Source organism: Schistocerca cancellata, chromosome 7, assembly GCF_023864275.1.
Source record: "Schistocerca cancellata isolate TAMUIC-IGC-003103 chromosome 7, iqSchCanc2.1, whole genome shotgun sequence".
NCBI lineage: Eukaryota > Metazoa > Arthropoda > Insecta > Orthoptera > Acrididae > Schistocerca > Schistocerca cancellata.
In genome coordinates this window covers 349,362,222-349,506,400 of record NC_064632.1, presented here as the reverse complement: position 1 = coordinate 349,506,400, position 144,179 = coordinate 349,362,222, and the positions used below count along the sequence as shown (strand labels likewise).

General features: G+C 40.3%; 1 protein-coding gene across 1 annotated transcript; it reads right to left on the bottom strand.

Moving 5' to 3' along the window:
* Positions 1 to 25,611: 25,611 nt before the first annotated feature.
* On the bottom strand, positions 25,612 to 96,788 carry LOC126092034 (equilibrative nucleoside transporter 3). The gene is made up of 12 exons (XM_049907433.1): positions 96,419 to 96,788; positions 95,953 to 96,135; positions 95,130 to 95,211; positions 89,062 to 89,228; positions 87,245 to 87,339; positions 62,825 to 62,875; positions 62,398 to 62,630; positions 58,783 to 58,908; positions 53,432 to 53,546; positions 41,449 to 41,534; positions 40,866 to 41,068; positions 25,612 to 28,004 (listed from the first exon to the last, which is right to left on the bottom strand). The coding sequence occupies exons 2-12, from the start codon at positions 96,114 to 96,116 to the stop codon at positions 27,893 to 27,895; spliced, it is 1,434 nt and encodes a 477-aa protein (XP_049763390.1). The 5' UTR covers positions 96,117 to 96,135; positions 96,419 to 96,788; the 3' UTR covers positions 25,612 to 27,892.
* Positions 96,789 to 144,179: the final 47,391 nt, after the last annotated feature.

The window sequence follows — 144,179 nt, the reverse complement described above, 5'->3', positions numbered from 1 at the left end:
GAAGTCCTTTCTGCATGGACCAAAATAGATTTTCACGCTTTTAGTAGTTTTTTGAGGAAAATATAATGATTCCTTTATTACTTTGAGGATATGCTTATAGTTTAGGAATGTGAAAGGATCAGATACAGCAAAACAATTAGTTTTCAATCAATATTTATTAAGAAAATAACTTAGAAGAAAAACAATTCAATACATCATTTTGAGTTTCTTTAGTCATCTTGCTCTTCACTCTTAACAACGTCACTTGTGGGCCAATGTGTCAGTTCGTGGTAGAATTCTTCATGCTCACCTGGTATATAAGGTAGTAATCTAGTAATGTCCTTTATTTTTGCTGCTTTTATTGGAACTTTCCCCATGGAATTTGCATAGTTGGGTGGAAAAGTAGAATGTGGCACATGGCCAGGTTGAGACAGATGGAATAGGTGTTTCACAATACCATCAATACACATCCACAGAGTTGGCTACTGTATGAAAAGTGCGTCATTGTACTGATTCCGAAATGTACTTTCTGGTCTCGTGGTACTGACTTCGGTTTAGTTTCTTCTGATATGCAGTTTCTTTTATAAAGAATTGGCCACAGGCGATCATGCCTTCTAAGAGTGCATTTGATTGTAGCAAAATCCCTGTCACAGGGCAGAAAAGAATGACCTCTGACTGGAAGGAATTGCTCGATTTATTTAAATTGGCCAGTGTCTGTTGAAAATAGAAGCAGCTTTACTAAAGTATGGTTCTTATTCTGCCCTGCACAGTTATCGGAATACAAATGTAGCTCAGTAATTTCAGCAGTAATGTTCTGCAGGTAATTATACAAGAAAGAACATACCTCATTACATCCTTATCTGGCAATTCCCTAATGATAAATGTATATTTTAGCTTTATTTTTCTCGATATCATGAATGCAAAACACATTAGTAGTCAGCTGGCGCATGTAAAAAGTTTCCTGGACAGGGATTATTGGTAACTGAATGCCCCGCATAAAATCTATTGCCAGAGATAATACATGGTGTTTATTTTTCATTTCAGTTTCCGCTTCAAGTTTATTAAAGAATTTTTTAGCACGTCTCTTGTGCACCATCAACTCAGCCACTGCACACCATTTTGCCGCATCATTAATATGGGGTTTTCGAATCTTAACTTTTAATTCTTCACACAAGCAGTATGCATCTACCTGAGGTCGCCCATTTTTTCATTGAAAAACAAAGCAAATTTCTGGTAGCTACATTTAACGAATGTTTCCCCTTGAACATTTTATATATCAACTTAAAATTGAGTCTTGAATCAAAATACTTAGTTGCTCTCCCACTGTAGTGGCTGTCTCTTACTGGGTAGCTATTGATGGGTTCTCTTATGAGTTATCTGACTTCGGCTGACAAAGCATTTACACTCGGAGTTTTCCCTCTTTTATCACGTGGACTCTGATCTGATATAGACAGCTTTCTCAGTCGTTTCACTCTCTTGTCACTGAAAGCTAGAAGAGCCAGAAATGCTTTGTAACATACCTTCCTTTTGGTGTTATCCAAAATTACATGGTAAGTAAATAGTTTGTCGACTTGTCGAATTGAATCGTCTTTTCTAGGTCGACATCGCTAGACGTTATGTATGTCTATTAGTGACTGATGTAAACATCTTGTTCATCCTTAGAAGACAAGTTGTGAAGGCGTACTAAAATAGATTCCTTTTCATCTGCACTGATGTCTTGAAAGCACTTGAACCTCTTGTACCTGAAAACATAAAAGAATCCTATATGGAAACATATTCTCAATTGACTGCCATACTAGCAGAGGCGATGCCAAAATGTGCGTAGTGAACAAGAGCAGCGTCGTAGACGATCCATAATAAAGTTTAGCCCAAACACTACGTAGTCACAGTGTTCAAAAAACTGTCCGTAACATCCAATATATTTGAAAATTACCTGCAGTCACGTCCTGTAATTTTTCCCTTATAGTTAATATATTCTTGGCCTTTTAGCTTTGCTGTTTTTGAAATATTCCTCTTCCATGTTGAAGGATTCCTTTTCTTCCCTTCTCTATTTTCTTCTTATCGTTACACAGTGGCGCCTTCCGTCGCTTTCAATGTGCAGAGCACATTGAAGTTAACATTTCCGTGTGAAGTGTCCAACTTCGTAGCTCAAATGCAGTTACTAGCAAGAAGGGCTTCAGTCCTGGACTGAGTTCCTTTCTGCATATAACTCAAAACAAGAAGCTTCAGTTTGTGTATTTCCAAGCAGTGGGCGGAATACAATTTTCCTCAGAATGATGGAACACCATAAAGATACGATTTCCATCATAATCTCATGTTCACAATTTTGTGACTGAAGCCCTTTCTGCATGGAGCGATTCACTTGAAAAACAGCCAGATATAAAACGAATATGAAGTTTATTGTAAAACACATAAAAGATCTTCTGTGATTAGGGTTAGTTTGGAACATAATAATTGCAAAGAAATCACTTCTTAAGTACTGAAAAAACAGCAACATTATCTGAAGGCTGAAAGCCCGAAATTTTTACAGTAAATTGAATGTTCCGAAATCCAGTATCCATACACAAACTGCGCCACAATCGAAGTCCAGGGGACGTAGCAAAGTTTAAGTATGGCATGCTACAGATGAAAAACAAAGACAAATATTACAAAACTCTATTGCTGATCATGGCGTCAGGGGCCACCCCTCTTCGGTGTAGAGGTCATGGATGGTGTAGGTCCATAACTGGCAATTCCTGAGGGTAAAAGTCCATGGAGACTGTGTCGTCGTCGTAGTGGCGGCTCCAGAATTTAGAACCCAGTTGCAGGAATGCTTTCACAGCCGGCACCTGGCCCAGGAAACTCACTCGGAGCAAATTGCTCAAGCGTAGCCAGGGCAACGGTATAATGATCGTCTGGCGCCAAAATTCTGCAGGTATAGTAGAAACCGGCTAATCCAGCACCTTCAGAACCTTGACTGTGCTTGACAACTGAAAATGCCAGTTTACCGAGCCTTATCTAAAAATACCAATGTATGGAATGTCAGACAAAAGGTTAACAATGAACAACCGGCAGCTGGCCTTTGATTATTTATCGTAGTGCCTAGAACCAATCAGCCACTCTGGCCGGCGGTCCCATCTAGGGAGATGTTTCTGCCAAAATATGGCTATGCTTACCATGAGTATGACACCTCACTAGTCTAAAATCTTCTTTTTTCAACCAAGAGAGATTTGAGTCACTGATTGGCTCCTCTCAGGATATGCAAATGGAGGCTTGCTCCTCACAGTGTGGAAACCCTGGTGCTGTGTCTGGATTTGTTACCAGGCCAACGAAACAGTCAAGAGGGGAGAGTCAATGGCTCCGAGCACTATGGGACTCAACAGCTGAGGTCATTAGTCCCCTAGAACTTAGAACTAGTTAAACCTAACTAACCTAAGGACATCACAAACATCCATGCCCGAGGCAGGATTCGAACCTGCGACCGTAGCGGTCTTGCGGTTCCAGACTGCAGCGCCTTCACGGCCACTTCGGCTGGCGAGAGTCAATGAGTAGAGGATAGTTTGATTGGTTTGTGCAGTGTGAGGACAGTTTCCTTTTTGCTAATTCGGCTCCCTTGCCGAGGCTTGATGGAAAGTGGTTGTGGTTCTGTTTTCCTTCATCTTCTGGTCCTCCCCTGGTGGAGAACTTCAGGTCTCTCCCTAGTGATCTGTAAGGTGGACTAAGAGCTAGTGGCAGTTTCCAACTGTACCGACAGTGGAACTGCATGTCATCTCAGACATACCATGCGTCACAACGGGTGAACTTTTTCGTCCTGAATCGGCCGTCTGATGTTTGACAGTTCCAGCACACACCATCATGCCTATGAGTCAAACTGGTCTGGCCAGACCAGAAACGGGTGCACTTCACACTGAAAAATGCCAGGATTTCAGGGCTCTGATAGGGAAGTTTCCCACATTCTGATAATCAGAACAGAATACCATGTACTTTGCAAATTTTCTTGGACGCGTCAGAACATTATGGCTGCCGCAGTGTACCACTACTCTCCCACCGCACGCTGTTTTCTGCTGCCGCCTGAATCAAGGTGAAAGGGTAAAATACTGCTGCACCAGCGTAGGTCTATTAAATGATACTCACAGTTCTCTGTTCTCAGGTGAACTATAGTTTGTGATATCTTTGGTCGAAGCTCATTCCATATGAACAGAGTTGAACCTCACAGTGGATTCTTGAAAACAAAGTCAGATTGCGTTGTAAAATGGATTAATTCAGGAGAAAATTTGTATAGCTTCCACCGAAATGTATAATTTTCCAATCACACATCATTCTTTTTTCTGATTTGTTTTCTTCATTTTTGTATAAGATTTATCATCTGTTTGTAGTTACAAAAGGCTTAATAAAACTTGTCATTATTTTGTAAACTTAAATACGCCACTGTTCTCATTCACATTCCCTCAATTGTTATTTTATTATGGTGGTAATAGATACACCAGCAATTTAAGGTTCAATCTTATTAAATTAATTTATTTGAGTCCTGAAAGTGACCACAGGTGTTGGCAACAAAAGTGCCATGAGTAAATTCACTAACTCTTCTTGGCCTAAAAATTAAGGGTGTAGCTCAGGATTTGAAGGTTATTGAGAAGAATCCATTTTCCTTCGTGTAAAAATAATTACATTTAGCATCACTCAGACATACATTTGTGATAAAAGCAAGCGATGGCTTCCAGTTGGCGTCCGTTGGGCAGGATCTAGAGTCATGGCACCTTTTTTTAGGTATTTAGTGCATTATCTTATGGAATTGGGCGCTTGTCTTCCTTTTCTTTTCTTTTTTTTCTTTTTTCAGTGTGAGACTTCTGTGAACTGAGAACATTTAGACTCGTGTTGGGCGCTCAGGAAGTTGTAGAATGCAGTCATGTCGTTTCAGTTGATGTATTGTTTGTGTCACTGATTTTTTTGTTTGTTTGTCATTCTGTCTGTCCGTCGCTTCTGCGTCACTTCTTGTTTGATGTTCCGTCGTTGCTAACAGCGTTGTGGAAACTTTAGTGGAACAAATTTGTTTATAAGGATGTGTACTACATTTCAGAGTAGGTTTTGTTTCATAGGCTTAGGCGTAAATGTATGCATTATTTAAAAGAAGATCAGAGTAGTGTTGTGGTGCGTGATGTTTTAGAATCGGAAACTTGCGGCGGAAGTAGCAGTCGATTTGAAAATGCTTACGAGGAGCAAGGCTTGTTTGTACAGTGAGAAATGCTGCACACTAATGTTCAAAATGGAAGACAAGCAAGCCATTGATGCAGAACGATATAGAACGGAGGAAGAAGTTCATTTAAATTAGTCTGCAAACAGGGCGCAAGTGTCAAATGCAGAATACTTCATGATGGGTGTTCAGTTCACTCAGGAAATGAAAGTGAAAACGATGCCAATGCATCATAAAATGTAGGTTCTGTAAATAAAGGAAGTGCTACAGACAGAAAAAGTAACAGTTCGATTTCTCGGACAAGGCGTCATTGAGCAGTTGAATCGCGTGCGCCTAGTCCTGGGTACGTTACTGGAAATGCGATCATTCACTTTACGCAAGAGCAGGAAAGAGACGACAGGAAATTGAAGAAAAGAGACAGCAAGAAGAAGACCAAAGGCAAGAGATTCTCATTAATGAAATTAGGGAAATTCAGAAGTGGCAAGACAAGGAGGAAAAGACACAGAACGAAGTCAGGAAAGAAATTAAGGAAATTCAAAAGAGGGCTGATTAGTTTGTCGAAAACGTAAATCAGATCAGAAATGAAGTTAAGAGTGTAAATGCAGAGATTGAAGACATTAGGAACACATCTGATGAGACGCGAGAAGTAGCAGTAGAATCCAAACGTGAGGCTAGGACAACCAAATCAGTAGGACGAGATGAGCAATAATAATAAAAACAATAATAATAATGCCCAAATTGGGCGAGATCAGGCAGCGCTAGCAAAGGTCGAAGTGGGCGCAACCAAGAAGGCTATTTCTACTCTCAAAAAATGAGGACAGAGTGGAACTGAAAAGACACAGGAAGAAATGATAGAAAGACGAGCAAACACGTTTCACTAGCCAGCAGAATGAGCTGGCGGATGAGATAAGACAAATGTGCGAATGGGTCGCTCGTGTAGAAATTCAGCCAGAAGCAACAGAACATCACCGAGAGTTGTTGGTCTCTATGAAAGTGAAAGACAAAATTTTGCAACCCAACCTGGAGCCACAGCCGCGGCACAAGCTGATAAACGGCAGGAACGCCCACTTAATAGGGTACGGCGCTCGGGTGAGCGTGTGTAGTTTGTGGCGTGTAGTGCACAAGCCGGATCACAATTGCGCGAGATTCAGACGTACGGGAGCATTACTACATGACTCTGATGACACGAGACGCGGGTACAGCAGGATACAGTCATCGGTCGGCCATAAAATCTTGGGCGCATCGAAATTTAGAGGAAGTCCTGGGGCGCAAAATTATGAATATTTCGCCTTAAACTTTTTCTCTCGATTCAAAATTTTCAGGTTTACAATTCATCACATCATAAGTTATGGATTGCTCAGTATGACAGAATATTACCTGAGTCATAGCCACATGGAAATTGTCCTTGGATATCAGGAATGTTCAATAGCGGAGCACATGCCAAACTTTGCAGCAAACTGCCGCAGCTGTGGCGAATTCAGACTCTTTCCTAAATACCTACTGATCACAGGACGCCCAAGAAAGGATTAAACAGGGAATTATGTTAGGGAAGGATTACGAAGCATCGAGGTGCTGCAGTCTAGTACAGTTCTTTGAGACGCTTGTCAAGAAGAACCGTTACTTGAACCAACTGTATAGCGATAAGAAGATAATGCGACACTGATATATGAAACTGTCATTTTGGTACCTGGAAATGCTAATTTACCCCAGGTAAATTAGTAAGAAAATCAGCAAATGGGGGAAAAATGTATAAAGTTTTGAAACTTTGGCAAAATACTCATTTGGGGTGTAGTAATAAGAAACAGAAAAGTTCCCCCTCGTAGGGGGAGATTCCCCCTTTTATCCACGCCAAAAGTAAATTTGTACCATATTTTAAATTTATACGCAAAACGCTCATTTTTCGAACAGAGCTCTTATTAGTAACTGTATTCCTCGCAAAATTGTACACGAAAAAGATCTTGTGCATCTTTTCATTTATACAACGGTATTTGAGGTACAAGAATTGGAGTAGAATTCCGTTAACGTAATAGTTTGCAGGTTTTGTTACTTAGCAAAGCACTTAAATGAGAAGCGTAATTAAGTGTATGGAAATATTTCTTAGCATATATATTCGACTTGATGATATTTCTTTTGCGATCAGTATTGTTGAAATCAGGAGTACATGCCAACAATGAAAACATCAAGTTCCCTCACCATTCACTCTGGGCTCCCCTACCACTATTGTCGCTGCCGTGTCTTCCTGCCCAGTGTCCAGTTGTGCTGAGGGAATGTTGTGAACTGTCAAAGTAGTACCAGAGAGTTCTGTTTTTGTGACAGTATTTACCAGTTTGTGATGTTGCGAAGTGCTTCTTCTTAGTCTAATTTCCTTAGGCTGCACTGAGTAAACAATAATGCAAGGAACGGAAGGATGGAGCTCATAATCTCCTACAGAACGCTGGACTGATTGAAGTGGATAAGGTATGTCGACAAGAATATATTAAGGAACGAAATACAAGGAAACTAATTAATCATAATGCTCCACAAGCAGATGATAAAAGTTTGAGATCCTCTTCCTCTTATCCATTCAGTTTCAGAAAAGATGTTTATATGTGCTAGAAAGTGTGAAATAGAGGCGGCAACAAAAAAACCGCTCCACAAACGCCGTGGAGTGTTTGAAGCTCACTCTTTAACAGTGAAACATACAGTGCTTGAGAAAGCAGAGGAACACGATGTTGATTTCTGTAGAAAGGTTGCCGAATGCATCAACAGTGTTTTGTGTTTAGTAGTTGCAGAAGCCCATTATCTTGAAGATTGCTATGCTAAATTAGTGTCGAACCCCTCCTCTGTTCGAAAAAGAGGTCGCCCTCAAGATACCAATTTTGATGCCGCTTTTCAAGAATTATGCAAATTTATAGATAGTTCAGAGCAATGTCTATTTTCATTGCCCCATTTGTTGCATAAAGTTAATGAATGTCTCCCAGAAGGAGAGACAGTGGCTATAAAAACTCTGAAAAACAAACTGACTGAACACTTCAGTGATGGGGGGTCTTGTTTGCCACAATGCCAAAACATCCCCCCGTTGTATATTTTCGTGGCAGTGGCCACAAACTTGTGATTCAGTGGTAGCATGAACTAGCTGTTAATCAAAAAAATGAGAGAAAGAGAATAGCAGAAGCAGCAGCAGCTATCATCCATGAAGATATAAGAATGACTCCTTACAGTATTACTGATTATCCAGATACCAATGACTTTACAGAGATTGCTGAAGTTATGGTTCCTGACACTACAAGAATTTTTGAAGGTTGTGGTTTTGTCAAAAAGGTAGTGAACAGCCCCTTTAAAAAAATGTACGGCGATACGCCATGCGATTATGTCAGCTACCAGGCCTTGTTCATTTACACTACTGGCCATTAAAATTGCTACACCAAGAAGAAATGCAGATGATAAATGGGTATTCATTGGACAAATATATTATACTAGAACTGACATGTGATTACATTTTCACGCAATTTGGGTGCATAGATCCTGAGAAATCAGTACCCAGAACAACCACCTCACGCCGTAATAACGGCCTTGATACGCCTGGGCATTGAATCAAACAGAGCTTGGATGGCGTGTACAGGTACAGTTGCCCATGCAGTTTCAACACGATACCACAGTTCATCAAGAGTAGTGACTGGAGTATTGTGACGAGACAGTTGCTCGGCCACCATTGACCAGACGTTTTCAATTGGTGAGAGATCTGGAGAATATGCTGGCCAGCGCAGCAGTCGAACATTTTCTGTATCCGGAAAGGCCCGTACAGGACCTGCAACATGCGGTCGTGCATTATCCTGCTGAAATGTAGGGTTTCGCAGGGATCGAATGAAGGGTAGAGCCACAGGTCGTAACACATCCAAAATGTAACGTCCACTGTTCAAAGTGCTGTCAATGCGAACAAGATGTGACCGAGACGTGTAACCAATGGCAACCCATACCATCACGTCAGGCGATACGCCAGTATGGCGATGATGAATACATGCTTTCAATGTGCATTCACCCCAATGTCGCCAAACACAGATGCAACCATCATGATGCTGTAAACAGAACCTGGATTCATCTGAAAAAATGACATTTTACCATTCGGGCATCCAGGTTCATTGTTGAGTACACCATTGCAGGCACTCTTGTCTGTGATGCAGCGTCAAGGGTAACCACAGTCACGGTCTCCGAGCTGACAGTCCATGCTGCTGCAAACATAGTCAAACTGTTCGTGCAGATGGTTCTTATCTTGCAAACGACCCCATCTGTTGACTCAGGGACCAAGACATGGCTGCACGATCTGTTACAGCCATGCGGATAAGATGACTGCTAGTGATACGAGGTTGTTGGGATCCAGCACGGCGTTCCGTATTACCCTCCTGAATCCACCAATTCCATATTCTGCTAACAGTCATTGGATCTCAACCAATGCGAGCAGCAATGTCGCGATACGATAAACCGCAATCATGATAGGCTACAATCCGACCTTTATCAAAGTCAGAAACATGATGGTATGCATTTATCCTCCTTACATGAGGCATCACAACAACGTTTCACCAGGCAATGCCGGTCAACTGCTGTTTGTGTATGAGAAATCAGTTGGAAACTTTCCTCATGTCAGCACGTTGTAGGTGTCACCACTGGCGCCAACCTTCTATGAATGCTCTGAAAAGCTAATCATTTGAATATCACAGCATCTTCTTCCTGTCGGTTAAATTTCGTGTCTGTAGCACGTCATCTTCATGGTGTAGTAATTTTAATGGCCAGTAGTGTATCTCCCCACTGCAACTTGGTCTTGCAGTGTACTTGTTTCATAAAGTGGGATCAAAAAACATTGTTGAAATTGTCTCAAATATGGGTTTCTGCTCTTCATATAGTGCTATGTCTTTATTTGAGGCTTCTGCCATTCAACTCTGGAAATGAAATATTTCAAATGATCCGTTCTCACAGTTCTTTTTTGATAATACTGACTTCAGTATTGCAACAATGATGGGCAAAGGTACATTCCATGCTGTGGGTGGAATCAGGTGTGTGACTCCAGGGAGAGCGACAGAACATCAGACAGTAACGAAACTTTCTGTCATACCAAGCTCTGCTGAAACAGCAAGTGCCCAAAAAATTAGTCTGCCAACATTCTGAAGGCAGAATAGAGTTTGAATTGAAGAAATTGTCCTGCAGAATGTCTACACAGAAGAATCATTCACTAAAGCAATAGTGCCTAATAGTCACGATTTTACATGGATGATGGGAAAGTTTTTACAGTTTTCTATTACTGCATGGCAAGGTCTTAGGCCTGTGGAGAAAATCACAACTGGAGATACACAATCAAATGTATCAGCACTTCCATTCATCAATAAACAACCCACAGATTATAATACTATTTTAACTGCTTTAACTTATGTCATTATGGAGAGTAAAAAGGACAACACAGCAAACATATATTATGATGCATGATCAACCACTATACATGAAAGATAAAAGATATAGTTGCAGTGGAGGCTAATGGAGGGCACGAGCTATTCACTAATATAGTTATTTGATTAGGAGGCTTCCATTTGATAATGTCTTTTCTATGAGCAATAGGATTCTTAATGAGAGACAGTGGACTCTCTCAACTTTTGGAGCTGTATATGTTACAGCTTCTGTTCCCATAGGCTATACTTTCTAGTCTTGCATACATGAGGACAATTCAGGCTCGCTCTGCAGTCGTGTGTGTTCTTTCCACAATAATGCTGGAGAAAATGGCAGTCATGGAGGACAAAAAGCAACATATTAAAGACTGTATTTCTGATTTGAGTGGAAACAGTGCATCTTTCGGCGATTTGGCAAAAGATCAAGTGATTGAAAAGCTGAAAAATAAATTTGTTAATACAATGGGCGATATTAAGCAAAGAGGGAAAACTTCCCAGTTATGGATACAGTACATTCAACTTGTCATCTTGGCATTGCACTTCATCCAGATACAGTGTATGGGAAATTGGGAGCTCCATATAGAATGTGTGAGAGCTATGCTCCCAACATTCCATGCAACTGGACACTTTTCTCTTGCTAAGGCATGTCATTTGTAGCTCCGGGACATAGAAAAACTGAAAGAATCCATGAAACCCATGGAGTTCGATAAATTCACCAAGGACAGCTTCTTCACAGTTCGATGTGCTGATAAGTATTGGTGTGGAGTATGTACCGGCATGATGATAGACCAAATGCTTATGAAGAACCTGAGGAGTGTTGGTGGTGTTTCACACAGAAGAGGTTTCACAGTGTGTTGAACTGATGGATTTGCAGTATACCAATCACATTTGTGAAGCTATGGAACAGTTCTGCAAGTTACATTTGATTTTGAGTGATCAACATGTTGAACTGAGGAGTGAGAAGACAGAAATTGATGAGAAAATTCACAGAACATTTCAGCTTTCGTTGCAACACTGTCCATTTCTTTGTGAGGAGTAGTTGTATTCATTAGGATCTGGATTAGTAACTTCTCAGGAAGTAAACTGCTGCAAAGCAATGTCCGTTGGTGAAGAAGCTCTTCACACAGTAGTTACTGTCTCACCAAAATTTGGTTCTCTGAAGCTTAAGTGATCCAGCATGGTCAGGAAAATGTGTATGACAACTGTTGGGCTTGAAAAAAATATAACTGAAGTAGATAAAACACAGTTATTTCAGAGAATACTGTGCATGTTTCATTCACCTGATGCTTTAAAGGATTACTCCACATACAAATAATTGAGTGTACCAATGTCTCTGTTTGACAGGAGTGGATTAATGGGGAAAACAAGAAAGTCATTGCTGTATAAACTGTTCAGTCAAGTACATGAATCGATTATTGACAATAATGAACTGAAGTTCATAGATGGAGGGTTTCTTATCCACCGTGTCGCATGGTCCGAGAATGGAACTTTTGGTGACATTTATAAAATCTTAATAGTCTATATTCAGAGACATTATAAAGATGATGTTGCTGTTTTATTTGACAGATTTTCAGAAAGTTCTCTGACAATAAAAACTATTGAATGCCAAAGGCAAATTATGAAGTGGACCTCACAAGAAATTTTCTTTAATAACGTGACGTTATGTGTTGAATCACAGTTCGCCTTTCTTAGTAACCTCAGCAATAAGGAAATGTTTATCACACAGCTTGTGCAAAAACTAGACAGTTTTGGTATTTAAACCAGGATTGCAGATGATGATGCAGATGTTGAAATTGTTCTGAAAGCAATAAACGCCCCAAAATTTTACCAGCAAGTGATTGTAGTGGTTCTTCTTGTGCTACTTATCACTCTCATTTCAGACGACACAGACATAATCCCGATGAAGGAAGGTAAAGGTAGCATCAGAACAAGGTGTTACAGTTCTAAAGATATACTTCTCACTCATTCATGAATGCAATAATTCAATACCATTTCTTCATGCAGTAAGTGGTTGTGACAGCACTTCAGCCTTGTTTGGGAAAGGAAAGCTGCAAGCTTTCCAACTATCCAACTGGTATCCTGAACTTCATAATACTCCACAGATATTCAATGATCCTGCTTCCTCTCCTGGTACCACTGCAAAAGCAAGAGAGAAATTTATACTCTCTCTCCCTTTACAAAAACAGTAGAGAGTCCTGATGATGACAACTTAAATGGCATTCAATTTAAATGTTTTAATGTACTTGTGGGTCAGGCAAACATTGTTGTCATACCATCTCATTTCCCACCCACTACTGATACAGGACGCCACCACTCTTACTGAGTTTACCTACAAGCACAGCTATGGCTGGGGAACAACTTGGATCCTAGAAACTGCGGCAGGAAGGAATCAGACTCATCCCTCTCCCCAGTTTACATGAAATGACCACCTACTTGAGAGAAAATACTGCTACTGATTTCACTCAAGGCTGTGGAAGAAAGTCCAGATATGTGAAGGCTGACGTACTTTGCACAACAATGTGCAAAAACTATCATGGACAAAGCTGCACTAATGTGCCTCACAGTGATTTGACAGACGATTTGGATGGTGGTTTTATGTAAAAAAAATATTTAGAAGAATTTATTTGTTTGATAGATACTTTGGTATTTACATTGTCTACATGCTGTATATATGATTGCAAATATATTACAACAAAATTAATTGTTGATTATTTCTACTTTAATTCTTAATTTTCATGAAAAATGATTTTCATTCAATTTAAGTTGCATAAATCTAAACAAAAAGACGATAAAGCAAAACTGTTCCGTATAAATAAAAGTCTGTTTTAAAAGAAATTCCACTATTTTACCTTCAAATTTTAGCTCTTATAAACTAATTACCTTGCTTAAGCATGCATTTGACCTTCTCTGAGTAGAATCTCACCAGAAATATTTTCTGTCATATATGAATATATATGAATATATATATGAATATATATGAATATATATGAACCGTTTTTTGTAAAGTTTGAAAAAAGGAAAATGAATTACAATAAGGGGTCGGGGAGGGGAAGCTCTCCCAACAGGGGAGGGAACTTTTCTGTTTTTTACTTCTACATCCCCTAAGAGTGTTTTCCCGATGTTTCAAAACTTTATAAATTTTTCCCCCATTTTTCCTACTTTACCTGGACTAACTGACAAATGTAATGACACAATAGAGTGTTTCAAAAGCACTCTATGAAAGTTAGACTTTGTCAAGGAAGCACAAAATGCGAGGGACCGAATGAGACATAAGGAACAAGATTTGCAAGATGCGTCAGGTGGAAATAATGACGGGCAAAACACAAATAGAAACAGAGTGACAAGAAACTACTACCAAGGCAAAGAGTTAACAATGAGCCTCATCGGAGTGATAGAAGCAGACAGGGGACCTATGGTGGTAATTTTCAAGAAAATGGAAATAACAAGAGGGAAATCCAAAATTCTAACCAGTTCATGCAGCTGGTCTGGGTCAGACTATGAGGTCATAGGAGAAGTTTTGCGTGAGAAAAAAGAGGTGATTAGCAGATGGAATTTACATCCCATCACTCATGTAACTGCAGGTGACATTGATCTGATGGGAATTACCGACAGTGGCAGCCACATTACGGCCATATCAGAGAGTGCATACAATATATGCATTGAAAAGCACCCATATCCTGCATTCAAAATCACTAAAACAAGAATAAAAGGTGAATTAAGGGGGAAGCACACTGAAATGCAGTTTCAGACTTGACTGGTGCTTAACTGCCAAGGGCTGGTCATCCCCGCTCTGTCTGTTGAGATAGTGTTTGTAACAGACTTCTTAAATGAACAGCAGACTGTTCTGAATGTAGGGCGAGGTGATCGTATCCTGCAGAAAGAGGAAGTGGTCAGATTCTCACTTACACACAACATAGCATGAACACAGATCCTGGTAGAGTGTTTAAACCTGGGCTACACTACCAATGGGGAAGGAACCTTAGGGCAACCGTGTCGTTGTGGATGTAGATCGACAGCGCAAGAGGTGACACAAATTCAACAAGAGGTGCACAATGTAATAGACTGCATGTTGAGCAAACCAGGCGATATCCCAATGCACGACAAGGTGATTTGGAGAGTCTGTTAAGAGAGAATACAGATGTATTCTTGCCAGAGACAGATGCAATTAGAAATTTCTAGTAGCCTATATGTTCTGGGCATGTGACCACAACAAATTTTTTGTGCCTCCCTACACAATGCCACTGGCATACTGGTAGAGAGTGTACATGGAGGTTAAGAAAATCCTGGACGGTGATATTATCGAACCAGTGACCTCCACGTACAATAATCCAATCACTGTGGTTGAGAAACAATTTGGCTCAATTTGCTTGGTGCTAGATTCGCATGTACCAGCATGTAACTGAACTGAAAATGCATTGATCAGAAAAGCTAGAAGAGCTGCTATAAAATTTCGATGGAGTCACTGTTTCCTCCATGATTGATTTAAGGTCAAGCTTCTGCCAAATGAACCACCCACCTGACTGCCAGAGATACACAGCAATTCTAGGATTCCGTTAACATTGTCAATTCAAATGGTTACCATTTGGTTTGAACGTCTCTTTGGCTGCTTTCATGAGGTTACTAGACAGAATCCTTAGTGACTCAATCGAACAAAGGACCACCAGCTTTTTGGATGATCTACTGATTGCAGAGCCGATGTGGAGGCAACACAGTATGACATTATAGGAAATACTCCGTACCTTCAGAGAGTGTGGCGTAACAGCAGATATTAGCAAATCATGTATTGGGACATCCAAAGTGAAATTCCTAGGCCAAATCATTAGAGCAGAGGGAATCTTGCCAGATCCAGAGAAAATAGAAGCAATAGTGAAATTTCCTATCCCAACAACAAAAAAAGCAACTGCTTGGGTTTCTTGGTATTGTCAATTTCCACAAGAGGTTTATACATATAAAACAAGTAGCAACACCATGGCTTTGCCCACTCACTAGAAAGAAGTCTACATGGGTATGGGACAACATGGCTGAGGATGAATTTCAAACACTCAAAAATGCTCTCATTAATGTGCCAATCTTGTTTCACCCCAGTGTAGCAAAGGAATTTTGTATGATCGCAGACACCTCCTATTGTAGCTGGGAGTTATGATCTTTCAGAAGCACCAATAAGGTGGTAATGTGGTACACAAAACCATAGATTTCGGAAGCCGTGTTCTGAGTAAATGTGAAAAATTATTCAGTCACCGAGTTGGAAGCACTGGTGGTCATCTGGGGCTTCGAGAAATTCAGACTCTTCTAGTGTGGTCAAAAAATGAGAGTATACACCTTCACAAGCAGTTAGAGTAATTTCTCACAGCAAAATTCTGCAATAAAAGACTGGCAAGATGGGTTCCCTCATTACAAGAATTTGATTTTACAATCACATAATTTTCAAATTCTACATTTTTTATATAGTACAGACAAGCCTTTCTCTTGCAATGGATTCACACTGTATTTCTCCAATCCTATAGGTGACCGTGACAATGCATCATCAATGATGTTCTGTTCCCCAAGCACCAATAAGGTGGTAATATGGTACACAAAACCATAGATTTCGGAAGCCGTGTTCTGAGTAAGTGTGAAAAAAATTATTCACTCGCCGAGTTGGAAGCACTGGTGGTCATCTGGGGCTTCGAGAAATTCAGACTTCATACTTGGGGAACAGAATATCATTGATGATGCATTGTCACGATCACCTATAGGATTGGAGAAATACAGTGTGAATCCATTGCAAGAGAAACACTTGTCTGTACTATATAAAAAATGTAGAATTTGAAAATTATGTAGCCATGAGCTTGAAAGACATTGGCAGACAACAGGAGAGAGATCCATCTCTGTCATTCTTGATGGAGAGACTCAAGGACCATGCAGAAACAAAGATTTGGCAGTTTTATTTGTTATGTAAAGGGGAACTACACACACTGTGCTATTTTAAAAATATGGAAATCAGGATAAGGAGAGTACTGGCAGTGTGTCAGGCATGTCAGAAATTGAAACACACAACAGTCACGATGCAGGTCCCACAATGCCCTGTCATCTCAACGAAATTAAAGCATATGGCCGCCACAGATTACATGGAACCTCTCGCACACACGAGTAGGAGTACTGATACATACTACTTGTTGTGGAGCTAAAATCTAAATATGTCACTCTGATGCCACTAAAGAAGGCTACCGCACAAACAGTGAGCAAATACTTTTGCAAAGATTTCCTGTCACAAGTAGGACATGTAGGTAGAATCATCTCCAACAATGGACCCCAGTTTAGCTCAAACAAATGGAAGGCTATGTTGAGGCAGCATGGAATAAGACCAATCTATGCATCTATAAGGCTTCCCCAATCATCTCCAGCAGAGAGAATAATGAAAAGCCTCAGGAATCTTTGCCACATCTACTGCCCAAAAAAATCACCACACCTGGGATACCTTCTTAGATGATTTCCAAGATGCAATGAATGAGCTGCTACATAGAGTCACAAGAATAATGCCAGTGGCCATGCTGAAATACAGGCAGCCCAAAGATCTGATTCAAAGTAGCTGACTTTCCTCTGCGAGCCCGGAAATAACATAAAAATATTGTAGAACTGGTTCTCAGACGTTTGTGGGTGGCAAGTGCAGAGAGAAAGAATGCATGGGACAAGAAAGCTGGGAAATGAGTTTTGGATGGGCAAAAAGTCTTCATCAATAGCTTTCAACTACTGAATAAGCAAAAGCATCTGTGCCACAAATTTTGCCTAATCTATTTCAGACCTGTTTGAGTTCGTGGGGTGGGTCACGCATACACAGTGGAACTTGAAACATTGAAAGACTTGTACAATTGTAGCATTAAGTTTGTGTCAAGAATCATTTCTTTCCAATTCATTTATGTAATCAGTTAATGTATTGTTCTTTATTTGTTTGCACTTACAGTTTTTGGATGATTAATTATTATAATCAGAGGATAAGATCTTCTCCTATGACATCTGATCAATGATCCTGGCGGTTGTAGTTTTCTGTACAGTATTTACACTTTGATAATTTACCGCAAATTTGAGACATACTGGTATCCTCTCATGTTTTACACACAGAAAATTATCTTGTGGATAGGAATGTGCTAATTTCTCAGCAGATACCTCTTGTGTTTATAATAAAATTGGTTGGTTTAATACTTGAGCATTGCTGTATTAGTAGCTTGTCACGCCACAGCTAAGTTACGCGTTAGAACAGCATGAAAATGGCATTTTTGGCTCAGAAATAACTGCACAAGTCTTGGAGACATAATTCTTCTCAGAATTTGTCTTGTAATGTAGTAATGGTTTGGTTTCTTCTGTTGATATTGTGTGCACAGCCAGTGGGGCATATGCATGGTCTGTTCCACCAATCGGAGTGAGGAGGCAATAGTAGTGATGCTACTGAAGTCAATTTGTGATCAGATAGTGGAGCTTGGTACGATTTTTATCATGCCACAGATACTGCTGGGGGTATCTTGTGAAATGGACATGGGCTGTCCATGCCAAAGGCATGTTTACGATTGAGTATGGTTTTTTTCTTGCTTAGTGTTATTGCCAGTGGAGAGATGTGTACTTGTTGGTGGTTTTCGAATGTGGTACACTTATGGATAATTGCCTGTGGTGCAATACTTTTTGCTGGTAGTACTTTCTCATCTGGGCCTCTAGCTTTTGGATTATTATCAGTGGTGCGATGATGTTTACCTTGTAGTATTTAGATTGTGGATCACAGCCCCAGAGGCATGCCATTGGCAAAGTTTTGTATTGCGTGGCGTGAGCATGTGGAGTGTGAGTGACTAAGTACAAAAATACGTGCATTACAATGCATAAGAATAGGTACAGTTACAAGCTGCTGATACAGGTTGCCAACTATTTGCAACACAACCGTACTTCATAATTTATGTCTGGTTGTTACATGATTACAATTATTGAACTATATTAAAAAACATAAATTCATTGCAAACTATAGTGTGCAGAGTATGGCAGCCAATTGAGGCCCATGCTAGTGGCGTCTGGATACCCCAGAGCCAGAATGCGGTCTCCAAATTGCTCCTCCAGGACATCAAACACTCTCCTGCTTCGATGGGGTTGAGCTCCATCTTGCATGAATCACATCTAGTCAAAATCAGGGTCACTTTGGATAATGGGGATGAAATCGTCTTCCAAAACCTTTCTAGTACTGTTCATTAGTCACAGTGCCATCAAGGAATATCGCTTTGATTATTCCATGACTGAACATTGCACACCACACAGTCACCCGCTGAGAGTGAAAAGAGACTTCTCGATCATGAAATGCAGATTCTCAGTCCCCCAAGTGTGCCAATTTCGCTTATTGAACCCATCCAAATGAAAGTGGGCTTTGTCACTAAACCAAACCATAAATTCCGTCTTCAGACCATGGATGGCCTACCAGGACCATCCGACTGCCGTGTCATCCTCAGAGGAGGATGCGGATAGGAGTGGCATGGGGTCCGCACACCGCTCTCCCGGTCATTATGATGGTATTCTTGACTGAAGCCACTACTAATCGGTCAAGTAGCTCCTCAATTGGCATCACGAGGCTGAGTGCACCCCAAAATAAATGGCAACAGTGCATGGCGGCCTGGATGGCCACCCATCCAAGCACCGACCACACCCGACAGTGCTTAACTTCGGTGATCTCACGGGAACCAGTGAATCCACTGCGGTAAGGCCGTTGCCAAACCAAACCATACAGTGCATACTAACTCCCATCATGCCTCGCAGCCGACGAGGCAGTTTGAACATCCTAACACAAACCATTCAGAGTTTATGATGATTTTATTTCATATAGTTCAATAATTGTCACCTTGTATGTAAACAAAGCCCTGAGCTCATATTGTGGTACCAGCTATGTTTCAAAATGAAATGTTAAACTAGGTTCATGATTATGTATTGGTAGGGCATGGGAGTTGCTGAACAAAAGAGGGTTATGGACACACTAGCACAGAATAGTTATTTCCCTACTACTGGGACATACGTGTCTGATGATAGATTTCAGAGAATGAGTGGGAATTTGCTGCATGTTATTGCTATGTATCAGTGTGTCAGTTGTAAAGAGAGGGCTGCTAATGGTTTGCAGAATTCTTATAATTACAGATTGCAACTGTCGGCTGTGCTGTCTTCACTGTTAAACCTCTACTCCATATCGCTGCACTGAATTGGTTTGCATCTGCTGATAGGCTACCCAGTTAACAAATTTTCTAAGTGGGCTGCTGACATACCTTCCGGACAATTCTTCTTCATGAACTGCATGCACATATTGATGTTTGTTATGTGAGAGATAATGCCCATACTGAGCACCTGTAATGTGAATCAAAAAGTTGGAAAGATGCTCTATCCACTGAGGTGTGTATGTTTCATGTCTGTCTTTTATTTCTGTACAGCCATCTTTTAAAATCCTGGAGGTACGTACATCCCACACCTGCCTGGCCAGTCATCAGTCTAATGTATTGCTAGACCACAATGGCCCTCACTGAGCAATGATCTGCAAGTCAATGGCTAACCGTGATGGTTCCACACTTCAAATAGAGCCCACTGACACATGGTACCTCATAAGAAGGCCACATGGCAATTGGATCTTTGTAATTTCTTATATTTATAGTATGTGAAATTCAGAACTCAAATGTCTACTTCCGAAAGTAGTTCAACGCAGCTCCTAAAAATTCTTGAGAAAATCGACTTTGAAATTTTCTGAGTATCGTTAATACCTCAGATTAAGGTCAGTGTTTTGACAGGCAGTGTGGGTGGCACTGCGGTAGAATGCTCTCCTGGCACGTCTGGAGCGTGCGGGCTGAGTTCAGTTCTCAGCCAATGCAAATTTTTAAACAAAGGTACATGTTCTACAAGACTGCTATGAAATGTAATACATAAAGCACTTGAGAATAGTAATCGCTGGTTTGAGTCTTGTTTTGTTCATTTTTTTTTTGTTCAATTTGAATACCTACATCATTTAAATATAAAATTTATCCAATATATGCTAATTAACACCTATATAATTGTAATTTTATGGAAAATGCTTGTCTTCATATTTCTTGGTACAATCAAATCAAGTTTTCATTGTAAATTAGAATTTGTAGTTACCTATTTGTTATGAAAGCCAACGGCCTTGCCGTAGTGGTAACACTGGTTCCCATCAGATCACCGAAGTTAAGTGCTGTCGGGCTGGGCTAGTACTTGGATGGGTGACCATCCGGTCTGCCGGGCTCTCTTGGCAAGTGAGGTGCACTCAGGTCTTGTGAGGCAAACTGAGGAGCTACCTGATTGAGAAGTAGTGGCTCCAGTCTTGTATACTGACATACAGCGGGGAGAGCGGCATGCTGACCACATGCCCCTCCGTAACTGCATCCAGTGACGCCTGTGGACTGAGGATGACGCAGCAGCCGGTCAGTACCATTGGGCCTTCCAAGGTCTGTTCGGACAATGTTTAGTTTAGTTTTACCTGTTAATAAAATGCATTCTAGTCTGAGCTGCCAGAGTTGGCAGTCAAGTATGCATGAGGTGCACTTGCTTGGGTGAACGAATGGTGTGCGTTTCTCTCTCCTCTTCTGATGAAGGCTGTGACTAAAAGCTAGTGTGTAAGGGTCTTTAGCAGCTACTGCATTGCTGGCACCAGACCAGCATTCCACTGCGAGGACATCATACATTGTTTGAGAGACAAGCTGGACCATGACAGCTACTGCTGTACTGCTGCATGGAGGGCACTGGTCTATAAATTAAGGATAAATTGCTCTTGCATTCCTGACTCCGACCTGTCATGGTACTGAAAAACCCATCTGCACGCCCAACACTTCAGTCAGGAGAAGCTGCAGCACAGCAGTTATTTACCAAAACAAAATCTAGAAACAAGTTTTTTGAATTAAATTTATTGACTTCTTGCAGTAAACGATATAGCCAGATATTTTTAACATACAGTGTTGCATGTTTAAAAATACAATGCCTGAAAGGCAATAGAATAGCAGCCAGAATGAGTAAGTTTTCTGAAATTTCCGTATACTCACAAGGTATCATGTGAGCTGACATTGACAGCCAAGCGGTGTAGCAGTGTGTTGACGGTTACCATATCTGGTCACACATGAGATCCCCCAGGGCAGAAGCCAAAAGCACTAATGTGGAAGGGGTGCGTGGACTACTGCACAATATAAAGGCAGAGGTAAGAGTTCAGTTCGGACAGATGTCTAGGAGGGATATATGCGTGGGTCAGGCCTGGGGCCTGGACTTTTAGTATTCACTCTGGCTCTGCCTGCATTCATACTTAGCCACGTACCTCTTGCCAGGAGATTTTTGGACAATTAGGAACAGTGTACTTTTTTTCAGGTTGCTTATTCAGTTTTGATCAAACAAGCATTAAAGATTTTGTAGTTAGTCAAGTCTTGCCTATTTGTTCGTATATTTCCCGACTGAGTTCCCTAACGCCAAATATATAGTTAGCATTCTCCATGTTGCTGACTGGATGGACCATCCTCAGATTCCTATGTCTAAGTGTCTAGACCACTCACTGGACATGACAACAGCTATTTTGTACATATATAAAATAACAAATTTAGTCTCTGATATGTCACAGCTTTATATCTGCTTTTTTTAACAAATTATTAAAATGTTAATTTTGAGGTTGTTCTCACTCTTTAACATTTTAATATCTGTTGTCATGGAAATAATTTTTACAAGGTTTTCCTACAGTTTATTTTGATGTGGTATATATCAGGAGCATCCCAATATAATATGATCAAGATCCCCATCATCGTCTGGATATTTGCTACATGTGAGTGAGTCTGTCATTCCAGTCCAGGGATGTGCAGGGAAAGACGCATGCCCAAATCTTATTCTAATAATAGTTGATAAATATTTACTTGGGAGATTTTTATGGCTCTATACACAGTTTTGTTGATACAGTATGCTGAATTGAAGTGAAGAAACAGTCCCTTCTCTGCTGCAGTATTGGCCACCGAGTTTCCCATTCATAGTAAGTCTCTGTGTGTGTGTAGAAAGTAGTAATATGAAAGCTGTGTAAATAGCGGGTCCTGTTATTTGATACTTTCTTCAGAAAGACCATATACTACTTCATTATGCCGAATAACTGAATGTCCCTTTACCCACATTAGATGCACAGATTTATTTTCTTTGCTGGCTTTCATTGTTAGTTGTGCCACATCATAAATATAACCTGAACTGCTTTTTTAACTGCTAATCCTTCTGCAGTGTAATTACTACTTAATGGTGGTAATAAAAACTTTTTAGCTATCTGAAACTCAGGGCAATAGTACGTGCAGCCAACTCCCTCATTTGTTTTAGATCCATCAGTATACACATGCAAAAAAAAAAATCTGCCCAGTTAATATCCTAGAAATTTGTTACATCACTGTTTTAGCTCTGAACACTTGACTCTTTCTGTCTGGTACATAAAAAACTTCAGGTTACTGAACACTAATAGCATTTGGTCCTTCTATGTCAACCTAACGTAACGTAATGTAACCTAACCTAACCTAACCTAACCTAACAAGGAAACATAAATCTGAGATATCAAACTATTTACTGACAGTGGTGTCCATGTGTCTTTTGGATATCCTCTTTTTGCCAGCTGCTTAGCTTTAACTGCGGGGTGACAGTTATTGATCTACATATAAAAAAAAAATGTAAATTAATTAGAAACTACAGTATGCCCACACTTTATTCAACACGTAAATGTCACTACAGATATTTGGATTTAGGTTACGACAGGTTTGATATGCCTGCCTGCCATCATTGGTGATGATGTGGCATAGACAAATAGCAAAATTATGCATGACCTACTGAAGTGTTGAAATATTGATGCTGTCAGTGACCTCCTGATGGGTGTTTTCAGCTTAGCAATGGTTTTGGGGTTATTGCTGTACACCTTGTCATTAAAATAGACCCACAAAAAGGAGTCGCATGTGTTCAGATCCAGAAAATATTGTGGCCAATCGAGGCCCATTCTTTTATTTGTTTATTTTGTTGTTGTTGTAGATAATATGGGGCATTTCCACACAGAAAATTCCATAGACCATTTCAGAACATCGGTACATTGTATAAGATAATGAGGACGTCCAGTCGGGCTCCCTGGCACATATGGTATTATTGGATGTGTGACATAAAAGAAATGTGCATCTTGGTGCATTAACATTCACTTTTATTCTTCAGGTACTTTAATGACACTGCAGTGGCTTATAGCAACATATTACAGACAGTATGCTACCTTATGATACAGCATAAATGGAAGACAGAATAGAGTTATGTTGAAAACTGATACAAATGTGAAGACAATTTATATATATTCATGTGCCTGGCACAGAACCAATTAATTAATTACAATTATTGTTTCTGCATTGGAAGTGATAACTGTAAAACGGGGCCATAATTAGGTCCTACCTAAGTGTAACTACATGTATTATATCCACTCAGATCAGATTTTGGGTATGATATTTACTATACAATATTTCTTTCCAATCTGTATTCTGTCTAGTTTCACATTTTTAATTACCCAATAAACTGTGAGACATAAATTCATGTGTTAGTATTTCTCCAAAAGTTTAACTTAATCAACATATGTGATAAGAGTGAAAACAAACAGTAAAAAACAGAGAATCATGCCTTCCTTAGGAGCCAAATGCAGTTTCAGCATTTTCAGTGCAGAAACGCAGTTACACATTTAACACATCTGTATGGCAACAATATATTGATATCACACAACCAGAGGTTTAATACTGACTATCTTTTTAATGGCTTCACAACCACCTGAAACAGTTATCCGGAAGTTCACAAATGCAGATGGTTATGGAACTATTTCTTACAAGTTTAAGCATCTGTGGACCCATATCCGAAGAAAATTATTGAATACTGACTGTTTTGAGTGCTGTAGCAGTTAAAATATAAAAAAATATTTGAGTAAAACACAGGAAATTCTAAAACTGCTCCCAATGCCCAGCAGTTTTACATGAGAGAAATTATTTAGACATATGTAATAAAAATTTAAAATAAAATTACATTTATAATATAAAAATAAAGTTAGAATTGTACTATGATAAGAACTACCTGGGACTAAATCATTTAAGCCCAGTATTAAATTGAGAACACGGAAGACGTGGTATTGAAACTATATATAGATACATCTCAATTTCAAATCACTGACTAAATGAACATGAAAATTATTATTTTAAAAGAAGAAATTAAATAATAGACTTTTGACAAGACTAAAATAATTTTTGACATCGCAATATTAGTTTACACTTTCTTTGCAATAAAAATAAAATACGTTCAAAAACTACTACAAACAGTAATGATGTTGAGCTGGATCACATAATTATGAAAATTTTATTTCACAAAATAAAAATTATAAATGAAGATTAACACATGGTATATAGGACAGGAAATCTATACACTGTTAACTGAAAACACCACCCAAAATAATCTGCCAGAGTTAATGTTAAATGTAGATTTTACCAGTGTAAACTGCTGGATAAAAAGTTAATTTCCTGCTGGGTGGAAGTGTTTAAGCATTTTAAAATTTTGAGTGTCCCATCTATCATCTTCCAACACTCATCACAATGGCATGGTGTTTCAACACTGTAAGCCAATTGAAACCCAAGGGCTTTTCATGTAAATTTAGGGTTGGTTTGTTTGGTACTGAATGAAGACACAGTAAGATTCCCTAGATACAATAGAAGACAAGGAAGTGTAAGACAAACAACTGAAGGGTTTTGGATATATTCAGTCTCTACAGCAGGACTTCAGGAACAGACAAAAATGAACTATCAGCCTGGGATGTGTGGGTGGGGGAAGGGAGCATATCATCGACATTAAACTACTTGATTAAAACATTACTGAATAGAAAATTTTCCTCTTCTTTTACAGCAACAATTCCAACTTACAAGGAGACGATACGGAATGGCCTCCTCCGATTTTCTCCATACTTTCAGGATTTGAATGTCAACGCAAAGACTTCAGTTTCTCAGAGCAGTAAGATGCATTTCCTTTATATATATATATATATATATATATTAAAAAAAAGCAGCTCAACCTGAACATTAAGATTTTTGAGCACTGATAAGTACAAACAATAAAGTCACTGGTAGGAATCTCACCTGCAGCAGCTTTTTTGCCTTTTATTTAAATTTCACATTTAAAAATGAATGGAGATATTAAAAAATACTGAATCATAATTCATTAATAAATGAGATATGTACACTTATAATACTGAGCACTCTAGAAACAAATTATTTACTTTTCTATTTGATGTTTTATACCAAATTATAAAATAAATAATGTCAAGTTGCTGCTAATGAGATTCAAACCAGTGACTAATATTATTAGACATCTACTCTACATTCACAGTTACTGATCGCATTGTTAGTACACTTGAAATGTTTTAGACTTGACAGCAGTTGGAAATCTAACCTTCAAACTGATTTTTTGGAATTGAATCATACTGCTTTAGGGAACTGATATCTGATCCTTCAGCTTCAAATCTTACAAATATAAAGAACATCAAAGAGAACCAGACTAACTTACTTTGTTAAATGCTTTAACCCTTTCAGATCTACTATCACACTACGTCTATCATTATGATTTTCCGCTATGGCTCAGGTGTCGAGTGATGTATAACAGATTTCCATTACTGTGTTTTCCATCCGCTCTATTGTTGGAGTGTGCTAGGTGAACAGCAGCACTTGGAATAAAGATGTGTAACTCAAAGTGTGTTGCATTCTAACATTTGTAGCAGATTATAGCTGGTAGAAAACATGCGATGATGATATTGCCAGAATGGCCCCTCGAAGACACTAAGCATGAAGGACAATTAAGTGATGAAAGTGATCGGAAGTAACTTTGCACTGTGGTCAGTGATATAAGTTCTAATGAATCAGATTCTACTGATGGAGTGAAAGTGATGAAGATACACAACCTGTATCAAGTACGTGGAAGATGATATGATGGCAAGGTTGATTTCATGAAGTTCGCTTTTTCTGTCACACATCAAGGTTTCACAATTCCTTATGGTGTTTGACCAAAATGCAGACTAGAACATTTCCAACTCTTCTTTACTGACAATCTTATTAGTGAAATTGTGAATACTACAAATATGTGCGCTAAAGGAACGATAAAGAAAGTCACTCTGCCTACAACACACTCAATGTCAACATGATAAGGAAAAGTATAGATTGCTACCTACCATAAAGATGGCACACCAAGTTGCAGACAGGTAGAATGAGTAGACTGCATCGCAGTCCAAGCTGCTGGAGACAGCAATCATGTGTGCCATCTCTACAGTGAACAGTAATCTATCCTTTTCCTTATAATGTTGATATTCCAACTGAAGAGTTTCCATTGTTTGAAAACACTGTGTGGCACTCATGGAGAAATGTTCCATTGGATTAACCGAAGGCTTCCCCTGAAGTAATATTGAACATGGCCTTGAATTTGAAGGCAGAACTAGTTAACAATTTCACATAAGACTGGCTAGAACAAACTCCATTTTTCAAAAATGTTTCTCTCATCTTCATCTATTTTTGAGGTGATTTTTAAAATTTTATAACTACTCCCATATATGTTCCTTATTCAGAGACGTAGGTTTAGTTGAGGAAGGAGCAACAGATTGGGAAAGAACTGAGCAGTTGACTAAGACCAAATGAGAAATTAATCTTAGTTATTCTGGAAGTTGTTCCATGAACCTTCTACCAAACATTACAGTGTGAATTGCAGAGTAATCATGTAGACAAAGAACATATCAAAGCACTGAGTTAACATTAATGTATTTGTGTTCACATCTACATTCCCATTTGTGTGTTAATACTGGTCTACCTAACATTTCAAACACTTGCTATTTCAAACACTGTGTTATTTGCTGATGTTCTAGCAATATGGAAACAAGGACCACTTAAAATTGCAAATCCAGTAGAAATTCTGATTAGTAATTGTCAGTATGATCTGGAAGCATAAGGGGTTGAAGGTCCGTTATACAACAAGTATGTCAAGTTTGGCACACAGTCCAAAACGACTTTTCAGGTCAGAATTAGGACATACAATACAACTGTTCCACTTAAGCAGTCATTACAACATGGACCACAAGTTTTACATAATACAGCTTTTACAAAGCTTAATTAATTTCTCACATTGCAGAGAAATCTACAAGGAAGTATAACATCCATTTTTAAAACAAAAATGGCACTTAAGTAACGAGTTACTAAATGCATGGCAGTTAATGTGACCAAGTACTGAACCAATGTAAAAGAAACAGCACAAAAAATGCTGACATAAAAAATTAAAATAAATTCAGGCTAAAAATTCACAACACTTTAATCAACAACAAGCTAAGAGCTGAACCACATGCCAGCCCTAGTCCAAGGAATGCAGCCATCATAGATGATGCAGTCTCCTGTTCAGCAGCATCCACAACTCTGTTGAAAGGGAAAAAAGAAGATTTAACACGTACATTATTGACACAAATGATAAACCCTCTTTTTCTAAATTCACATACTGTTCAGAATATATCCAATTAGTTGCTTTGCAACTGAAACATTTAATAGCTTCATAAACATATAAAAGTACTTCAATAGAATTTTGTTCTCTCATATAATTAATTTTAATTGCATGAACACTACGTTATTTGCTGAAAGAAGCATATGAAGGTAACTTTACCATGTAGCTGTGCACTGCAGTAATACCATTCTCCTACTAACTCACCCCCCCCCCCCTCTCTCTCTCTCTCTCTCTCTCTCTCTCTCTCTCTCTCTCTCTCTGTGTGTGTGTGCGTGTGCGTGTGAACTGAGGAACATGAATTTTTTGTTGTTGTTTTATTTTTATTTATTTTTTTTTGGGGGGGGGGAGGGAGGGGGGGCAGGGGGTAAAGTCTCACTGGCAAGTAGATCATTAGACACAATCTGCATCTTTTTTCAAAGGAACGACATCAGTATTCATATTAATTAATTTATTTCGTAATGGATGGACACGGAGTTTTACCACACACAATCCAAAAGTGGGCCCAGTGTGGTGACCACAGTGTCACCTCAATCAATCATTTATCTGTGGAATGATTATGCTTTAAAATTACTATTAACTTAATATTTTTTTCATTACACAAGACTTTACGGATAAAATCATACTGCTCCCAAACTCAAAATTGTTATTGTCTTACAATTTGTAGCTTGGAAATATCCCTATGCAGCAAATTTAATTCTTTGATTTTCTATTCCAGCCAGCTTACAATAAAATGCAAGGACAGTGCATACTAAGTTTAGCAGAATAAGATGTTAGAGAAGCACCTCATCCTTAACCTTCTTCTGTAACATACTTCTTATGTTATCTGTCACTTTCCTGTCCTACATAGGCCTCTGTGTTCTCTTGGTTTTTAAATTTCCTTCTCAGAGGTGCTTCATCAATACATATTCTTGTAATTTATTTATTGAAATTCTTTTGATCTAAAATGTTATTCATTAAACTACCAATTATCGGAAGACAAAATATTCTAAGTAGTTAGACCTCATCATGTTCCTTTTTAAATTTCTTCTTATGCAGTGAATATTTTGAACCCTGTTCTGGGTACTTCTGGTGTCACAGGTTAGCTGAACAAACTTTTTGGACCTAATCCCTTTCAATATGTCAAAGCCAATGCCACTGCCTCCCCCACCCCCCACCCCCAATCTTCCCATGTTTGTTGCAAGCAAATCTCTGTGGTTTTAAATTTTCAGTCAGTATTTGTTCTACCTCCAGCCATCAGATTAAACTGAAATTTTGTATGCACAATTGATGGTAGTCTAGTATTATCCATCTACACCACATAATTTTAACACTGTAGTTCTAAAATGCTAGGCATCTATTATTCCATGTCCACTTTCACTAAGAATGAATACTGGGAAGTTTTCAAAGCTACAAACAATGAATTTCTATGCTTTTCAAATAAAAAGCTTGTCTTTCATGAAAACAGGGCATTTATTTATTTTGTTCTGTAAATCACATCATGAATGAAATACTTAGCAAAATTTAAAAAAGGACATTCAATCTGCTGTCTGTTTATCAACAAGACTAGGTAAATTTATTAGAAACATCCAGCATTTCTATGCAGAACGATTTCACAGTTGTGACTCAACTTTTCTCTTGGATTTTCCTGATTTATCAATACATTTCTCTTGATGGTCCATTGTCGTTTTCTTCAGATTTACATACCTAGCATTCCAAACATTCTGCATATGTGTTATATGATATAAGGATATTACATAATAAAAAGATATTATATAATAAAAGGATAGTTGCTACTCACCATACAGCCGAGATACTTGCCATATAGCAGAGATGCTGAGTCGCAGATAGGCACAACAAAAAGACTGTCAGAAGATGAGCTTTTGGCCACAAGGCCTTCATTGGAGATAGAACATGCACACACATACTCATTCAAACACAACTCACACACACATGACCACAGTCTCTGGCTGTTGAGGACACTGCAAGCAGCAGCGCATGATGGGATACACAACTGGATGACGGGGGTAAGGAGCAGGCTAGGTTGGGGAGGGGGAGGGATCGCATTGTAGGGGTGGGTGATGGTAAAGTGCTGCTTGCGGGAGCATACAGGGACGAGGTGGAGAGGGGGCAGGGCAGCTAGGTGCAGTCGGGAGGTTAGATGGAGGGCAGGAAAAGGTTAGTGGAAACGGAGACAGATAAAAAGACAGTGGGTGTGGTGATGGAATAGGTGACTGTGTAGTGCTGGAATGGGAACAGGGAAAGGACTAGAGGGTAATGACAAAGACTAGCAAAGGTTGAGACCAGGAGGGTTACAGGAACATAGGAATATCACAGGGAGAGTTCCCACCTGTGCAATTCAGAAAAGCTGGTGTCAGTGAAAAGGATCCAGATGGCACAGGCTGTGAAGCAGTCATTGAAATGAAGAACATTTGTGTTGGTCTGACTACCACTATGCACCAACTCTACAACATACCCTCATAGCTGACAAACCCCACCGCGCAGACCTACTACATTTACCTTACCCTCAAGAACTCCCACCCACCACCATACAGAACCTAAAGAGACTGGAAACACAGTCATGAACCTTTCCTCCAAGAGCTTTAGCTCCACAGACGAATCAGTCCTTTCCAAAGGTCTCACCTTTTGCATCACTCCCAAATTCAGTCGTGCAAGACCTCCTCTCCTTCTCCTGGTCCCTACAGTGGAAACACTTTTTCACCACCAACCCTACCAATCAGACACAACCAAAGACCAATGCAGAACCCTGCTTGACTTAGTTCACTCCTCCATCCAACCGTGACCCACTCCCACTGTCCCCAAGTCACGCCCTGCCAACTTTCCAGAATTTCTTAACCTTGAACCTTACCTTCACCATCATTCCCCAAATCCCTCAACACGCAAACTAACCTTATATCCACAGAAAGTACTGCATCCACCACATAAAAACTGATCCCCACCTTATAATCCCGACAAAGGCTCCACCAATGTAGTTTTGAACCCAAGGACTACCTGGAGGTAGGACTCTGCCAGCTGTCAGATTGATTCATCCACCAACAAGCCCCGCCATATTGACCCCATTCCAGTCTCTCCTCAAATCCCCAGGCCCATCCCAGAAGCTCTCTCCTGAGTCTACCTTTCTCCTCATCCCTACCACTCCCGACACTCCTACCTTCTACATGCTTCCTGAAGTCCATAAACCCAACCACACCAGGATTCCCCATTGTCGCCGCTCACTGTGCCCCCACTGAGAGAACCTCTGCTCTCTTAGACCAACACCTTCAGCCTGTTACCCACAACCTACCCTCCTACACACAAGATACCAACCATTTCCTTCACCGACACTCTACACTTCCTGTTCCTTTACGACATCGTGCCCTGCTCTACACTACTGATGCCACCTCTCTTTACACTGACATCCTTAATGCCCATGGTCTTACCTCTATTGAATACATTGAATACTACCTTTCCCAATGTCCAATGGATTCCAAAAATACAACCTCCATAATTGCCATGATCAACTACATCCTCTCCCACAATTATTTCTCCTTCAAAGGCATTACCTACAAATGGAACCGGGTATGACTATGGACACTTGCATGGGCACCATCCTACGCCAATCTATTCATGGGGCATCTACAGAATCTCAAACTCCCTCATCTGGTTCAGATTCACTGATGACAGCTTCATTATCTGGATCGAGGGTGAGGACAAACTACCCACATTCCTCCAGAACTTTAACACCTTTTCCCCCATGTGTTTCCTGATGTTTTGACCTCCACCTCAAAGATGGTTACATTAACACCTCTGCCCATATCAGACCTATCAACCATCAGCAATACCTCCACTTCGACAGCTGCCACCCATTCCATACCAAGAAGTCCCTTCCATACAGGCTAACCACTGGTGGCTGTCACATCTGTGGTGATGAGTGGTCCCACTCTAAATACAGCGAGGGTCTCACCGAAACCCTCACAGACTGTAATTACCCACCCAACCTTGCACGAAAGCAGATCTTCCGTGCCTTATCCCTCGAGTCGCCCATCACCTCACAAAATCCCACTGTCCAGCCACAGAGAAGCATTCCCCTCATGACTCGGTACCACTCAGGACTGCAGGCAACTGAATCACATTCTCCGCCAACTTTTCGACTACCTATAGTTGTGCCCAGACATGAGGAATGTCGTACCCATTATCCTTCCCTGCCCTCCCATAGTAGTTATCCGCTGCCAACCGAATGAACACGATATCCTCTGCCATCCCAACACAACTCCCACTCCCAACCCCCTGCCACATGGGTCATATCCCTGTAATAGACCTAGATGCAAGACCTGTCCCATACATCCTCCCACCACCACTTACTACAGTCCAGTCATAAGCATCACCTATCCCATCAAAGGCAGGGCTACCTGTGAAAACAACCATGTGATCTACAAGCTAACCTGTTATTACTGTGTTGCATTCTACATCGGCATGACAACCGACAAGCTGTCTGTCCACATGAAGAGCCACCAGTAAACTGTTGCCGAGAAGCAGTTGGACTACCCCATTTGCGGCCATGCCATCCAACACAATGTTTCTTCATTTCAATGATTGCTTCACAGCCTGTGCCATCTGGATCCTTCCCACCAACTAGAGATGGGTCGAACTCTTTCATTCCCGTGAACTACTTCATTCACTTCACTCTCTGCCGTGAAGCATTCAAATGAAGTAGTTCATTCATGAAGTACGGAAGCCTGGCGAAGTTGCCCAGTTTTCCACTCAGCCGTGGCTACGCTTGCTTCACCTTGCTCATGCAATAAAGCTTCATAATTTTACCAACAGATGGCCAAACTATGTAGTAACATGCACGCAACGTTTTACTCTCTTACAGCGTCTGAGTTAACTTAACTAGAGCATGGTCGAAGGGGACAAAGGAAAGATAAACAGAGAAGCCTGTCACATATAAAGAAGGTATTACATTTAATCTTGCTCGACATTTTCTCATGAAGTGCCCAAAAAAGTCTATCTGACAAGTGAAGCCTTATTTGTTGTATTCATGGACTGAAAACTAGAGCTACCAACAAAATGCAGTCCAATTTTATGTTCCTTTTAAAATTTAATCCAAAATAGAATGAGTATGTTTCCCACTGTCACGAAGTCTATATATCTACTTTAAGTAATTATTCAGAAGTTTTCCTGCAGATTTTATTTTTGTTGAGAATAATAACCCTCCAAATTCAAAACGTAAACTGTCACCTGTAATCATTGGCACAATTTCAGGTAAAATCCCTCTTTATTTTATTCGGAAAGCAGTTTTTGTGTCTGTTTACTCTTATACAATGGTTAGCAACTCGTGATCATGTAAAATTAGTTAATTTGGGGTTTCTTCGCCGATTTAGGTGATGGGAAGCAAAGTGCAACTGTTGTTCTAAGTGTATTTCATATAAAGGAGGAAATACATTTAATCTAGCGTGTCATGTTTGAGTGCTGCATCTAACAATGTCAATGTCAGTCAGTCATCTTCCGATATTTCTTGGACAAATAACCCAGATAATCCGGAACCAACATCAGCAATTGTCAGAAGCGAACAGCAGTCGGTGCCAGAAAACAGTAGTATCACTTCATTATCAGACAGCAAACACCAATATCGCGGAACATTACCTATGTATTTTCCGAAACCTCTTTCGAACAAAAGAAATCAGGAGATAGATTTCGCACTTCTGGAGACTGTTGTAAAGGATTATTTGCCCTTCAACATAGTGGAAAGCAAACATTTCCAAAGTTTTGTAGGCAAACTGAATGGTGCTTACAGAATGCCAGCTCGGAAGACCATTTCCAATACACTACTACAACAACAGTACGCCATGATTAAAGAAACTGTGAGAGTCAAAATTAATTCTGCAGAAGCAGTTGTGCTGACAATGGATGGGTGGACCTCAACCACAAATGAGAGTTATTTGTCGGTGACATCACACTACGTTAAAGACCTGGAGCTGCCATCTTCCCTCCTAGAGTGCTTTAAATACGATGAAAGGCACACGTCAGAAAAACTCTCCGAACAACTGCGACGTGTCACAAGGGAATGGGGCATTCAAGAAAAAGTCTTGTGTGTTGTTAGCAACAATGCTGCTAATATTGTGGCAGCTATAAGACACTCAGCCTGGAAACACATCCCCTGCTTGGCACACACACTAATTGTTCAGAATGAGCTTCCGCACATTCAACCCATTCTGAATAAAGAAGAAGAAGAAAAAAAAAGTTGAATTTTTTAAAAGAAGTTCACAGGCCTGCACAAAACTGAAAAAGATGCAGGAACAGTTAAAAGAGCCAGTTCTGACACTAAAACAAGACACTGTCACAAGATGGAATTCAACATGTGATATGCTGCGAAGAATAATCGAGGTTAATAATTCCCTAATGACAGTTATCACTCTGAATTATCCGGATCTTCCAAATCTGACTGCAGAGGACATTACAAGTGTAGCACAAGCCTGTGACCCGTTTAAAGTTTTCGAAGACTGCACCGAGGAAATGTCAAGTGAAAATGTTGTCACTGCTTCTAAAGTTATACTCCTTAGTCGCTCATTGAAAAAATGGTGTTGCAGGTTTGTTAATAACACTGAAATTCATGTAGACATGCAACAGATGGCCAAAAAGTTAGCTGAAGACCTAAAACAACGATTTTGAAATATAGAGGAAAATTCTATTTTCACAGAAGCAACTTCATTGGATCCCTGGTTCAAATTACATGGTTTTTCTGATAATTCTGCTGAGAATGTGAAATTAAACCTAATCAGGCACTGTGAGAAATTTGTGACGAACACATCCACTGCTACTGCAACAATCTCAATTCTAACCACTGAATCTACTTCTATCTCTGGCTCGAATTTTCCAGGCTGCAGAGAAATCCACACCCAAGAGCTGCTGCAATAGTGGAAGTGGACAAATACACTCCTGGAAATTGAAATAAGAACACCGTGAATTCATTGTCCCAGGAAGGGGAAACTTTATTTACACATTCCTGGGGTCAGATACATCACATGATCACACTGACAGAACCACAGGCACATAGACACAGGCAACAGAACATGCACAATGTCGGCACTAGTACAGTGTATATCCACCTTTCGCAGCAATGCAGGCTGCTATTCTCCAATGGAGACGATCGTAGAGATGCTGGATGTAGTCCTGTGGAACGGCTTGCCATGCCATTTCCACCTGGCGCCTCAGTTGGACCAGCGTTCGTGCTGGACGTGCAGACCGCGTGAGACGACGCTTCATCCAGTCCCAAACATGCTCAATGGGGGACAGATCCGGAGATCTTGCTGGCCAGGGTAGTTGACTTACACCTTCTAGAGCACGTTGGGTGGCACGGGATACATGCGGACGTGCATTGTCCTGTTGGAACAGCAAGTTCCCTTGCCGGTCTAGGAATGGTAGAACGATGGGTTCGATGACGGTTTGGATGTACCGTGCACTATTCAGTGTCCCCTCGACGATCACCAGTGGTGTACGGCCAGTGTAGGAGATCGCTCCCCACACCATGATGCCGGGTGTTGGCCCTGTCTGCCTCGGTCGTATGCAGTCCTGATTGTGGCGCTCACCTGCACGGCGCCAAACACGCATATGACCATCATTGGCACCAAGGCAGAAGCGACTCTCATCGCTGAAGACGACACGTCTCCATTCGTCCCTCCATTCACGCCTGTCGCGACACCACTGGAGGCGGGCTGCACGATGTTGGGGCGTGAGCGGAAGACGGCCTAACGGTGTGCGGGACCGTAGCCCAGCTTCATGCAGACGCTTGCGAATGGTCCTCGCCGATACCCCAGGAGCAACAGTGTCCCTAATTTGCTGGGAAGTGGCGGTGCGGTCCCCTACGGCACTGCGTAGGATCCTACGGTCTTGGCGTGCATCCGTGCGTCGCTGCGGTCCGGTCCCAGGTCGACGGGCACGTGCACCTTCCGCCGACCACTGGCGACAACATCGATGTACTGTGGAGACCTCACGCCCCACGTGTTGGGCAATTCGGCGGTACGTCCACCCGGCCTCCCGCATGCCCACTATATGCCCTCGCTCAAAGTCCGTCAACTGCACATACGGTTCACGTCCACGCTGTCGCGGCATGCTACCAGTGTTAAAGACTGCGATGGAGCTCCGTATGCCACGGAAAACTGGCTGACACTGACGGCGGCGGTGCACAAATGCTGCGCAGCTAGCGCCATTCGACGGCCAACACCGCAGTTCCTGGTGTGTCTGCTGTGCCGTGCGTGTGATCATTGCTTGTACAGCCCTCTCGCAGTGTCCGGAGCAAGTATGGTGGGTCTGACACACCGGTGTCAATGTGTTCTTTTTTCCATTTCCAGGAGTGTATTTACAAGAGCCCCTCCTACAGAGACAAGGCAATCCACTTCAGTGGTGATTTGAACGGCTGTCAGTACACGCCTCACTCTTTGAACTTGCAAAAATACGACTCTGTATTGTTGCAACTTCCACGCCGTGTGAAAGAGTGTTCTCGAAGGCAGGACACCTTATAACTGACAGAAGAAATCACCTGACAGGAAAAAAGTGAAACAAATCATGTTTTTAAATGGAAATCTCTGAACATTCGCCAGATCTGTTGATGTTTATTCATAAATATATATGTATTTTTTTAAATTTAATTAGGACAATCCTCAAATTGACATTTAGTGTAATTATTTCAATAATGTGTACAAGATAAACTTTCCTACATGAATGATTACATTTCAAGTGTGGATTCCACGCATGCTTCAGTTCCAGACTCACAAGGTAAGCATTTATTTTCATGTTGGCTGTGCGTGCTCACACAGCCAGCCTCTCGTTTGTATCTTTAATATTCATTTGTCTGCAAGTGCTGCCAATGGTAGAATACCGATAGACGCAAAGTATAACTGCACAAATAGTCCACAGGTAATGATGTCAGCACTGCAGGAAGCAGCGATTTGTCGACAGATAGTAGAGGGAGGACTGAAGTGAAGGGAGAATGAGTGACATAGCGCCAATGAAGTGGGAGAGGGGATAAGAGTGAGTGAACTAGAAAAAAGTGTTGAGTGTGCTACCTGTGAAGAGTTTGAAGTACCAATTCATAGAAATTGAGTGGTTAGTTCACACTTCACTGGAGTGAAGCGTTCATTTGAATGATTCATTCACGAGCTCCCCATCACTACCACCAAAACCAGATTTTCTGAATAGCACAGGTGGGAACTCTCCCTGCAATGTATCCTATGTTCCTGTAATCCTCCTAGGCTCAACCTTCATTATTATTTGTCCTTATCCTCTAGCCCTTTCCCTGTTCCCATTCCAGCAATACACAGTCATCTATTCCATCACCACACCCATAGTTTTTTTTTATCTGTCTCCTTTTCCACTAACCGTTTCCTGCCCTCCACCTAACCTCCTGACTGAACCTAACTGCCCTGCTCTCTCCCCACCTCGCCCCTGTACACTCCCGCAAGCAGCACTTTACCATCACCCACCTCTACACTGCTATCCATCCCCCTCCCTACCCCTGCCTGCTCCTTATCCCCATCACCCAGTAGCGTCTCCCATCACGTGTTGCTGCTCGCAGTGTGGCCTTAGCAGCCAGACACTGCAGGTGTGTGTGTGTGTGTGTGTGTGTGTGTGTGTGACCTGAACAAGTTTCATGACTAACAACTGCTGATGGCACTACCTTGAAGAACAAGGTAAAATTATCTCCCATTTGTCCATAGAGGAGTTTTTCCACTAATTATGGTCATGACTGGCTTTTCAGGTATTACATCCTGCTGCTCCAAATTTTAAAAACATTTCTGCAAGTTGCAGTGTAGTGCAGGAAATTGTTCATCCACAGATAATTTTACAGCTATATAGCGCTTGCCAGCTTTTTGCAAGGAGAAATATAAGCAATATACAAAGCCTTATCAACATATACAAACTTGTTTAATCAGGAGAGGACAAATTTATATGAACACTACATAACAAAACCACTGAAACCCTAAAATTGGCATAAACAGAACCATTTGAGGCCAGTGTCACTGTAACAAATGCACAACGTTATTATGTAAAGAGTAATATTCCATATGTGCACAGAGATGTATAGAGAAAGGTTCCCCAACAGAAATTTATCACAATGGACAGAACTTTATGAGATATTGGACTGTTCAAGCCCTGGAGAGTTAGTCAAGTTTCCTGACAGAAATTTTGGGTGATGGTACTAGGTCATGTGGGAGATGAAATGTTAAAAAGCCTGTAGGTGGCATATTTCGAACAATACAATCATGACAGAATTGGAGTAATAGGAATTACATCCCTATAATAAACAGGACATGCAAACAGTGGGTTCAAAAATTATTTTGAGTTTAGAGTTCCATTTTTTCAATGTATTTTGTTGTAATGTATGCAATAAGACTGGCAGTTGTCACACTGGATACTTAGTATGAAGCTGTTACTGTAAGGTGTAAGTTGTTAATGTCCATAAAAATTAAATATTCATTTATGAGAATTAGCTCCAGTATTATGCAGCCTTCTCTGCTATATGCATAATTTTTACTTGAAATATCTGGGGCACCCTACACAGAAATGTAAATAATTTACAGGTGAAAACTTACAGAGTTATGAAACAGACAGATTGCTACCCTTCGTAAAGATGACTTGTTGAGGCAGATAGGCACAAAAGAAAGACCATTAAACATTGAGCATCTAGCTTCTACATCTGACATCATTTGCATTGTGAACACAGACTTGTTTAGATGCTTCAGCAATTCTGTGGTATGCCCTTCCCAACCAAATTTATTATCAAGTTGTAATCCCTGAAATCGACCTCTTTTATCCTCATGTCTTCGTATATTATACACATGCTGGAAGGAAGTCTCTTACAGGTTCTGAACTTCATATAGTGGGTCTTTTCAAAGTTTAATCATAGTGAATTAGCTTTAAACCAATTAGTAATGCCAGTGAAAATCTGATTTGTAGCCATTTCAAAATCTTTACTTGACTTGCTAATTTATTTCAATGTTTGTGTCATCTGCAAACAAAACATACTCAGCATCTGGCAATGTAACAGATGAGAGGTCATTAATCTACACAAGAATCATTAATCTACACAAGAAAAATCTGTGGACCCAAGACAGAACCTTGTGGAACAGCAAAAGTAATTAATTTCCCATCAGATGAAGACGACTGCTTACTCCACACGTATTTCACAATGACACCTTTTTTCCCCTGTTAGTTAGGCAAGAGTCTAATGATTTTACAGCACTGCCAATGACACCATAATATTCTAGCTTACTTAGTAGAATGCTGTGACACACAGAGTCAAAGGCTTTTGACAGGTCACAGAAAACACCAGTAGCCTCTAATTTGTTATCTAATGAATTAAGCACATTATCACTGTACTTGTAAATAGCCCTCTCTATATTGGAAGCTTTCAGGAACCCAAATGTGACTGTGACAATATATTATTTGCAGTCGAATGCTTAAGAAGATGCTTGAACACAACCTTTTCAAATACTTTTGAAGAAGTCAGAAAAAGTGAAATTGGTTGATAGTTTGACAGTATCTCATTATCCCCCTTCTTGTAAAGAGACATAACTTCAACATATTTTAGCCAGTCTGGAAATGTGCTGATAAGATATTGATTACACAAATAGCTTCCAAGACAGAACCCAACTCACATGAACTCTCTTCGATTAAATTCACTGATATGTTATCACAACCACTAGAGTACTTTGATTTTAAGGATTTTATGATTGATGCTACTTCTTTGGGAGAAGTGAGTGTCATATCCACTTTACTGAAGTTATTTGTAGAGACTGGTCTCAGATACTCCATTGTATGGTTTACTGAACTTGACATCCCCAAGCTGTCAGTAACAGTAACAAAATACTTATTGAAGAGTTTGCAACACAACATGCACTAATTACTGATATCTCCATTTATTTTTACAGCTATCTTTTCGTCTTCCTTTCTGGCTTCACGTTTCTCTGTCTTCACTATACCCCACATAGTTTTTAATTTGTTGTTTGATGTAATTATTTTTTTCTCATGATAAAGCTACTTAGATTTCTGGATTACTACTTCAGTATTTTGCAGTATTCTTTGTAATGCATTACAATGCTAATATCACAGCTGTTCCTACATAGTAGATAGAGTTTCCTTTTTCTTCCACATTATACCTTTATTCCTTGTGTAATCCATGGTGATCTCTGTTTGATCCGAGTTACCTTGAGGGGAAAACAATTTTCAAATGAGGAAGTAACTTTATTAATGAATGATTTGTATTTTCCATTTGAGTCAGAAGTACTGTAAACATTTGTCCAGTTCATGTCTTTGAGCAATCTCCTAAAATTCTCAATTTTGATTGATTTTTTACCCTCCTGCACTCAGGTTTAAGAGAGTTTATATCTTGACAAGTTTTAACATTTAACATAAGATGATGCAAGTCATGATCAGAGAGCCCATTTACTATTGGTTTTGTGATATGACTTTTTCCTCTAGATTTGTCTACAAAGATATGATCAACAGCAGTCTCAGAACATTTACATACCCTAGTTGCAAAGTTCATAGTAGGAATTAAATTTAATGACTGTGTTACTGATGGCAACAATTGTTCACTGACAGAGCTCTTCAGTAAATCCAAATTAAAATCACCAACCAGCACTTTCTCTGTCTTTTTTTACTGTGAGATGGGACAACAGAGCTTCCAGATTTTCAATGAATAAGTTAAAGTTTCCTGAAGATGCTCTGTATGTACTTAGTATTATATAGGACTTTTTCTATTTGTACAGGGTGAACAGAGAAAAGGAAATCAATACATACTGTACCTTGGAACACATATCAAGGTGATATTTGCCAAATATCCATTTGAAAGACCAAAAATCACCATGAGTATGATGTAATACACATCTGAATTTATAAGCAAAGGCATGCCATGGTGTCTTGGATGGGCATTGCACATCAGAAATAGTGGAATGAATACAACTCTTAAGATGCTGATAAGCCCTATCAGCCACGCACTGCCACGGGGCTGCAACAAAACACACATTTTCAAAAACATGATGAACTACTTACTGTAGTGGTGATATAATTTAAACTTTTTTTTAATCTGTTCTATCATAAAATCCATGTCTTCAGTTATAAACACTGAACTACATTACAACTACTGACGGTATGTCATCAGTTTGGACACTAGCTCCTGCAAAGACAAGTTTAAGTGGAAAGTAGTATAATAATACATTAAACTTGACAAGAAATGGAAGTGTCTTGACAAAACTACATTACTAAATTTTTTGACTACATTTGTAATAAAAATTACAGTTTTGTGCTGAAAATACTACCAAAAGTAACTAACTTTCCTTAGCATTAACAATATACATGCAACCAAACATTAATGGTAATTTCACATACCCATTTCAAAATTCCAGCAGTGATTCGACCAATGTAATCACACAAACTGAAGATCAAGTAAGCAACCACAGGAACAAAGTAGATATCTGTAAAAAAGCAAATTAAATTTTAGTAATTTTGTTCCATCCAGTAAACTATGAGAATTCACTGAAATATACATAAGATGGAAACAATTGTGACAGAATGTTGATAGAAATAAATTGGGCAATGCTGAGGAAATTAAATTAGGAAATGAGGCACTAAAAGTAGTATAGGAGTTTTGTTGTTTGAGTGCAAAATAACTAATGATAGCCAATATAAAATAGAGTCTAGCAGTAGCTTCTGGAAAAGAAAAACCTCTTAACATTTAATGCAAATATACATGTCCAAGTCACATTAATGTGATCACCACTTAAGTTCGACTTCATCATGCAGTAACCACTCAGATAGCAGGTGGCAGCACTAGCATTGGAGGGTATATAAAGCATGTCGGGGATGTGGAAAACAGTGCAGTCATCATTTTAATGTGGAAATGGAGAGCTCTATCTGATGCCCAAATGGGCTTGATCACTGGCTTTCTGGTCAAGAGAGGGAGTGCTTCCAGAATGTCTAAGTTTGTAAACTGTTTGCCTCCCACCATAGTTAAAGTATACAAGACATGCAAAATGGTGCTATCAAAAACCAGCACTGAGGCAACTGTGATCCACCATATGCCATAGATGACTGGAGTGAGTGATGGATGTGGAGGTGCGTATGGGCCAATAGATGTGCACCTGTCGAGCAACTGACTACCCAGATGAATCAAGTGGCTAACAACAGTGTCTCCTCAGTGACTGTTCAGCAAATGTTGCATCACACGTGCCTCCACAGCAGGCATCTAGCTCATGCACCCAAGCTGACTGCTGTTCATCACTGACGAAGATTGGAATTTGCATACCAACACAGCAACTTGCTGTTCACCGAGTGCCAGCAGGTGGCCTTTTCAGAAGAATCATGTTATATACATTATATACGTTGATGTGAAATACCAAAGCACATGTTGTTGTTGTGGTCTTCAGTCCTGAGACTGGTTTGATACAGCTCTCCATGCTACCCTATCCTGTGCAAGCTTCTTCATCTCCCAGTACTTACTGCAACCCACCTCCTTCTGAATCTGCTTAGTGTATTCATCTCTTGGTCTCCCTCTACGATTTTTACCCTCCACGCTGCCCTCCAATGCTAAATTTGTGATCCCTTGATGCCTCAGAACATGTCCTACTAACCGGTCCCTTCTTTTTGTCAAGTTGTGCCACATACTCCTCTTCTCCCCAATTCTATTCAATACTTCATCATTAGTTATGTGATCTACCCATCTAGTCTTCAGCATTCTTCTGTAGCACCACATTTCGAAAGCTTCTATTCTCTTCTTGTCCAAACTATTTATCGTCCATGTTTCACTTCCATACATGGCTACACTCCATACAAATACTTTCAGAAACGACTTCCTGACACTTAAATCTATACTCAATGTTAACAAATTTCTCTTCTTCAGGAACGCTTTCCTTGCCATTGCCAGTCTACATTTTATATCTTCTCTACTTGGGCCATCATCAGTTATTTTGTTCCCCAAATAGCAAAACTCCTTTACTACTTTAAGTGTCTCATTTCCTAATCTAATTCCCTCAGCATCACCCGACTTAATTCGACCACATTCCATTATCCTCTTTTTGCTTTTGTTGATATTCATCTTATATCCTGCTTTCAAGACACTGTCCATTCCGTTCAACTGCTCTTCCAAGTCCTTTGCTGTCTCTGACAGAATTACAATGTCATCGGCGAACCTTAAATTTTTTATTTCTTCTCCATGGATTTTAATTCCTATTCCGAATTATTCTTTTGTTTCCTTTACTGCTTGCTCAATATACAGATTGAATAACATCGGGGAGAGGCTACAATCCTGTCTCACTACCTTCCCAACCACTGCTTCCCTTTCATGCCCCTCGACTCTTATAACTGTCATCTGGTTTCAGTACAAATTGTAAATAGCCTTTCGCTCCCTGTATTTTACCCCTGTCACCTTTAGAATTTGAAAGAGAGTATTCCAGTCAACATTGTCAAAAGCATTCTCTAAGTCTACAAATGCAAGAAATGTAGTATTGCCTTTCCTTAATCTTTCTTCTAAAATAAGTCGTAAGGTCAGTATTGCCTCACGTGTTCCAACATTTCTACGGAATCCAAACTGATCTTCCCCGAGGTCAGCTTCTACCAGTTTTTCCATTTGTCTGCAAAGAATTCGCGTTAGTATTTTGCAATTGTGACATTAAACTGATAGTTTGGTAACTTTCACATCTGTCAACACCTGCTTCCTTTGGGATTGGAATTATTATATTCTTCTTGAAGTCTGAGGGTATTTCGCCTGTCTCATACATCTTGCTCACCAGATGGTAGAGTTTTGTCAGGACTGGCTCTCCCAAGGCTGTTAGTAGTTCTAATGGAATTGTTGTCTACTCCCCGGCTCTTGTTTCGACTCAGGTCTTTCAGTGCTCTGTCAAACTCTTCAAGCAGTATCGTATCTCCCATTTCATCTTCATCTACATCCTCTTCCATTTCCATAATATTGTCCTCAAGTACATCACCCTTGTATAGACCCTCTACATACTCCTTCCACCTTTCTGCTTTCCCCTCTCTGCTTAGAACTGGGTTTCCATCTGAGCTCTTGATATTCATACAAGTGGTTCTCTTTTCTCCAAAGGTCTCTTTAATTTTCCTGTAGGCAGTATCTATCTTACCCCTAGTGAGATAAGCCTCTACATCCTTACATTTGTCCTCTAGCCATCCCTGCTTAGCCATGTTGCACTTCCTGTCGATCTCATTTTTGAGACGCCTGTATTCCTTTTTGCCTGCTTCATTTACTGCATTTTTATATTTTCTCCTTTCACCAATTAACTTCAATATTTCTTCTGTTACCCAAGGAGTTCTACTAGCCCTCGTCTTTTTACCTACTTGATCCTCTGCTGCCTTCACCGAGCGGGGTGGCGCAGTGGTTAGACACTGGACTCGCATTCGGGAGGACGACGGTTCAATCCCGCGTCCGGCCATCCTGATTTAGGTTTTCCGTGATTTCCCTAAATCGCTCCAGGCAAATGCCGGGATGGTTCCTCTGAAAGGGCACGGCCGACTTCCTTCCCTAATCCGATGAGACCGATGACCACGCTGTCTGGTCTCCTTCCCCAAACCAACCAACCAACCAACCAATCTGCTGCCTTCACTACTTCATCCCTCAGAGCTACCAATTCTTCTTCTACTGTACTTCTTTCCCCCATTCCTGTCAATTGTTCCCTTATGCTCTCCCTGAAACTCTGTACAACCTCTGGTTTAGTCAGTTTATCCTGGTCCCATCTCCTTAAATTCCCACCTTTTTGCAGTTTCTTCAGTTTTAATCTACAGTTCATAACCAATAGATTGTGGTCAGAGTCCACATCTGCCCCTGGAAATGTCTTGCAATTTAAAACCTGGTTCCTAAATCTTTGTCTTACCATTATATAATCTATCTGATACCTTCTAGTACCTCCAGGATTCTTCCATGTATACACCTTTCTTTCAAAGCACATACCCTGCAAAAGTTGTTGGAAGCATTCAGGAAGGAGGATTGTTTTCTTGGCATTCTTTCCATTATCTCGTCATTCTAAAAGGCACAATGGATCAATTGAAGTATACATCTATCCTTGGGGTCCATGTACATAACTGTACCTCAGCATGATGGCATCTACCAGCAGCATATCACAATTTGCCACACACCTTTTTTTTTTGTGGTTTTAGGGCGCACAACTGCAATGGTCATTAGCGCCCTGACTACCCTTCAGAATGCACCGCGAGGCACAAGTTGACAACAACAACTAAAAGGGAAAACACGATAAAAGACACACTGACAGGCATAGGATTAAAAAACAGCATCATCAAATGTCCTTAGCGAGGTTTGTCAAATTGATAAAACGAAGAACACCAGCAACTGCTCGTGGGTCATCTGCTAAAATGGCATCGAAAGTACTTGGCAGGTTAAGATCTAGGCGCAGTGTGTTAAAATCTGGACAGGACATTAAAATGTGTCTAACCGTCAGCAAGTGCCCACATGGGCAGAACGGCGCCGGCGCAGCCGTCAGCAGATGGCGATGGCTGGACCGGCAGTGTCCAATTCTTAACCGGGCCAAAACTACCACCTCCCGCCGAGAAGGGCGTGAAGAGGACGTCCAAGCCACGGGAAGAGGTTTTAAGGCCCGAAGCTTGTTGTCTGTAAGTGCAGCCCAATCGGCATGCCACAGCGATAAAATGCGCCGACAAATGACCCTGCTAAAATCGGACGAAGGGACACAACAAGAAGCTGTCCGAGGCTGGAGGACCGCAGCCTTGGCCGCGGCATCTGCAGCTTCGTTCCCAGGGATACCGACATGGCCAGGAACCCACATAGCTAACCGGAGAACCGACGTCCACCAGCTGCTGAAGAGAGCGTTGGATCCGGTGTACGAAAGGGTGAACCGGGTACGGATCACTGAGGCTCTGGATGGCGCTCAGGGAATCGGAGCAGATGACATAAGCAGAATGTCGGTGGCGGCAGATGTAAAGAACAGCCTGGTAGAGGGCAAAGAGCTCAGCTGTGAAGACCGAACAATGGCCATGGAGCTGGTATTTGAAACTTTGTGCCCCGACAATAAAAGAACACCCGACCCCGTCATTGAGCCATCTGTATAAATGAAAGTCATATTGATGAACTTCGAACGAAGTTCCAAAAAACGGGAGTGGTAGACCGAACCGGGGGTAACCTATTTTGGGAGCGAGCTGAGGTCAAGGTGAACGCGGACCTGAGCCTGGAGCCAAGGTGGAGTGTGGCTCTCGCCCACTCGAAAGGTTGCAGGGAGTGAAAAATTAAGGTGTTGAAGGAGGCGACGAAAGCGAACTCCAGGGGGTAGCAGGGCAGAGACATACAACCCGTATTGACGGTCAAGAGAGTCGTCAAAAAAGTAACGATAAGACGGATGGTCGGGCATTGACAGTAGCCGACAGGCATACCGACAAAGCAGTATATCGCGCCGGTAGGTGAGTGGCAATTCGCCAGCATCAGCATGAAGACTCTCTACGGGACTAGTATAAAATGCTCCTATCGCAAGTTGTAAACCCTGATGTTGTATGGAGTTGAGGCGGCGTAAGATGGATGGCCGTGCAGAGGAGTATACGAAGCTCCCATAATCCAGCTTGGAGCAGACGATCGACCGATATAGACGAAGTAGGACGGTTCGATCCGCTCCCCACGACATACCACTGAGAACACGGAGGACATTTAAAGAACGGGTACAACGGGCGGCCAAATATGACACATGTGGAGACCAGCTAAGTTTCCTGTCAAAGGTAAGGCCTAAAAATTTGGTTGTCTCCACGATTGGGAGAGCAACGGGACCGAGTCGTAAGGACGGTGGGAGAAACTCTTTGTAGCGCCAGAAGTTAATACAGACCGTCTTCTCGGCAGAAAAACGGAAGCCATTGGCGACACTCCAGGAGTAAAGACGGTCAAGAGAACGCTGAAGACAGCGCTCCAGGACACGTGTACACTGCGCGCTGCAATAGATGGTAAAATCGTCCACAAAAAGGGAGCCTGATACATCAGCTGGGAGGCAATCCATTATTGGATTGATCGCGAAGGCGAAGAGAGCGACGCTCAAAACTGAGCCCTGTGGCACCCCATTCTCCTGGCGAAAGGTGTCTGACAGGACAGAACCCAAATGTACCCTGAACTGTCGATCCATTAAAAAGGAACGAATAAAAAGAGGGAGGCGACCGCGAAGGCCCCATGTATGCATGGTGCGGAGAATGCCCGCCCTCCAACAGGTGTCGTAAGCCTTCTCCAAATCAAAGAACACAGCCGCGGTCGGGCGCTTCTGCAAGAAGTTATTCATAATGAAGGTCGACAAGGTAACCAGATGGTCAACAGCAGAGCGGCGCCTACAAAATCCACATTGTACATTGGTAAGTAGGCGTCGAGACTCGAGCAGCCAAACCAATCGAGAGTTAACCATTTGCTCCATCACTTTACAGACACAGCTGGTAAGCGAGATAGGTCGATAACTGGAAGGCAAGTGCTTGTCCTTCCCCGGCTTAGGAATCGGGACAATAGACTCGCGCCAGCATGCGGGAACATGTCCCTCAATCCAGATGCGATTGTATGTACGAAGAAGAAAACCTTTACCCGCAGGAGAAAGGTTCTTCAGCATCTGAATATGAATAGAATCAGGCCCTGGAGCAGAGGACCGTGATCGGCCAAGCGCGTTTTCGAGTTCCCGCATGGTGAATGGGGCATTATAACTTTCACAATTCGAGGAGCGGAAGTTAGGTGGCCTAGCCTCCTCTGCCTGTTTGCGGGGGAGGAAGGCAGGGTGGTAATGAGCGGAGCTCAAAACCTCTGCGAAAAAGCGGCCGAAGGCATTGGAGACAGCCTCAGAGTCCACAAGGACGTCATTCGCGACCTTCAAGCCAGAAACTGGGGAGTGGACCTTAGTGCCAGATAGCCGGCGCAGGCTACCCCAGACAACAGAAGAAGGAGTAAAACTGTTGAAGGTGCTTGTGAAAGCAGCCCAGCTGGCTTTCTTGCTTTCTTTAATAATACGACGACACTGAGCACGTAATCGTTTATAATTGATACAATTCGCCACTGTAGGGTGGCGTTTAAAGGTGCGTAAAGCACGTCGACGAGCACGTAAAGCATCTCTACATGCTGCGGACCACCAGGGGACCGGTACGCGACGTGGAGAAGAAGTAGGGTGAGGGATGGAATATTCAGCAGCAGCGAGAATGACTTCCGTGAGGTGTGCGACCTGACGATCGCAGCTTGGGAAGGTTTGATCCTGAAAGGTCGCCCTGGAAGAGAAGAGCCCCCAGTCTGCCTTGGAGATGGTCCAACTAGAGGAGCACGGAGAGGGGGTATGCTGCAGGAGATGGATAACACACGGGAAGTGGTCGCTCGAATATGTATCAGAAAGTGCATACCACTCAAACCGGCGTGCAAGTTGGGGAGTACATATAGAGAGGTCTAAATGGGAATAGGTGTGCGATGTGTCCGAAAGAAAAGTAGGGGCGCCAGTATTGAGGCACACAAGATTGAGCTGGTTGAAAAGGTCTGCTAACAAGGAGCCCCTCGGGCAGGATGCTGGAGAGCCCCAAAGGGGATGGTGGGCATTGAAGTCTCCAGTTAACAAAAATGGTGCAGGTAACTGAGCAATAAGTTGCATCATGTCTGCCCTGGTAACGGCAGATGACGATGGAGTGTAAACGGTACAAAAGGAAAACGTAAAAGTGGGGAGAGTAATGCGGATGGCAACTGCCTGCAGGCCGGTGTGCAACGTGATGGGATCGTAGTAAATATCATCCCGGACCAGCAACATAAGCCCTCCATGAGCTGGGATACCTACCACAGGGGGTAGGTCAAAACGCACAGACGTGTAGTGTGCCAAGGCAATTTGATCGCATGGGCGTAGCTTCGTTTCCTGGAGGGCTACGACGAGTGGACGGTGCAAGCGGAGCAGCAACTTCAAGTCCTCTCGGTTGGAGCGAATGCTGCGAATATTCCAGTGAATAAGTGCCATCGTAAGAAAAGGAAGATGAAAGAAGGGGTCACCTCGAAGGCCGCTGAGGGCCTGGCTTCGAGCGAGCACTGCCGCCGCTATCAGTAGGCGGACAGTCATCGTCCATTGGGTCTATAGGTTCATCGGCCATCTCGGGAGGATGGCCGGGAGGGGGAGCTTCCTCCGCCGGTGAACGGCCAGATGTACGGCTACCAGCGGTGCGGCCAGGCGAAACAAATGACGGCCTGGGGCGGCAACCGCTGGGTGGCGCAGGAGAAGAAATGCGCTGTGGCGGAGAAGGAGAACTGTGCTTCCTATGAGCCTTTTTGGAAGGACGTTTGGTGGAAGTACCGGTCGAAGGCTGGGAGGTCGAGGTACGTAGGAAGTCTGCACGGGATGGTTCCTTCTTGAAGGCCCGTGCATCTGACTTCGGGGTCTTCGTCTTAGCAGAAGCTGAGGAAGGGGCTGGTGTCTGTGGGGTGATGGGAGGAAGAGGAGACGTCGACCGCACGATCTTAGCACTGGCCGAACGGACGACCGTGGTGCTGAAGGTCAGATCGCATGTCTGGGTTGCTACCTCCCTGGTAGTCCGAGGAGAGGCGAGGACAGTACTGTATTTCCCCGCTGGGAGCAGTGCGGGCTTCCTACTAGCCAATAGCTTGCGAGCAGCCGAGGTGGACACTTTCTCTTTGACCCGAATTTCTTGGATACAGCTTTCTTCCTTATAGACAGGACAGTCGCGGGAGGATGCGGCATGGTCACCCTGACAGTTCACACAACGAGGAGACGGAGGTGGACAGTCACCCTCATGGGCATCCCTGCCACAAGTGACACATTTAGCTGCATTGGAACAAGACTGTTGAGTGTGATTGAAACGCTGACACTGGTAGCAGCGCGTAGGTGTCGGGACATAGGGGCGAACAGAAATAACCTCGTAGCCCGCCTTGATGCGCGATAGCAGCTTAACACTATCGAAGGTCAAGAAAAGTGTCCGGGTCAGTACAAGGTCACTGTTGACCTTTTTCATGACCCTATGGACAGCCGTCACGCCCTGCTCAGCGAGGAAAGATTGAATCTCCTCGTCAATCAATCCGTCGAGGGAGCTAGTATAGACTACACCACGAGACGAATTCAAAGTTCGGTGGGCCTCCACCCGGACAGGTAACGTGTACAGGAGTGTGGCCCGAAGCAGTTTTTGTGCCTGAAAGGCACTCTCAGTTTCTAGTAATAAGGTACCGTTACGCAACCCGGTACAAGATTTGACAGATCCGGCTATGGCATCCACGCCCTTCTGAATAACGAAAGGGTTTACAGAGGAAAAATCCTTTCCGTCCTCAGATCGAGAAACGACGAGGAACTGTGGGGCAGGCGGTAGTACTTTTGTCACTGGTGGCTGGTCACGTTTCCGTTTTTGGACAGAAGTCGAGAGAGATGGAGTAGAATCCATTGCGGAGGAATCCCCCATGATTGCCAGCGTCTCCGATGGCGCGCTCCTTCCTTGTGGGGACCCTCTCAGAGGGCACTCCCGCCTTAGGTGAATGTTTACACCTCAGGTCACACCTCCCGAGAAACAGACGGAGGGACCAATGGGCATGGTCAGAAGGTATCAGCTCAGGCAATCACCCCTCCCCGGGCCTGGCCTGTACCAGGCGGTACGCGCGTGCCTTACATGTCTACCCAGGGCGGGGAATTACGCGTTACCCCGTCACCGGCTACGCGTGCGAACGCGTGGGTCGGCCTTCAGGCACGCACAGGGAGGAAGGAAGAAGAGGAAAAAGAAGAGAGAGGGAGAAAGAGGACAGACTGTCTCAAACGCCGAGGCGGAGACCAGAGAAGGCAAGGAGAAGAAGGCAATGAGAAGGCAAGGAGAAGAAGGCAATGAGAAGGCAAGGAGAAGAAGGCAATGAGAAGGCAAGGAGAAGAAGGCAATGAGAAGGCAAGGAGAAGAAGGCAATGAGAAGGCAAGGAGAAAAAGGCAATGAGAAGGCAAGGAGAAAATGGCAATGAGAAGGCAATGAGAAGGCAAGGAGAAAAAGGCAATGAGAAGGCAAGGAGAAGTCAAGGGAAAGAGTAAGGAAGACAGTGAGGTGGAGAAGAGCAAGGAAAGGAACCAACAAAAGGAAGGAAGAAACGAGAAGTGAAAAACCAAAAAGACCACAATTATAGGTCGTGGAACCGTCCGTCTCCAGACGCAGGCGCAAACTACCCCCGTGAGGGGGATGGACTCCTTTTAGTCACCTCTTACGACAGGCAGGAATACCTCGGGCCTATTCTAATCCCCGGACCCGCAGGGGGGGGCCACACAGCTTGCAGCATATGTGCACGGTTCGAAGAGCATCAGGATGAATTTAACGAGCTCCCTGACCTCCAAACTCGCTGGACTTATACCCAATCGAGAATCTATGGGACCTCATCAATCGGGCTGTTAGCACCAATCCTCAACAGAGGAACCTAGCACAGCTTACGATGACACTAGAATGGGCATCGTTCCACACACCTGCTGGTATCTTTGTTTCTTTTGGAACCTCACGGACACACTTGCTGCAAGTCTTGTAGTGGTCCACTATCAGCCTTTTGACAGGTGGTCACAATGTGACTGACAGTATGTATGTTATGAAGTCTTTGCTGAAGGTGTTTGCCTACTTTGCATGAAATTGAAATGTGTACAATAAAGTTCAGACATGAACAGAATAGAAACTTTTGAAATGTGGTGCTACAGAAGAATGCTGGAGATTTGGTGAGTAGATCGGGTGGGGAAATTGTACAGTTTTTTTTTATTATCTGCATTAAGTCAGTCTTCAGACTGAAGACCAATCCCTGACCTCAGAGACAATCTTTAATAGGAAAAATAAGAATGGTAGTCATTAGGTGATAGGCAAAGATGCCAAAATTTGTATACACAATAAATAAAAATGGTGATTGTTGAAAGGACATTTATTATCTAGGCTGATATATAAAGTACTAGAGCTAACTGAGGTATCTAACTATAAATTTTTTGATGACTGGCAGTTACGATACTTAACATACCAGCACCAGTTTAAAAAATTCTAAATATTAACTCAATATGCTTCTATGGAAAACTTTTCATTGTTACCCAACACATACAACATGATTACCAGATTGTACATTTTTACATACAAACATGGGAACACAAAGTTAGTTCCAACTTTATGAGGTACAAAGAATTTCTTTATAACAACAAAAACAACCGATTATTGACAAAATTATTTAATTGCATAGATAAAAAAATATACTCACCAAGCGGTGGAAGAACACACATATAAAGGACGGTTGTAATTGGCAAGCTTTTGGAGCCAGTGACTCCTCCTTCAAGCAGAAGGGTTGATGGGGAAGAAAGAATGGTGAAGGAAAAAGGACTGGAGACGTCTAGGAAAAGGGGTAGATTTCAGGAAAGTCACCCAGAACCACGGGTCAGGGGAGACTTACCGTATGGGATGAGAAGGAAAGATTTATCATTGGGTGTGACCGTCCCCGCTGCAAGACTTGCCCTATGCACACTCCTACCAACACATGTAATAGCCTTGTAACTGGCAAAACATATATTATCAAAGAGAGAGCCACCTGAGAAGCAGCACGTCATATAACAGCTCTTGTGTAAACACTGTTCGGCCTTCTATATGGGCATGACTACCACCAGATTATTAATTTGGGTGAATGGGCATAGGCAGAGGTTGTATACTGGCAACTCACAATATCTTGTTGTACAGCACGCTCTACAACATGACATTTATGACCTTGGCACCTGTTTCACCACATGCGCCATCTAGGTTCTACCTCCAGACTCCAGTTTGTTAGAACTCCACAGGCGGGAACTAGCCCTACAACATGTCCTTGGTTCTCGCCACCCACCTGGCCTTAATTTACATTAATTTCTTCTGTCTCAGCTTTTCTTCTCTGTAACTACTCTTTGCTTCACTCCATTTTAGTTTTCTACATCTTTCATTGTCTTTCCCATCTATTTTTCACCACCACCTTCCCACCTCTGTTATGTACAATGCACTTAGCTTTTAACTCTTTTTAATTCATGCATGATGTCTAAGCAGTAATCTCTGTCTGCATATTACCCTGTCTTCCACCTTTAAGCTCTCAGGTTTTTCCTTCTCATTCTGTACAGTAGGTCTCCCCTGACACCCCAAATCTACCCGTTTTCCTAGACCTCACCAGACCTTTTCCTTCACCCTTCTTCCTTCTGCTTCATTCCTTCTGCCTGAAGGAGGAGCCACTGGCTCCGAAAGCTTGCCGATTACAACAATCTTTTATGTGTGTGTTCTGCTGCCAATGGTGAGTAGATTTTTTATCTATCCAATTAAATAAAGAATTTGTTTAGTGTTTTTCAGACCAAAACACCTTTTTCCTGTTAATGAAGTATGCAGCAAAAGCAAATCTGCAGCACTTACCATTCCAAGCAGAACCATTCCCTTTCTTTGTTGAATTTATAAGGACAGTCACAGAAGGGTATAAAGAAAGGGTCACGAAAAAAGTCATCCACACTGAGAATCCGTACACCCACATCTACAGAAAGGGTACACAAAAGTTAGCATTTGGTTATTACAGCACATATAACTGAGCTACAATGACATGCACATTAATACAGTAAACTATTGTCTGACAAAGATAAGGTACTCATGTCCCTCGTTTTCTAGAAATCTCAGTTAATACAAGACACAGATATTCATAAATACCGCCAAGGTATACTGTATGGAAACTACAAGACATACAAAAAAATGACACACATCAGTAGCTAGAGCATCTCTCTAAGTTTCAATCATGATGAATGCAGTGGAGTATTTTGCACTACACAGCAGGTGTATGAGAATTTTTAGGTAAATCATCCACTCTAGATTGTTGTATCTAACTAGCTTGTGTCTGCAGACAGAAACACAAAGAACAGATTTCCAAAGTCGACTGTTGTCGCACCTTCCGAGGCAATTTCTGTCGCCAGCTTCAATGAACGGCACACATGTACTGACATTTAGCATGTCACAAACGGTGCCCATATTGTTAATGTGAGTTAAAAACATGAATAGATGTTCTACCTACTAATGTGTGTCAAGCTATTTTTTATGTTTTACAGTTTTCATGCTGTGGTCTTCTGAAATGCTGGTGGTACTTATGAATCAACCTTGTGTCATACACTCAACACACAGCTATTAATGTTGTTAGGAAAGATTGTATGTGAAACATTATCCTGTTAAATGCACACACACAGTTCACAATGTAAAAAAATCAGTTTGTATCTACTAACCAACTGCTAAAATTAATGAAAAAGATGCATCATTATGCACATACTAGTACTAACATCGTAAAGTTGTGAATGAACTGTTGAATTATGTATTACATCATATCCTTTTATATGAACTGGTTTTTCTTTCTTTTTAATTTAATTCAGGGTAACAAGCAGAATTTGATTTTCAGTACTTCGTTTATTACGGTCTAAATTTCAAAATTTAAAATGTTGTCATAATCTACTTGTTACGAGGTATAACATTAAAGGTTTAACACAATTAGTCAAGTAATTACAGTTAGAAACTGTGTATGTGAATTAATCAGAGCTGAAAGGCATTAAGTTCAAATGTGCAACATCTCTCTCTCTCTCTCTCTCTCTCTCTCTCTCTCTCTCTCTCTCTCTCTTTTCTTCAAGATCATGAACTACTTAGACAACCCTCATCAAATGGCACTGAAAATCATTAAGTCACCCTTCCACTTTTATGTTGAATTGGTGTTGCACCTAATGAGCATGAATCAGAAAAGTATTAAACTATGGACTTTTTATCTTTCAGCTTCATGTCATTGTGTATACTACAACACTGGTAGGTGTTGATTCCCGCACAATTCTTTCTGCGTGGTTCATTCAGTTGTTGCTTGTTAGTTGTGTGGAAGTCAGAATTTCACTATTTCACCCAAAAGAAACAGAAATAATTCTGCTCATATGAAAAATTTAATAAAGCAAACCATTACTAATGGTGTACATTACATTAACTGAAGTGCAAAACACATCCACGGTAACAAAAATAGGTCAGTACAAACTTTTACTATGACAATACTGACAATAATAAGCTTTATTTTCACTATATCATTTTCTGATACAGGGTTATATATGCTAATGAATCCTGTATTCTTTCCCAAGTCTACAACAGATCACTTGATTAAATATGCCCAAGTTTTAAACAATCATTTTGATTGCCAATGCTGGAAAGGCTGTTTCTAGAGAATCAATGACGTGGTCAACATTTATGTCCTTGCAAAATTTCAGTGCCTTCCAAACAAACATGCTCAAGAACTGTACCTAATGGGCCTTATTCAAGTGCGTGATGTCAAGAGACACAGACCTTGCAAATTAGATGGTGACAACTAAATACGCGTTGTTCCACTTTTTGTTATTTCGTAACGTGTGGATCCATAGAGGGCAGGTTTGTCAAAAATAATATGGCAATTTCCACTCCATTGGAATGAAGTGGGTGTTTACAATACTGCATATGTTAATAAATGGGAACTATTCCAAGACAAATGCAAGAATAATATAAAAAGAAATAAAATTGCTGAAATCATCCTGAAAACAATACACGAACATGTACTATCTTTTCTTCTGAAGTCCATGGTATCCTGGAAAGGAAATTAAGTACTTCGATTCTCAGCTGGGTGTGAAAACTATGTATAAAATGCATTGTAATGCTTATCCATATGCTGCTGTGAAATACAATTTCTACAGGCAGTATTCAGGGAAAACATGATTTCTAAAGGTAGTATTGTGGGAAAAAATATGGTTATACATTCAACAGACCACAAACGGTTGTTTGTTCTCTTTAGGAGGAGCTTAAAATGAAATTAAAAAGTTGTCATCTCTGTGAAGCTCCAAACTTGCAGCCAAGACAGATTTGGAGTAAGTTTTGCGAGTCCCTGAAGGAGGTCGAGCTCACTGTCTTCAAAATGAAGAAATGGATTCTGTTGCCTTTGACTATATGCAGAATTTGCTCTTACCAGAAATACCTGTGCAAAAAGTATTTTATATGTGGCAACTATGATTAATGTGTTCAGTATTCATAATTTAAAAGATGATGGCATCATGATATATGCTTACAATGAGGGTGATGAAAGAAAATGTTCGAGTGAGGTGTGCACTTTTCTATACCACTATATTAAAAGCTACATTCCAGATACCATCAGGTTGTTCCACATGAATGTACTGGATGAAACCGAAGTCACACAATCGTGAGAATGGTCTGGGACTGACTGTAGCTTTTAAATTTGAGTCAATTACCCAAATGTTTCTTGAACATGGTCATTCATTCCTACCATGTGATAAAAGTTTTGGGGTATTCAAAAAGATAATAAAAATTTTGACAGTTTATAGCCCATGGATTGTTAAGGACTCCAAAAAGATAAGAAATATATATTTTCCCCCTTAAACTTCAAGTAGGCTATTGCAAGAACAAGATTGGAGAGGTTGAAGTGTCCGATTACATCAACTCGCCTATATATCGCGTTTTTTTTCTTAGAAGGCCAAGGTCACTGCAAAATCTTACCATGCCACCCAAAAACATATAAAAGAACAAAGTTCCCATAAACTTTGAAAAGCGACAGGACATTGAAAAGATAGTGAAGTATGTTCCTCACGATGTTACGGAATTTTATGAGAACATTATGAAATGGCCAACAATGAGTAGTCTAAGTGAATCTGTATAAAGCCATGCCTAACAAGAGGTGTGTGTGTGTGTGTGTGTGTGTGTGTGTGTGTGTGTGTGTGTGTGTGTGTGTATTTATTTACAAGCTAAAATTACTCTTGTTCATTAATATGTATTTCATAAATACATGTGATCTATATACCTTATTAAATTCATTAATCAATACAGAGCTGAAAACCATGAAGCCCATTTTTGAAAAACAAAAATAAAGGTGGATTATATGTTCAAATTTTATTTTCATTAAGAAAATTTATATTCCTCAAAATGTTTTTAAAAATAACAGCATTAATAACCTATATTTATTTGGTTTTGTAGCATCTCTAAATTTTTTTCCGTCTCCGGAAAGTTTGTGCGAATTGACAAATGCCTTTCAGCTCCAATCAATTTATATGTACGAGGGCCGTTCAGAAAGTAACCTCCGGTTGATTTAAAAAAATACACCAAGTTAAATAAAAATATTTTAATATATACATCTTACAACTACATCTTTGCACTATTTTTCTACATAGTCTCCATAGCGATTGAGGCACTTATCGTATCTCTTCACAAGCTTTGAAATTCCTTCTGCATAAAAATCACCCGCTTGTGCCTGGAGCCAGCCTGTGACCGCATCTTTGAGCTCTTCGTCGTCATCAAACCGCTGTGACCCGAGCCATTTCTTCAAATGCATGAAGAGGTGATAATCACTTGGCGCCAGGTCTGGGCTGTAAGGTGGATGGTTGATAACGTCCCACTTGAAGGACTCAAGAAGAGCCGTTGTTCTGCGAGCAGAGTGAGGACGGGCGTTATCAAGCAAAAAAACGATACCGGAAGTCAGCATACCACGGCGTTTGTTCTGTATAGCCCGTCGTAACTTTTTTATTGTTTCACAGTACACGTCTTGATTAATGGTCGTACCACGTTCCATGAATTCAACCAACAACACCCCTTTGGCATCCCAAAACACCATTGCCATCAGTTTTCTGGCAGAAAAATCTTGCGAGGCTTTTCTTGGTTTGGTAGGCGAATTTGAATGTGCCCACATCTTTGATTGTTCTTTTGTCTCAGGGTTCACGTACTTAATCCAGGTTTCGTCACCGGTCACGATTCTGTTTGACAATGGTTCTCCTTCGTCCTCATAACGTGACAGAAAGTCTAATGCAGAGGCCATTCTTTGAGTTTTGTGGTGGTCGGTAAGAATTTTGGGCACCCATTGTGCACAGAACTTACGGTAACCCAATCTTGCTGTCACTATCTCGTACAAGAGAGTCTTAGAAATCTGTGGAAAACCAGTAGACAACTCCGACATTGAGAAACGTCGATTTTCACGAACTTTTGCATCAGCTGTCTGAACGAGTTCGTCAGTCACCAATGATGGTCTACCACTCCTCTCTTCATCATGAACGTTTTCTCGTCCACTTTTAAATAAACGTACCCATTCGCGGACAACTCCTTCACTCATAACTCTTGGTCCGTACACGGCACAAAGCTCACGATGAATAGCTGCTGCAGAATTTCCTTTGGCTGTAAAAAACCTTATGACAGCACGCACTTCACATTTGGCGGGGTTTTCTATTGCAGCACACATTTCAAACTGCCACAAAAACTAAACTAGCGCAGGTACGACGTTCACTCGACCACGGCTTGATGCCGACTGACCTGTTGAGTGCGTGAACGCACAGATGGCGTCGCTACTCCCCCCACAACCCGCACTGTGACCGATCGGGGGTTACTTTCTGAACCGCCCTCGTATTTACATTTTTTTTTAAATAGTCCCTTTCTCATCTGTTAATTTATACGTTGACTTGTTTAACATGTATGTAGTTTCTACACTTTGACGGGACTTATGGATTATGATGAATGAATCAATGAACTATTGGGGGGAAATCTTTTTTCCAGTTTATAAGAGCTATGTGAGACAACATGAGAAAATTAGAACAGACACTTCTGACAGACATGATACAGACTCAGTTGTTCATGTGAGGTATTTTATGCTTTTAAAGGGAACATTCATTTTGCTTCACTATATTAGGAGGCTATACAATCTACGTTCGAGAATGACATTTGTGTAACTACTATGTACATACCTTACTGAGAATTGTTTTATAAGAAATTTCTCTTACAGGCTGCCTGTCAATTGCTTCAATTGTAGCAGGTTCATATTGTAGTGTACTCACTGCTTCTTTTTCTTTTGTAAAATACTGGAAGAATACCTGTAAAGAACAATCAGGCACATCATATTGGGAATTTGAAATTCAGTATCAATATTGAAAAATACTGGACATGGCAAAATGTTTGTCTATAAAAATTTATATGTATCAAATCGCAAAAGAGAGGTAGAAGTAAACAGTCATAGAAACTCGAGCATTACTGTGTTTCTGTGTGCTCCAAATCGCAAGAAGTAAGAATTGATTAGGAAAGTCACCAAGTCCCCATTTTATTCTTTACTATCAATGAAGGAAAGAAGGAATATCCATGTTTGAGGCACTTTCACCAACTGATGTCATGAATGAAGATTCCTATATCTTTCTCAGCAATAGGTCGACAGACACACAAACGAACACAAACATACACACAAAATTCAAGCTTTCGCAACAAACTGTTGCCTCATCAGGAAAGAGGGAAGGAGAGGGAAAGACGAAAGGATGTGGGTTTTAAGGGAGAGGGTAAGGAGTCATTCCAGTCCCGGGAGCGGAAAGACTTACCTTAGGGGGAAAAAGGAACGGGTATACACTCGCGCGCACACACACACATATCCATCCACACATATACATATACATATCCACACATATACATATCCTTCCACACATACACATACACACATCTGTATATGTGTGGATGGATGTGTGTGTATGTGCGCGCGCGAGTGTATACCCGTCCCTTTTCCCCCCTAAGGTAAGTCTTTCCGCTCCCGGGACTGGAATGACTCCTTACCCTCTCCCTTAAAACCCACATCCTTTCGTCTTTCCCTCTCCTTCCCTCTTTCCTGATGAGGCAACAGTTTGTTGCGAAAGCTTGAATTTTGTGTGTATGTTTGTGTGTCTGTTGACCTGCCAGCACTTTCATTTGGTAAGTCACATCATCTTTGTTTTAGGTATATTTTTCCTACGTGGAATGTTTCTTTCTATTATATATATATATATATATATATATGATGACGAGACTTACCAAACAAAAGCGCTGGGAGGTCGATAGACACACAAACATACACACAAAATTCTAGCTTTCGCAACCAACGGTTGCCTCGGCAGGCTATATATATATCTAAAAAGAAAGATGATGAAACTTACCAAACAAAAGCGCTGGCAGGCTGCTATCGACCTGCCAGCGCTTTTGTTTGGTAAGTTTCATCATCTTTCTTTTTAGATATATTTTTACCACGTGGAATGTTTCCCTCTATTATATATATATATATATATATATATATATATATATATATATATATAAAAAACAAAGATGATGTGACTTACCAAATGAAAGTGCTGGCTCTCCTTCCCTCTTTCCTGATGAGGCGACGGTTTGTTGCGAAAGCTTGAATTTTGTGTGTATGTTTGTGTTCGTTTGTGTGTCTGTCGACCTGCCAGCACTTTCATTTGGTAAGTCACATCATCTTTGTTTTTAAGTATATTTTTCCTTCGTGGAGTGTTTCCTTCTATTATATATATATATATATAAAGCAGACATATGTAAAGGCAAAGAGTTTGGGCAGAGATGTCAGTCGAGGTGGACGTACAGAGGCAAAGATGTTGTTGAATGACAGGTGAGGTATGAGTGGCGGCAACTTGAAATTAGTGGAGCTTGTAGCCTGATGTTTCTTTTTTAGAGAGGATATATTGAAGGGCAAGTTGCCATCTCCGGAGTTCTGATAGGTTGGTGTTAGTGGGAAGTATCCAGATAACCCGGATGTTGTAACACTGTGCCAAGATGTGCTGGCCGTGCACCAAGGCATGTTTAGCCACAGGGTGATCCTCATTACCAACAAACACTGGCTGCCCGTGTCCATTCATGCAAATGGACAATTTGATGCTGGTCATTCCCACATAGAAAGCTTCACAGTGTAGGCAGGTCAGTTGATAAATCACGTGGGTGCTTTCACACACACGTGGTTCTGCCTTTGATCGTGTACACCTTCCGAGTTACAGGACTCGAATGTTTCCCTCTATTATATATTCATATCATTAATTTCTCTCAGCAATTTTTTAAAAAGTTTTCAGAAATTATACCAAAGGCTCTTGCTATCATAATTTTTAAGATTTCTCTTGTTTGGTGTGTGTGTGTGTGTGTGTGTGTGTGTGTGTGTGTGTGTGTGTGCACGCGCACGTGTTTGCACGCACCAATGTTTGTTATTCTCTACACTCACAGAATCATTATGTATACAGTGATGCACTGTAACAAATATTGACAGCTTCAGGCACGCACTTGTTTCACTCCCATCGCATTTGGTCACTGACACTGAAACTGTGCTAAGGCCTTATTTGCCTTATTTGTCTGCCTTATTTGTTTGTTATCAACATTGCCATAATCATTTCTATGTAGTAGCATCGATGTACCAAAACTCTGCAGCACAGGCAGAAGAGGAAGAATAACAAGAATAAGAAGAAAATGTAACTTAAATAACACAAAACATTATCTTGTCAGTAGTTATAACAATCAGTTTCTGAAATAAACATTTCAATAGTGCCACTATCATCTTGCCTTTCATATCTTTTAAGATACTCCTTAAAGAAAGTTACATATAAAAGATGTAAGTGCACTTAGTGCATTGGCAGCTTTTCCGTTGCATGCTACTGCTGGAAATAAGTTTCTGTGATGAGACATGGAAAGTCACCATGGTGAATCATGAGTCCATACAGGAACCAAATGAGATTCTCATTCATAATTTCCTATGATTCATAAATAAGGTTAGCTGATATTTTATTCTATTAAGTTAGAATTTAATCACGTTTTAAAATTTTCAGCAAAAATCAGAAATAAGACATACAAGTAAGTTATTGCAGTGGTGAATGTATATCTAGGGGTAAGCTACACATCAGTCTACCAATTACAGTAATTGTATTTTCGCATTCCAACTTGTTGGCTTTGCCAACTCACAAGCAAATTATCACATTCCATCATACCATAGGCCTCAGGCTTCACTACAGGTCAGCATGTCAGCACATTTGGTCCTTTCTAGTCACCAAAGGAATACAAAAATTGGCAGGCAATCTTAAAATTCATAATAACCATTTGTTCTGGCACTCTCAACACCAGAAACAAATGTGATCAATTCATATCTTATGTTGAAAGGAATCATTAGATTCAGTGAATCTCGCTGGCTACTCTGTATCGTCACCCGATTGTGTACTACCAATGTCAACAAACTGTCAACATCAGCACACAATACAAGAGCTGCTGAGGCTGTAAGTGCACTTTAGCCCATTTCAGGGTATCAAAATTTATATGTCATCTTATGATGCTTTCAGATGAGACAGTTGTAAGAGTTACAATGTGACTGAAGTTCTTGAATTACTGTTTGTCTTTGTGCTTTTAACTGAAAGTCAATAAAAATCTTAAAAAATTGTCTAATTACATATTTTAATGGAAATCCTTGGAAATAAAATAAACTGGAAGTTTAATAATACAGTTGGGGTTAAAAATAAAATTAAACAAAACACATCTATAGAAATGCTACACAAATGTTACTAATTCCTGTATTGACATACCGAACGTGAAAGCACCAGATATGCAATCAATGATAGAATCAGTGTTCCATCAGCAATCATAAAGTAAACAAATGCACTGTTGACTGGTGTGGCTCCAATGCATAGGGACACAATTTCTGCAAGAGCAGCAAATATTCCTCCAAGAGCTTGACCACTGACAACAGCAGTGATATACCGCGATGGAAACTTTGCAACTATACCAAAGAGGCCACCTTGGAGTACAGCAGATGCAACTAGAGAACAGAAAGATTGAGATGAGTCTGAGACAAATGGAGCTCTCAGAGTGGATATCACAGTTTTACTGCACTTCCTTTTCACACACTGAATACTGAGGCAGATAAAGAAAAGCAATAAATAATGGTTAATTACTGTTATTTTATACAACAGCTAACCCATAGTACAAAACATTCAATAGAACATTACTCACTATTAAGAACCACAACTGTTGCCAGCGTGACTATAAAAAAGATCTCCTGCCCTGAAACAGAGAAACGAAAACATGAAGAAGGATAAAAAACACTTGTTTTTTTTTTCAAAATAAATTTACTGGATATTGCCTCCTTGCATGAAACAAACAAAATATTTTCAACCATAATTCTCCCCAAGTAATTTCAAAGTTTTTTGAGATACAAATAAAGGCATATCAATCAGCTGTCCATGGTAACAATGTATTAACCACATGAAAACTTGAGTAATTAAACTAATTCACTAATTGTTATTCTACTGGACACTTAAATGCACCATTTACTGTAATTATGCATATGTCTGGTAAGGTTGCTAGGTGTAGTGAGAAAGGTTACATCTGCCAGCACCAGTTCACGTGACTAAACACCCAGGGAAGATTTAAGAGCTCTGTGGACCGTCATGGCCTCATTTGTCGCAATCAGCCAATGTTTACAGTCAGCTCTCCAGAATATCTATTAATGGCAACCGTCTGTTACAGGGTTTTCTCCTGGACTGTGGTTCAGACTTAGCTGCTACCTAGCATAATGTTTTACTAGTACATAGACTTGCCTTTCCAACTAATCCGGTGCTGTCTTTGTTCATCATTCAACCAACAGCATATGGGCCCACTGAGACCGTGATTTATATAAGTGTTTCCCTGTCAAAACTACACAGTCTTTCTGCACTAAAAAGTGAGTCATTTAACAAACTTCCACAGTTCTGTATTTGCCAAGAGGTAGCCAGCTCCAGAAGACTTTTTTTCATGTATTTTCAGAAGAGTCAGTACCAATACTTTCTGTGATTTGTTTGTAAATAATCTGTGCTTAATAAAGCATGTGTTGCTGAAGAATTAGGCTAATGTCATTTTTTGTTACGCATCACACATACTACACATATATACCTAAAAACAAAGATGATGTGACTTACCAAATGAAAGTGCTGGCAGGTCGACAGACACACAAACGAACACAAACATACACACAAAATTCTAGCTTTCGCAACCAACGGTTGCCTCGTCAGGAAAGAAGGAAGGAGAGGGAAAGACAAAAGGATTTGGGTTTTAAGGGAGAGGGTAAGGAGTCATTCCAATCCCGGGAGCGGAAAGACTTACCTTAGGGGGAAAAAAGGACAGGTATACACTCGCACACACACACATATCCATCCGCATATACACAGACACAAGCAGACATATGACCATACACAAACCTGAACTGACAGGATATTAATGTGTAGGTATTTAAAATGGTATTGGAAAAGTAAAGCTCAAATAAACATAGAGATATGTCACTGAAAAACTCAATGAAAGTTATTACATATCCATACAGTACCACAGACTTTCTGAACACACAGGCACCAATTGGATGGTGTATGATTAGATGAAAATGTTGCAAGCAAAATCAGGTTATCAATGAACTATTATCTCCTGAATCCATACTGAAGGTAATTAAGAAGCTGCCTGGAACCTAAGAACTAGATCAGATTCTTTCCATAAATTAGTTCCATGCAAGATGCTGTAAGAAGAGGTAATAAATACTATATTCCATTGCTTCATATGCCACAGGTTATACTCAGTGTCTCTCCCACATGGTGAAGAGGCATTTCTATGTCAATGGTTGAGCTCATGTTTCAATTACTCCTCCAGAGATACTTCTGTATTAGAAAGATATGGATTCTGGTTAGTGGCGGCAACATCATCTACTACTGTCTGGACAATACTTCCTGATCTGGCCTTAAGATGCCCATTTTTATTACAGAAATTACAGGATATCTCCCACAAGGCCCAGAAATCTTATCTAATGCAATCCCAAACAATAATTTTCATTGTAAACCGTGATGTGGTAGCAGTTGACAATGTAATCCACCTAATTGCTGGATACTGCTTTAGTATTAAAACACAGCCAGTTGGTCATGCAGTGTCAGCCTGTCTTGCTGAAGACCTATTTTCAGAGGTGATTTTTCTTTTCTCCTCATATGTTCATGTGTGGAAGAGTAGTATTGGGAACCAAATGAAAACAATTGATTCACTCAGTTGTTCAAAAACAGTTGACTCATTCTGCAGATGGTGCAGCCCCTTTGAAAAAGAGGAACAGAAAATTTAAAATGCACAATGCATTTCTAGAAGACTTCACAGTCTTCTCTGTATTCCATGTTTCAGTTATTCTGCTTGTTTCGAATATATTCATATAACACTGTACTATGAGAATCGTGTTATTGATAAGGTTTTCTCCTGTTTTATCTCCCCGTCATTCTATTAACATATGGAGATTGTAGCAATCAGGTAATTTAACTTCTTGTTTGTCTAATGTAACTTCATTATCTGGAAAGAAAGACCATCATCTGAGCCATCAGCAACACCAAGTTGGATGGTCTTATCATATCAGTCACAAGCAAGTGAAAAAAACCAGGTGACTCCTGAATATACAAAAGGTAAAATAAAACGGATCCACATAATTATGGACCAATATCCCTAAAATCAGTTTGCTGCAGGATTCTTTAACACATTCTGAGTGTGAATGTAATAAATTTCCTTGAGACAGAAAAGCTTTCCACGAATCACTATGGGTCTAGGAAGCATAGCTCGTGCGAAACTCAGCTTGCCCTTTACTCACACAAAATGCTTTGAACCAGGGATGAAGGGCAACAGGCAGATTCCATATTCCTAGATTTCCAGAAAATGTTTGACACAGTGCCCCACTGCAGGCTGTTGAAGGTCCAAGCATATGGATTAGGTCCACAGATATGTGAGTGGCTCAAGGATACCTTAAGCAGTAGAACCCTGTATGTCCTCAATGGCGAGTGTTCATCAGAGACAAAGGTATTGCCAGGAATGCCACAGGGAAGTGTGATATCTCTCTCTCTCTCTCTCTCTCTCTCTCTCTCTCTCTCTCACTCACACACACACACACACACACACACACACACACACACACACACACACACAGGGTGCCTCTCCTATGGGTCATTATGCACATTTTCTCTTGTGTTGCAGCAAATATTTGAAAATTAGTTTTTGCAACATGTAGCTGAAGTCAGTCCAAACAAATATTGCTCATCACATCTTTCACTCAATGCCCAGAGCCAAAGGGAAGCATTGGTTTGTTTCTCCATTATAAACAAAATTATTTTTAAATTGTAATTTAACTTGCCTACTTGAGACAGCAGTCACAAATTGGTCTACAGCATTCTTTGTTTTGTAAATATGTACTAACTGGAACAGCAAGACAGAGAGAATGGCCAGTACTCCAGCAGCCAAACCACTACCCTGACACATACTGACTGGTACAGTCATGCAGAAATGCTGCTCAGTCACTGCTGGAGTGCTGATTATTCTTCACGCTTTAGTATTCCTGTTAAAACATATCGATAAAATGAATAAGACACTAGACTAATTTTGGACCATTCTGTTCAGTGGCCTTGTAAAATAACACTTTACAAATCATTTTGTTTATAACAAGAAAAACAGACACTTTCCACCGATGCTTGGCAGCACATGAAGAGACAAGATCAGCAGTATTTATACGGGCTGACTCCAGCTACACGTTGCAAAAATTAAATTGCAAATATCTGCTGAAACACCAAAGAAAACGCACCTGACAGCTGTTAGGAAAGACACCTTATATAATACTCTGACAGACAGGGTGAGCAAGCAATTTATGGCTGTTTGCTGATGACTCTGTGGTGTATGGGAACATGTCACTGTTTTTTTTTTTTTTGTGGTTTTAGGGCGCACAACTTCAATGGTCATTAGCGCCCTGACTACTCTAAGAATGCACCGCGAGGCACAAGTTGACAACAACAACTAAAAGGGAAAACACGATAAAAGACAGACTGACAGGCATAGGATTAAAAAACAACATCATCAAATGTCCTTAGCGAGGTTTGTCAAATTGATAAAACAAAGAACACGAGCAGCTGCTCGTGGGTCGTCTGCTAAAATGGCATCGATGGTATTAGGCAGGTTAAGATCGAGGCGCAGTGTGTTAAGATCTGGACAGGACATTAAAATGTGTCTAACCGTCAGCAAGTGCCCACATGGGCAGAACGGCGCCGGCGCAGCCGTCAGCAGATGGCGATGACTGAACCGGCAGTGTCCAATTCTTAACCGGGCTAAAACGACCTCCTCCCGCCGAGAAGGGCGTGAGGAGGACGTCCAAGCCACGGGAAGAGGTTTTAAGGCCCGAAGCTTGTTGTCGGTAAGTGCAGCCCAATCGGCATGCCACAGCGACACAATGCGCCGACAAATGACTCTGCTAAAATCGGACGAAGGGACACAACAAGAAGCTGTCCGAAGCTGGAGGACCGCAGCCTTGGCCGCGGCATCTGCAGCTTCGTTCCCAGGGATACCGACATGGCCAGGAACCCACATAAAGCTAACCGGAGAACCGACGTCCACCAGCTGCTGAAGAGAGCGTTGGATCCGGTGTACGAAAGGGTGAACCGGGTACGGATCACTGAGGCTCTGGATGGCGCTCAGGGAATCGGAGCAGATGACATAAGCAGAACGTCGGTGGCGGCAGATGTAAAGAACAGCCTGGTAGAGGGCAAAGAGCTCAGCTGTGAAGACCGAACAATGGCCATGGAGCCGGTATTTGAAACTTTGTGCCCCAACAATAAAGGAACACCCGACCCCGTCACTGGTCTTAGAGCCATCTGTATAGATGAAAGTCATGTTGATGAACTTCGAACGAAGTTCCAAAAAACGGGAGTGGTAGACCGAACCGGGGGTGACCTCTTTTGGGAGCGAGCTGAGGTCAAGGCGAACGCGGACCTGAGCCTAGAGCCAAGGTGGCGTGCGACTCTCGCCCACTCGAAAGGTTGCAGGGAGTGAAAAATTAAGGTGTTGAAGGAGACGACGAAAGCGAACTCCAGGGGGTAGCAGGGCAGAGACATACAACCCGTATTGACGGTCAAGAGAGTCGTCAAAAAAGGAACGATAAGACGGATGGTCGGGCATTGACAGTAGCCGACAGGCATACCGACAAAGCAGTATATCGCGCCGGTAGGTGAGTGGCAATTCGCCAGCGTCAGCATGAAGACGCTCTACGGGACTGGTATAAAATGCTCCGATCGCAAGTCGTAAACCCCGATGTTGTATGGAGTTGAGGCGGCGTAAGATGGATGGCCGTGCAGAGGAGTATACGAAGCTCCCATAATCCAGCTTGGAGCGGACGATCGACCGATATAGACGAAGTAGGACGGTTCGATCTGCTCCCCACGACATACCACTGAGAACACGGAGGACATTTAAAGAACGGGTACAACGGGCGGCCAAATATGACACATGTGGAGACCAGCTAAGTTTCCTGTCAAAGGTAAGGCCTAAAAATTTGGTTGTCTCCACGATTGGGAGAGCAACGGGACCGAGTCGTAAGGACGGTGGGAGAAACTCTTTGTAGCGCCAGAAGTTAATACAGACCGTCTTCTCGGCAGAAAAACGGAAGCCATTGGCGACACTCCAGGAGGAAAGACGGTCAAGAGAACGCTGAAGACAGCGCTCCAGGACACGTGTACACTGCGCGCTGCAATAGATGGTAAAATCGTCCACGAAAAGGGAGCCTGATACATCAGCTGGGAGGCAATCCATTATTGGATTGATCGCGATGGCGAAGAGAGCGACGCTCAAAACTGAGCCCTGTGGCACCCCATTCTCCTGGCGAAAGGTGTCGGACAGGACAGAACCCACACGTACCCTGAACTGTCGATCCATTAAAAAGGAACGAATAAAAAGAGGGAGGCGACCGCGAAGGCCCCATGTATGCATGGTGCGGAGAATGCCCGCCCTCCAACAGGTGTCGTAAGCCTTCTCCAAATCAAAGAACACAGCCGCGGTCGGGCGCTTCCGCAAGAAGTTATTCATAATGAAGGTCGACAAGGTAACCAGATGGTCAACAGCAGAGCGGCGCCTACGAAATCCACATTGTACATTGGTAAGTAGGCGTCGAGACTCGAGCAGCCAAACCAATCGAGAGTTAACCATTTGCTCCATCACTTTACAGACACAGCTGGTAAGCGAGATAGGTCGATAACTGGAAGGCAAGTGCTTGTCCTTCCCCGGCTTAGGAATCGGGACAACAATAGACTCGCGCCAGCATGCGGGAACATGTCCCTCAATCCAGATGCGATTGTATGTACGAAGAAGAAAACCTTTACCCGCAGGAGAAAGGTTCTTCAGCATCTGAATATGAATAGAATCAGGCCCTGGAGCGGAGGACCGTGATCGGCCAAGTGCGTTTTCGAGTTCCCGCATGGTGAATGGGGCATTATAACTTTCACAATTCGAGGAGCGGAAGTTAGGTGGCCTAGTCTCCTCTGCCTGTTTGCGGGGGAGGAAGGCAGGGTGGTAATGAGCGGAGCTCGAAACCTCTGCGAAAAAGCGGCCGAAGGCATTGGAGACAGCCTCAGGGGCCACAAGGACTTCATTCGCGACCTTCAAGCCAGAAACTGGGGAGTGGACCTTAGTGCCAGATAGCCGGCGCAGGCTACCCCAGACAACAGAAGAAGGAGTAAAACTGTTGAAGGTGCTTGTGAAAGCAGCCCAGCTGGCTTTCTTGCTTTCGTTAATAATACGACGACACTGAGCACGTAATCGTTTATAATTAATACAATTCGCCACTGTAGGGTGGCGTTTAAAGGTGCGTAAAGCACGTCGATGAGCACGTAAAGCATCTGTACATGCTGCGGACCACCAGGGGACCGGTACGCGACGTGGAGAAGAAGTAGGGTGAGGTATGGAATATTCAGCAGCAGCGAGAATGACTTCGGTGAGGTGTGCGACCTGATGATCACAGCTTGTGAAGGTTTGATCCTGAAAGGTCGCCCTGGAAGAGAAGAGCCCCCAGTCTGCCTTGGAGATGGTCCAACTAGAGGAGCACGGAGAGGGAGTATGCTGCAGGAGATGGATAACACACGGGAAGTGGTCGCTCGAATATGTATCAGCAAGTGCATACCACTCAAACCGGCGTGCAAGGTGGGGAGTACATATAGAGAGGTCTAAATGGGAATAGGTGTGAGATGTGTCCGAAAGAAAAGTAGGGGCGCCAGTATTGAGGCAGACAAGATTGAGCTGGTTGAAAAGGTCTGCTAACAAGGAGCCCCTCGGGCAGGATGCTGGAGAGCCCCAAAGGGGATGGTGGGCATTGAAGTCTCCAGTTAACAAAAATGGTGCAGGTAACTGAGCAATAAGTTGCATCATGTCTGCCCTGGTAACGGCAGATGACGATGGAGTGTAAACGGTACAAAAGGAAAACGTAAAAGTGGGGAGAGTAATGCGGATGGCAACTGCCTGCAGGCCGGTGTGCAACGTGATGGGATCGTAGTAAATATCATCCCGGACCAGCAACATAAGCCCTCCATGAGCTGGGATACCTACCACAGGGGGTAGGTCAAAACGCACAGAGGTGTAGTGTGCCAAGGCAATTTGATCGCATGGGCGTAGCTTCGTTTCCTGGAGGGCTACGACGAGCGGACGATGCAAGCGGAGCAGCAACTTCAAGTCCTCTCGGTTGGAGCGAATGCTGCGAATATTCCAGTGAATAAGTGCCATCGTAAGAAAAGGAAGATGAGAGAAGGGGTCACCTCGAAGGCCACTTAGGGCCTGGCTTCGAGCGAGCACTGCCGCCGCTATCAGTAGGCGGACAGTGATCGTCCATGGGGTCTATAGGGTCATCGGCCATCTCGGGAGGATGGCCGGGAGGGGGAGCTTCCTCCGCCGGTGAACGGCCAGATGTACGGCTACCAGCAGTGCGGCCAGGCGAAACGGATGACGACCTGGGGCGGCAACCGCTGGGTGGCGCAGGAGAAGAAATGCTCCGTGGCGGAGAAGGAGAACTGTGCTTCCTATGCGCCTTTTTGGAAGGACGTTTGGTGGAAGTACCGGTCGAAGTCTGGGAGGTCGAGGGATGGAGGAAGTCTGCACGGGATGGTTCCTTCTTGAAGGCCCGTGCATCTGACTTCGGGGTCTTCGACTTAGCAGAAGCTGAGGAAGGGGCTGGTGTCTGTGGGGTGATGGGAGGAAGAGGAGACGTCGACCGCGCGATCTGGGCACTGGCCGAACAGACGACCGTGGTGCTGAAGGTCAGATCGCATGTCTGGGTTGCTACCTCCCGGGTAGTCCGAGGAGAGGCGAGGACAGTACTGTATTTCCCCGCTGGGAGCAGCGTGGGCTTCCTACTAGCCAATAGCTTGCGAGCAGCCGAGGTGAACACTTTCTCTTTGACCCGAATTTCTTGGATACAGCGTTCTTCCTTATAGACAGGACAGTCGCGGGAGGATGCGGCATGGTCACCCTGACAGTTCACACAACGAGGAGACGGAGGTGGACAGTCACCCTCATGGGCATCCCTGCCACAAGTGACATTTAGCCGCATTGGAACAAGACTGTCGAGTGTGATTGAAACGCCGACACTGGTAGCAGCGCGTAGGTGTCGGGACATAGGGGCGAACAGAAATAACCTCATAGCCCGCCTTGATGCGCGATGGCAGCTTAACACTATTGAAGGTCAAGAAAAGTGTCCGGGTCGGTACAAGGTCATTGTTGACCTTTTTCATGACCCGATGGACAGCCGTCACGCCCTGCTCAGCGAGGAAAGATTGAAGCTCCTCGTCAGTCAATCCGTCGAGGGAGCTAGTATAGACTACACCACGAGACGAATTCAAAGTTCGGTGGGCCTCCACCCGGACAGGGAACGTGTACAGGAGGGTGGCCCGAAGCAGTATTTGTGCCTGAAAGGCACTCTCAGTTTCTAGTAATAAGGTGCCGTTACGCAGCCTAGTACAAGATTTGACAGATCCGGCTATGGCATCTACGCCCTTCTGAATAATGAAAGGGTTGACAGAGGAAAAATCCTTTCCGTCCTCAGATCGAGAAACTACGAGGAACTGTGGGGCACGCGGTAGTACTTTAGTCACTGTTGGCTGGTCACGTTTCCGTTTTTGGGTCGAAGTCGAAAGCGATGGAGTAGAATCCATTGCGGAGGAATCCCCCATGAATGCCAGCGTCTCCGATGGCGCGCTCCTTCCTTGTGGGGACCCTCTCAGAGGGCACTCCCGCCTTAGGTGAATGTTTACACCTCAGGTCACACCTCCCGAGAAACAGACGGAGGGACCAATCGGCATGGTCAGAAGGTATCAGCTCAGGCAATCACCCCTCCCCGGGCCTGGCCTGTACCAGGGGGTACGCGCGTGCCTTACATGTCTACCCAGGGCGGGGACTTACGCGTTACCCCATCACCGGCTACGCGTGCGAACGCGTGGGTCGGCCTTCAGGCACGCACAGGGAGGTAGGAAGAAGAGGAAAAAGAAGAGAGAGAGGGAGAAAGAGGACAGACTGTCTCAAACGCCAAGGCGGAGAGCAGAGAAGGCAAGGAGAAGAAGGCAATGAGAAGGCAAGGAGAAGAAGGCAATGAGAAGGCAAGGAGAAGAAGGCAATGAGAAGGCAAGGAGAAGAAGGCAATGAGAAAAAGGCAATGAGAAGGCAAGGAGAAAAAGGCAATGAGAAGGCAAGGAGAAAAAGGCAATGAGAAGGCAAGGAGAAAAAGGCAATGAGGAGGCAAGGAGAAAAAGGCAATGAGAAGGCAAGGAGAAGTCAAGGGAAAGAGTAAGGAAGACAGTGAGGTGGAGAAGAGCAAGGAAAGGAACCAACAAAAGGAAGGAAGAAACGAGAAGTGAAAAACCAAAAAGACCACGATTATAGGTCGTGGAACCGTCCGTCTCCGGACGCAGGCGCTAACTACCCCCGTGAGGGGGATGGACTCCTTTTAGTCGCCTCTTACGACAGGCACGAATACCTCGGGCCTATTCTAATCCCCGGACCCGCAGGGAGGATGTCACTGTTGACTGAATGTAAGAGGATGCAGGATGACAGGCAGGATTTCCATTTGGTGTGATGAATAGCACCTTCCTCTAAATGCAGAAAAATGGAATTTAGTGTCATTGAGTAGGAAAAACAATCTTCTGCTGTTGTAACAACAACAACAATTAAATAATTAGGTGTAATGTTCCAAAGCAATATGACATGGAATGAGCATGTGAGGCTGATGGTGGGGAAGGTTAGTGGTTGATTCCCTGTATTGGGAGAATTTTGGGAAAGTGTAGCTCATCTACACAGGAGACACCACATCTAACATTAGTGTGGCCCATTCTTTAAAATACTGCTTGAGTGTTTGTTATCCCCACCAGGTTAGATTAAACGAAGATATCAAAACAATTTAGAGGTGTGCTGCTAGATTTGTTACTGGTAGGTTCGATCAGCACCCAAGTATTATAGACATGCTTTCTGAACTCAAATAGAAACCCACTGAGGAAAGATGATGTTCTGTTTGTGAGGCAGTACTGAGGAAATTTAGAGAAATGGCATTTTAGTCCAACTGGAGAGTGATTCTACTGCTACCAACATACATTTCATGTAAGGACCACAAAGATAAGTTAAGAGAAATTTGGCTTCACACAGAGGATTATAGACAGTTATTTTTCCCTTGCTTTATTAGCAACTGAAGCAGGAAAAAAAACCCACTAACAGTGGTACAGGATACCCTGTCATGCACCATATGGTGGCTTGCACTGTACGCAGATGTAGATGCAGATTCTGCAAGGCATCTAACATTCCAGAGCTAATAGAGAGCATCATGACTGATACAGGGATTAGCGATCACAAGGTCGTTGTAGCTAAGCTCAATACCGTTTCTTCCAAATCCACCAGAAACAAACGCAAAATAATTTTATTTAAAAAAGCGGATAAAGTGTCACTAGAAGCCTTCCTAAGAGACAATCTCCATTCCTTCCGAACTGACTATGCAAATGTAGATGAGATGTGGCTCAAATTCAAAGACATAGTAGCAACAGCAATTGAGAGATTCATACCTCATAAATTGGTAAGAGATGGAACTGATCCCCCATGGTACACAAAACAGGTCCGAACGCTGTTGCAGAGGCAACGGAAAAAGCATGCAAAGTTCAGAAGAACGCGAAATCCTAAAGATTGGCTAAAATTTACAGATGCGCGAAATTTGGCATGGACTTCAATGCGAGATGCCTTTAATAGGTTCCACAACGAAACATTGTCTCGAAATTTGGTAGAAAATACAAAGAAATTCTGGTCGTATGTAAAGTACACAAGTGGCAAGACGCAGTCAATACCTTCGCTGCGCAGTGCCGATGGTACTGTTACCGATGACTGTGCCGCTAAAGCAGAGTTATTGAACGCAGTTTTCCGAAATTCATTCACCAGGGAAGACAAATGGAATATTCAAGAATTTGAAACACGAACAGCTGCTAGCATTAGTTTCTTAGAAGTAGATACCTTAGGGGTTGCGAAGCAACTCAAATCGCTTGATACGGGGAAGTCTTCAGGTCCAGATTGTATACCGATTAGGTTCCTTTCAGATTACGCTGATACAATAGCTCCCTACTTAGCAATCATATACAACAGCTCACTCATCAATAGATCTGTACCTGCAGATTGGAAAATTGCGCAGGTCGCACCAATGTTTAAGAAGGTTAGTAGGAGTAATCCATCGAACTACAGACCTATATCATTGACGTCGGTTTGCAGTAGGGTATTGGAGCATATACTGTATTCAAACATTATGAATCACCTCGAAGGGAACGATCTATTGATACGTAATCAGCATGGTTTCAGAAAACATCGTTCTTGTGCAACGCAGCTAGCTCTTTATTCGCACGAAGTAATGGCCACTATCGACAGGGGATCTCAAGTTGATTCCTTATTTCTAGATTTCCGGAAAGCTTTTGACACTGTTCCTTCTAATCAAGCTGCGGGCCTATGGGGTATCGTCTCAGTTGTGCGACTGGATTCGTGATTTCCCGTCAGGAAGGTCGCAGTTCATAGTAGTAGACGGCAAATCATCGAGTAAAACTGAAGTGATATCAGGTGTTCCCCAGGGAAGCGTCCTGGGACCTCTGCTGTTCCTGATCTATATAAATGACCTGGGTGACAATCTGAGCATTTCTCTTAGGTTGTTCGCAGATGATGCTGTAATTTACTGTCTAGTAAGGTCATCCGAAGACCAGTATCAGTTGCAGAGCGATTTAGAAAAGATTGCTGTATGGTGTGGCAGGTAGCATTTGACACTAAATAACGAAAAGTGTGAGGTGATCCACATGAGTTCCAATAGAAAACCGTTGGAATTCGATTACTCAATAAATAGTACAATTCTCAAGGCTGTCAATTCAACTAAGTACCTGGGTGTTAAAATTACGAACAACTTCAGTTGGAAAGACCACATAGATAATATTGTGGGGAAGGCGAGCCAAAGGTTGTGTTTCATTGGCAGGACACTTAGAAGATGCAACAAGTCCACTAAAGAGACAGCTTACACTACACTCGTTCGTCCTCTGTTACAATATTGCTGCACTGTGTGGGATCCTTACCAGGTGGGATTGACGGAGGACATCGAAAGGGTGCAAAAAAAGGCAGCTCGTTTTGTATTATCACGTAATAGGCGAGAGAGTGTGGCAGATATGATACGCGAGGTGGGATGGAAGTCATTAAAGCAAAGACTTTTTCATCACGGCGAGATCTATTTACGAAATTTCAGTCACCAACTTTCTCTTCCGAATGCGAAAATATTTTGTTGAGCCCAACCTACATATGTAGGAATGATCATCAAAATAAAATAAGAGAAATCAGAGCTCGAACAGAAAGGTTTAGATGTTCATTTTTCCCGTGCGCTGTTCGGGAGTGGAATGGTAGAGAGATAGTATGATTGTGGTTCGATGAACCCTCTGCCAAGCACTTAAATGTGAATTGCAGAGTAATCATGTAGATGTAGATGTATTTGCCTTCTGATGTGATGATTGCAACACTGCATTATTGGACCCACTGTCTTAGTTCTCTTTACTTTGAAAACTGCAGTAAGATCAGTAACATAATTATCTGCTCTCTCTTTTTCTAGTGATGTAGATGGCTATGTAATAAGTGTACAGTTTTGCAACTGCCTGATCCATTAGTGCCTGTCGTCCTTTGAGTTGCAACAATGTTTTTTAGAGTAGAAACCCTCACTGACAAGGCAAATGACTTTTTAAATGAATGGGGCTCGAAGTACTGCCTTCAAATCTCTTCTTTGCCTTGAAATATTATAAAAATTATTATTATTTTGATTTCCTATTACATTTTCCTCAAAGGAAGAAACTCATGATGAAATGACTTTCTGGGCAAAGATACATGTAAATGGAGAACAGAGATTATTTAATTCTTCCGTTGATGAAAGGCATTGGCCAAACTATCCTGACCTTCAAAGTCCTTGGAAGTGTACAAAATCATTAGAACTTTAAGCAGTGCATATCAACAGATATACACTGCCTGACACAAAAAGTGAAGGAACTGGAAGGAGAGGAGGAAACAAAATGCAATCTAGATTGAGAGGATATGTGATATTGTTTGGGTGATTACAAAATCAAGTCAGATCTACAAAGAACTTGGCAACATGAGTCCACTTATAAGATGTTGCATGTCGATTCTTTCCATCTATTATGTTTTTCTTCCTTCAAATTAATTTATTTTTCAAATATCTTCAAGATTACCATATATGGAATATGCACAGTACCTAAATACGTCAAATATTGACTCAGTTATAATAGAAGGAAACATTCCACGAAGGAAAAATATATCTAAAAACAAGATGATGTGACTTACCAAATGAAAGTGCTGGCAGGTCGACAGACACACAAACGAACACAAACATACACACAAAATTCAAGCTTTCGCAACAAACTGTTGCCTCATCAGGAAAGAGGGAAGGAGAGGGAACCCACATCCTTTCCCTCTCCTTTCCTCTTTCCTGATGAGGCAACAGTTTGTTGCGAAAGCTTGAATTTTGTGTGTATGTTTGTGTTCGTTTGTTTGTCTGTCGACCTGCCAGCACTTTCATTTGGTAAGTCAAATATTGACTCAGGGTTTATCCAAATTAATTTTACTACCTATTACAGACTTTTTGTTATTTATAACCTATAAATTTGATTAGTTTATCTAAAACTGTGTTAGTTACAATAACTAGTAACTTCAGATTTCGTTACTGTTTGTATGTAAAAATATGCCTGATTGTTAACTTCCTGACAGAATGTAAGTAAATATAGCATTTTTACACCTAGTGACTAACTCATGGTAGCAACCTTAGAATTCATTAGGTTGCAGAGTAATTAGCTTCTTTACAAAACAACATTGTAACTGTAATAGAACCTCATATTTTGACAAACTATCCAGCACAATTCAATAGACATTATAAGTAATCTAAAAGTCCTCATTCAAACAAATCTCCTTCCACTGTTCAATTACTCAGAAATGTAAATCTTTAATTTTGTGTCAACTTAGTTAACAAAAATACCTAAAGCTATGTCTAATTATTATAAACCTGTCTAAGAAAGATTTTGGAAGCCGTTTTAAGACAATCTGCAGTGAGTGTGCATGGAGCAACATCTGTGCCCAAAATGAAGGATAACGCACCACAGACAAATTAATATAGATTACGACCTAGAAAATGTACCACAACATATATAAATTTTGTGTCCTGGAGTTTATTCCACGATTCAGTGACTCTTTTCAATGATTGACTGCAAACTTGTAATTAATTTCATGAAATGTAAAACCTTCAATAATGCTCACTGTGACAACAGGATCACACTATGAACAGTGTTAGTTACTGTGCACATCATTTTTTGTACTGATCTGACTGCTAGGTCCGAGAAACAGTGTTTTAGAGTAGAACTTCTATGTTGCTTCAGTGTTAGGTAATGCACTCTAACAATCTCATTACAGAACACAGAGAGTGGTATCTGTACATAATTTAAGTGAAATCCAATCTGGACATAAATCAAAGGTGTAATTTAAGTGTTTGAATTGTACTATCTGTGTAGAGTACATCATTGACAATAGTCTGCTTTGGATACCAAATTTTCAGCCAGTTTTGATGGCGGTGCAGCTACCCAGGGCATATTTGTACAGGTAAAAACGGTTATACTACACTCCCTCTGGTCTGGATACATGCGTTGATTTAGTTGGGACAGGTATCAAAGCCACTGTAATACCTCCTGAGACAAGTTGGCCCACAACTATTATATGTGGTCCATGATGTCCTGGATGCCAGCACTAAGACAGAGCTGACGTACAAGTTGGTCCCACATTTGATCTATTGGAGATGGCAGGGGATCTTGTTAGCCATGAGAGTACCTCAACATTATGCAGGCAGTTCATAGACACACGTGTCATGTATGGACAAGTAGTAACAGGAACAACCAAGTTGAAACAATCAATTCAGTCAGTTGTTGGAGAACAATTGACTCATCAAGTTGCAGTTTTACGTATAGGATGAATTATTCATTCATTCTTTTGAGTGAAACCAGTCTGCAGGAGCAACCAAATGAAACCAGTCCATTCCATTCACTGTAGTTTTGCGTAGTGAGTGAATGACTCCTTCATTCTTTTCAAGTGAAAGCAGTCTGTTCCTTTCAAGCAAAAGCAGTCTGTAGTTTTTCTATCAGCTGAACCATTTAGCCATTCTTCTAGTCGAAACCATTCTTCAGAGTTTTAGTTGAATCAACTACCCTCTTCATTCAAAGTGACACCAAACTTTTAATCATTTAAAACTGATTAATATATTGCTGTGGGTCACACAACTAAGCTGATGTATTGTGAAGCTTACAAAGTTGAACTTCAAGATCCCTTAAGTGTATGTGAAGAAGATAGGACCATTGCCAAATTTTAGGGACTCAATGCATTTCATTTTACTTGGAAGGCATGATGATTTCCATTAAATGAAAATCATTCGAATCTAGCACTTATTCAGCCACTTATTTTTGTGGAAGGTGAATATACTGTGCAGGAAATTACATTATTGGCTACATATATACAAATCATACTCAGGCAACGAAACCTCTTTATATTTCACAGCCTTTGAAAAATAGCAGGTATACTACTTCACAGGAATGAAGAATTCTTACCCACATTCACACATTTCTACTTCAATTATTTCACAGGTAAGCCTTTCTCTAGTAATCACTGTAAACAATCTCCAACTTTATGCCCCCCCCCTCCCCCGACCACTGGGAGAGAACACTGGTGTTGCCCGATACCAAGAAAATTCGGTTCTGAGTGGAAACATCAAATCATTTTGACACTGTTTAATTATTATTGCTGACAGCACTCTTATCAGCTATCATCACTGTTAATTTTGTACCAATATTTGCTTTTTATTTAGGCCAGCAAGTAGTTTTAGTTCAGTTTTTCATCCATGATTATGAATAAGTTTTTACTTGATAGTGAACTCTCCGTCTAGATCAAAATCACAAAAAAGGAATGGAAGAAATCATTTTACTGGATAAAAAGTGATCATCAAGATAAATTCAATGCTATACACCATATCTGCAAAACTGATTCATATTCTGAAACTATATTAAAGAAGTTCAAAGAAAATTAACAAATTATGTATTATACTGGAACAAAAAGAAAAGAAAAAGAATACTTCTGACAATTGACAAAATATGCTTAAAAAGCAAGTGATTAAATTGCTTAACAGTTAACAAATTTATCTTACATGTATTCTGTTCACATCACCTCAGCATTTACCTACCAAAAATCCATATTTAATGCCCGAAGTATAAAAAAGTATTACTCTGATAAATAAATACACAAATTTTGAAAATACTTTACTTTTAAAAATATACATTTTATTCACCTCTCCTTGAAATAAGACATGTTATTTTTCTCTCAAAATATTGGCAACCTTATTCATGGTTCATGAATAATGGAAAACTACGAAAAAGTATGTAAGAGAAATTACCAGAACCAGACACAGAGTGAAAATATTTATAGAACTGACGTAAGTGTCGGAGACGTTTGTCAGTTGGTTTCTCCCATTGAGTGAAACCACTGAACCCTGGAGTGTTTGTGAACAACATTCACATAACTGCCATGACTGCAGAAGCTAGTGCCATTTGGTTGTTTCATTCGACCAAAAAAACTGACCGAATGAAAAAAATTGAATGCCGGTTGGTTGTTAAACCATTTAGTTGTCCAATCACTATGGATGAGCATGGTTCTGTTGAAAAATGGCACAACAATACTGGCATGTGAGAGGTAACACATGAGGACAGTTGTTTTCTGTGGCATATCATTGTGCCATCAGAGTTCCGTGAAGCGCTACCAGCCATGACCTGATGGCTCCTCACAATATGATGTCAGGAGCAGCACTGCTGTGCATCTCCAAGACTTGGAAGAATGGGAACTCTGCTCAGATCTCCACCATACTTGCTAGTGACACTCATCAAGGGTAGTACAAAACTGTGATTCCTCACTGAATACAATGTGCTGCCTTTTATCAGCAATCCAAGCTTCTTAGTTACAGAATGTCTGCAAATGCACTCATCTGTGTTGTGTTCATGGTAGCCTATGCATGAGACAGTAAATTTCTAGTCCAGCTGCTGTTAGTCTCCAACTAATGGTGCAGGATGACACAGAATGTTGCAGGGAATCCATTATTTGATCTCAGATGGTAGATGTAGACAATGTGCTCGGTGCACAAGATGGTAATCCTCTCTTGTGATGGTCAGACGTGGTCGACTGGAACCTGTATAATAAGCAGTCTGCCCTCACGTTCCCATACAGTCCAACATTGAGCCACCATCAGATCCAAATGCACCAGAGCTGGATAGGCAGATTTGGACCAGCTGGCCAAATGCACACCGCAGTAAAGCCCCCTTCAATCTCTTCAGGTGTTGATAATTCTATCTCACATGAGTATTTGTCATCTTCATGCTCTTCAATGCGATCACTCAACATCTGTTCACATCTGTGCATAGCAAGTGCTGTGGATTGGGCATGTCTAACACCTAGGTCTGCCACAGGGATACAATCCCTGAGGTTGGGATTGGGAGTAATATAGGGGTGGACTATGCCACGGTTGGGTGGGTGACAGAGCACCACTTTAGGAGGGGGTGGGAAGTATCTGTGCTAGGATATCCCTAACTTCAGGGCAAGATGATTGACACTCAAAGTGCTGATTAAGGATGTGGTGCAGTTCTTCCAGTCTGGGGTGGTACTGGGTGGTGAATGGGATGCTCTGCTGTAGCTAGTTCCTGGAGAAGTGGGAGGATCAGAAGTGTATGGGGATACGGCATGGAATATCTATTTGTGGACTAGGTGTGGGGAATAGTGTGTGTGTGTGTGTGTGTGTGTGTGTGTGTGTGTGTGTGTGTGTGTGAAGGCTTTTGTGAGAACTTTAGCCTACTGGGCAATTGTGCTCCTATCACCGCAGATACACTGCCCCTGGGTGGCCAGGCTGCATGGGAAGGATTTTTTGGTGTGGAAGGAATGTCAGCTGTTGAAATGCAGGTATTATTGGTGGTTGGTGGGTTTGATGTGAACAGAGGTGAAATGGAGCTGTGAGAGAGGAGGAGGTCAATGACCAGGAAGGTGGCACATTTGGTTGAGGAGGACCAAGTGAAGTGAATTGGGGAGAAAGTGTTGAGGGTGTGAAGGAATGAGGACAGGGTCTCCTGGACCAGTGTCTGGACCCTACACCACATTATACAACACTTGACTGGAGCAACTGAACCACACTATCCGTGCTTTGATTATCTGCCATCAAGCCCTGAAATTAGGGACATTCTACCCAAGATCTTTCAAACTCCTAAAATGGTGTTCCATCACCCATCCACCCTTCACAACATACTATTTCATTCCTATGATGCTGCTATCCCAACCCCTTGCCACAGGGATCTTACCTCTGTGGTAGACTTGCCCAATCCATCCACCCAACTTCCTATTACAATACTGTAATGGTCTTTCTTACCCCAGCAGAGGCAGGGCCACTTGTCACATACCAGCTCTTCTGCAATCACTTTTCAGCTTTCTATATTACTGTGACAACATACCAACTGCCCACCAGGATGAATGGCCACAACCAAACTGTGGCCGAGAGCATCCTCCCCTCTGTCACCAGCATTTCTCATCTATGCAGATGGGAGTAATCCTTACAACATGTTCTCTGCTCCAGAAATCGGCCATGTGTGTGTGTGTGTGTGTGTGCATGCTACTTTTGATGAAGGCCTTACAGGACAAAACCTTTATTTATTTGTGACAGTCTTTTTGTTGTGCCTATCTGTGACTCAGCATCTCCACTATATGGTGAGTGGCAACTTTCCTTTCCATAATATTGTTACATTCCTTCCTCGATTTTCCATCGTTTGATAAATATATTCTAAATGTATATTCTACATGTATTATTCTATACATATGCATTTCTTTCAATTTTATGAAATATAAACTATATTGTGTTATTTTTTTGTTTTCAGGTTGTGTCTCTTTCACAGTTAATTACGTTGTATTCGAAATAGTTTGTACATCATTGTTGTAACATAATTGTAAATCTGTACAACAATGAGAAGCACAGAATTATTCATATAAAAAGACGAATGCGCTTTGATTCTGCAGACCAAGTACACTGGGCAACTGCAATTTCATGACAAGAGTCACAAACAGAATCACACAGTCTTTAAAGCAAAAATGAACAGGTGTCTCACATTTACATAATTTATGTTCAATGTAACTACTCTTATACCATACATATTTAAAAAGACCGATGAATCTGAGAGAAGAAAACTGATTTTGAATGAGCAATTGAAGTTTTAGAATATCAATTCTTACATGCAAGTTAACATTTTAGTTATATTACACCTGAAAAATGTTGCATGAAATTTTTCCATGGCCAAAATGTACATACATCTAATGGCTGAAATATACCACTTGTTCCAGCAGGAAACTGTTAAAATATTCGCCTCTTTTCCATGTTAATTAATGGCATTAATTTTTTTTTTCCATTTTGCCCTGCCATGAATCTAAACATAACACACATTTTTTATTCCTTTTAGGTATATAAACCTATGAGCTCTGATGTCAATTTATCAGATGCAGATGTGAACACAAGGATATTATCTACTTTGTATAAATCGTTTTCCAACTTTTGGTCTGAACTTATCATATTTTTCTTTCAAAACTATGTGCAAAGGGGACATTAAATTTCTGGTTGCAGATATAATGGGCTGTACTGTATACCTATGTGGTAAGCCATTCAGGAATTTTGCTTTAATTTCACCTTTGATGTTCCTCTGAAGGATAATGTCCTTCCTGCATGCATTTCCAAACTGAAAGCTGACAGGTCAGAATTACACACATTGGTCTCTCCAATCAATACAATCTTCGATTGACAACCTCCGTAAGTTCATAAGCGTTCCTCCTAAATTCTTCTTTATTCATAATTTGCACCTGAGTGACGAATTTATTGATTTTCCCTGAAACAATATAGTGTCTTACTTTAAAATTAAGAATTCATTTTGAAGACACCTTAAACAAATGTTATGGTTAATTATCATCATACCTCACTTGTAATGCCCATCTCTCTATATCCAGATCATGCGTCGATACTAATTCGTCCATGGAAATTTGAAATTTATCTAATAGATACTTAAAAATATCTAATAATGTTTAATTTCTTGTCCCATCTGTTTGCAATTTGTGCTTTCCATTTATACAAATCTTCACTCTTTGAACCTTTCTGTATCCATCTTTTGTTATTGTTGTTGTTGAGATATTCAGTACAGAAACTGGTTTGATGCAGCTCTCCATGCTACCCTCTCCTGTGCAAGCCTTTTCATCTCCGAGTAACTACTGCAAAGCACATCTTTCTGAAACTGCTTAGCATATACATCTCTCTGTCTCCCTCTACTATTTTTACCCTCCACGCTGCCCTCCAATACTAAATTGGTGATCCCTTGATGTGTCAAAGTGTCCTACTACCGATTCCTTCTTCTAGTCAGGTTGTGCCACAAATTCCTCTTCTCCCCAATTCTGTTCAGTACCTCCTCATTAGTTACGTGATCCACCCATCTGTAGCACCACATTTTGAAAACTTTTATTCTCTTTTTGTCTACACTGTATCATCCATGTTTCACTTCCATACATGCCTATACTCCATACAAATACTTTCAGAAAAGACTTCCTATACTCGATGTTAACAAATCTCTCTTCTTCAGAAACGCTTTCCTTGTCATGCCAGTCTACATTTTATATCCTCTCTACTACGACCATCACCAGTTATTTTGCTCCACAAATAACAAAACTCATTTACTACTTAAAGCGTCTCATTTCTCAATATAATTCACTCAGCTTCACCTGATTTAATCCGACTACATTCCATTATCCTCATTTTTCTTTTTGATGTTCATCTTATATCCTCCTTTCAAGACACTGTCCATTCCTTTCAGATGCTCCTCCAGGTTCTTTGTTGTCTGACAGAATTACAATGCTGTCGACAAACCTCCAAATTTTTATTTCTTCTCCATGGATTTTAATTTCTAATCCAAATTTTTCTTTTGTTTCCTTTCTGCTTGTTCAATATACAGATTGAATAACATCGAAGATAGGTTACAACTCTGTCTCACCCCCTTCTCAACCACTGCTTCCCTTTTGTGCCCCTTGACTCAACTGGGATCTGGTTTCTGTACAAATTGCAAATTGCTTTCGCTCCCTGTATTGTACCCCTGCCACCTTCAGAATTTGAAAGAGAGTATTCCAGTCAACACTGTCACATGCTTGCTCTAAGTCTACAAATGCTAGAAATGAAGGTTTGCATTTCCTTAAACTATCTTCTAAGATAAGTTGTAGGGTCAGCATTGCCTCACGTGTTCCAACATTTCTACAGAATCCAAACTGATCTTATCTGAGGTTGACTTCTACCAGTTTTTCCACTTGCGTGTAAAGAATTCTTGCCAGTATTTTGCAACCGTTACATTAAACTGATAATTTGGTGTCAGCACCTGGGATTGGAATTATTATACTCTTCTTGAAGTCTGAGGGTATTTTGTCTGTCTCGTGCATCTTGCTCACCAGATGGAATAGATTTGGTATGGTTGGCTCCCCCAAGGCTATCAGTAGTCTGAAATGTTGTTTACTACCGGGGCCTTGTTTCAATGTAGGTCTTTCAGTGCTCTGCCGAATTCTTCACGCAGTATTACATCTCCTATTTCATCTTCATCTACGTCCTCTTCCATTATCATACTTCTGTCCTTAAGTACATCGACCTTGTGTAGATCCTCTATATGCTCCTTCCACCTTTCTGCTTTGCCTTTTTTGCTTAGCACTAGTTTTCCACCTGAGCTTTGATATTCATACAGGTTATTCTCTTTTCTCCAGAGGTCTCTAATTTTCTGTATCCAGTATATCTAATGCCTAGTGATACACGCTCCTACATTCTTACATTTGTCCATTTTGCACGTCCTATCGTTCTCAATTTTGAGACACTTTTATTCCTTTTTGCCTGCTTCATTTACTGCATTTTTATATTTCCTCCCTTCATCCATTAAATTCAATATCTCTTCTGGTACCCATGGATTTCTACTAGCCCTTACCTTTTTACCTACTTGATCCTCTGCTGCCTTCACTGTTTCATCTCTCAAAGCTACCCTTTCTTCTTATATTGTTTCAGTTTATCCACGTCCCATCTTCTTAAATTCCTACCTTTTTGCAGTTTATTCAGTTTTAGTCTACAGTTCATAACCAATAAATTGTCCACATCTGCTGCAGGAAATGTATTACAATTTAAAACCTGGTTCCCAAATCTCTCTCTTACAATTATATAATCTATCTGAAACCTTCCAGTGTCCCCAGGCCTCTCCCACATATACAACTTTCTTTCATGGATCTTAAACCAAGTGTTAGCTATGATTATGTTATGTTCCGTGCAAAATTCTACCAGGCCGTTTCGTCTTTCATTCCTTACCCGCAGTCCATATTCACCTACTACTTTTCCTTCTCTTCCTTTTTCTACAATCTAATTCCAGTCCACCATGACTATTAAAATTTTCTCTCCCTTAACTATCTGAACTTTTTTTTTATCAAATCATACATTTCTTCAATATCTATATTGTCTGCGGGGCTAGCTCGCATATAAACTTGTACTACTGTGGTAGGTGTAAGCTTCATGTCTATCTTGGCTACAATAATGGGTTCACTATGCTGTTCATAGTATCTTACCCGCATTCCAATTTTTTACAGTTTTAAATTTGTTTTTACCAGAGCACTAAAATGTAATGGCTGTTTGTTTATACTCAAGGTCTATGTCACCTTTTGCTTTCTTATCACCATCTACTATTTCTTCATAACCTTCCTCAGTTAGAATAGGATATGAAATTGCACTTTTGTCTTCAAAGATTTGAGTAATGTGACTTCCCGTAAGTGCGTCATTTATCAATAATGTATTTACTCAAATCTTCTAACTCAGCATTTCCCTCACACCAGCTGTCCCCACTGCTGCCCTTGTGCTTGGATAAGGTTGATCAACCAAGAGAAAAAGAGGGGGAGTAATCTCTTCTTTCCTGCTCCTGTCATGAAATTGCAACTGTCTGATGCACCTACTGCACAAAATCAAAGGGCATTCCATTTTTTGACCTGAACATTTCTGTGCTTCCTGATTACTGTACACATTTGCAATAACATACTAACTATTTCAAATTTAACAAATTCAATCTGAAAAGGTTACAACTTGAAAACAAAAATTGTACCAAATGTAAAAGAAAACATAAATGCAACACAAGATATTTTATATTTCACAAAATTACACTTGTTAAACAAACCAATTTGATAACTAGCACTGGAACAGACACACAGGGCAACTGTACAGCGATACAGAGATATTTCTGGCTTATTTCTGACAAATGCATCTTTGGAACACCACTTCATCGTATATGCTGAATTTGGTATTAACGATGCTGTTAGTCATATGTCGAAATCAGAAACAAAAAGGCGAAGGCGTGGGGATTTTGAAGGGGGGGGGGGGGGGAGGGAGAAGTCTTTTTTGACACATGTGGGTGCACCGTTGCAATGTACATTGAAAACCTTAGGAGCTTTTTTTTTTTTTTAAAAATATACCTATTACCATTTCAATGGAAATCATTCAGAAATGTTAAACTTAGTTTTTTTAAGGGGTTGTTTTACTCTCTTAGTGGACATATGGGCACATAAAAATGTGTCTTATTTTATTCTATACTATACTATAACATATTCCACTAATCAAAATCGAAGTGTATCCCTTGGATAGGTTTACTTGTCAATGCAATATCCTCTGTCTTTTAACTATTTTGCAGACTTCACATTGTACTAGCTACCCAAATATTTAGAGCTTTTTCACCGAAACTGGTAAAGAATTTCATATTTTACAAAATATAGAGCCATCCTGTCACTGCTTCTTCACCATTAAAAAATGACAAATAACCTAGATTTACACAAAAAAAAAAAAAAAAAAAAAAAATTGTTAAGATTCCATAAAAAGTTAATAAAACTTTTCTGCCTAACATTGTTATAAATATTTTCATGCAGTTACAATGACATTTAGTTACTTACAATTGTCTGTATCTATTTTTACCAGGACTGTGGTCTCAATGAATAGTAAGACAACAATCGAAACTGATCCCACCATTCGTATTTTTAATGATATCCTGCAAAGTACAAATAGTGTTTGAATACATAGATACATGAAAGAAAACAGCCAAAATATCTGAATCTTAACAATACCAATAAACACTTAGTCCAGCAGCTTGCTTTTTCTTCTTTCATTTGGCATGCTTGTGAAACGGGACTTTTAGAAAAAAGAGAAAAAAAGAAAGAACTATGAATTATGTACCAAGCAAGTGTAACTTTTATTTCAGAATTTGTAGATATTTGGCATTATGCAATGGTGAGGAGCTGGATTTCATATACTTGAAAACAGAAAAAAATAAGAATAACAGAAGACAAGAAAAATGCAAGACTAACACAATACTTTAAGACATAATATGGTGGAAACAGGAATGACTGAAGTAAATGTCAAAAGTAGTTGGTACGAAAAAGACTCTGAAATGAGCAGACGTTATGGCATATATGGTACTAATAAGCTTGACTGAATAGAGCAAGGGAGGGAAAGCATTAAACAAACTATAAGTATAGCATGGTGCAGATAATGGACAATGGCAAATATATAGAAAAATGTAGTTCTTACTTATTAGTTATAATAGTAACTGGTAGAAGAACTGTAATCCTGTTTTCACTCTACTAGCAATGTGTCTCTCAAAATGGGAATGAAATCTGTGGTTTCACATTACACTGGATGAAATCTTCAAGGCTTCCTCACAAATTATGATTTGTGACTATGTGACTATGGTCGAAGAAATTTTTCACTTCATGATGTTTAACCCATAATGGTACTGGACATCTTTGGAGGTGCTCCTGGCATCACTGAGTCTTCTCGACTGATGAGTCTGAAGACTAAGAGCATCTCCAACATTGTTCACGTACTCTCTGGGCAAAATGCCAGGAACTGAAAAGTTTCTTGGATCACAGCCATACAACCCAGAAGACTCACCAGCAACTAAGACATCTGACTGTGAAATCATTCATTATATGATATGTGGCTGTGTTTATCCGGCCTATTTTCAGATGAGTACTCGTCTTCTATTTGGTTAGAATCCAGAAAAATGGTTCATATGGTTATACAGTAAACATATCCATGTCTGTTTTGCAAGTCACCTCTATCTCAGTTGTGTCTTCTCTCTTCTTCATTTATTTGCCTTTCAGATCATTGTTATTCCTATTTATTTATTGGTTCTATAGTGAAGTCAAGTCTTATAACTCTCTTCTAATTAAGCTATTGAGTTATCCTACTTTGTGACAGATTTGTTCTGCAGCTAGTGTAACAAAACAGTACCATCAGTAAGTTAAAGACTATTCCAACGAGATTTATTGGTACCTGCAACTAGTACAATCCCGTTAGCTAGTAATTTGTTTGTCAAACTTTATTTCCTAACAAGCACTACTGCACATGTACTATGTTTACTCATTTTATTAAGTACTAAGCTTTCGATTTCTAACATTTGTAAATAACTTTGGTATTTGCTTTAGTTCATAATGTTGAAGATTTATTTGCTCTCTTTGTTTAAGTTTTTAACATCCCGACACTGGTTGTAGATTTACACTGCTGGTTATGCCCAATCACTTAGCTCGAACCCTGCACCATTCTGTAGAAACGAAACTTCACTGTTTCGATATTTACCTGTATTGCAGGTTTCACTGCCAATAAGTCCAGCAATTTGTTCTAGTTTACTAATGTGGTTTTATCATTTCTTATATTTCTATATCATATATACTGGAAAACCTGCATTTGCTTGAAAATCGAGCAAACATACCTGTGACTAAGTAAGGAGTTCAACACAAGGAAGAGTGTATTGGGAACTGTTGATGCAACACTGAGGTAAGCTGTGAAACTGGCTTGCAAATCTGATTTCTGATCAATATCGAGGTCATACACCTCAAAAGAGCTCTGATTAACATCCCGCAGTTTATACATCCAGTACTGCAACAAGAATAAAATTGTAGAATTAATCCCAGACCACCAATTAATTGATTTTAACTCTGAAAAATATATAATTACATGAATATTTGTTAATATAATTCCAATTAGTATGGCTTTTTGCAAACATAACCAAAATGTTTGTTGCATTTATAATAATTTAACTTGCTTAAATTTTAAAAAAGTATTAAACTATACAGAAATATAATTAAATCAAGCAATGGAAACTCCAGGTAGGAATATCAAAAATATAGAAAAAGACAGATGGCTACTTACTGTAAGTAAGAAACGTCAAGTTGCAGACAGGTACAATTAAAAGTCACTTACATAAAGCTTTTGGCCACAGCCTTCGTCAGTAAAAGAGTGAGTGAGTGTGAGAGACAACAATTCCCACACACAACCAGGACACCTCACACACATACGACTGCCAACTCCAGCATCTTGGGCCGGAATGCAACAATCACATGGGATGCAAGCAGCAATCTGGAAGAGATCTTCATAGCCAACACAAAGCACCTAGTCCTGTTCAAGTTCACTGATAATATCTTCATGATCTGGACTCAGGACTAAGGCACACTATCTTCGTTCCTTCACAACCTCAAAACTTTCTCTCCCATCCACTTCACATGGTCCTCCTCCACAGTGTGTGCCACCTTCCCAGATGTTGACCTCCTCCTCTCTGATTGCTCTATCTGCTCTTCTGTCCATGTGAAACCCACCAAGAATACATGCATTTTGACAGCTGTCATCTCTTTCACACTAAAAAATCCGTTCCATACAGCCTGGACACCTGAGGTTGGTATATCTGCAGTGACAAAAATTCCCTTCCACAGCGTGCTGAGGGTCTCACCAAGGCCTTCAAAGACAGGCTCTATCCCCCAGAGCTAGTACGCAAACAGATCTCCTGAGCCATTTCCCCTCGTACCCCAATCTTCCCATCATACCCAAGCACCATCTACAAAGCAGTGTCCCCTTCATCACCCAGTACCAACCAGGACAGAAACAACTGAACTACATCCTTTGATTACCTATCATCACGGCCTGAAATGAGGGACATCCTACCCAAGATAGTTCCCACCCCTCCTAAAGTGGTGTTCTGTCGTCCACCCAACCTCCACAACATCCTAGTCCATCCCACTGCCATTCCCAATCCCAGCCCCTTGCCACAAGGACTATATCCCTACGGAAGACCCAGGTGCAAAATCTGCCCGATTCGCCCACCCAGTACATCCTATTCCACTCCTTTCACAGGTTTATCCTACTCCATCAGGGCCGAGTACCTGTGAAAGCAGCCATGTCATTTACTAGCTCTGCTGTAATCATTGTACAGCTTTTTATATTGTTATGACCACCAACTAGCTACCCACCATTACGAATGGCCACTGCCAAACTGTGGCCACGGTCAAAGTAGACCACCCTGTGGCACAAGATACAGCTGAATACAACATAGTTGAATTCAATGGCTGCTGCACTACCCGAGCCATTTGGATCCCGCCCTCCACCACCAGCTTTTCTGAACTGTGAAGATGGGAGTTATCCTTACAACACATTCTCTGCTCCTGTAATTTTCCCGGCCTCAACCTATGGTAACATACTGTCTCCACACCCTACACCCAACAGTTACCAAACCTGCTGTCCTATCATCTCCTCCCCATTCTCATATCCCACCATGTTTATTTGCAGTCCTCTGCCAATGCATATGTCTGTCTTACCCTGCTCCTCTCCTTTTTTGCTCCTTTTCCCCCACCTCTCTGTCCCACAACCTCCCGATGCTGCTCTTGGCAGTCTAGTCCCTGGAGACTCCACCAGCCTGCATTTGTCTCTCTCTCCACCCATACACTATTAACCCTACTCCTCCAGATTGCTGCTTGCACCCCACGTGATAGTTGCATTCTGGCCCACGATGCTGGAGTTCGCAATTATATGTGCGGGAGGTGTGCTTGGTTGTGTGTGTGAATGGTGTATGTCTTTCTTTTACTGATGAAATTCATGGCTGGAAGCTTTATGTAAGTGTATTTTAATCATGCCTGTATGCTACTTGGCAACTCAACATGTCTTCCTTATGGTAAGTAGCAAACTGTCTTTTTTTACATTGGAGAAATATAATTATTTTTATTCCTGAGCATTACAACAACAATCATTTTCAAGTATTTGGATATAATATGGAGCTTCTTTGGGTACAAGATCTTTCAAATTACTTACTTTTCCAATTCCTATTCTCCTACCTTACACCAGCTGTCTTCAAAGTGGGGTGCAGAGAGTAGCAGAGGGGGCATTGGTTTTCCTTGAGATATTTATATTTTGAAAAATGTAAGAGAAAGACTTCAGGTGAAAAAATATTGCTAGATCATTATTCTCAGATCAAAGAGAGATTTCTTCAATGAGATTGCAATTGGGCTGTCTTAATGACAAAGTTGAATGCAGCAGACTGACATTTTCAAGATGACACTGACTAAATACATTCGGTGGGGAAAGAGAAGCCACTATTGCCTGTACTGATGCTGGCGTGGAACTTATTTTGGAGCCCAAATCACCAATCTTCTGCCCTCTTTGTGGACAATGTGACTGTATCTACAACTTTCCAATAGTTGGGCCTTGCTGATGCATAAAAAAATAGAGCCATACTCTAGATGGAACTGAATAAAGACTTTAGGTGGCACTTGCATCAACCTCCTTTCAGTCCTCATTGTTGAGCCAGTTTGCACTATGCACCATGACCTAATTATAAAAATAATGTGAATATCTCATAAAAAAAGTCATGAGACTCAGTTTCAATGGTATTTTAAAAAGCTGAGAGCTCCACGTGTATCACTATTGAACTGTAACATTATTGAAAACAATTAAAATTGATACTAATTGTTCTGGATAAAAAGTAAAACACTTCTTACAGACATTATTCAGGAGGCTGAAGACTGTTACGTGACTGATTGTAATTGCCAAGCTAAGTTATGAGCAAAACTATTGTGTACAACCCCCCCCCCCCCTCCAACAAAGTGTGAAGAATTGATATCTTATCAGGCAATGCAGCTAACTCTTGAAACAATGTTACGTAAAATACTTATCTGAGGGACACTATTTTCTTGGGGCAATGGGTTGAAAGGAAGTCACAATGCTCTAAAGGAAGAAACACTATCTGAACAATTGTAAAAATGTTGAGTATTCAGGAAATCCATAGTAGTGCATTTGGTTAGGATATGTTCTCTTGATGTTGCGAAAGACTGCTGGTGAAATGTGGAGTGAGAGAGAAAGTTGGAACTCATAACCACACTGGGTAATATTGGTCAGAGCCCTACATACTTAATGCAAGAGCTGTCGACAGATCTCCTGCTTTCATAAGTCTGTACCCCATAGTACTTCACCATTCATTCAGTATTACTTTCCCTAATGATTAGGATGTAGATTATTTTCTGTTTTCATAGAGGCGTCCTAATAGACTCTTCTTATGGTCAAGTACCTTTTAACAGACAAAATTTTATAATAAAGTTTGACAATGATCTCTTTAGATCTTACATTTAATGGTAGCAATGAACTGAACTGAGTAACATGTGGTCTTGGTACCACACTGTTTGTCACTGACAGTGAAGAACTCTGTCAGCCAAACTTAAATTCAACTGCTTCCTCTCCACATTCTTTATATCACAAGGAAAGCTGGGAATGCTTACATTTCCTGATGAATGGCAATTCACCTTTTCCTGCACCCATCACTGGTGACCTTTGAAAGTGCTTTTCAAATTTGTATAGCATTAACTGACTTTGGCCTTCTCACAAATTCTTAATGCTCATATCTCCAACATGTCAATGTCATCAGTATGAGCATGGTACCACTTTGTTAACTAATCCTGGCAGCTTAGTGAAAGTTAGACTGGATAAATCCCCCACACCAGCGATGGTGTAATTATCTCCATAAATCCAACATCTGACTACATTACATAATAGAAACTATTAAAGACCCTGCTTATTTGGTGCTCCAAAGGCGAATAATTTAAATATTAACTAAACCAACATAGCTGCATTTCAGGTATGTGTATTAAACTACAAACAGTTTTAGATGACACTGAGTGTGCACCAACAACCTTCGAACTACTTCTCACAAACTGGCAGGAGAGTGTTGGTTCCACTTTATGAGAACTCGTTCTGAAGACTGATGAATTTTTGATGTCACACAACAGAATGAAACTAGCGTAAAATATACGTGAAATACAGCTGCGGGCTGGTCTGAAAATAATTACAAACTATTACCATATTTATGTAGATAACTGATGTGAATTTTTACTTAAACATTTATTTGTAAGCAGTAGGTACCAAATGAATGCATTATTAACAAAAGTGCGCAATTGCTTTCTTTGGAATTAAAGCTTCCATCACTCAGTAAAAGAGGTGCAGGTCGACAAAAACAATAGTTCGTGTTGACACAAAAAGGCACCACATATGCAGAGACGAAATTGGCAGTGGAACATAATGGTCAATGGAAATGTCCAATTCCATGCATCTGCTTTGACCCGCGACGTAAGGGTGTTGCATGTGATGTCATTTCCACGTGGAGTTTATGAGTTCGTTGTGTTTGTAGATGCCATCTTCTTGTGCTTGATGGTGTCCTCTGGCGGTGTGTGTGTGTGTGTGTGTGTGTGTGTGTGTGTGTGTGTGCGCGCGCGCGCGTGCGCGCGCTCCGAGTGTATTGTGTTGTATTGGGTTCATTTGAGCCTTGGTGTTGGATGTGTGAAACCCTTGGCAGTGTTTGTAGTTCGGGACGGAAGGTATGAAAGTTTTTTCAGTGAGTTATCAATTAATTTTGTTTACGTGACATTTTCGTTAGGTTTACTGGTTTGTTGTTTGTGATGCAGTAAGACGTTTAATTTATTATGTGGCTTCTATTGTTAGGTATGGATATGTCGACGAAATAAAACAGTGCTACGCTGTGGTCAGAGATGGGGGAGGACGTACTTCCATTATTAAATTCCTTTAGTTATTTGGACTGTTCACTGAAGTGTAGCATTTGCCGCAAGAATACGAGGTGACCAGAGTTTCACTGTCTCTGACATTTTTCGTAGTTGTAGGTGCTGGTTTTTTGATATCAATGGTTGTGGTTGATCTACGCAGGTCAAGGGAAATGACTATTTCAGTTTTCATAGTTGGTATTGGTATCGTCAGCTACTGTTGACCTATATAGGTCAAGGGAAGTGTCCTGTAGATTTTGTTGGTGTACCAGAATATGGTAATTTTGTCTTTTTTTTGTCATTTTGTGTGTTTTGGGATCATGGTGCTTTTTTTTTACTGTTATATTTAGTTTATCCCCACTCTAAAACCTCAAATTTGTCCGCACATTAAGTGTTTGTGAAAGAAACAATATATGGCATTCAGATGGTATTTTGTTCACACTACCACCACAATATATAGCTTTCCTCTGTCTTCAATAGATATAAATGAATTTGTTGAAGACGAAGGTATTCTATCTGTTGGCGATGTGAAAATTCGCACCGCACTGGGACTCAAATAAAGGTTTCCCACTTATTGCGAGCAGTTGCCTTGCATTCGGCTGTTTGTGCATGTGCCGGGACCCACCCAAACTTTCATGTCACACTGTATACATCCCCATACCACAGTCTCTTACTTTCATGAATATAGTATAGGGACATAGAGTGATATACAGAGGTTTATGTTGGTCCTGGAGGCGTACATGGATAGCCTAATGGTAAGGCGACCACTGATGATAAGTGGGAAATCCATGTTCGAGTCCTGGTCCAGCACAAATATATGCCACTGACAGGTAGAACGTATGTACCTAACACAGCTGCAGCCAAGTTTTTGCCTTTAGTAAATTCATTTCAATCTAATTTCAAACAGCTGTCAATCATCATCAATGCAATTTTTTAATAATTGGAAAAAGAAGAAAATTTGCAGACTCACATCATCAGCTGTAATGAAGAAACACCACGGAAGCAAAGTAGTCATTCCCAACAGGTAAAATATAACATAAGCTAGGTTAAACCTGTAAGAAAACAAAACAAATATACTTCTACATAATGCGCTGCAGTTCACTCAGTCTAAATAACGTATGTGAGAAATTAAATACATTCTATTGCAGAATTTTGAAGGACCACACGAAACTGATAGCTCTACTTCTTCAATTCACAGCATTTCATATGGCAAATATTAACTTTGTTTCAGTTTAGAAAACAAGGCTTGCAGGTAAAATACTACGAACCGAGTTACAACCCTAAGAGGAATTTAAACTTTAAAACTCAAAATTTTGAAACTGCATGCAAAGTCTTGTCACTGCAGTGATAAAACTGAGGATAGGCAGACATATATGTAACTGGGAAAACTTGGGTGGTTTCAACTTCAGCCCTTTTCTTAAACACCTGATGTCCTACCACATGACAAAACCAACTTTTCATTCATTACTCTGTGATCTTCCTATAGTGGTATTTATGAAACAGAATTGTCATATCTGTGCATCCCGTTTAAGGTACAAGTAACAGGTGTATATGGCTATGATTCCCCACTTGTGACCCCCCCCCTCCCCCCACACCCGCCCCGACGATAACTGAAATTTACCTCTGTGAGGTGAAATAAGTATCTAATGAGTTTGATATTTGGAAAGCTTTTAGGATTATGGTTTGTATCAAATATGAAATCAATCGATGCTGGATAACATTATATTTGGCGCCTATTAAAAAACTAAAAAAACAGAGAAACATGAAAGAGAGATTTCACATAATTATTTTACCTGTCACACGGTTCCCTGACTTTAAACAGAGGTTTGACATCATCTGTGACGACAACATGGTCATCATCTTCGGCAGGACGATTTTTCGTTGCTGCTCCATCGTCAAAATCACTCTCACTTTCACTCTGTTGAAGTAGTGGCCTGGTATTGACTGAGTACTCCATATTCCAAAACTCGAATTACCTGTGGAGTAAGACGACATAGGTGGATGAAAAAATTCAAAAGCCCATCCAGTAAATAAAAGTCAGAAGAGTCCCTTCCACCGCTTTTCCTTGTTTCTATTTATTATTGGTCCTTCCTTCATTCTGATAAACAACACTAGCATGAAATATTTGATACTGAACAACAGATGAGGAACAATAACACCAAGCTGCTGGCACACCTGGAAAATTGTTGCCTAATTACAATGCGACACTATTCTAACAGATCTTCCCTCCGAAGAAAAGGACGATAGACATATACTCACACCCTCTTTGAAAAGTCAGCGCGTTCTTTCGAAAGCCACAGCAACTTAGGTATCTGGTTTAAAACGCAAGGCAGATTTGTTAGTCTTCTTGGCGTTGACTGAGACGTGTTTTCACTTAGCGACTGTACGAAAATAATACGGCCAGTATTTCGTGTAATTCCACTTCAACACAATATGCTGCATTTACGAAATAACAAAGACGGGCAGCATGTTACTCTGCCATGAGTCACCAGTCACTACATCATCCGAATGCTACTCACAACACACTACCTATACCATTGTCACCGACGAGCTTCAGCAAGCGCACCGTACTCGTAGTTGACACTTGCCGCTGTCAATAGCACAGGCATTACAATATCTCTGCCAAAGATAGGACATTAACACAACTATTGTTTAGTTCCGAATACAATCGGGAGATCGCAGCAAATACACAACAAAAGAATCGATAATGTGGTTTGGCGCTCCCAGTCAAAAGAGAACAGCCGGATTGATAATCACATATAAAGCAGATCACAGATGAGGAGTTCGTTATGTTCTACATATAATTTACAGTTATTTAACTTGCATGATGACTAAATGTACTATTCAAATAATTTTTTAAATCTATTTATTAATCTATCTCTGAGGACTAGTAAGAAATCGATGTTCTCGTAAGTAATTTAAAACTCTGTGTGGGCTTTATTAAAAAAAAATATAGTTGTATGTAATACGATGCTAAATAAGTTGCACATGATAAAAGAAAACAATACGAGTATACAGGGGCACTGAAAATAGATTCTCAGTTACATGTAATAAGTCAATAGTCCTATTTAGAACCATGTGCTTAATGTTGAGTCTGATTTATACAATTAGTATTACAAATAATTCAGTGAATCAGATCCCCCTTTGAACAGTATTCAAATGAAACAAAAATTCCTTTCTGATGTTTCGGTTTCACTTTTAAACATGTTAGTGAACCAATTAAAGTAACGTAAAAATAAATAAAAACTGGCTAATTAAAAATAAAATACTAAATCTGGAAGGCTTTCAAAGCAGATGAAATAAAAAGTCGGGAACAACATGGACAAAATGAAGTAAAATACTTTATGGGGAAAAAGTGAGGGAATACTGGAAAAATAGGAAACAACAACAAAGGAAGAAGAGGAACTGAAGTTGTTAACGTGATCCTAGTTTGTCAATACGACTTTAAAAAAAACTGGATGATGATACAGCGACATTGTATGGACACAATATTGTATTATTTTGTATATGGCACCACTTTTAAGAGACTGATTGAGCCTTTCTTCACCCACATCTATGTTATTATTTCACATTTCCCAACTGGGTTGTTTTTATATATAATATTCGTAGACAACAGAAGAGTTTAAAAGCAAGAAAAACAAATGTCCCATCAAGGAGTTGAAATCATATTTCAGGTACATTTCCATGGAGAATACTCATGGCTTATATAAAGAAAAAAGTCGAAAAGCCATTATCAATTACTGTGTGATAGAACTTGTCTTATTTGTCAGCAAAGACACGGAGTAAACTCCAAAGTGCTGTGCAAATGCTGAGTTAAAGCGTGAACATACAAAATATTTGTCATCACTAACCATTCGCCATTAATAAGCAAGTAACTATAACAAAAGGAATATGAATGGTCTTCACTAACTATGAGTTCACCCTATTCTAGAACCCCAAGAGGTATTTTGTGCGCCATAAGTATATTTGACAACTCCACCAAAGAGTTAATCATGACAATAAGCAATAATTTCAACTATATATAGGACCTAAGTAAAAATATGGTACTTGCACTTAGTACAACATAAAACTAGTACAAACTACTCATGTAAACTGTTAGTATGCGGCCATACATTACCTAAGAAAATATATCAGTTTTTTTTAAACAGCTGGCATAATCCAAACATCTATCTTGCTAGATAGCTTGAATATGATCCGAAGAATATGAAACATCCCCCAGGCTGTGGCTAAGCCATGTCTCCGCAGTATCCTTTCTTTCAGGAGTGCTAGTTCTGCAAGGTTCGCAGGAGAGCTTCTGTAAAGTTTGGAAGGTAGGAGACGGGATACTGGCAGAAGTAAAGCTGTGAGGACAGGGCGTGAGTCGTGCTTCGGTAGCTCAGATGGTAGAGCACTTGCCCGCAAAAGGCAAAGGTCCCGAGTTCGAGTTTCGGTCAGGCACACAGTTTTAATCTGCCAGGAAGTTTCATTAAGAAAGTGGTTTGCATGATTTTCTGCTACTTGTTTGTTTCATTATTCTTATAATTGCACTTTGTTTCCTTAAAACTGTTTTGGTTTTGTGAACAGTTCCCCAGAAAATGATACTGTACCTCAGTAATGAAATGACATGAGCAAAGTATATGACCTTAACTTTTTCCACACTAGTGTTGTTGTACAGGATTTTTAAAAACATAGCTAATTTTTTCTAGTTTTGAGTTTAGGGGTATGATGTAAGAATTAAGAAATGAAGATGTTATTGAATATGAATCCCAAGGAATTTAGTTTCAATCAGCGTACTAATGTTTTGGCTACTCGTAAATGTTATGGTTTGTAGTACAGTTTTATTTGGATTTATATGAAATCAATGATTCTACTTGCTAGGGATTTATTGTTAGTCTGTATCTGACAAACCACTCAGACACGTCTTTTCTGATATCTGTTTCAGATTCAGTAAGATCCTTTTCGTTTTCCATTTGATCAATAGAATGATGTTATCTGAAAACAGAACTGGTTCCGAATTACTGAGTGTAATAGGAAGTCAGTTGTGTATAAAAGAAAAAGAACCTGAAATTGAACTGTGTGGAACACCATGGTTTGGAACACATGGTTTTGAATGGCAAACCTAGAGTTCATATCCTTCCACTTACTTTATATTTCTGTTACTTGTGAGCAACATTGAGAACATAATTTATCCAGTCATTTGACATGCCTCTTACACCACAAAATTCAAGCTTTCTCAGGAGTACAAAATGATTTGGTACATCGAATAGGTTTATAAAGACTAAGAATGACACTGAGATTTATGTGTGATTGCCACCTGCATTCAGGACACAGTTTTTCAGGCTGAAAGTATCTGTTCCAGTTGAGTGCTACAACCTTAAGCCATGTTGTCAAAGAATATAGTCAGCTAAGGAAGGAACACGTTTTCAATAATTTTTGAGAAAACAGACAGTAGTGACACAGGCCTGTGGTTACTCAAGTACAGCTGATCACATTTTTTAATTTGGGGTACTATGTTTGCTGTTTTTTAGCTGCTTCAGGAAAACATAAGATAATAACTATGAATTGTAGATATACAACGCAGTAGGAAGCATGTGCGTTGCTGATCTTTTTATAATATAATCCAGTATATCATCACTACTAGATGAATGTTTACTCTTCAGCGAATTAATGCCATTTAGAAGTTCAGTTGGCCATACTGGACTGAGAAACATCTATAGTGTGGTGTCACCTCAAGGCACTATACTTGCTAGGTTGTAGGCTTCAAATTGGCCATGGTCCGTCATTACACATTGGATCTGCGAGTCACCACTGTCGACGCTAGCAGACCGAGTGCTGCCACTCGGCTGGTCTTACGAGGCGAGCTAGCGCACTGGTCAGTTCTACAGCCGACTTTAATAGGAATGGTTCACTTGTTATAGCTTCAGAGATCTCATTTGCAGAGACGCTAGTTAGCATAGCCTTCAGCTAAGTCAGTAGCTACGACCTAGCCGGGCACCACATACAGTTTATGCATTAACAATTGATATATGTGTGAAGGAATTAGAATTGTAAAGAAGATATTCGCAGTTCAGTCTATAACTGCACTTGTAAATATTATTTTAGAAAGTCAAGATCGACATTCACCGCTGATGCTGAATTAAATCTAAGTGTTTAATTGTAGTCCTGTCTACTTTCTAATCACCTAAGATGTTCCAGATACATCCCATCATTCATACTCACATCAGCCTATGTGATCAACGCATGCATTTAATGGCCACATCTTGTGATCAGACTAAGAGTCAAATTGCATGACTCAGCCGGGTCATCCTTTTTCCATGAGGCCCATAGTTCTGCCTCATACACAATAGATAGATTGCTCATTGCAAGACATTAAAGCCCTTTGAATGTTGTGTCACATGGATTTCCAGATTTTGCCTTCAGCAATTCATGATCAACAGTTGTACAACAAGAAGTTAAATTTTGTGAAACTGCATAAGTATCAGTTGCATTTTTCCATGCTGTGATTATACAATATTTTTGAGAGTTGTCGTCTTGTCCATAAGACTCCAAACAGGTTTCAACATGGGTTTAATTTTATTGGATGACTCCATAAAACACTCCTGGAAATGGAAAAAAGAACACATTGACACCGGTGTGTCAAACCCACCATACTTGCTCCGGACACTGCAAGAGGGCTGTACAAGCAATGATCACACACACGGCACAGCGGACACACCACGAACCGCGGTGTTGGCCATCGAATGGCGCTAGCTGCGCAGCATTTGTGCACCGCCGCCGTCAGTGTCAGCCAGTTTGCCATGGCATACGGAGCTCCATCGCAGTCTTTAACACTGGTAGCATGTCGCGACAGCGTGGACGTGAACCGTATGTGCAGTTGACGGACTTTGAGCGAGGGCATATAGTGGGCATGCGGGAGGCCGGGTCGACGTACCGCCGAATTGCTCAACACGTGGGGCGTGAGGTCTCCACAGTACATCGATGTTGTCGCCAGTGGTCGGCGGAAGGTGCACGTGCCCGTCGACCTGGGACCGGACCGCAGCGACACAGGGATGCACGCCAAGACCGTAGGATCCTACGCAGTGCCGTAGGGGACCGCACCGCCACTTCCCAGCAAATTAGGGACACTGTTGCTCCTGGGGTATCGGCGAGGACCATTCGCAACCGTCTCCATGAAGCTGGGCTACGGTCCTGCACACCGTTAGGTCGTCTTCCGCTCACGCCCCAACATCGTGCAGCCCGCCTCCAGTGGTGTCGCGACAGGCGTGAATGGAGGGACGAATGGAGACGTGTCGTCTTCAGCGATGAGAGTCGCTTCTGCCTTGGTGCCAATGATGGTCGTATGCGTGTTTGGCGCCGTGCAGGTGAGCGCCACAATCAGGACTGTATACGACCGAGGCACACAGGGCCAACACCTGGCATCATGGTGTGGGGAGCGATCTCCTACACTGGCTGTACACCACTGGTGATCGTCGAGGGGACACTGAATAGTGCACGGTACATCCAAACCGTCATCGAACCCATCGTTCTACCATTCCTAGACCGGCAAGGGAACTTGCTGTTCCAACGGGACAATGCACGTCCGCATGTATCCCGTGCCATCCAACGTGCTCTAGAAGGTGTAAGTCAACTACCCTGGCCAGCAAGATCTCCGGATCTGTCCCCCATTGAGCATGTTTGGGACTGGATGAAGCGTCGTCTCACGCGGTCTGCACGTTCAGCACGAACGCTGGTCCAACTGAGGCGCCAGGTGGAAATGGCATGGTAAGCCGCTCCACAGGCCTACATCCAGCATCTCTACGATCGTCTCCATGGGAGAATAGCAGCCTGCATTGCTGCGAAAGGTGGATATACACTGTACTAGTGCCGACATTGTGCATGCTCTGTTGCCTGTGGCTATGTGCCTGTGGTTCTGTCAGTGTGATCATGTGATGTATCTGACCCCAGGAATGTGTCAATAAAGTTTCCCCTTCCTGGGACAATGAATTCACGGTGTTCTTATTTCAATTTCCAGGAGTGTATATTTCTCATTTTTCTTTATTTTTGCCTCTTTCCTGACACATCTTGTAACTAAGCTAATTCTTTGAAATAACTTAGAAATTTTGGACTACTGTTAGTTTTTGAGAGCAAAGGAAGTCCCTAATTCCTTTTAGAACTTATGGAAATTACTTCATCTTTTGGAAGAGCTATGTCAATATAATGCTCGAAAATACACAAAAATGTTCCATTTTTGCTTTGGTAATAGAGGTATCATATGTGAGAAGTGGCTATAATCAAAGTTTTCTGAACTACATTTGTCCATGTATACACATATCTGATCAAGGAAAGTAGTCCCAGTTTTTGTTATATGTGTTTTAGAACTAGCTGTCACACACGAACAATGGCTTTTATTGTACTTAAGGAGTTTTCTCTGTGAGGGATTTGGCTCAGACAATCAGTGTTAAAATGTCCACAAGGTACCACAGCTTTCCAATAGTGCTTAGTCTACCTATAGGAAGGTTCAGTTTTTTGTGAAAACACATTGTTATCAGGAGATCTGTACACAAATAAAATAATAGCTTTGTTGGCCACTAATTCAACAGTTAAGAATTCATAATGTTTTTCACAAAATGATTTGGATTCAGAAGCTACACATTTATAATTTTAATTTTCTTTTACATAAATATAAATTTCTCCATGTGTTGGTTCTACTCACAAGAACAGTTTGTAAGATTATAATATAATATTTTTAGGTGTTGAAAGTACTCCTTTTTTAACAAATGTTCACAAAAACGTAAACCTAAAACATTCTTCCATTCACTGCTAAGAACTATATTTATTTTATCAACTTCGATAAGACTGTAAATCTTGGTGTGCAGTGTTTTGACTACATTTACTGTTTAGTTTTGCAGCACATTTAACTGTGGTACAGATTATTTCCCCAAAAAATATTGTTCATTATTTGTAAGAGCAAGAACCTGTCTTAATGACCCACTTGTCCAACGCACTTTGAGCTGCTTTCATGCTGTGCTTCCTGAAATACAAGTTTACTAAAAGACAAATTTCTTTAGACAAGAACCTTTTACCACTGTGATTTAAATGAAGGGTGTACCTGATATGGATGGACCTGTCTAATGTGCCTTCATCTAATGAGCTCATTTTGATGGTGGCTGTGGAATTGAAAGGACATGTGCACTTTCTGCAAATATGCAGTTGTGATTTTGTGTTTGTACCTAATTTATTTTACTGAGTGTGGGTGCGCTGATTCAGTTATTGTTAGTAAACGCATGGTAGTATTCATAAAGAGGGTAATCGAATCTCGATTATGAAAGTAATTATTTTGAAATGTAAACATTTAAACAAGTTAGTAACCACCCTCAGCTAGTTCAACAGCTCGCTATAAGGTAGCACTAAAGTCACCATTTTATTACACTGAAGCGCCAATGGAAGGTGCCACTCCATGCACAACCAGAACTCGAAGAGGGAGATGGCATTATCTTTGCTAGAGAAGGCATTGACCAAAGCCAGGGGGAGAGGGAATCCACCATGTTGTTGACACCAAAACAAGGGTTTTTCCCTTAAAACATGGCATGTGGAACTTGCACTCTCTACTTAAAGTCAGTGAACTTATGGAATTCTCTTTGTATGTACTTAGATACAACATACTTTCAGGGATTTGTGCAAGTAATCATACAGCTGAGAACTTAATTTATTGATGCCAATTGTTTTAAGTTGAATTATTAGCTGTAAAAGTGAACAGTACAAACGACACTACATCCTTTCGATTACTTCACTGGCGAAATGTTCGATTTTCATAATGTGTGTACCGCAATAACACTTTTCAGTTAGAGGAAAATGGCAGTATTGTATGAAAATTATTGATTGAGTTTATGTGCAACTACTGCCAAAATCAGGAGCTTACACTTAATGTCAGGTAAAGCTTATCTTGATCTCTCTTACACATTTCTCCCTTCTAAGCATGTTCAGGTCATTCTGCACACTATCAGTTTCGTTGGACAACTTCACACAACCAGGAATATTTATTTCAGTCATGCTTCTAACTGGCCATTACAATCATTAGTGCAGGTATGTTCAGTTATGATATGTGTAAAAAGAAATTTCTATAACAAATGGGTCACACACATAAATGATAATTTTATATTCAGCAAGACATTACTCCAATCTTTATTTCAGTTTTACAAACAAAACAAACTTGCAGCTTATTAACCAGTGGACTTTTTCATGAATATAGTTTACTGCCCTTCAAAGATAATTGGATTAATGTAAAAGCATTCACTTTTGTTTCTGTAAGAAAAAGACTTAACAGAATTCTCATTGCATGAGCCACTCTATACTAATACCAAGTGGTTATCAAGTGATTACTGATATCTCATGTGAGCACTCTAGTTCAGAAATAGAGTCCTGTTTAAACAGTTACTTACAACTTCACTAAGCATTAAATCAATGGAATTCTGTGGACACACATAGTGCATAACTTGTGAAACCAGGAGCCCCACATTGCTGCCACTCACTCTTCTAGTGTTGTCTTGGTAAACTGACATGGTAACTCTTCGTTTAAGTTGCACTGGATACACTAATAAGCACTAAAATACTTTTCATCTATGTAGTTCTTCTGTGAGGCCTTTCAAAGACTGTTTCACTGTTTGAGGCGACAGTTTGCATGCTGAAGAAGCTTGATTCCCTTCCTGTTCTGCACATTTACTTCATACACAGTGTACAATTTACACTTGATATGAACAACAGTGTTATGAGATGGTGCACTTAGATTGAGGAGAATTAACAGTGAAGTTAGCATTACATGTCAAAGTTTTTGATGCACATAAATTATTACTTCCTGGAGCAACAGTTTCTGAAACAAAAAACAAAACAAAAAACCCTTCCAACATAACAATTAGCAGACAGCAGAAAAATTATATTATGTGTGCACGAAAAACAATTAGTATGCTGAAAATTTTAAAAGAATTATTTGTTGCCTAGTCACAGCACTAGCCAGTTAATCTCAGATACAAACATCTAAGTAAAATGTACAATGCATAAACAGCTGCTGTTGCACCAGCTGCCAACAGCACAGGAAAACAAGTCTAACATCAAATAAACACTGTTCACACACTCACATCATTATGAGAGAAACGACAAACGACGAAAAAAATGCGAAGCTCTCATGTGAGCACATGACATTGAACTTCCATCAAACTGAGATTCGACAAAACCCTCTGAACATACAGTGCTGTATTTGAGTGGTGTGCTCGATTTCATCTCAAAGCTTTGATCCACAAGGTTTTTCTTGTACTGTCCTTCATGAACCCACATACTATAAACATAAAAGTCAGTGACTGAAAACATCAAAACGAGTAATCTGTGTTTAAATACAAATATTACTTTAGCTAAAGTATTTACCTGTAGAAAGTAATCTCAAACTTTCCACTTGCTTTTATGCATCTGTGGGTAACATGAATAACCATTTTCACAAAAATTTATGTTTGTACTATAATACTACAGTACACACACTCTACTCACAATGTTTTGGGCTAAATAAAAAGAAAAGAAAAAAAATGCACATTGCATGCATAAGTCGCTGGCTTCATGTTTAGGACATTAGTGCATCACCTTATATATAATGCATTTTCAGACAGCAAATAAGAAGCTATAAGCTCTTGATATAGATGTCAATTGTCAGAAAATAAATGAAACCTGACATATAAGATTTCTAGGAACATGAATGGAAAATAAATTAAGCTGGAATTATCATATTGATTACCTGCTCAAGAAACTATACTCAGCATGTTTTGCCTATGAGCTATTTCACGCTCTGTTGACAAGGAAATAATACTGTTGTCGTATTTCTGTGCATTTCCACTCTCTGATCACATATGGCATAGTATTCTGGAGAAATGCTGCAATAATGGAAAAAGTTTTTAAAATGGAAAAACGAGCTGTGGGTTTGATTTGTGTTGTTACTAACTGGATCATTCAACAGGCGTCAATTCAAAATACTTGGGATATTGAGACCCACAAGTCAGCACATTTACTTGTTGATAATATTTTTAATCATCAACAGAAAACTTTTCTAAACTAATTGTGATATTCACAGTTGTGATAGAAGCCACAAGCGAAGCCTACACAAAGAGTCAATAACTCTCAATGTAGTATGAAATGGCGTCATACAGACTGGAATAAATATTTGGATTGGACTCTCACTGAATGTAAGAAAGGACATTAACAGCTCTCAAGTATTTAAGTGCAAACCGAAACAATTCTTCATAAACCATACTATATATAATTTAAATGAGTTTCTAGAATTCCAAGTTTTGTAAAAGCTGTCATATTATAAATTTTAGGGTGGGCAACAATTATTGTCAGCTAGTTAACTTGCTCTCAGCTGAGAAAGACCAGCATAGTATTGTTCTGACCAGTGTTATACATGAAGATCATGCAAAGTTTTACTCTTTCGTTTTGAATACATACTTGATTCTAAAATCGTTGTCTTTGAATATCATTTCATAGGTAGTGCTACTCTCCCAACCCCACAGCTGAGCAACAGTCATACAACAATTTTTAATGAACATACCGCCATTTCACTGCATTGTTGTTTATTTAATCAAGAACCAGATTTTGGCCTTTTATGACATTTTCAAGTTATTGAGTTGATGTTCTTAACATGTATTGCAGCACATAAAGCTCAAAATTGGCCATAAATTAAGAAAAATGTTGGCGCTCCACGACATGCCAGATTTAAAATCACTGTCTTGTAAAAAGATTGGTAAATAATAGAGGGAGCACGTCATAATATAGAAGTATCTAAAGGAATAGAAGTAGCTAAACCCAACTGCCACAGTGACTTTAAAACATATAGGCTGAGTAGATTGGCGGAAAAGAACGGGGAACAGATGTTGATAGTTTAGCGACAGACTACGAAAGTATTATAGATGCGGCGTGCAAGAAAGCCTTCATAGCGAGAGAACTATTATGATTTGAGTCTGAATGGCGATCAGTACCACGGTGGACAGCTGATTTAACAATACAGAGAAAGAAAAGTTAAAGAACGAAACATGACGAGACAATGAAAACACACCATAGAAGTGTAGCTTAAACAGAAGAAAGAGTATACGGAGGCAATTCGTAATGAAAAACTGCAGCAATGAAGAAGTGTTGTAGTTTCAAAGCAGGCAACAATCCATGGAACACAGTCTATCATTTAGCATTAGGAAACGATTCCTTCATGATGCCTCTACGAAAACAAGATGGCACAATGACATTAACCTCAGAGGGTACATTGAACTACATGTTACATTACTTTACAGTTTACACCAATAGAGAAGGAAGAAAAAGAAGATAACGAATACCACAACGAAGTTAAGTGGTTTACTGCAACAGAACAGAAAATTCTTGAAATACCATAACATATGGATTACAGAAAGGAGCCAGGAAAAGATTGCGTCCATAGTACAGTTCTACTTCTAGTATTAAACACATTTACTCAGTTTGTTACAACAGCCCACAATTGTTGCTTTCAAGCTGAATACTTTCCAAAACAATGGAAAAGAACTAAAATAATACCGAAAGTTAACCCTGGAAAAGAATGCAACGTAGAAATCATCCAGTTTTGCCCAATAAGTCTAGTACATAGAAGAGAGGATCCTCGAAAATAACTTATAAAGAATCGAATAATGCATTTCATCTAACCCAGAAGTTATCTATATGAAAATCAAGACGGTTTCACCCCAGAAACGGACACAATTGATGCATTAATGGAAGTAAAAAAAATGGCGCTAATAGCCTCACAGCCAAATTTGAGTGATCACGGTGAGTCTTGCTGCACAAGGAGCCTTTGAAGCATTTGGTGGCCTAAAACACTGTCCAGTCACATTAATGTGACTACCTCTAAGAATCCTGAATAACCACCTTTTGCACCACAAGATGTTCTGGAAGAGAGTCATTGAGGTTCTGGAAAGTATCGACAGGGATGTGGAGCCATGCAATTCCAGTGCTGTGGCCAGGTGCGCTACGTTCCTTGGCTGAGGATCCGTGGCGTGAACAACATGATCTACATGGTCCCACAGATTCTTGATTGGGTTTAAATCTGGAAAGTTTGTTGGCCAGGAAGCATTATACACTCATCTTGGTGTTCTTCAAATCAAGCACATACACTGAAAGCTATTGACATGTTGCCTTATCCTGCTGGTAGATGATATCTTGCCAAAGAAAAACAAACTGGATGTAGCTGTGGGTATGGTCCCCAAGGACAGATGAATACTTGGGTTGATCCACTGTGTGTTCCAGAATGACGAGTTCATTCAGGGAATACGACAAAAACATCCCCTAAACATATCACTTCCTTCTGCATGCACTTTGTTTGCTTTCAGACGTTTCAAGCCATAGACCCCAAGGCACATATATCCAATGGAGTGTGAAACGTGATCCATCACAGTGGACGTCTAACTGTGCTATTGGTATGCAAATCTTGGCCTTCGCCGCCAATGAGTAGCAGTCTGCATGGGTGCATGAACCAGGCGCCTGCAGCAGATAGCCATATGCAGAAACATTCGCTGAACTGACGTTGGGGAGACACTGTTGGTAGCCCCTTGGTTCATCTGGATGCTCAATTGATCAACAATTGCTCTCTTCGCCTGTCGTTTACCCATGTCGTCTATGGCCCATGGTGCACCAGTTTTCTTGGTACCAGTTTTGGAGAGTGCCATTTTGCCATGTGTAGCGTACTTTGACCACAGCAGCATCGAAATAGTTTACAAACTTAGCCCTTTCAGAACTACCTCCACCTTTGGACAGAAAACCAATGATCATGCCCTTTCGGAATCGCTCCGTTTCCGCAGTATAACAACGACTGCACAGTTTTCTACGTCCTCCTCACACGCTTTATGTATCGTCCACTGCTAGTGGCTTCACCTGCTGCCTGTGAATGGTTATTGAACGTTGACGTCAAACATGGTTAGTGGTCACACGAATGTGACTGGACCTTGTATTTTAAAAACTTTTCGTAAATATGAATGCACTGGAAATATGCACAACTTGACTTGCAGCTACTGTAGCCACAGAACCGCATTGTTAACTGTCAACAAGCTTTGAAAAGAGAGAATAGCAATCAAAAGAGGACCCCAAGGGCCTTGTTGTGGTCCATATCTATGAAATATATTATATAATTCATAATTATGTGTTCTTAATTATACAAGTAGGTATAAACCAATCTCTCATAATTGTTTTACTGATGATCTAATTCTACTAATTAAAGAGAGAAGCACTGTTAAAAGTGAAAACATCTGCAACACAAACATGCAACAAATCACATCTTGGGCCAATAACAACAAACTCCGATTCACCGAACAGAAATCAAAAGCTATGTTCATCACCAGGAATAGGTGATGTGCACCATCAAAAAGTAGCTTTTAGTTTCAGAATAAAGAATTTCAACAGGTGGGTCATTTGAAATACGTGGATGTCATCAATAACAGTAAGTTTATATTCAACAATTCAAGAAACATATTCAACACATTACAGACAAATGTATGGGGTCGAATTAATGGTCTCTCAAGATCAGCTAGACTCAAATGGGGTCCTCACACTGAGGCACTGCGAACTGTTTATGAAGGAGTGATATTAGCTGTACTATCGTATACCTCACCTGTGTGGACAGAAGACAGAACAACAATAAAACTGCATGAAAATTAATAGAGCACAATGACTAATCAATTTAAAGATAGTGAAGGTGTACAGGAACACTTCTAATGAACTGCTATGTGTTTTTAGCAGGCTGACAACTGCAATTATTAATATTCAAGAAAGAGCCAAATGTTATGAGATGGTCAACTGTAAAGATCCCAGACAGACTATCACCTTACAGTAAAGAAGTTGACCATACCCAGCAGAATTTTCCAGAATCACAGAACAGGGGAAATAAGTACTACTCTGTTGATGTATAAATGGACCGAAACAAATCAGATGATGGAGTGCACTCAGGAGTAGCAGTATTTGTCAGCCAGAAGCTTACTCGTCTATTACAGCTCCAATTGGGTAAAGATTGCTCACACAATCAAGCAGAGCTACTTGCCATTTTGAATGTGCTACAGTTGAATTCCAATCTAATGACTACTGAAAGGGTTACAGTAATCAAAACCGACAGCAAGATAATATTGGATTCGTTACGAAATCCAGAGAATCATAACTTCTTAGTTGAAGAAATGCGATCCAAAATCAGAAGATGACAGAAGCACAGTAGATTTCATATGGATTCAAACTCCCATAAGGGTTTAGAAAAATGAAATAACTGATAATCTAGTTAAAAGAGCAGGCCAATTATGGGAAACAGTCAGTTACTGGAAACTCCCTTCAGGTGCAATAAAGAAAAAACTAATAGAAGAGCTCAAAATAAATGGGAGATTCAGTGCCAAAGATAATCTGTGAATGTTTACCTATTAAGCTTCCACTATCACCGAATTTTACAGCGTTGTTAATAGGTCATAGAAAGCCTACTATAAACTGTTCAAAATAGCTGAAGATGCCCAGTGCACATGTAATGGAGGAGACCAAACTATTGGCCATCTGCTTCTCGACTGCAGTAATTTAATGGCAGACACAGAGGGACACTCTCAGGAAACAAATAAATAACATCAATAGATCAGACTGGTTCACAAATTTACAACTGATGTTTACAACTTTTGTAATTCGAGAGGACTTGCAGCTGTATGACAATACTTAGTATCAACTATAGCTTTATACATGCCGTGAAACACCTGGATGTATAGATGTTTACTCGTACAGTCACTGACTCAGTTATTATATTTTTCACACCACAAAGTGCCCATAACCAAAATCCGCCATTCATTTCAGTTGTGAATAGCTTGATGATGCAGAGCTATACTGTACATATAAATGGGGTATTTCAGTTAACTGTTACATTTTGGCACATTCTAATTTTGATTTTGGAAGAAAGACACCTGATGTAAGCACATGAGTTGAATGGTACATACTTATTCAAATCCTATGGATCACCCTTTAAGTTAACTTTCAAACATGTGATGTTACATTATAATGAAGCATGTTTAATAAAGGAATAAATAATAGTAAAAAATCAACTAAGTTCATATATTAAACTTCATTTATCTCTTTGTTCACGCTTTCTATTAAGTTATTTACACATACCTGAGGAGGTAGGACATATCTGTGCACTTTATTTATGATGGCTATTTTTTTATTATTATTATTTCATCTACCAAGCTCCACATATGTGGCTGATGAGCTGTCAGATATTACAATTCACCACTCTTCAGCCAAACGATTTTAAAAATTTAAAATGTGTTTCAGTTTTTACAAGATGTCAAAAGATGAATGTCTTCAAAGACAAAATAAGGCTGTTGGTTAAGAGATAAAGGCTAATTTGCTGATTGTTTAAAATATTTATGTAGATGAAGACATAATGAATTTATGTAGACTGCTATAGGTACAAGTGCTAAGGTATTTGTATGTTTTTTCATGGTGTGTAGGATGGGTTTTTGTGTGGTGTGTATTTCGTTGAGGTGTTTTGGATTCAAAAATGGTTCAAATGGCTCTGAGCACTATGAGACTTAACATCTGAGGTCATCACTCCCCTAGAACTTAGAACTACTTAAACCTAACTAACCTAAGGACATCACACACATCCATGCCCAAAGCAGGATTTGAACCTGTGACCGTAGTGGTCGCGCAGTTCCAGACTGAAGCGCCTAGAACTGCTTGGCCACACCAGCCAGCTGCAGTATTGGAGAGGACAATGGGCAATGACATTCAAAATGAAACTTTTGTATGTCGATGGAGTTGAGTGATGTAGATGGGAGCCCTAACAAGAGGAAGAGAGGCGCGTTCTGTTAGGTCTGCTAAGATGGGCATGTATCTGGGTGGGTTTCACTGTCGGGTAAGAGAAAGCGATGAAGTTTCATTGCAGACAGTTACATTTCTTTTACCTAGTATCAGTAGTGCACTTTAAAGAACTGTGACGAGTTTGCCAGTTTTTGTCTCAGGGAGCATCATTTGCACCTGCTAAAATTACTACATAATCTACTGAACCAAAGTTTTTTTTGTACATCTGTCACCTTTTCTTTTGTGTGATTTCTAAATCTATTGGTAAAAATTAGAACCTTTCTTTCTTTTTTAACACTTGAGGTTGGTCAACAAATTTTAGGACCATGTTTAGTTGATTATATGAGAAAGACACTAGAATGTTATGGTGCATAACTTGTGCTGTTAATAATTATTTTGAGGACTGAAGTGTTTCAGAATGTCATTGTTTGCAGCATCACTTTGGACATTACTGTTATGTATTTCATGCACTTTCTTTGATATTTCGAAGTTGTTAACTGGTTCTTGTTGTGCCAGTATTCCTTGTTTTGTTTATGTCATTGTTTTGTACAAACAAGATTTTCCAGTTTCTCTAATAAGTATACAGTCCTTTTAAGTTCCTCGACTTCACCGTTTTTCGTAATGAAAACTAGACGAAAGACGTCGCAATTTTTACAGTTTTCTGTCATCATACTTCCACTTGCCACAGTTTTCCAACTGATTTTGACCATTTGATGATTTAGTTTGTGTTTCATGCCTTAACTTTGCAGCAATAACATTTTCTGGGTAGAACCACGATCTGGAGGAGGAGGAGATTAGTGTTTAACATCTCGTCGACAACGAGGTCATTAGAGACGGACGGCAAGCTCAGATTAGGGAAGGACTGGGAAGGAAATCGGTCGTGCCCTTTCGAAGGAATCATCACGGCATTTGCCTGAAATGATTTAGGGAAATCACCGAAAACCTAAATCAGGATGGCTGGAGATGGGCTTGAACTGTCATCGTCCTGAATGCGAGTCCAGCGTGCTAACCACTGCACCACTTCGCTCTGTGAGCCACGATCTGGACTGTGTAAATTACATTACATTAATACGTGTTCTAAAGATCATGAATATGGTATTTTGTGATGATGTTGAATGTGTAAGTTTAACATAAGTTTTCTTTATACAATGTAATTTTTTTATAGTTGCTACTTCATATCTACAAATTCATCAGTTGAGCAGAGGGAGTTGTCATTCAGAAATTCTTTTAATTTGTTATTAAATGTCGGTTAGTTATGTGTCAGACTTTGAGCTATTTGACAAATGACCAAAGATTTTTGTGGCAGCATAATGTACCCCTTTTATGCCAAAGTCAGATTTAAACCAGAATAGTGTAGATCTTCTCTTCTTCTAGCGTTGTAGCTATGCAATTTGCTATTATTTTTGCTTTGAGATGGTTTATTAATAACAAATTTCAAAAGTGAATATATGTCTTATGAAGTTACTGTGAATATCCCGAGTTCCTCAAGTAACTGTCTGAAAGGGGATGTTGGGTGGGCCCCAGCTATTATTCCAATTCGTGCAATGAATCCGTTTTCTTTTAATGATGAATTACTCTAAAACATGATTCCATAGGAAAGCAGTGATTGAAAACAGGCATAGTCAGGTAGTATACTGATATGTTTATCATCAAAATTTGCAGAGACACCAATAGAATAAGTAGCTGAACCTGTTTTTAGCTGATCATCAATGATTTTCTTCCCATTCAATTTCTCATTAATGCAGACACCCATAAATATTGAATATTCTGCCTTAGCTACAGACTGTTGTTCAAAGTCTATATTTATCAATGGTTTTCTGTCACTTGCATACAGAATTGTATATGCTGTGTTTTTTCAAAATTCATTGAGAATCCTTAATAATTTTGTGAAAGACATTATTTACAATTTCCTCAGCTAATTATTATTTGTTGCTTGTGATTACTATACTAATGTCGTTAGCAAAAAGAATTAGCTGTGAATCTTTGGTGAACGTAGAGTGACAAGTCATTAATATATTTTAAAAACAATAAGGAACCCAAGACTGAACCCTGTGGGACACCATTCTTGATCGTCTGCAGTTAGAGGACTCACTTCATTTTTGCAGACTATCTTTGCTGTTAATTTCAACCTTCTGTATTCTTCCAGTTAAAAATGAATTAAACCAATTGTGAACTGTTGCATTCATTCCATAATACTTAAGCTTATTTAGAAGAATTTCATGATTCACACAGACAAAAGTCTTTGAGAGATCACAAAATATCTCAACTGATGATATCTGATTATTCAGAGAATTTAATATTTTATCAGTGGAAGCATACATAGCATATTTTGTTGAAAAGCCTTTCTGAAAACCAAACTGACATTTTGTTAGTGGTCCATTTTTACAAATATGTGAAGCTACTCTTGAATACAGTACTTTAAAAATTTTTTTTTGGATAAATCTGTCACAAGTGAGACTGGGTGGTAGTTGTTAGCACACGCCTAACTCCTTTTTTATGCAATGGTTTAACAATAACATAGTTCAATCTATCTGGAAAAACGCCCAGTTTCACTGCATATGTAGCTGAGAACCCTGCTTACCTTTTGCGAACAAGCTTTTAGTACTCTGTTGGAAATGTCATCAATTCCATGGTGTCTTTTGCTTTTGAGTGAATTTTTTATTTTACTAATTTAAGTAGGAGAGGTGGGCTGAATTTCAGTTTTATCAAGCTGTATAGATGGCCTCCTCCACATACATCCTTGCATTTTCTAATGAATAACTGGATCCTATTTTCTCTAGCACATTTAAAAATGATTATTAGAAATATTTTCTACTTCTGGCTTTTTGTTAACAAATTTTTCGTTGAACTTAATAGAAATACAGACTACTCATACTGTCGATTGACCTGTTCTTTTTTAACAATATTCCAATTTGTTTTAGTTTCAATATCAGAGGTGCTAATCTCAGACATAATGCACATACTTCTGGACTTCTTAATAATTTTTCTTAATACAGTGCAGCAGTTTTTATATTGTTTGACTGTTTATCGATCATTGGTCTTTGTAATTATAAGATGAATTTCCCTGTTCTATTTACAAGATATTTTTCTCTCTTCATAGCAATGACCTGTTAGATAGTCTCTTACAATTATGTTTCATTATTTTCTTAGTGGGAACTGTTTTCAAACATTCTCACAAAGGTATAATGAAATAGGTTAAATTTTAAATTAACATGATTCCCTGTACGCCTCATCCCAATCTAAGTGTTGCAAGCTTTTCCTAAAATTTGTTATTCTTAAATTGTTAATGAATGCACTATTTTGGAGGACTGTTTTGCATTACTGTAGCGAGCTACATCATATACTGTAAGTAGCTGTGCATCATGATCAGACAGACCATTCTTAAAAGGAAAAGTTTTTATCTGATTAAATATATCTTGATTTATAAAACCTAACTGTACTACCCGAGTAAGAAAATCAGTAACTGATGTCCAATTGAAAGAACCAAGTAATACATCAAGATCACGCTTTCTATCACACTCTTTCATAAGATCGTCACTGAAATCCCACCCAACCTATAATTTGCTTCACTCTATCTGACAGACAGCACAACAAAGAATCCAAGCTTTTCAAAAATAATTGAAAATTTTTCAATGGGGACCTACATGCAACTACAACTATAACAGTACCATTATTTAGTTTAAACGCACATGCACATGCTTCTATATGTTACTGTACACAATTTTTTTAGTTTCTAAGTTTTTTTTACATGGTGATACATTTTAACATATATGGCTCTCTCCATAGTGTCTCTACTTACATGTGCTAAAAGCTTATATCCACATACATTTATCTTTTCCATACCTGTGACTATATTATGTTCAGACAGGTGTAATCCATCTATTCCACCCTCAGTTCCTAAAACTTCTAAACAAACAAGAACCTCATCTACTTTGTTTTTTAATCCCATGATATTCTGATGCAATATTTTAATATTATTTTTCACTGTACTTTTATGAGAATCTTGTGATATTTTAACATCTCTAGTATCAGCCTGTCTGAGCTGCTCATTAAGCTTAATTTCATTCAGTGTTGAACCATTGAACATTGATATTAGCTTAAAAAAGAGGTTCTACAATGAGTTTCAGTGCCCCTTCCTCCCTTAAAGATTTTGCTATCATTCCAGACAATTTACCCTACCCTTTCGTATTGAGATGCAGGCCATGCCCTGTGAAGTGTCCCACCTACCAGTAGCATGAGCAAAAACAAAAACTATGCCTGATAAAATAGACACCCAAAACAGCTGAGCTAGGTCCATATTGATCCTCTTGACAGAGCTGTTCAATTGGGACCAATCTTACCACATGAAAGCAGGAGCTGGGGCAACTTTTGAATGGTTTGAGCAGATGCTATTTTTACCAAGTCACATTCAATATTGTAGACCTGATTCCTATCAATTATGTTTTCTGCTCCACACACTGTCACAGGAGATTCGTCTTTTATGTTTTTCATGAAAGTCGATTTTTGTGTACTGTGCTTTTTTCATTGTTGATTATGAAGCATGTAAATGATTTACAAATAAAATATTCCTTAGAAAATCACAGTAAGTTAACTGTAAGTTGGCTGGTTTCAGAAGGGTGTTGCAGGGATCAGAGGAAGCAAGCCCAGCCTCCACAAAGAGCCATCATGTGGTGAGAAGCCGTGTGGGGGAACAAATCATGCCTGGTCATGTGGTTCTGGTACCACAACAGTTATGCAAGAAAGTAAAAAAAAGGTCACTTAAATGTTGTTTGTAAATGAAACTGAAATTATTGTGCATATTTAAATGTTTAACATAATCCTAACTGTAGTGATTACTTACAGTTATCTCAAGGAATGGAAACAGCACTAATTACAGTGAAGCACAATGAAGTAACACAGCAGCTAATAATGTCTGTATCACATAGTGCTGTCAGCTAGCTAGTGTTGGCTGAAACCAAACACGAGTGACCATCAGCTGAAGTCATCTTCCTTTAACCAATTCAGAACTAGGAGTATCTGCTAATTTAAATTTAACACACTGTTTTGTATGGGTTACTTTGATACTAGCAATAAATTGTATGTGAGAGAAAACTATACATCCACAGCTACAGAAATCTACATCTATACTCTGTGAAAGAATATTTATTGAATCTTTTATCAGGGTATATTGCTTTTCCATTTATAGAAGTAGAGTGGAGGAGCACTTCTGTTGTTCTGTGGATGCTTTTATTTGTCTAATTTTACCTTCATAGCTCCTGTACAAGCTGTTAATAGGAAGATGATGAATGTTAATAGATTCCATCCTGAAAACCAGTTTTTTTTTTGTAATTTTGGTTTTGCAATATTATGGCTTCTTTCTTGAGCATCTGTCAATTGAGATTTTTTTTATTATTTCTGTTACATTCTAGGGTAAGTTGAACAAACATGTGACCATTTCTTTGTACACATCCAATGTATGATCATCTGATCTAATGCATGTACCACACTTGGGTTGTATTCTAAAATGAAACACATAAATCCTTCCAAGCAATATCTTCCAAAAAACAAAATTTGACTTACCAGCATACTACTAATGAATTAAAGCTTATTGTTTGGGTTAATTCAACAGGTTTTGTTTGTCCATTCTGCTCCATATCCCAACTTCACATTTCAGTTGATAGTCACTAATCCCTCCACAAGACTCATATTTTGTCTATATTTTCCTGGATGTTACTTTTATCTGCTAAAATTATGCCATAGTTATACATATCACACATTCTAAGACAAAAAATGTCCATCACAAAGGAATTATCAGAACAAAAATCGATAGATGTGATGTACACATAGAGAAAAACAAATGATTACAATTTCAGGTAAATTGGATGGTTTTTTCAAGTAATGAGCTTCACAAATTGAGCAAGTCAATAACGCATTGCTCCACCTCTGGTCCTCATGCAAGCAGTTATTCAGCTTGGCATTGGTTGATAGGTTTGTTGGAAGTCCTCCTGAGAAATGTCATACCAAATTCTGTCCAATTGCTATGTTAAATAGTCAATAACACTGTAGAACAATGAAAATGTAAATCAAATGAAAATAGACAATTCCTATCAATTCTAATGTGCTGATCACGGATATCACAAAGACAATTCAAAATTAGCTCTAGTTTTCATTTTACACTGTTTATTATGGTGAGATAATTATACACAGATTTTAATGTTAGCCTAAGTTTAAAATCAAATATTATAATGGTTTGTCAAAGTCATAGTAACTAGTAACAATGGATTATATTATTGTCCCTGGTCTTACTTGTGTACAATATTTTGGATATAAGCATTTTGATACCAATTTAATGACCTTTTTGTTCAAATGGCTCTGAGGACTATGCAACTTAACCTCTGAGCTCATCAGTCGCCTAGAACTTAGAACTAATTAAACCTAACTAACCTAAGGACATCACACACATCCTTGCCTGAGGCAGGATTCGAACCTGCGACTGCAGCGGTCGCTTGGCTCCAGACTGTAGCGCCTAGAACTGTATGGCCACCTCAGCTGGCGACCTTTTTGTCTCCCTCCTTTTCAGTTTCAGTGACTTTACTAATATATGTAATAATTTTTGCACATTTGTTTCCAGATTAACTACCAGTTGCTCAAGTTGACTGCTACTGAAGTGAACAAAAATGCCACGAATTTGTGTTAATAGTGCTGACACATTTTGCTATATGTGTGGAGAAGTGACATTTCTTCACCAGAACAGCAAATAACTCAATTGATTATAAAAGTTTACAGTTGTTATTTTGGGTGCAAAATAGGTCATCAGAATAAACCCCGGGCTCCAGATGTGATCTGCAACACTTATGCAAGCAACCTCAGGAACTGGATGCATAGGAAAGGACGCTCAATGCCCTTTGCAGTGCCCATGATCTGGCATGAGCCAACTAACCACGTCAGTGATTGCTACTTTTGTAGGAGCCTCCTATCAAGAAGGGAATATCTAAGAAGAAGAAGCAAACAGTGATCTATCCTAACATTCCATTTGCCATAGGTACAGTTTTGCATTGGGGTAGGATTGCCAGTACCTGAACCTCCGACAGAGTACGAGATAACTTCTGATGGGGATTCTGAATGTTCTGAACCATGTACATCATAAGGTCCAGAGTTTCTTCCAAATATGTCATCAATTAATGATACAAAAATATTGTATCAAAATGAGTTAAGGCTGAGATTTTAGCATCAAGGTTGCAGCAGCGCAGTTTTCTGGAAAGCAATGTAAATCTTTCATTCTACCGCAGAAGAGAGCAACAATTCACTCCTTTTTTTAGTATGCAAGATCGTTTTGCGGCATGTGCAGACATAAACGGTCGAATGAAGGCTCTTAGAATTAATTACAGCCATGATGAGTGGAGACACATTATTGATTTGTCAAAGTAGAACTTAAAATCAGTGCTTTTACATGCTGGTAATGAGCTTCCTTCTATTCCAGTTGGGTGTAGTGTGCATCTGAAAGGGTTATACAAAAACATGAAAATTTTGCTAGAAGCTATGAAGTATAATGACTCTCAATGGCAGATTTGTGTTGACTTGAAAGTAGTTGCATTGTTATTAGGTATGCAGTTAGGGTATACCAAACATTGCTGCTTTCTCTGTGAATAGGATAGCCAACCGTGTGCACCTCATTACAGTAAACATGAATGGCCCACCGGAAAATCTCTTCAACCAGGTATGCAAAACATTAAGAGTGAACGCTTAGTAGACCCTAAAAAGATTCTGCTCCCGCCCTTGCACATAAAGTAAGGTCTCATGAAAAACTTTGTTAAGAGAATAAACAAAGATGATGATGCATTTAAGTACTTAAGGTAAAAATTCCGTTAGTAATGTGATGCCAAAGTAAAGGAGGGCATCTTTGTAGGCCCACAGATTCGAGAGATTTTTGGAGACCATAGTTTTGATGGAATCATACAAGGTGATGAGAAGCATGCATGGGAATGTTTTAAGACAGTCTGTTTATAGTTGTTAGGGAACAAATGAGCACTAAATTACAAGGAGATTGTAGATAACCTGTTCTCATCTTATGACAAACTTGCTTGCAACATGTCATTGAAAATGAATTTCTTATTGTCATCTTGACTTCTTCCCCAAATATTGTGGTGCAGTAAGTGATGAACACGGGGAGCGATTTCATCAAGATATTGCCACATTTGAGAAGAGGTATGACAGAAAGTGGAGCCCTACTATTTTAGCAGATTGCTGCTGGACTGTCATAAGGGATGTCCTTAAGTATGTTTATAAACATCAAGCCAAGCGAAAACGGTCATGTTCTGAATTTATCTCTGAACAAGATATATAATTGTACATACTGTACATATGGACATTTAACATTTGTAATCCTTTATATACATTTGTGACCAATTAATTTATATATTTTGTTTCGTGCTTTACATAGTTATGCCAGAAAGTAGACATACAAAGTATTTTCATTCATGTGATATTATCTTCATTTTTTTCTTAATATTTTACTTTTTACTTCCAGAAGGGCACTGAAATTTATTAGTGCATAATACATAATTCAAATAATTATTCACTTAAAATTTGTTATGCTGAATCTTGGAAACTGAATGCGTATTTAGCTAGTGGGTTATTTTTACAAAAATGTAGAACACTTTGTTTAGAAAACTAGAGCTAAATATTTATGGAGATGATGATTTTTTAGAATTTTATACTGAAATAAACATAACTAACTCAAAACCATTCAATTTACACACTTTCACTTCAAATTTATTGTTCAGTGTAATGCAACGAACTTTCTCCACTGGGAAGAGCTCTGACGACCTTGCTGGCCAAGGTAGGGTTTGAGGTTTGGCAAGTACAAAGACAAGCAGTAAAAATTCTCCCCATGTGCGAGTGTCCATTACCTTACTGAAATATATACCCAGGATGGCCTTCCACGATGGGCAGCAGAACTGGGTATAGAATATCGTCGATTACTGCTGTGAAAGGGTGCTGCAGATGAAAACCAAGCAGTCTTGCTGTGAAATGAAATTGTTCTGTAGACTATCACTGCTGGTTGTGGGGCCACGTGGCAGACAACAGTTAGGTTGATATACCACCACTACCCAGGGCATATCCAGGCATATTGGGGCTGAGTTCAAAGTGGAGCTTACTACTGATGACTATTCCACTGTAGAAAATGAGATTCGAAGCCAAATGTGTGTGACATCACTGTGCAAACGGGCTTGTTGGTGTATAGAGGGCAATGGTAGTTGGCGCAAGGGGCGCCACTGGCTCATCCTCCTCTCTGTGAGCTGCCTATTACTGGCCCTTGTGATCACTGAAGCATCAATCGCAAGTCACATCTATGATAATGCTAAATCCAGGGCTGTGAGTGACTCCCTGACGATCTTTCGGTCCTCGTGTTCTCTAGATTTACTGTTTCCTCCTTGAGCGTTGCTCAGTTATGGTTCACCCATTCCTGCAAACATAGTGGAATAGTGGCATCGCTCCTGTTCAAGTATCGAGTGATTCATGAATTACTCCAAATGGCTTCTCTGAGCCCAGCTATACATCCTCTCCCAGATGCTGACATATGTGTATATTGTTCACAGGCCTGTCTTCGAGGAATAATTACTGTCCAGTTGAATGCACGGAATGAAATTCGCAAAGGCTTTATGCCATGGTACAACATGTCCACTGTTTACTATCCTTGACAGTTGCACAGTGAAATTGCACTGCAATGCCACACATTCATCCTTTGGCTGTCAAAGTTTACAGTTTTGCATTTTCTGTAGATTTCTCAATGAATATCAATTTGTGGCCAGTTTGTGTAACTCCTTCATGATGCATCACTTTCTTTGTCTTAGAGTGTATATGAAAAGACTGAAGTTGCAACTGTGAGGCATGTTCAGAAGGTAAGTGACGATTTTTATAACTGTTTGGAAAAAGTAAATTACAGGATACTGTTGATACACTTGCTAATTATTTTTCTACATTATTGCCATCCTGTTCAGTGCATGTGGTGAGCCATGGCAGCAGCTTCCTCATGCCCCCCTTGAAGAACTCTCCCCCATTCCAGAACCTTTTTCTGCACTTGCTGGTTGAACATTTAATTACACTTACGTGTGCCTTCAGGGAAGTGAAAAGATGATAATTGAAGGCAAAAAGGCAGAGGAATGTGGAGGGTGGTTCAAAACATTTCAAACAAATAAGTCCAAGGGCAACCTGATGGCTAAGGCTGTGTAAGGATGGACATTGTCGTGCAACAAGCACACTCCTATCGTTAGCATTCACTCCTTTTGTTATGAATGTTCCTTTTGAGCTTTTTGGGGGCCTCACAATATCGTTGTGCATTGTTGGTATCCCCCTGATACAGAAATGTGACAAATTTTTCGGACCCAAAAGAGTGAGGCCATTTTTTTTAACTCAAAGTGATGATTTTTAATTTTTTGGCTGATGGGAAATTGGTGTGACGACAGTATGACGACAGTCTTTATGTCTCAGCCGTTTAGTGAGCCACCCGTGTTTCATCTCACGTCACAACAGAGCTCAGAAAATCCTCACCTTTCAATTCGTCGCTCAAGAAACTCGTGGGTGCCACTGACCTGTTTTTCCATGTGCTGCTTTGTCAACAAGATTGGGACACATCAGATGCACAATTTCCGGTGTCTTAGCGTTTCTGTAAGTGTCTCCTATAAGAGAGCTCTGGAGAGTTGTGGAAATATCTCTGAAATTTAATCCCCTGTCCATTAGCGGTCTTCACAAACAGTTTCCTCGAGTTTTTGTACCAATTCTTCAGTCAAAATGAAAGTTCTGTTCGTCGCTAACATTTCTTCGGCCTCCAACAAACTCCCTACATCACTTAAACATACTTATGTTGTTCATAACACCTTCGCTGTAAACCGTTTTGTTTCTTGAAGAAATTTCGCTGGGAGTTATTCCCTTCACGAGCAGGAAGCCCATCATCGCACTTATTGATATGTTTCACTCAACTGAACAGTACAACGAGAGTTTACATACTGTTATGCTCCTGCCATGCTCACTGTGGTTAGGGGGTTCTCTTCCACCATTCTGTTGTGCCAGTGCTCAAAAGACAAAAAACCATAGCCCACTATTGTCACTCTACACTTACTTCCTGAACATGCTTTGTATTACTATACTATCTATTAGGTCATCACTACATAAATAATAATTAAGCCTCTTAACACACTTCTCAGGGGCATATCTTAAATTATTCCTGTATCAGTGCATGACTATCCATTCAGGACGACATGCTGGAGCTGCAAGTCAATAATTTTTCAGCTTAAATGCAAACATGATTAGATATTCCGAATAAGCATATTGTTTTCAATAGGCGTTTGTGACTCAAAAGCTATACAAAAGTCTAGAAGTATCAGATAGTGTAATGCTTATGTTACTAGTTGTGAAGAGCGCCACTTAAGTTTCTCAAATTCGTAATTTGTGCTGATTGCTGTGGACAAAGTCATTTTTCCGATGAATATTTTATGGAAACGGAGGTGTGGATGTAGGGTAGAGTTCTGTGAATCAGTTCCGCTGACAATTTTAGGTGTGTGTAACATACTCCCAATTCTAATAACTGGGATCTGTAGCTAATTCACTTCAAAATTTAGTATAGAATCTGAGTAGGACTCCATTGGGTCTCTCTCAGTTTTGGCAACTTCAGCTGTTGTTCGATAACTCTGATACCAATTACAATGTCAATTATGTTTCCAACACTATGAAAATGATTTGGTGTAATATTCCTTGGTTTTACTTTGTGAAAGAACATTTGAACACGAAATCAGTTTTTAAGTGTTCTGTTTTCCATTGCCTATTACAATGCCTGTGTCTTTATTAAGTATCTGTATCATAATGTTTGTCCTACTGACATCCTTTATGGAGAACAAAAATTTGTTAGTAAAGGCAAAACTTCTGTAATATAATTTTTACACAACAGTTTTCGAGCGAAAAATGTTCCCATTAATATCGAGTTTATTCTAGCATTTATGCCTATTTTGTTTATTGTTTCTTGAGAGATGTGCTGATATTGTTGGTAAACCGATATCATCTCAATAATCTTTAACGATCCTGCCGAGAATACTTCACAGCACACAAAAAAGAAAGAATGGCCACTGTGTACAAAACGGTGAAAATTCGGAGCATTTGGCAGTAGCAACAAAATAGCGGTATAGGTTTTAATGTCAAACAGAAGAAGCTTGTCATTGATTGAAGATATGTGAGATACAACGTTTACTCTGTTACTGCCTACACTTCATGTGTAAGGAATGTTTATTTGACTGGCTGGGAGATGGCACTCCAGAATGACTGTTGGATGCCTGACTGGTTACAGACAAGATTGAACAAGATGTGCATGAAGAAACATTAGCTACAGAAGTAAGTGCCAACAGAAAAGTAACTGTAACAATACCTGAAGCAGCAGCAATAAAAAACGAAGGACCAATTTCTGAAGAGGAAAAAAGATGATCACAGTACACACATCGACACCAATAACAACAGCAGAAATAGATAGAACAGGAACAACACCACCAGAAATAGTAAGTGAAATGTGCAGTGTAGCAATCATGTGAAAAACAATGCCTCCATTCCACCCGAAGGATTTTTTAACCTCAAGCATGAGGAGGGAGAGGCCACCATGGTAAGTACAACTAAATATTTAACAGTCTTCCTACAAAATATACGATTCAGGGAAAACAAAATTCAGCAACTAGAAGCAAATTTGCAAACACTAGACGGTTCAATTTTGTGTCTTACTCAATACTGGTGCAAAGAGAATGAAATTTTGTATTTAGCTTTAAACTCATATGAACTTGCTTGTTTCTACAGTACACTCTCCACGAAAGGTGGGGTTTCATGTACTTATGTGAAAAGAGGTATTTCATTTAAGGTCAGAAATGACCTTATTGCATTAAGTGTTGAAAAATATTTTGAACTATCAGCTGTTGAAGTAATAGAAGATGTCATAAGAATTAATTGTGTTCTGCATGTACCAATCCCTCAGTGGTGATAAGGACATGTTTCCCTTAAAACTAGACCAGACACTAGCTAAGATGTCTTGCTGAAAAACATACACAGTAATCTGTGAGGATTTAAATATCAGTACAATGAAGTTGGATGATGTTAGCAATGCCTGCTTACATATTATGTGCAGTTATAACATGTTTTCACTTTTAAAATCTCTCAGAAGAGTGAGCAAACAGTTTTCCACATTGATAGACTATGTAGCCACAGACACAAACAGGAAAAATGCTATATTCATGTTCAAAATCTAGGGCTATCAGATCATCTGTGTCACATATTAAAAGTCAATATTTATGTAGGAAAGATGCCTAAATTCAAAGTGTACCAAAGGGTTTTCTCGATGTCAGACCTGGATGAATTTCCATTGACTTACAATAAGAAGGATGGGAGGAAATATATGCTGAAACAAATGAAAACAAAATGTTCAATAATTTCATATCCATTTTTAAGCTAAAATTTGAAGGACCATTCCCCAGGACGTTGCATTCTATACCACAGGAAGAAATATATGAGTGATCAGAGGTATCAATAAATTCTCTGAAATTGTCAGGTATCTTCCATCCATCAAAAATGGACAGAATGACACAACCTTTTTGCAATTTTATACAAACTACAGGAGAATCTACAGAAAGGTACCAATAGCTGCTAAAATGCACAAACCAGCAATACTATTGCAGGCATTAAACAAAAGCAAAGCAGTTTGGAATATTATCAAATAGGAGACAGCAAGCATTGGGCAGAAATATTCGAATTCACAAATTTACAGCAAAAAATTGTCAAATAAGCCACGTGAAAGAAATTGCAAACTTTGTGAATGTTTACTTCAACAACGTTGTTGAGAAACTACAGTAGAAATTTATAGACACTTATGTCTTACCCATTCAGTACCAGTATCAAACTGAGTGGTGCTCTATCTGGCAACAGAGAGAAAGGTGGCACAAGTTATATGCCAATAAAAAAAAATATAAAAATCAACCAGTCTAAATGAAATCCCAGGTTGTGTTCTTAAGGCACATGCTAATACCATAAAAGTTCCATTGAGAAGAATAATCAATGAATCAATCAAAGCTGGCAGTTTTCCTGACCACCTAAAGCAAGCAAAAGTAGCACCCACACTTAAAAACGGTGATCTGGAAAATGCAGAAAACTACAGACCAATCTCTTTACTGTCCATCATTTCCAGAATTATTGGGAATCTAATGAAAAATAAATTAATGTTAACCTTCTTTGTAATGAACATCATGATTTCAGGTCCAGAAGATACAGAATCTACTACTGCACAGTTCACAAAAGTCATTTTTGGAGCACTGGGCAAAGGTGATTACGTGAATTGAATTTTTTTTGGACTTATCTAAGGCATTCGACACAACTGACCACAGAATTACATAAATTAGAATTACTAGGAATAATAAGTGTGGCTAAGAAGTGGTTTAAATCATATGTAGAACATCAGCTGCAACAAGTTGAGACCTCACATACTTCAAACGTATTTCTAGTGAAACATCTATGAGATCCAAAATATATTAACACAGATGTCTCACAGGGAAGTTTATTAGGCCCAATCCTTTACCTTATTTGTATAGACGATTTCACCCAGTGTCAGATGTTAAGAAAAAAATCACAACACAGTGATTGGACCAAAAACTCCAGCATGGCTGACAGAAAACTCTAATGTGGTCATCACAGATGTCACAACTGAAAAATAAACTAAATCTGAACACAAAGAAAAATAATTGTAGGCACTTCCAGTTGAATAAAAAGACACGATGTTGCTAGATTAAAAATTAATGATAATATATTAGAATGTGTAACAGATACCAGATTCTTGAGTTTGAATTTAGAATTTCTTGTTGAAATGGACAGAACATGTAGGAGCTTTGACAAAGAGATTATCCACAGGATTTTATACTTTGCAAATACTTGCATCACTTCACAATATTTCATTTCTCCATGTGACTTGTTGTGTGTACATATATTCAGTTTTCAGTTACAGAATGTTTTGGGTAACCAGTGCTGGAAACATTCAGACTGTCTTCAAGGTACAGAAAAGGGCTGTACAGATAATAACAAACAGTAGCAATAGGGTCCGTTGTACTGATCGATTCAGAAAGTTAGAAATTCTGACTGTCCCATGTTAATCCATTTCAGAGTCTATAACATACATAAGAAAAAATATTTATGTGTATACAAGAAACAGCTCAGTACATGAGCATGAAATTGTAGCCAGATAAACAGGATAAACAAGTCAAAAACACTGAACATTATGCTATATAATGGCCTAAAACTGTGCAACAAGGTTCCATTAAAGTGTAAATGAGCTTCATGCCTTTAGCCAAAAGCCAAAAACATATTTATTAAGTAAAAGCAGTTACACTGTAAATGAATATTTAGAATAATTATCGATAACCACTTAATATTCATCGATATTCCATACATTAAGCAACACTACATGGCATAATTACAATATAAATATTGTAAGAGTAATTATAAGAACTGTAAGCATCCATGTATGTTTATTTAATAAGAAACATTGTTCCAACAATTGTGACATCCATACAATTTGTATTACTTATTGGATGAATAAATACATCTACCTATTTCATGGAATTGTGATATATATGGGTTGGACAAAAATAGTAAATATAAAAAATGCAACACATTATCATGCCTCATAAAGCACAGGAAAATCATTGGCATTCAAAAAGGCTGTCATTCATCTCGAAATGAATAAATACAGCTGCTGTTCATCAAGGAAACCGTATACCATTCTTTCTGCAAAATAATTGCTAGTTTAGACAATGGTGATGGGGATGAATAGCAATCATGCAGCCTTCTCCCAAAGTATAGCACAAAGGCTCAATACCATTGAGATCTGGTAACTGTGGTGGTCAGATGTAATAGTTCATCCTCATGCTCACAAAACCAATCCACATTGATGCAACAGTGTGAACAGGAGCGCTTTCATCTTAGTACACAGTATTACCATTGGGGAATAAACATTGTAGCATGGGATGAATATCATCATGCAAAATGGTCACATAAACCTCGGCAGTAGTGTGATCATGAAGACTAACCAAGGGGGCCCATTGAATACCATGATATGGCTGCCTAAATCATTAATGAATCCCCACCATGGTTCACTCTTGGGACGAAACGGGGCCAGAAGTTGGAAACAGTGTAAAACAAGACTCACCTGACCAGATGACTTTCTTCCATTGCTCCACAGTCCAGGTTTTATGTCTTCAGCACCTTGTTTTCCAACTATGGGCATTTGCATCACTGATGAGTAGTTTTGGAATTTCTGCTTGATCTATAGTTCCCTGCTTATGGAGAGTCCGTTTGTGTCAGTTTGATGCTGACAGGTCTTACGAGCGAGACATTCAGTTATGCACTGACTTTGGAAGCTGTTGTCGCCTTGCTTTTTATGAGCTGTTCACGAACACTAAAGACACACTTTCGTCCACATTGTAATGTAGTGGATGATGTTCTTCCACTTTCGCTGTATGTGGCATAAATCTTTGATACAGTGCATCCTGAAACACCAGACACTTTGACTACCTTACTCACGGAAGTGCAAACAATTTGCCCACATTCGATTTCACTGAACTCCGACAACATAAAACACTGTTCCGAACACGGCTAACACTTGCAACGTATTGAGGACATTTCACAGGTGCCGATCGTAGTCAAATACCACAGCACATCCCATGCAGTTGACTAACACCTGCACGTATATTCAAGCGGTTAGCTTAGGTTAGGCTAGGTTAGGTTAGGTTAGGTTTTCTCGCAGTGGCTCCATATTTTTGTTTAGCTCCTGTACTTCTCTACTATGTTTACTTAGCTTATTTTTTAATCTGCACTTACGCTCTCCTCTCTACTTCTTGCTATCTCCCTCCAATCTTCCTTCCCATCTCTCTCTCTCTGTCTCTCTCTCTCTTTCTTTCATCCATTCTCTGTCTCTTTCGCTCTTGTCTTTCCAGTTGTGTGTGCCTCTCATACGAACACAAATGTTTACTCACTCATCCTCACAAACACACACACACACACACACACACACACATACACGCAAGTCAAGCGAGATGCACAACACAGTGATTAATTTCGTCAGCGCATATGGGTTTCTAAGGACAAGTTTCTTATCCTTGGGGATTAGACAAGATATGTTTTAGGTGCAATGAGACTACAAAAATTCTAAGTTATGTTCCTGTGCACGGGCGCGCAGATTCAATACCAGTTTCCGACTTCTGAATGCGATGTTATTATTTAACGCAGATGTGCGAGACTTCATGGAGGCGGCTTCTAGTAGTGCTGACTGGTTGGCAAAGTTTTTAGTTCGAAAAGAGTATGTGGAGGGCTTAGAAGCATCTGATGATATTAACAGAAGGCAACTTTATTCTTTAAATAATTTAATTACTTTTTAATTTTTTTAAAAAATATTTACTATTTTGCTTCCCCAAGAATTGATATGTTACATTTGTTGTGACTGTTGGATCTTTCTTGAACAGGTTATTGGTCCCGGGAAGTTTTCTTTAAAGATATTTTTCACGATGTTGTGTGTTCTGTGTGAGAGTTAAACGGAAACTGGTAGTGAAGCATGTTTCCGTTTCAGAGACAGAAATTCGAAAACTTTACTGAATGTGATCACATTGCTACAGACTGATAGTAGCACCAGGTGTACAAGCATGAAACCGTAATTTAGTAGCAGTTCTAACACGTCCGTTGTTTTATACTGATAGACAATATGTTATTCAAAATAATATACATTGTTATTTATACATTTCTCCCACCTCTCTGGCAGGCTGTGAATGTCACGCCAAAAAAACTGTTCTTCTTTTGAGGCGAACCAGTCAGCGAGTCATTTTCGTACATTTTCATATGAATGATAATCGGATGGAGCTAAGTCTGGAGAACAAGCCGCAAGCCCTACTATTTCCCAACTGAACGCCTCAATCGTTTCCCTCACCCGTTTTGCCGTGTGTGATGGGGCGTTTATCATGGAGCAGTGTGACTTTGTGTTGCCCTTTTCCATATTCCGGTCGGTTTTTACGTAATACTCGATTTAAATCGATTATTTGCTGTCGGTAGCGATCAATTTTAGCGGTTTCACCACGTTTTAGCAGCTCATAGTAGATGACACCCTTCTGATCGCACCGTACATAGAGATTGTCTTCTTACCAAAGCAATTCGATCTTGCAGTGGATGTCGATGGTTTGTCTGGATTCACCCATGATTTTCGACGCTTAGGGTTCTCAAAATATACCCATTTTTCATTACCTGTCACTATTCGATGGAGAAACGGCTTTCTTTTGTACCTGGCGAGCAGCATTTCACAAGTGGTCTTTCGATTTGCTTGTTATCTTTCATTCAGTTAAAGCGGGACCCTTTTTCCCACTTTCTGCACCTTTCCCATCGCTTTCAACCGATGAGAAACGGCTTTCTGCGTCACATTCCATTGCTCCGCTAGTTCCTGCTGAGTTCGAGTATCATCTTCATGGAGTTCGTTGTCTTCGAACTTTTTCGGTCGTTTCCCGCGCTCGTCGTTTTTCACTTCAAAATCACCACATTTGAATTTTTTGAACCACTCGGAACACTGTGTTTCCCAGGAGCGTGTTCGCCGAAAGCTTTGACAAGCATTCGATGCAATTCTGCAGCGGTTTTCTTTAAAGGGTAACAGAAAACCAACGCTGTCAGCAATTCGTAGTTCGTAGGCACAAAAACTCGACATGTTTACGGATTTGAAACAGGTATCAATGTATTGAACTCGGGTTACTGTGTATTGACATTCGTCACCAGCCGTTACAAGAAGCGGATGCCATTACAGACGTGGTCTTACGGGTCCTATACTGACAGCTAGCACCACCTAAAGGGAAATTCCGGTTTCATACTTCCACACCTGGTATATAAAACGAGCTCCTCGTCCAGCCAAGGAAGGTCCAAGGGATGTCTACTGGCCGCTGTGTTATGCTGTGCCTTGCAGCATATGCAGAAGCGATATGGAGGTCAGCACACTGATATGGCCGTTTTACAGGCTTTCCAGACTTTAAGAGCTATCAAAAAAAAAAGTGTGTGAAATCTTATGGGACTTAACTGTTAAGGTCATCAGTCCCTAAGCTTACACACTACTTAACCTAAATTATCCTAAGGACAAACACACACACACCCATGCCCGAGGGAGGACTCGAACCTCCGCCGGCACAGTTCATGACTGCAGCGCCCCAGACCGCTCGGCTAATCCCGCGCGGCTAAGAGCTATCAGCACTTGCTCAACTTTGCTTCTGTGAACACATTTTCTATTATGAATGTCTTACATAATGCAATAAATAAATAAACATCTGTTAATGTTGTTACTGTAAACCGGACTCACTGTTCTGAGTAAGTACAGGGCATACGGTAACTCTAATGGAATCAGTTCTTGTTTTGATATATTTATGAAATGCTTTTGCATCGTAGTTTTATCCTTGATTTTATCAGCGTAATGGAAGCGTACCATTCAACATGGGCAAAGACAGACATAACCTTCTCTAACTGTCTGGAAAATGGAAGTAACTATCGACTCCATTTACTGTATACAGAAAAATATCCAGAACACAGGACACCATCTTCAACGTTATGCAGCCATCTTTTCCAGCGACTAGCAGGCTCTGACTGCATAGCTCCAGCTGCGGCTGGAACTATGTAGGCGCATAGGTTATTTTGTATGGTCCGTGGTGGTGTTCTGAATTTTTAAAGAGGCAATACAGTCCGTTAATGGAGTGTGGAGATTAATAAATTTCCACTAATTAGGTGTTTGCATACTTTTGTAGAGACACTCTAGAATTGAAGCGTTTGCCAAAGAAAGAAGTGAAAACACTGATGATATCAAAAAATCTCGCTGTGTTCCAGCACCATAACTAAGGTAATTGGCTAGAAAGTGGGAATTCCTTGAAATAACGACACTCTGGGGAGTGCGCTATGGTTTGCTTCTTGGATGTAACAATTCTCAAAATACGCAGTGCTAGCTCCGGTTTCAATAACGCACATGGCTCTGTCCCTGTAAAGTATCTTAATGAGTGGCGCTGCTCGAAAGACCTTGCCTCGACTGATAAGGATATGAACGTAGCTCGCATCGTCTAACGCCCGGTTGAGTATAGACACCCATATGTTTCTTCCTGTGAAGTAGGTTCGCTTTAAAAGAAGGAGGGAAAAGAAAGGTACAGTTCACATGCAGAAATAACGAAATGTACAGAAAAGCAGGCCGATTTTCCTACTTTTAGTGTTTAGGATGAATTTACGGTCAGGAATGCAGGTTTTCTCAACGCGAATGATAGGTGTTTTGTACGGGAACGTTCGAAGTCAAATGTAGTAGACCCTGTCGACATGCTGTTATATATGTTCTAAACAGTTCGCACCTGGTGGCTTGAGCATCCAGCCATTATACATCGTTACTGGATATTGTCCGATTGTTAAGACAATAGATTTAAGGGAATTATTCTCTAGACGGTCGACCCAAATATTCAGAAATTTGTGGTAAGGTCTTATGGGACCAGATTTCTGAGGTCATCGGTCCCTAAGCTTACACACTACTTAATCTAAATTAAACTAACTTACGCCAACACACATCCAGTCCAGAGGGAGGACTCGAAACTCCAACGGCGGGAGCCGCGCAAACAGTGACAAGGCGTCCAAGACCGCTCAGCTACTCCGCGCGGCTACCAAAATATCTCTGGCTGTTTACATATTTGCTTCATTGTGGAAGAAAAAGCTGATTTCACCAGCATGTGCTGAAAATGCAGTTCTTACTCCACAGAACATGCATTCATTTAAGCTATTATGTAAGTTGATGTAGTGGAAACAAATGAAGTTCGCGGCATGAAGAATGATGCTTCTGGGTGGGTGTGAACAGGGTTATCACCACAAAATCAAATAGGGGTACCGCAGGAGTAGGCCTCATAATGAATAACAAAACATTAATGCGAATATACTATTATGAACAGCGAAGTGATGCCATTATCGTAGCCAAGACAGACACGAAGCCAGTACGCATCATAGTAGTACAAGTAATACGCGAACTAGCTTTGCGGGCGATGAAGAGTTTGAAAGAACGTACGCTGTCTCGTCACATTAATGTGACCACTAGTCAAAAGCATGAGCAACCCACCGAGCGAGGTGGCGCAGTGGTTAGACACTGGACTCGCATTCGGGAGGACGACGGTTCAATCCCGCGTCCGGCCATCCTGATTTAGGTTTTCCGTGATTTCCCTAAATCGCTCCAGGCAAATGCCGGGATGGTTCCTTTCAAAGGGTACGGCCGACTTCCTTCCCCGTCCTTCCCTAATCCGATGAGACCGATGACCTCGCTGTCTGGTCTCCTTCCCAAAAAACAACCAACCATGAGCAACAAAACTACATTTTGCAGTGCGGAGCACTGCGAGTGTGTGTGTGTGTTGTGTGTGTGTGTGTGTGTGTTTGTGTGTGTGTGTGTAGTGAGTGAAGTGTTATGAAACAATGTGTGTATAGTGTGTGCAGAGACTGATAGTGAGATATGAGTGAACAATGTGGCATTACATTATTTAATAAGTTATTCGTAGAAAAAGTATTTTGTACCAGGGGTAAATTTAATGATTGTCTCTTACTAGAAGTATGTAAATATATGTGTATACGAATTAGCTTATTTTAAATTGATCTAAATTTGTAAATACTTTGACATGTCCTATAACCTTGTAAAAAGAGATCTACAGATAAATAAAGCTGCTACTACTACTACTACTACGAAGTGCAGGAAGGGAGTCAATGAGGTTTCGGAAGCGATGTGGAGCCGTGACGACTCCAGTGCCGTGGTCAGCTGCGCCAGGTTTCTCGGTTGAGGATCTGTGGCGCGAACAGCCTGAAAGAGGTGGTCCCACGGATTCTCGATTGGGATTAAATCCGGGGAGTTTGGCGGCCAGGAGACTGCAGTCAACTCACCCTGGTGCTCTTAGAGCCATGCGCATAACATGGGTACATGGAAAGACCTAGAGGTTGTTGAGAGTTCCAGAGGGAGCATTAGGAACTTGAACTGTATCAAGGGACAAGAGTACAACAGAAGATGAATGAGTAGCTTTTAGCAACGAAATGGAGAAGGCAGTAGAAATCCTGGAATAAGACAGGAGATACTGAATATAACTGACGAAAAGAGGAAATATAAAATAGCTGTAAATGAAGCCGGGAAAGGGGAATACGAGGGTCACTCCAAAAGAAATGCACACTATTTTTGTAAAAATATAGTTTTCATTCTGCATGAGTGAAAGTTTTACAGTGTATAGATACATCCTTCCCGCTTGTTTTCAAACTTAGTTCAACCTGTTCCCGTGAGTGGCGCCGTCACAGCATGTCTTCAAGATGGCTGCTCCACTTGACGTTCGTCAGAAGCAACGTGCTGTCATAGAATTCCTGTGCTGTGAAAACGAGACAGTGGGAAACATCCACAAGAGGTTGAAAAAGGTGTATGGAGATGCTGCTGTCGATCGCTGTACAGTTAGTTGGTGGGCAAGCAGGTTACGTGATGAAAGCGGGCACGTCATTATTGAGGATTGTCCTCACAGCGGCAGGCCTCGTACTGCACACACTCTAGACAATGTGCACAGAGTTAACGAATTGGTGACTGCTAACAGACGCATCACAGTGAACGAATTGTCATGCTACGTTGGGATAGGGGAAGGAAGTGTTTGCAGGATACTGAAAGTGTTGGCGTTAAAAAAGGTTTGTGCCAGGTGGGTTCCCAGAATGTTGACAGTTGCTCAGAAAGAAACAAGAAAAACGGTATGCAGCGAACTTTTGGAACAGTACGAGAATGGTGGAGATGAATTTCTTGGAAGATTTGTGACAGGTGATGAAACATGGCTCCATCATTTTTCACCAGAGATGAAGAGGCAATCAATGGAGTAGCATCATGCAAATTCACCCAAGAAAAAAAAATTCAAACTTCAAGCTCGACTGAGTCGTGTTCCACGACATCGGCAAAAGCAGGATGTTTTGCTATCGCACGATAATGCACGGCCACATGTCAGTCAAAAAACTATGGAAGCGATCACAAAACTTGGATGGACAACACTGAAACACCCCCCTTACAGTCCTGACCTGGCGCCATGTGACTATCATCTCTTTGGGAAACTGAAAGACTCTCTTCGTGGAACAAGGTTTGAAGATGATGACTTCCTTATGCACGCTGACAAACAGTGGTTCCAACAGGTTGGTCCAGAATTTTACTGTGTGGGTATACAGGTGCTGGTTCCAAGATGGCGTAAGGCAGTTGAGAGGGATGGAAATTATATGGAGAAATGAAAATATTGTTCCTAAAGGATGTATCTACACACTGTAAAACTTTCAAACATGTAGAGTAAAAGATGGATTTAAAAAAAAATAGTGTGCATTTCTTTTGGAATGACCCTCATACGCCCGCATCTCGTGGTCGTGCGGTAGCGTTCTCGCTTCCCACGCCCGGGTTCCCGGGTTCGATTCCCGGCGGGGTCAGGGATTTTCTCTGCCTCGTGATGGCTGGGTGTTGTGTGCTGTCCTTAGGTTAGTTAGGTTTAAGTAGTTCTAAGTTCTAGGGGACTTATGACCACAGCAGTTGAGTCCCATAGTGCTCAGAGCCATTTGAACCATTTTTTGACCCTCATACAAAAGTCTGAAAACGAGAATGCCAGAAAATAAGAAATGGCCAAGCAGGAATGGCTAGAGGGTAAATGCAAAGTTGTACAGGGTGTCCCACTCAAAAGAGGTTCCACACATTTGTGTAGTAATTCCGCTGAAATTGTACCGTGTAATTTGTGGCGTTTGACTTGGCAACACTGCATTCTGCACCGACTGACGCAACAGTTTGTTCCCGCACGTCGCTGTGGCTGGAGCTCAGTGTTCAGTGTTTAGTTACAATATATCGCCATTCTGTCGAAGAGCGCGTGCTTCTTGTGAAACAATATTGGATTATTGGTTCCATTAAGACATGTCAGCGAATATTTTTCGGACGGTTTGGTGACCTGCATACATTGTCCAAATGCCGCATACTAAAGTTAGTGAATACGCTGGAGAGCAGCTGAACGGTGTTGGATCCTCATGGCGGGGGACGGCCGCTTATCGGAAGAAAAAGTGACGGCTAAAAAGAAAAACTGTTGGCCTCTCCTGCAAAGTCTGTTCATCTCAGTAATGTGGAATTTCATGGAGCACGTCACAGAGCTGCAAAGAAAGCTGGCTTCTATCCACAGAGGTTTACAGCTGATCAGGAACTGAATGACAATGAAAAAGACAAACACATTATATTTTCCCATTGGTTTCAACAATTATTGCCCAGACGCCAAGAATACTATAGTACACATGGTTCAGTGACGAGGCGTGGATCCACCTCTCTAACTACTGAAGCTCTCAGAATACACGTTTGTGGTGTGATGAAAATCCACATGCATTGATCGAGTAACTCCTGCATTCACAAAAGATTGTCTGATCCGAGCAATATCATAGCTTTTCGAGTCTACTGTGACAAGTACAGTTTACGTCGAAATGTTTCGAGAGTTTGTGAAGCAGTTGTGCGATCAAGAACTCACCCTCGGATTGTACCAATATGCCACACATCTCGAGTGACCATGGTTGTGGTCGAATCATTCTTCCCTGGCAGAGTGATTTCGAAAGGACTGCGCTTCGACCACTATGGTCGCAGGTTCGAATCCTGCCTTGTTCATGGATGTGTGTGATGTCCTTAGGTTAGTTAGGTTTAAGTAATTCTAAGTTCTACGGGACTGATGACCTCAGAAGTTAAGTACCATAGTGCTCAGAGCCATTTGAACCATATTTTGACTGTGCTACCCAACGTCGCCTTATTTAACACCATCTGACTTTTTCATCTAGAGTCTACAGGGAATATAACCTCATAGCTTGGAAAAGTTACGAGAGAACATCATCCGTGAAATCCAGGCTGTAATACCAGTGGTTCTGGCAGCAACACACGAAAATCTGCAGCATTGTGTTCAACTGTGTTTGCAAGCCGGGGGCGGTCACTTCCAGGACCTTTTGTGATTCACCTTTATTTTCCCATGGACAAGGTATGACATGTTCATTTCATTTCCTGATTTTTATGCAAAGCCTTTAAGTGTAATTTAAGCAAATATTTGTTTGGGGGGACCCTTTACAAACATGCATGATTAATAGAAAAATGGTTCCCGCCTACAAGAAAATTGTATGAATATCAAGAGCTGAGATGACGAACGGTAATTAAGTAAAGAAGGAAAAGCTGAAAGGTGGAGGAATAGATAGAGCAGGAGTGTACGGACTCGCTAGTATCGTGGGCCTCAAACCACTGCCTACGTAAGAGCCACGAGTTCAAAAATAATGTGCCATGAAGCAAGGTATTATTCTAAATCTGGAGCACCTTGCCACAATGCCAGTTAAACTGGGCTCAGAAGAATCAAGTTCTACCTGGGCCTGAACTTTCTAGGAGGGAATGAAAGATGAGTAAAAATTAATTCAAGAATGAACGGGGGTACAGGCCACCTTCAGATTAATGGCTGCGCTCTGTGCACCCCTCATATAGAGGCTTCATACAAGGGAAACAAACTTAAGGACAGTATTATAGGAACAGCAGATGAAGTAGGTGAAGATGAGATGGGAAATAAGGTTCTGTACGAAGTATTTGATAGAGCACACAAGGCTCTAAACGGGACAAAGCCCATAAAATAGACAAATTATGGTAGTTCTTGGGATAGCCAGCCATGACCAAACTGTTCCACCTGATGTGCAAAATGTTTGAGACAGAGGAAATATAATGTAATAATTCCTATTCCAAAGAAGTCAGGTGTTGACAGGCGTGAATACTACCTTCACTAATTCTCACCTACTCATTACCCTTATATCTTCTAACCTACATGCCCGATTAAGTGATGTAACAGTCCACTTTCCGATCCATAGAACGCCAGTTTTGTTTCTCCTGATGATGACATCCTCCTGAGTTGTCCCCACCTGGAGATCCGAATGGAGGGACTATTTTACCTCCGGAATATTTTACCCAAGAGGATGCCATGACCATTTAACCATACAGTAGAGCTACATGGCCTCGGGAAAAATTACGCATGTAATTTCCCCTTGCTTTCAGCCGTTCGCAGTACAAGCACAGCAAGGCCGTTTTGGTTACAAAGCCGGATCACTCAGTAATCTCGACTGTTGCCCCTGCAACTACTGAAAAGACTGCTGCCCCTTTTCAGGGAACCACACCTTTGTCTGGCACCTCAACAAGTACCCCTCCGTTGTGGTTGTACCTACGGTAAGGCTACCTGTGGCGCTGAGGCACGCAAGTCACACTACCGACGGCAAGGTCCATGGTTCATGGGGGGGCTTGTAACTGTAAGAACTGAAAACAAACAATATGTCGACTCGCAATGAGCAATGCCACAGGTTAGCAAGCTGCCTGTTAACTGCAGCGTAATGCAAGCTGGAAATGCCGTAGTTGCGGCGGCGAAGGTTTGGCATTCGCGAGTGTCTGCTGAGGGTACAGGTGTCGTGTGATTGACTGAATGCTGCCGTGCCTTCCACTTAAGCCTCATCCCACTATTTTCTTCACAGCTGTCGTCCTAAAGTAATTCTGAACAGAGTACAGTAGAATAGAGAACGGCGAATTGTGAAAACGAAATCTATCGTTGAGCAGTCGGCTATATTTAAGATATCCAGAAATAGTTAATTTGGTATTCTAAGAAGCGATAGAGGGAAAAATTTGTTGTTTGCAATAGGTACATAAGGATGAGATGATTTGTAGGAAACAATGGAAGACTGAAGATAGCATCGACACTGTAATAAGACTGACAGATGAAAAAGAGCTATGAACACTTGTTAATTATCGCTATTGTGAAACACGTCTTACAGCACTTAAGAAATGCGTTTTAAGATCCATGTTCACTAGCCAATTTTTTTTTTGTTTTGTTTTGGTCCATACTATAACATCCCAAAATATGGGAAGCAAAGCACTTGCAGAAGAGATTTGTTTCACAGCATTGAAGATGAAGAAGTGTTCATAGCTCTGAAGGTATGCATTTTAGAGCCCACATTTATTAGACGTTTTTAGTTCGAAGTATCGTTCCTGTCGTAGCCTTGAATATTGACCATTCCCTCTGGGACACCCTGTGTACCGACTCGATATAATTAACAAACTGTGTACCCAAGTCAGAGGATGGTTGTTACAAAGCAACGTTAATTACCTAATGTATTAAAAATGGTTTGTTATCCGTAACGTGAAAAAAAATACAAGTATTTTTCTGGATCGCTGGAAATCTCGTTGCGACAACGTCACAATTCGTAAAAGAGATAGGGAAAATCTGTGCTGAGCACGGTCTGACGGAAAACCAATCAGATGAATTACCATGTGAGGTCCTTCAAACAGATAAAGGTAGAAAGATCACTCTTGGGGAAATATTAGCTTTCAGTAAGCATACGACAGAGAATACTTGATTAGTTTCAAATTAACAAACAGATATTTATCTTCTATCTCCCACATGTTGTAACTTCTGTATCACACACACACACGCGCACACACAAACACACACGCGTGCGTGCGCGCGCGCGCGCGCGCGCAGATCTTCAAAATAATATTTCTTTCTTGCGATTACCATTTTCAGCCAAGCTCTGACAAAGAATTCAGTTAACGTTATTTCTGGTTTTGACAGATCTTTCTGGGAAGAAAAACGAGTCAAACGAACGTCGCTCCGAACCGGGGACGACGGGTTTGCTTTTGCGTCATCTTCGATTCTAGGCTCTCCACATTGTGCCTGTTGACTTGAACAGATAAATGAAATGTCACCTCGTCACCCATAATGATCTTTTCCCGTAAATTTTTGTACTGTTCCACACTGCTGATTCACATAAGCAACTAGTGACTCTCAAAACTGCTGAAATTTTGCTACGTTTGAATGAGATCTAAACAGTGATTGTTTTCTGCGGCTCGTTAAATATTCTGGTTTACAGAGAATAATCGTATTATTGAATGGATTTTGTGTATTTGTTTCTTTTATCAGAAAACTTGAAATCAATATGAACGCACGTTTCTGTGACCGAGGTCAATCTGAATAACATATCTCTCCGTGTGTAACGACGACAAGGTGCGAAATACTCCAATTTGAGACGCTGTTGCAGGTAGGTTTCGTCAATTGTATACTGTTCATTACTGTACGTGATTCGATACCGGAATATTTTACGTCACGACTCGTCAACATTCCCAATTATGTAGATTATAATTACATGTTTTGAAAATCAGCGTAACGTACCTAGTATTACCAAACTGTGTTACGAAATTATAAATCTGTTCCACAAGTTTTGTAATTTCTAGAACACACGAGGCGAACTACTGCCTAGTCTTTAATAATACCACAGTCTCCATTATTATTCCCAAATCATTTTAAGAGCAGGTCATATGATTTCACGGGCGGTGACTTTGAAAATTCGTCGGTTCCTTTTCAATCTAATACAAGAAAAATTGCTTTCTTGTTAGATTTATGCAAAGTCAAATAATAATAAGAAAATAAATAGTAAAAAAAGAGTTGCATCCAGAGAAAGATGCGAATAGGTTAATTCCCTCTCAGTAATTAAGAGTATCTAAAATTCAAAGAGGGTGAATGGAAAGAACTTGTTTTCTGGGAACATAAAGAAAAGTCTTTCGCATCTGCAAATCACACTGTATACAAGTCTCCTGTGTGATCTTTCTTGGAAAATGCCCAAGCATTTGGGATTCCCACCAAATCCGCCAGCTGAAAGAGATCGATGGAGACTAAATGTGTGCTGACGCGATTGTCGCTGCAGACTATGGTCCACGCGAAAATGATCGGGAAAGTGTGGAAGAGAAACGACCGTTCTCTCACGAATCTTGCTGGTTACATTTAGAGAACCAAAACTACAAAGAGTCTTGAAAGTGGCTCTGTTACTTTCTCCTTTCATCATGTAATTTGCGAATGGGCCGGTTGTATAAGATAACGAAGTTAGGGCAGCCACACATCATTTTCTTCCTCGCTCCGTATGCGAATAAAATACGATAGAAAGACACCCTATGAGAGTAAATCTTGGCGTTTCTCTAATAACGTTTACGTAACCACTCCTCTTATACCTAGAGATAACATTATAGATGCGTTCCAGTAACTTCTCCTTTTCTCCTCATCTGTTCTTCCAGGAGCCACTCTTGGTAAGTCCTTTCAAATCGAGAATCTAGCATTTTGTATGACCGGATTCTATTCTTGACAGCACAACGTAATCACATAACCTAAGCAATGAACGCAGGTTGTATTATACGTCTTCTGTCCGCTAATCGTGTAATAGTAGTGCTGCAAAGTTTTAGTGTTTTAACAGCTTATACTTTCCGAAGCGAGCGTTTGAAATCAGTTCGGTTTCCGCAGAAAATGTAGGAATTCGTCCAGGATCTGCTGATTGGTTTAGTCGCATTCGATCTAGTCTGCCTTACCCCTCCTGTTGATTATCGTTTAAAGACATAATCTCTATATGCGTGTTCGCGATCGTATATGACTCTTTACTCGTAGTGGTGCCCCTCGCGACCTCACATTATTATATAATTCTCAATTTGGCTGCTTTTGGCTTACTGCCACCATCATATCGTTAGTTAGTTTCGTGTTCCGCGGACCATTTGTACGATTACCTGTAATGATGTGGAATGAGTCATTTTAGATTCACATTACACGTTCATACCAATGTGAGTGAGTAACTCCTTTTACACATTACGAAAAATGAAATTCTTCTACGAAATAGAAAGAGCTGTCAATGAGAAACTTTTTCAGCATGTTTTCAAATTTAACTCCGCCATTTGTCAGTGGTTTTACATCATTGGTTAGGTGATCAGAAATCACATACTATACTTACAGCACGTTTCTGAGAATGAACACTTCATTTCTTTCTAAAAGATGAGTTACTTCATAAGATTATTCGATAGTTATGACATTACTGAATGAAAATAGGCAATACATGTCAACTTAATGACTTGTTTGTTCCTAAGGTTTGCAATGATAAGAAGTGAAAATGTGGCAGAACTAAGTTGTTTTACGAGTTCCAAAATGTGTTGCTTCTAGCTTAAATTCTCATCAGTGTGGACGCCAAAGTTGTGGAAGTTTCCGCTCTACTTTACTGTATTACATTTATCGTTGGTGTTGTACCTCTATATAAGTGCTGAACTGAAGATGTTGCGTCGTTTTGAAATTGAGAGTATTCGTAGAAAAATCACTCAGTAGTGCTTTTAAGAACGTTACTCGCCATTTCTCCTGTTCTTGTATGTATGTTTGGATTGATTACTATACTACCGTCGGGCGCAAAATGAACGAATTCTGCTTCCTGTATATTAAATGGAAGGTCTTTTACGGGTATGAACAGTAGTGGACCTGAAATTGAGCCTTCTCCCCAGTACGAAGACTCTCCACTGATTACATTTATTGATTTATTAAGCAAAAATTTCTGTCTTCTTTTTGTTAGACGTAACATTATCCACTGCTTCGCTACATCAACGGTTCTATAACAATTCAGTTTATCTAGGAGAATATTGTGGTTCACACTGCCAAATCCCTTGGATAGGTGACAGAAAATAACAATGGGTGCTCTTTTGTTGCTTGGTTAAACAAAATGCAAAAAACACTAAGGCATCGACAGTACATACGTTTTACTGTTAGCCACACACATCATCCGTGTAAAACCATTTTAATTAGTGACCATGAATATACTGTTTTAAACTATTGAGTTTGTGATGTTCGACACCCACGTTACATAAACACTAACGCCCTGCCGGCTATAGCTCTTGTTTAGCTCAGCATCTCGGGTAGCACTTGTTCATGTACCCCGTTTACAAAACATTCGGCGTTGACGTTGATACTCGTATCAGAACACTCTTAACGTTAGGCCGTGGCCATCAGCCATGTTATCCTCATTATGCGCGCCCCCTTTTGTCCCTCGAGAGCTAGTGGTACGTGGTGGTAGTTGTAACATTTAAATTGAAAAGACCGTGTAAGAAGCTGAAAAAAGAAAGCACTCTTACTTAATAATATATAGCTTTTTCTCTTGAATTAACCTACTAACCTACTATTCTGTACATTTTGTGAACTTGATGTTGCACAATTAAAAACTGAAAAACTGTAACAAAATTTTGAACCATGAGCAGCTTCTGTCTTTAACAACGATTGTAAATGGCGCTGTAGCCTCTGTGTAGTAACTATATGATCCTTTTCCGGTTTAATGTAAACATGTATATGGAAAAATGAGGAAATGAAAATCCAATTTTTTCATATTAAGATTTCAAAGTCACACGCCGTAGATTTCCAACTTTCTCCCACTATGGCACACTCTGTTGTTTAGGCGGTTTTCAAACTGAACACGTTAATTCTGATGCTCTTGAAACTATATAATTTTCGATTAGAACATATGCCCACTAGTCTAGTTACCCGCATGTTTCTGCATCTACAGGTATGTTATTCCATTTCCGCCTCTCTAGTGTACTAACAGATCGCGTTTTGCGAAAAAAATTAGATATAGTGTTTCTTTACAATAAACTTTCGATGTTAATCGCTTCCCTGTAAAGTAAAATTCGTACCTTGTATGGGGTAATCTAGAATTTAGATAAGAAATAGTCAAGTGATTTGATTTCACGGTTCTCGAGTCTTATTGCTATTATTGTTTACTACTTTGAACGTGACAGAGAAGGGGAAAAATAAATTCGGGTTCACCAAGCCAGAGACTAAATGAAGGAGAACGTTGATAATTTTTCTTGGTTAACTTCTGTTCGTTAGTTCAAAGCAGCAAGTGATCTATTTTGACAGGTTTTCTTGGAATACATAGAAATGGTGTCGTAAGATCCCATTACCGCCTTCGGAGTTATATTGTAAGTAGGCTGTTTAGGTTTTTATGTTGGTAACGCCACATAGCACTCTGTATGAAAATCACTGGTTGTGCTGTGTGCAGTCTGTGGTTGGTTTGCATTGTTGGAATCTGCTACTGTAGCGTTGGGCAGTTGGCTGTTCATTGGCTGTTCACAGCGCGTAGCGTTGCACAGTTGGAGGTGAGCCGCCAGCAGTGGGGGATGTGGGAGAGAGATGGCGGAGTTTTGAGAGCGGATGATCTGGACGTGTGTCCATCAGAGAGAGTAAGTTTGTAAGACTGGATGTCATGAACTGATATACATATATATTATGACTTTTGAACACTATTAAGGTAAATACAATGT

Excerpts from the sequence above, each read along its gene's own strand:
- LOC126092034 (XM_049907433.1), bottom strand. The coding sequence starts at position 96,116 with ATGGAGTACTCAGTCAATACCAGGCCACTACTTCAACAGAGTGAAAGT. Across the intron at positions 87,340-89,061 it reads AACTCCTTACTTAGTCACAG|GATATCATTAAAAATACGAA; the intron begins GTATGTTTGCTC and ends TGTACTTTGCAG. Across the intron at positions 62,631-62,824 it reads AACAGTTGTGGTTCTTAATA|TTGCATCTGCTGTACTCCAA; the intron begins GTGAGTAATGTT and ends TCTGTTCTCTAG.